Raw genomic sequence first — 133,043 nt, 5'->3', positions numbered from 1 at the left:
TTTTTTTGGTGGTGGTGGTTTTGTTTTTTGGTTTTTTTGCTTCTTTTTGAGACAGAGTTTCGCTTTTGTTGCCCAGGCCGGAGTGCAATGGTGCAATCTCAGCTCACCACAACCTCCGCCTCCCGGGTTCAAGCGCTTCTCCTGCCTCAGCCTCCCAAGTAGCTGGGATTACAGGCTCCTGACACCATGCCCGGCTAATTTTGTATTTTTAGTAGAAATGGGGTTTCTCCATGTTGGTCAGGCTGGTCTCAAACTCCTGACCTCAGGTGATCCGCCCACCTCAGCCTCTCAAAGTGCTGGGATTAGAGGCGTGAGCCACCGCACCCGGCCCCCACTCACCCTCAATTCTATGGTCCAGGCATAGTAATCATTTCTGATATTTCTCAGCATTGATTCTGTGCCAGCCACTATTCTAGGGGCTAAGTCGCACAACAACCCTATAAGATAGAAAACAGGTTTCTTTCAATGTCTCAGCCTTTCTTTCTCTGTTCACACTGCTGTCTGCCTGAAACACTCTACTTTCTTTTCCCTTGCTCTTTGACCCTCTCCTCAACTGGCTAATTCATACTAATACTTTAGGCCCCAGTTTATTCAATATTTCCTCCAAGAAGCATTCCTCACTCTTTCTAAGTCTGGGTATATGTCCCACCCTCACCGCCCATATTCCCATTACATCCTGAACTCCCCCATCAGAATACAAAATATTATAGTTATCTGTTCACTGGTCTATACCCCACACTATGTTTCCTTTGGGAAGGGCTGTATCTCTATCACCATTGTAACTCCATTCCCAGAATCTAGCACAGTGCCTGGCATAGAAGAGATGCTCAATCACTATATGCTGAGTAAATGGAAAAACCTTAAACAAAGGTTGCTAATAGCATTATGTCTCTTATACCAGCTAGGGCAGAAAGAAATGCATCCCAGACCTACTTGCCAACTGTCCTCTTCCTCACAATTCTGATGCCTCTGCCTGGACCAGTCCTGAAACATCTTTTCATATGAATTCCATGAGATCTCTAAGGCCAGTTAATCTTCAGTTACCTATCATATTCATCACTTCTCCAAATACAAGCCTCTCCAGGTGGCACTCCTCTCCCAGAGAGCTTTGCAAGTTCTCCCAAACCCTCTGCTTACTGCTCTCCTTTTTCCTGGGCTTTCTGGAACTCCAGCCTATTCAAAACAAACTCACCTATATTTTCATCCTTTTTTTGTTGCTTTATTTTTATTTTTATTTTTATTTTTTTTGGAGACAGAGTCCCACTCTGTCACCCAGACTAGAGTGCAGTGGCACCGTCTCGGCTCACTGCAACTTCTGCCTCCCAGGTTCAAGCGATTCTCAGCTTCCCAAGTAGCTGAGACTATAGGTGTGCACCACCACACCTGGCTAATTTTTGTATTTTCAGTAGAGACAGGGTTTTACCATGTTGGGCAGGCTGGTCTCGAACTTAAGCAATCCACCTGCCTCAGCCTCCCAAAGGGCTGGGATTATAGGCATAAGCCACTGTGCCTAGTCATATTTTCATCCTTTTAACAGAATATTCTTTCCATCTCTGGCCTAAAATAGAAACCTGTTTTCCATTAGAAAAATTATCTTCCTACTGCTATCTTGGGTGGAAGTTGTTAATTTGTCTCACCCTTGTAGAAAACCCTCTCCTTTCAAGCTTTTATTTTTATTTATTTATTTATTTGAGATGGAGTTTCGCTCTTGTCGCCCAGGGTGAAGTACAACGGCGTGATCTTGGCTTACTGCAACCTCCGCCTCCTAGGTTCAAGCTATTCTCCAGCCTCAGCCTCCTGAGTAGCTGGGATTACAGACACCCTGCCACCACACCCGGCTAATTTTTGTATTTTTAGTAGAGACAGGGTTTCACTGTGTTGGCCAGGCTGGTCTCGAACTCCTGACCTCAGATGATCTGCCCACCTCGGCCTCCTAAAGTGCTGATATTACAGGCGTGAGCCACCACGCCCAGCCTCAAGCTTTTATTTTCAACAATCCATCTCTCTACTGCTTGTTACTGACATCTACTAAGCTACTAGTTATTCTTCTCTCTGGTTTATGGTCCCATCATCATCTGAGATGACTTCACTGTCCATGTGAACAGCCCTAGTCTCCATTTCCTTGAATCCTCTCAATTTGATACCCTTTAACACATTCCACTTGGTCTGTTCTATGGCTATACCTAAGTTTGCCACTATTAGGTAGTTTGTTACCACTTTATTCTGTTCTTTGGTCTATTCTATAGCTAAATCTAAGTTTGTTACAAACCAGGTGGTTTATCACCTCTTAAATCCTAAATTTCAATCTCGTCCATTCCTTTAGCTCATCCATTTTCTTACTAAAAGTCCTCCTCTGCCACTTCCTTCCTTAAATCAGCCTAGACGCCTGATCCAGGTTTCATGATCCAACTTTTCATAAACACCCTCACTCCTTTGTGCTCTTGTTCACCTGGCTCAAATTCGGCCTGGGTTTTACGATGATACTGTGCTTCACCACATTCCACGTTTGTGGCCTAAGTACTAGAATAGGTACTTTTGATATGGCAGGGGTATCTAAGATGAAAAAAAGAAAATCATTCAATATAAAATGAATCCAGCCAGTATGCAATATAACAATATAATCATTTACTTCCCATCCCTGTACCTAGCCTTGTATAGGTAAAAATTCTCTCATCCTCTTATTTTTAATGTTGGTTAGGGGCTTTATGTAAAGCTCCTGTGGCTCCAAATGTATTCAAGTGTTCAATGGATATGCTCCTTTTGAAATCTTGTCACTGTTCTCATGTAGGCTAAAAATGGAACTATAACTTTCTTGCTTCTTATTGGTAGGTTTATTTACTCATGCAGCAAATATTTGAGTACCTACTATGTATTTGGCAGACACTTTGTCCTTAAAGAGCTTATAATAATATAAAAATAAGACAAATACTCAAAAAAGTTTAAGATAATACTACATATGACTGAAAGAAAGATGGAATGTGTTATGAAAGATCAGAGAAGAAAGAACTTATATCCAGCTGAGAAAAATCCTTAAAGAATGGGCAGAATTTGCTCAGTTGATAAGAGAGGAAATAATATTTCAGTCAGAGTGAGAGGTACAAGAAAAAGCTTTGCATGGGAAAGGATTAGGAATAACCCGGTTCTTGTTTGTTTACAGGTGGATGGAAAGCCGATTTCCAGTCTTTATGATAATGCCGATGTTCCACTTGGGAAAATACTGTACAACAATGAAAGTAGCCCTTTCTTTTGTCTTTCAAAGAATGTATTTTTAACAAACAGCCTCTGTGTGATCCTTTTGACCACATAATTTGTAGAGTTAACCCTGAAATTTTCATTAGCAACAATGAAAGCACACACAGGCACAATATTAATATAGATTAATATCAGCCTATTTTGGTCAGAAAGTCTCATTTAAATGTTTAAGAGACAGAAGTCCCAAATTGTAATTTCTTCCACTAGCAGGAGGAAGCTCGGGATCGGTTTTTCTACAACACTAGAGGAATACTACTCAAAAATCAAAAGGATTTAACCATTGATACATGCAGCAACACAGATGAATCTCAAAGTAATTGTGCTGAGAGAAACCAGACCCAGAAAAAGGTAAATTCTATATGATCTCATTTATATAAGACTCTAGGAAATGCAAACTAATCTACACATACAGAAAACTGAGGGCAGGTACTAGGAAGGGTAGGAGGGAGGCATTACAGAGAGGCATGAGGAAACTTTTTGGGATGATAGATACATTTACTACTTTGATTGTGAGGATGAAGTCGCAACTCTGTACGTGTCAGTGATATATTTTAAATATGAACGGCTTATTTTATGGAAATTCTGCCCCTATAAAGCTGTTTTTTTTAAAAAAAAAGAACTTCTCTTTGAGAGACATCACCTTTGTCTTTTAAACCATCTTATGTTGAATCTAAAAGATCAGTATAAGGTTTTAATAAGATCAGAGACCCATGTGTCTTAATTTCCAGGACATATAAGATAATCATGGTGATTAAGACAAAAGTACGTATATGATTACCTATAAACTATCATAGTTAAATGACTACCCTGCATAAGGCAAAATGATTATTTTATTCCTAAAATTGAAATTGCTCAACCTTTTATTAGAGAATAATAGATTAGAGGGCATGTTGGCTCATACCTGTAAGCCCAGTGCTTTAGGAGGCTGAAGCAGGAGGATCCCTTAAGGCCAGGAGTTGAAGATCAGCTTGGGCAACATAGCAAGACCATATCTCTACAAAAAATTTTAAAATAAAATGTTTATCCAAGTGTAGTGGCACGCACTCACCTGTAGTACTAGCTGCTCAGGAGGCTGAGGCCTGGAGTTCGAAATGCACAACGCTTCACTTCAACCTATGTGACAAAGTGAGATCCTATCTCTAAAATAAATAATTGAATTTTTATAATTAGGGAACATTTAAATTGAGATTATAAGTAAAAAATAGAACAAACAATCCTGCTACGTGATATGGTTTGGATCTCTGTCCTTATCCAAATCTTATGTTGAAGTGTAATCCTCAATGCTGGAGGTGGGGCCTGGTGGGAGATGATTGGATCATGGGGGTGGTTTCTCATGGTTTAACACCATCGCCCCCTGGTGCTGTTGTCGCGATGATGAATTCTCATGAGATCTGGTCGTTTTAAAAGTGTGTGGCACCTCCCCCTTCTGTCTTGCTCCTGCTCCTACCATGTGAGATGCCTTGCTCCCCCTTTGCCTTCTACCATGATTCAAAGTTCTCTGAGGCCTCCCCAGAAGCAGATGCTACCATACTTTCTGTACAGCCTGCAGAACATAAGCCAATTAAACCTCTTCTTATACATTACCCAGTGTCAGATATTCTTTATAGCAGTGTGAGAATGGATTAATACACTACCTCATGCACTAATGTAAAAACAGGCAACCCACTGAGAGTAAACCTAATCAACTTGTTCATTTAGATGTAAACTGTAGAGATGACATTGCCATCTAGTTGTTGAATACTGAGTATATTGTTGAAACATTCTTGACAATGTTCTATTTGTCTTTTTTGTAGACTTAGAAGGAACACACTGAAGCCCCTAACCAATTACATCTCCTTTATAGGAGTGTGAATGTGACTGCCATAATGCAGTCCATGCTGCCCCTGGTAATTATATGCCTCAACCCAAGCAGGTGATTATATAACCTGTGACTACCTCATGCTCAAGGCTCTTCCATATTACACACACACACACACATACACACTCTCTCACACTCAAAAGCAAAACAAAAATAAAACAATCTGCTTGATCCCTGTCCTACAGAGATTAGTCACAGGGAAACATACAACTAAGCATTTGAATACTGTGTAGTGGGTGCTACGAGAGCAGAAGTACAGAAAATATGTAAGCGCCAACAAGCACCAGCAGGAGTTAAAGGTTTAGAGAAAATTAGTGGGAAGTTTATCTAAAATGAAAACAGTGGGTAAGAGGAGATGAGATTCTGCAGTGTCCTGTAAGCTATTTTATTCTAGAAGCAATGGAAAGCTTTGGACTTTTTGAAAGATCTTAAGCAAGGAAATGAAGTAGTTAGATTTGTATGTTAGAAATAATATTCTGGTTTTAGTATGGAGAATGGATTAAAAGGAGATAAGATTAGAGCATTGAGAGAGGTTGTTAGAGTAATTTAAGCAAGAGATAATGGTACTAAGCTAGGATTATAAACATGGAAATGGAGAGAAGTTGGAGGGTTTGAAAGATGTTCTGCAGATATAATAAATGGGACTTGCTAAAAGCCAACTATGGAGAATTAGGAAGACGGAAACACCAAAGATGACTTCCATGTTTCTGACTTGACAACTGAGTGCATGGTGGTGTCCAAAAAGTGGAGGAGCAGGTTTTGAGATAATAAAATTCATTTTTGCTCCTGTTGAGCTGGAGGCACTCATGATGTATCTAAGAACAAACATCTATTTGACAACTGAATATATGGTGTGATGCTCACTATAGAGATCTGGACGCTTCAGCACATACATTATCACTGACACACTGGGATAGACATAAGGCACACTGAGTCTATTTCAGGAAATGTGCCTAGACTTAAAATAGATATGCACACAGAGTGGAAGGAAGAAGAGCAGAGAAAATTGAGAAGGAATAGTTAAGGAGGCTCCCTACCTTCTCAGTCCACCTCAGGCCGGCAAGCAGAACTTACTGTTGCCGCTTGGGCTCCCACTGTTTTCCATCTATGCATCTACCAAGGCATTTGTTATGTCATTGAATATACTTATCTTTCTCTGTCCTTCTACTAAACTGTAAGGCTCTTAGGGCAAGGATCATGTCATACTCATATTTGGATTCCCAGGACTTAAACAACAGTGCTTGGCAGGTAGTCTTTCCTAAGACTTTTATTTAATAACTAATGATAGGAAAAATCCATTGAGTACTTTCTGTGTTCTAGGCACTTTATATATAAGGTCTATTATACTTGGGCTATATTAAGACTCAGAAAATTTAAGTGAATTGTTCAAGAAGCTTCCAGGATTCAGACCTGGTTCTGCATGAGTCCATGCTTTTTTTTTCTCCTATATCATACTCTCTACGACAGACTGGTGAATGAAATCTATCTTTAAAGAAAAAGGAAAAAAGGGGTTGCATCTTATATAAGGCACAGATAGTGATCCTTATGCTAAACACGGTAAAGTCCTATAGAGAATATCCTTGGGTTCTGTCTCCTGGAGTTACATGCCATGTATGCCAGAAAGTATAGCAAGTAAATGGCTGCATGTCCTAAACCATAAGGAAGTTCATATAGACTAAGCAAAATGCTACCAGTTACCATTTTGCACAGCAGCTCTTGCAAGAATCCAGCAATTACCACTACACCATGGATCTAAGACACCCTCACAAAGATAGGCCAAACACTGCCTGCGACCTTCAGCTTCTCAGTTTTGCTCAAAATAACTTGGCCAAAAGCTGAGAAACTTTAGTACCATCTAAACTTTTCATTCCGATTATGCTTGGTCACTGCTCAGAAGGCAGTTCCCTCTCATTTCTTGTCTCCAAACTGTACTGGATAGCATCCCACCAACACACAATGCCCTCCCTCCAACCTTTCAAGTATGGGCTTTGACAACCTATTCTATTTATAAATAAACCCACCTTTATTCTCAGCGCTTTTAAAAACTTTAATTCCTTTGAAGTTCGTTCCATTCAATTTTGTCACCCTTTACCTTGCTTTGTCCCTAATACCTACATCGTGTTATTCCTTTAAACCCCAAATTCATTTAATCATTTCCTAGGGGATTTCAACATTCGTGTGGAATGTCGGTTGAACATCCAACCTTCACGGTTCCAACGCCAGTTCAACCTCATTCCCTTGGTCACACTCCCCACTTTGTTATGGAGCGGTTCTGGGTGATTTTCATACCCTTATGCTTCTATTCATATTACCTACAGCGCGCCTGATCATTAACCCCATTGAGACCTCCATTCCTATAGTGTCGCCTCGTCTTCCAGTTTATTCTTGATCCTGCTTCCTTCTGTATCTGACCTGGATCTCTTAAGTTGGTCATATGACCTGCTCCAGTGCTTTGCTTTTCTTTTTTTTCGAGACAGGGGTCTTGCTCTGTCGTCCAAGCTGGAGTGCAGTGGCCTAATCTCGGCTCACTGCAACATTCACCTCCCAGGTTCAAGCCATCTTCCCATCTCAGCCTCCTGAGTAGCTGGGACTACAGGCGCTAACCACCACACTTGGCTAATTTTTGTGTTATTTATCCCCATGTTGTCCAGGCTTGTCTCGAACTCTTGAGCTCAAGCAGTCCTCTTGCCTCAGCCTTCCAAAGTGTTGGGATTACAGCATGAGCCACCATGCCTGGCCTCGTCAGTGCTTTCAATTACCCTCCATATTTTTCCATCCCTGGTATATCTCTTCCAACTCACATTTCTGTATCCTGCCTGGCACAAATGCTTTCAATTTCTATCCTTGTCTTTCTCCTACATCCGTTATCCAAATCACAATTCTGGATCAATCCTGTAATCTACCTGGCCCTGTAAGCCATTCAGATGAGATGCTAGAAATAATCACAAAATCACCATACTTTCATGATTTCCAAATTCAGTTCCATGGTTAACCCTGTTCATTAATGTTTTTGTCTTTCATCAGCTCTATTCCAAACCATCTCTATTCTCTTCAAGCCTCCAAACTAACCTTTTTCCCCCTCCTGCTTCATAAATAATATCACCTATCACTTCTGACTTCACAAAAAATTTGGAGAACATCTAATATAAATCTCTCTGTTCACATCTACAAACTTATAACTATTCCCTTACTTCCTTCTAGTTTTGAGAAAAGATGTGAAGGTGTGTTTTTCTGTTTCTTTTTTTTTTTGAGATGGAGTCTCATTCTGTTGCCCATGCTAGAGTGCAGTGGCGAGATCTCGGCTCACTCCAGCCTCCACCTCCTGGGCTCAAGCAATTATCCTGCTTCAGCCTCCTAAGTAGATGGGATTACAGGCGCCTGCCACCACATTCGGCTAATGTGTGTGTGTGTGTGTGTGTGTGTGTATTTTGAGATGGAGTTTGGCTCTTGTTGCCCAGGCTGGAGTGCAATGGTGTGATCTTGGCTCACTGCAACCTCCACCTCCTGGCTTCAAGGGATTCTCCTGCCTCAATCTCCCAAGTGGCTGGGATTACAGGCATCCACCACCACGCCCGGCTAATTCTGTATTTTTAGTACAGACGGGGTTTCTCCATGTTGGTCAGGCTGGTCTCAAACTCCTGACCTCAGGTGATCCGCCTGCCTCAGCCTCCCAAAGTGCTGGGATTACAGGCATGAGCCACTGCGCCTGGCCTAAGGTGTGTTTTTCAAGGACCACCTTTCCTGTGTCTTTTGGGACCTGACTCTGATTTTCTCCCTCCTTCTGTACTAGTTTCTTTCATTCAAATACAATCATCCTCAAACCTCTCAAATATCATGACCCCTCTTTTTATGATATCTCCTTCTGGTTTCTCCCCTCCACCTCTCCTTACCGTCTTATTTAAAGCTTTTTTGAAAAGTATATTCTCTTGCTGTCTCTATCTTCACCTCTCACTTACTGTTCAACTCATATGCCTGGCTTCTATTCTCACTACTCTGTGGAAACTATGCTAACTTGACAAAGGACTTGCTAATTGCAAAATTGAATAAACATTAAAATTTGTGAGTTTATAATAGTTTGCAATAGTGTTTTCCCTCATTTTACTGAGGAGTTGATCCTTGGCCCGAGTATAACATTGCAGTTGGGGTAAAGTTACATGCAGATAGATCCTACTTTCTTGGTTTCTAATTATACTTTAGCAAGACAACCCAGCAATCTCTAATAATGAATACATGTATAACAGACAGCTCTTAGTTACTTACCTACTGGCATATTATTCACTGGAATAGTTTATTTTACAGGACACTGTACTTCACTTAAGAGATACAGGGATTGTAATTTCTAATTCATAGATTTGGTAGGTGATCTTAGGCACTTATATTCACCGTCTTAAAGAACTACCTTTAAGAGGAAATCTCTTAAGAGGAAAAGAGATTAAGAGGAAATCTAAATGCCATTCTAACAGGGGGTTATGAAGAAAAGTTAAGTTTGAAACACAAAGCAGTGCCAACATAAAGTATGATGTATATATCAAAGTGGATACTGTGTAATACATAATTTTTAAAATACTGATATTTAAAATCTCAACATTCTTTTCTTCTAAGGAAGTCCTAAATAGCATAAGCATATTTAACTTCACTTATAGTTCCCTAGGCAAAATAATAGGATCCAGGAACATAGTGCAGTTTACTTTGCCTTGAAACTAACAACAGGCTTCAAGTTCCTGCTCTAACATTTACAGTTCAGTGACCTTGAACAACCAGCTGATAACAGGAGGAGCAACAGGGAAAAACTAGTGTGTGTGTATATATATGTATACATGTGTGTGTGTGTATGTGTGTGTATATATATGTGTGTGTGTGTGTGTATATATGGATCCTTTGACCTGGCTCTCTCTACTGCTATCTGCACACCCTTTAACAAGTTATTGAACATTTCTGAGACAGGTATCTATAAGGAAAGAATAATAATAACTACATATGACCACCTTGGAAATTACAAAGGGCAGTAACGTTTTAGATATTATTTGAGCCTCTTTTCCTCCTGACAAATTATGTTACACATCCTAGTAACCCTCCCCCATACTTTTTTAAACTCTTTTTTCATTTTCTGGCCATTCTTGATAAATCAGTAAAAGTACCCTTGACCTTTGGGGAATGTATAGAAACCAAGCCATTATTTGGTTCAATTATAGTTTCCCTGCTTTCTGAGTGAATTCGTATTATCCATTACTGTTCACCCACACTGTCACTGGGGAGTGCAAAATTTAAGTTAAAAAAAATCCCAAACAGACCCCAAATTAACAAAGAACAAATCTTAAAATTTTGCCACACTTGCCTCAAATGTTTAAGAAATAAGATTATAGAGGTAAAGCCACTAATGTGTCCCTTCCTCCTTTAAAGAGAAACATTGCTCTGAATTTTGTTTATAATTCCCAAGCCTGTTTTTAAAGTTTTACGTTAGGTGAATATATTTATAAACCATATTTAGTTTTGTTTTGCATTTTTAAAAATTTATATAAAGGATATATAATATAATGCCATTTAACTTGCCTTTGGGCAGTACCACTGTTTTGGAAGGTAATCCTTGATTCACTTAATGCTAACTTATTAACTGCACATTTGGTGAACATAGCACAATGTATCCATTCTTACATTGACATTTTATTTCCAGATTTTATTATGAACAATGCTGCACTGAACATTCTTGCACACGCCATTCTGGCAAATGTGTGGGGAATGTTTACAGGGCATATACCTGAGTGGAATTACTGGTTCACAGGATATGCAAGTTTCATTTTACTAAATGAATATTGCCAATAGCCCTCATAACAATTACACCAATGTATACTCCTGAAGACAGTGCCCGAGAATTGCTGTGTTGTTTTACAACGTCCTCATCAATATTTGATATTCAGACTTTTAAAATCTCAACAACTTGATAGGTGTTAATTATCTCATCTTAATTTTGAAGGCTTGAAACACTTCGGTTGCTCAACACTGTTATCTTCTACTTCTCTTAGCTTTTTTACTACAATCTCTTGATCTCTTGCTAGCTTCTTCCTCTACCCACTGTTGGTATTTGCCAGAGTCACCATCTTTGTTCCTTCTGAGTAGTCTTGCTCAGGCCATAATACACACAACTCATTCTTTACCCACACCTAGCTGCCTACTAGACAATTTCACTTAGAGATTTTATAAGCTCCTAAAATTCATGTCTGAAATGATCTCTCTTCTTCCCTCAATTTGTTCTACCCAATTCTTACTCTGTTCAAAAACAAAACATTTTAAGTCAGAACCCTGGACATCATTGTTAACTATCCCTTCTCCATTCACCACCGTTTTCCCCCGGAGTCAGCTGATCTGTCCCACCTTAACATCCCTTGTATTCTTGCTTTTCTCTCCGTATTTACTATTGTTATCCTTACCATTTCTTGCCTGAGGCTACCTAGATTGTCCAGTTTTTAGAAGCAAGCAGTTTTGGAGTTAGACACACCTAGGTTTGAATCCAGATTTTGTCATTTATAACCTGTGTGACCTTTGGCAGTTACAAACCTAACTTCTTTGACTCTCAGTTTTCCTTTAAAGGACAACAGTACCTACCTCATGTGTTTTTTTTCAAGGATTAAATGTGCTAACAAATGTAGAATGTTTGCCTGGCACATAGTAAGAGCTCAGTGAATGATACTGATAGTTATTATTTATTAGCTCAACTATTAAGTGTTGATTAGTCTTGATGCCTCCAATCCTGCTCCCCTTTCCCCACCATCACATTACTAGCACAATTATTTCAAACACGTTTTTTGTTTGTTTTTTGGTTGGCAGTGTTTCATTTCTGTCACCCAGGCTGGAGTGCATGGGCACCCACAGCTCACTGCAGCCTCAATTTCCTGGGCTCAGGTGATCCTCCACCCTCAGCCTCTTGAATAGCTGGGACTACAGGCGCACACCACTAAACCTGGCTAATTTTTTGTCCTTTTAGTAGAGATGGGAGATGGAGTTTCACCATGTTGCCCAGGCTGGTCCTGAACTCCTGGGCTTAAGTGATCAACTTGCCTCGGCCTCCCAAAGTGCTGGGATTACAGGCGTGAGCCATTGCATCCAGCCCTTACAGTCCTTTAATTCAGTAACTGTCATTTGCTTACAAAAAACTAAATCTGACCTTTTTAGTAAATCACTTTTTTTTTTTTTTTTTTTTTGAGATGGAGTCTCGCTCTGTCACCCAGGCTGGAGTGCAGTGGTGCGATCTCAGCTTATTGCAAGCTCCGCCTCCCAGATTCACACCATTCTCCTGCCTCAGCCTCCCCAGTAGCTGGAACTACAGACACTCACCACCACACCCGGCTAATTTTTTGTATCTTTCACCGTGTTAGCCAGGATGGTCTCAATCTCCTGACCTTATGATCCGCCCGCCTCCGGCCTCCCAAAGTGCTGGGATTACAGGCATGAGCCACCGCGCCTGGCCCCTAAATCACCTAATTCTTTAATCTGAGCCCCAGTCTCATTTCTCAGATTCTATTCACACTAGACTACATAAAGCCCCTGAATACACTGTTCTGTTTCACATACCTAAATTCAACATTCTCTGAAGCTCTTCCTAGCCTATCCAAACAGAAATGAGTGCTGACTCCCAGGAGTTAAGAAACTGCTGTTGCATTCACTTCTTGTCTGTCTCCTTTAGGAGCTTGTGAAAAATGTGGGAGCAAGGACAATGTCATGTTCCCCCAGTGTGAAGCATAGCACCTAGAGATAGTAGGCATTCCATAACTACTGGACGGATGGAGGCATTATGAAGTTTGCCAAGTTTGTTAACACTACTAAAGGTTTCAATGAATGTCAAAACAGTGGCAGATAGGTGGTTTTCTCAACTGTGGGAAAGGTAAAATAGTATAAAGTACTAGCAAGCATAAACACAGGCATACCTCATTTTATTGCATTTTGCTTTACTGTACTTTGCAGATACTGCATTTTTTACAAATTAAAGGTTTATGGCAACCCTCCGTCAAACAAGTCCGTTAACACCATCCCAAAGTCATGTGCTCATTTTGTGTCCCTGTGTCACATTTTGGTAATTCTTGCAATATTTCAAATTTTTATTATTATTTCTGTTATAGTGATCTGTGGTCAGTGATCTTCGATGTTACTATTTTGACCATTTGTGGGCACCACAAACTGTACCCATATAACATCATTGAACTTAATAAATGGTGTGTGTGCTCTACCAACCGGCCATCCCCCCATCTTTCTCCCTCTCCTCGAATCTCCCTATTCCCTGAGACACAATACTGAAATCAGGCCAATTCATCACCCTGCAATGGCCTCCCAGTGTTCAAGTTAAAGGAAGACTTGCACATCTCTCATTGTAAATCAAAAGCTAGAAATGGTTAAGCTTAATGAAGAGGCATGTCAAAAGCCAAGACAGGCTAAAAAAGCTAGGCTCTTGTGCCAAACCATTAATTCTTGAAGGAAATTGGAAGTGTTATTCCAGTGAACACCTAAGAAAACCTTACTGCTGATATGGAGAAAATTTTAGTGGTCTGGACAGAAAATCAAACCAGCCACAACATTCCCTTAGGCCAAAGCCTAATCTAAAGCAAGGTTCTACCTTCAATTCTATGAAGTCTGAGAGGTAAGGAAGTTACAGAAGTTTGAAGCTAGTAGAGGTTGGTTTATGAGGTTTAAAGAAAGAAGTCATCTCCATAAATAAAAGTGCAAGATAAAGCAGAAAGTACTGATGTAGAAGCTGCAGGAATTTATCCAGATCCAGCTAAGACCATTGTTAAAGGTGGCTATACTCAGTAACAGATTTTCAATGTAGATGTAACAAGCCTTTTATTGGAAGAAGCCACCTTTTAGACTTTCACTACTACAGAGAAGTCAATGCATGGCTTCAAAGCTTCCAGGAACAGGCTGACTTGTTAGAAGCTAATGCTGCTGGTAACTTTATATTGAAGCCAACGTGTATTTGCCATTCTGAAAATCCTAGGGCCCTTAAGAATTATGCTAAATCTACTCTGCCTGTACTCTATAAATGGGACAAAGCCTGGAAGACAGCACATCTGTTTGCCGCATGATTTACTGAATATTTTAAGCCCACCGTTGAGATCTACTGCGCAAAAAGACTACTTTCAAAATATTGCTGCTAATTAACAATCATCTCGTATCCCAAGAGCTCTGACGGAGATGTACAAGGAGATACATGCTGTTTTCATGCGTGCTAACACAATGTCCATTCTATAGCCCATAAACTATGGAGCAATTTTAACTTTCAAGTCTTATGATATAAGAAATGCATGTTGTAAGGCTATTGCTGCCATAAATAGTGATTTCTCTGATAGAACTGTGCAAAGTAAATTGAAAACTTTCTGGAAAGGATTCACTATTCTAGATATCATTAAGAACATCCATGATTCATGGGAGAAGGGCAAAATATCATTTACTGGAGTTTAGAAGTTGTTTCCAATCCCCATAGATGACTTTTAAGGGTTCAAGACTTCAATGGAGGAAGTAACTGCAGATGTGGTAGAAATTACAAGATAACTAGAATTAGGCCGGGTGTGATAGCTCAAGCCTATAATCGCAGCACTTTGGGAGGCTAAAGCAGGCAGATCGCTTGAGGCCAGGAGTTTGAGACCCGCCTGGAGTGAAACCCTGTCTCTACAAAAAATGCAAAGAATTAGCCAGGATTGGTGGTGTATACCTGGAGTCCCAGCTACTTGAGAGGCTAAAGTGGGAGGATCACTTAAGCCCAAGAGGTAGAGGCTGCAGTGAGCTGTGATGGTGCCACTGTACTCCAGCCTGGGGGCAGAGCAAGACCCTATCTCAAAAAGAAAAAAGAAAGGCCAGACGTGGTGGCTCATGCCTGTAACTCCAGCACTTTGGGAAGCCAAGGCGGGAGGATCGTTTGAGCTCAGAAGTTCAAGACCAGCCTGGGCAACATGGCGAAATCTTGTCTCTACTAAAAATACAAAAGTTAGCCAGGTGTAGTGGCATGTGCCTGTAGTCTTAAGTCTTGAGAGGCTGAGGTGGGAGAATCACTTGAGCCCAGAAGGCGGAGGTTGCACTGAGCCAAGATCGTGCCACTCACTCCAGCCTGGGCAACAGAGCGAGACCTTGTCTTAGTTAAAAAAATGAGAGAGAAAACTAGAACTAGAAGTGAAGCATGGACAGGCCTTGTGGCTCACGCTTGTAGTCTCAGCACTTTGGGAGGCCGAGGTGGGCGGATCACTTTGCAGCCAGGAGTTTGAGACCAACCTGGTCAACAGGGCAAAACCCTATCTCTACTAAAACTATAAAAATTAGCCAGGCATAGTGGCACATGCCTGTAATCCCAGCTACTTGGGAGGCTGAGGCACGAGAATCGCTTGAACCTGGGAGGTGGAGGGTTGGAGTTAGCCAAGATCGCACCAGTACACTCCAGCCAGGGTGACAGAGCAATCCTCTGTCTCAAAAAAAAAAAAAAAAAAAAAAAAGAGGTGGAGCGTAAAGATGCGACTAAATTGCTACAATCTCATGATGAAACTTTAGTAAAGAGTTACTTCTTACGATGAACAAAGTGGTTTCTTGAGATGAAATTTACTCTTGAAGATGCTGTGAACACTGTTGAAATGATAAAGGATTTAGAATATTACATAAACGTAGTTGATAAAGCAGTGGCAGCGTTTGGGAGGATTGACTCTAATTTTGAAAGTTCTACTGCAGGTAAAAAGCTATCAAACAGCACCACATGCTACAGATTCCTACATAAAAGGAGTCAATTAATGCAGCAAACTTTATTGTTTTATATTAATTGCTACAGCCACCCCAACCTTTAGCAACCACCACCCTGATCAGTCAGCAGTCATTAGCCTAGAGACAAGACCCTCCACCAGCAAAAAGGTGACTTGCTGAAGGCTCAGACAATCATCAGCATTTTTTAGCAATAAAATATTTTTAAGGCCGGGGGCGGTGGCTCACACCTGTAATCCCAACACTTTGGGAGGCCGAGGTGGGCAGATCACCTGAGGTCAGGAGTTCCAGACCAGCCTGACCAATATGGAGAAACCCTGTCTCCACTAAAAATACAAAATTAGCTGGGCGTGGTGGCACACGCCTGTAATCGAGAGGCTGAGGTGGGAGAATCACTTGAAGCCAGAAGGCGGAAGGCAGAGGTTGTGTCGAGCCGAGATCGCACCATTGCACTCCAGCCTGGGCAACAAGAGCAAAACTCCGTCTCAAAAAAAAAAAAAAAAAAATTAAGCTATGTACAATGTTTTATTAGACATAATATGATCACACAATTAACAGACTATGATATAGTTATAACCATAACTTTTATATGCATTGGGAAACCAAAAAAATTGTATGACTTGCTTTAATGTGATATTCACGTTATTGAAACATTTACTTTATTGTAGTGGTCTGGAACTGAGCCCACAATATCTCCCAAGACATGACTACTAAAAAATAAAAAAGGCAAATTTGACCTGTTAGTATCTAGCAAAGAATTATAAAGTATTCCTGGCTGGGCATGGTGGCTTACACCCATAATCCCAACACTTTGAGATGCCAAGGCGGGTGGATCACCTGATGTCAGGAGTTTGAGACCAGCCTGGCCAACATGGCAAAACCCCGCCTCTACTAAAAATACAAAAATTAGCCGGGCGTGGTGGCAGGGACCTGAAGTCCCAGCTACTTGGAAGGCTGAGGTAGGAGAATCTCTTGAACCCGGAAGGCGGAGAACCGCTTGAACCCAGGAGGTGGAGGTTGCAGTGAATGGAGATCGCACCGCTGCATTCCAGCCTGGGTGACAGAGCAAGACCCCGTCTTTAAAAAAAAAAAGTCCTTCTTGAAACACTGGCCAAATGTGCTGCTCTAGACAATTAAGAATAATGAAGGCCGGGCGTGTTGGCTCACACCTGTAATCCCAGCACTTTGGGAGGCCAAGGTGGGTGGATCACAAGGTCAGGAGATCAAGACCATCCTGGCTAACATGGTAAAACCCTGTCTCTACTAAAAATACAAAAAATTAGCCGGACATGGTGGTGGGCGCCTGCAGTCCCAGCTACTGGGAAGGCTGAGGCAGGAGAATGGCGTGAACCCGGGAGGCGGAGCTTGCAGTGAGCTGAGATCGTACCACTGCACTCCAGCCTGGGTGACAGAGCGAGACTCCATCTCTCCATCTCAAAAAATAATAATAATAATAATAATCAAATATCACATTGACAAACAGAAAGGAACCTTTTATAAACATAATGACATTGTGCAGATGTTGTGGTAATCACTTTATATACAGTATATTACTTATCCTTCCAACAGCTGTATGACCTATAAATTCTTAGTATTTTGTCTAAGGGACCTAAGCCAGGATTTAAACCTAGCTCTGTCTGACCTAAAAGCTTATTTTTAACTATATTATACTACTGTTGTACCAAAGCACTGAGTATTTATACCAGGTATTTAGCAGCTAAGTCACAAGGATCAAAGAAAAGTAACTAAAGCATAAAGCAAGGCACCTATGTGCAGACTAAAACATGTAGACCTCCCAGTTTATAAAATTATAGAAAACCATCAATGTCTATAAACTCAAGAATGGCGATCAACAGTATCAACATAGCCTGACTCATTATCAAATATTCTTTAACCAGTAAGAAACAAACTAGATTGGATAGATTTGGGAGTTCTATCCAGAATGTTACTTCAACGAATCTCGTAAGGTCAATTTTAGCTTGACATATGATTCTGTAGCAAATAAATCTCCTTCCCAGGTTTGACACTACAGGCCAACATGTTCAGCTTGAATTCTGTCTGTCCCAGAATTATGGATCCTTTCACATGTAAGATTTGTAACAGTAATTCATTCATTTATGGAAAATGCAGTCTTGTAGGGATAGCAAGAGAAGACGTATTTGGGGGTTAGGTATGTCTGTATTTTCAGAGAGTAGTATCTACCACTGATCCTTATTTAAAAGCCTGCTGACTCGTTGCCTTGCTCTGATACTCACTTAAAAACCCAAGCATTTATCTATGACAACTATTATTATTATCATTTTTTCAGACAGTTTCACTCCTGTTGCCCAGGCTGGAGTGCATTGGCGTGATCTCCGCTCACTGCAACCTCCACCTCCCAGGTCCTGCCTCAGCCTCCTCAGTAGCTGGGATTACAGGCATGCACCACCACGCTTTTAGTAGAGACGGGGTTTCTCCATGTTGGTCAGGCTGGTCTCAAACTCCTGACCTCAGGTGATCCGCCCGCCTTGGCCTCCCAAAGTATTGGGATTACAGGCGTGAGTCATTGCACCTGGCCCCTGTCCTCTGATCTTTTTGAGGAGAAAAACCAATAGTATAAAGCATTTTTAAACTACTTCTTCATCAGACAATAGTTCTCAATTTTAGATGTACCTTAGAATCACTGGGGAAGGGAGGAAAGGAAGTAGAGGAGGGGAGGAAAAGAGAGGACAGAAAATAAAGGAGGACCAATGCATAGTCCTGACTCCAGATCATTTAAGTCAGAATCTTTGCTGGTGAGCCTGGCCATTAAGATTTATTTTCTACAGTTCACTCAGATTCTAATATACAACCAATGTTAAATTTATGACTTAAAGGATTCAATTACCTAGCCTCAGTAGAGATTAACTGTGGGTCACAGCTATTTGTTGTGATGGACACTGTGAGCCAAGTGTCCAGAAAGAATCATAGCATATCCCTACCTTTTGTCTTCTTACTTGTAATGATTAAAAGTGGAGATACTGGGCTACGAAAAACAGAGCCTTCTAGTAGGTGTGTATGTTACCAGTATTCTTATACTGTCTGAAAGATGAAAAACTGAGTGACAATCCTTGTAGTAACTTAATTCCAATGGCATGATGTTACCTGTGTGGCTGGTTGCTAAAGACATAAAGGATGAGTAGATTCACTGCCAACCAATGCCACAATGAACAGGCAACTGAGAAATTTAGAGGATGGTCCTTCCAGGCATCCATTCACAGCCATTCCTCTGACAAACTATAGGAAAAAAGCAAAACTTAGATGTGAGAAATATATTCCTAGCATATATACACGATAATGGATTGATAGTATTTTGAAGGAATTCCTTAAGAACAACAGAGAAGGACAAGATGATGAACGGGAATATTCTACATCAACAGATAAAGGATAAAAAATTGTGGCCTTGGCAGGTGACCTAAAAGTTAATAGTCTTTTACAGCTATTATACAATCTGTATGTATATACTGTCATAGTCGCTATACCTTTATACCACAATGTACCCAGGATAAACCCTTAAGATTTCATACATCATATTAAAAATGGATGAGTCTGAAACATTTAATTTCATATCATAAATGGATATTTCTCTCAAATAAAAAGCATCCTGGCAGGTGAATGAAAAATGTGACATGAAATGGAATGCTTGAAATACCAAGTAGACTTTTAACTAAAACTGTTTATAAAAATGTGTAAGTGATGTAATTGGCTTATTCTTAGGTCCTTTTCTATGAACTCCCAAACAAATGTTAGTTGTACAATAATGCTAGTTAAATACGTTTCTAAATACTTTTATTGTTAATGCATAGTAAATGTATTAAGTCACTGAAGGAATGAATTAGTATTTAGTACTCCAGAGTTCAGAACTTGAAAGGAAAGGGAAGAATCTAAGAGACAGGTTTATTATCTACTTCTTTAAATGGTTCCCTTTTCATTTTTTTTTTTTTTTTTTTGAGATGGAGTCTCGCTCTGTCGCCCAGGCTGGAGTGCAGTGGCCGGATCTCAGCTCACTGCAAGCTCCGCCTCCCGGGTTCTCGCCATTCTCCTGCCTCAGCCTCCCGAGTAGCTGGGACTACAGGTGCCCGCCACCTCGCCCAGCTAATTTTTTGTATTTTTTTTAGTAGAGACGGGGTTTCACTGTGTTAGTCAGGATGGTCTCGATCTCCTGACCTCGTGATCCACCCGTTTCGGCCTCCCAAAGTGCTGGGATTACAGGCTTGAGCCACCGCGCCCTTTTCATTTTTAAAGATATCAAGTGACAGCATGATTACTTGAAGGCAAACAAGTAGTTCGAAAAGAGATGAGAAGTGGCAGCCAATTTAATTTTTCACTACTGATAAAGAAATATCAGATAGCTTTGGAAGATCACTTTAGAAAGAAACCAGTTCCTATCCCATTTGTGGTAAGGCATTAAGCACGGGACAATGAACCTGGTAAGTTTGCAGATCAAAGTAAACAAGCAGTACTTATAAAAGCCCCAAGCTGGGAAACCATGGTAGATTGGGAAGACAGCCATAGAATAAGAGAGGCTTCTTGTTTTTGTTAGACAACGCACGGTAACTAAATTAGAAGATAAATGTAATTATTAGCAGAAAATGAGCCTCGGGATCCAGAACACACTCCAAAAATCCCTTCACTTCCTACCTTGTTTCTAATTGAGAGGGTAATTTGTACTTATTGAGACCTAGTTGAAGATTTAGCAACAGCAGGAACCTTTATATCACAGAGAAAATTTTCCATCACATCTTCACCACCACCAACTTTTTTTCAGTTAGGAAGAATTATACCACTTTTATTAGATAATGCAGACCCTTAAACTAGGGACAAAGGCCTAATTTTTAAAATGTAAGAACCACAGTATAGTTTTATTAGATTGCCAAGTATCAACTTTACTTTTGGTATAAGCACCCTTGAATCAAAGTCTATATTCTGGTTTTGGCACATAGAATTTAAGACTACAAGTTAGTAAAAGTTATAATTTATATAGTACCAGTTTTTTTCTTTCTTCTGGTTACAATCCCAAGACAGCATTGTTTCAAAGGCAACTGGATAAACTGAGGCGCTAGAAACTTTTAGATCTTCTTTCCTATAATATGCTGCTCCCTCTCCCTACTTTTAATATATCTTCATAAAAGGGGGTGTGTCCTAAGCTGGGCATGGTAGCTTGTTCCTATAATCGCAGCTGTTCAGGAGGCTGAGGTGGGAGGATTGCTTGAAGCCAGGAGTTCACAATCAATAAGCCTGGCCAACATAATGAGATCCCGTCTCTATGACAAAATATCAACAACAAAAGAGGGGGTGTGTCCTGATGGAAGCAGCTGGTTTGAATATACTATATAACCAAGATAGCACATAAAAGATACTCTTCTGATTTATTAAAACAGCATTATTGGCTGGGTGCCATGGCTCACACCTGTAATCCCAGCACCTTGGGAAGCTGAGGTGGGCGGATCACCTGAAGTCGGGAGTTCGAGATCAGCCTGACCAACGGAGAAACCTTGTCTCTACTTAAAATACAAAATTAGCCGGGCATGGTGACGCATGCCTGTAGCCCCAGCTACTCTGGAGGCTGAGGCAGGAGAATCACTTGAACCTGGGATGCAGAGGTTGCGGTGAGCCGAGATCGCGCCATTGCACTCCAGCCTGGGCAGCAAGAGCGAAACTCCGTCTCAAAAACAAAACAAAACAAAAATACCAGCATTATTTTCTCCAGAACCTCCTGCACATTACCAATATTTTAATTTCAACATCCATCTCAGATTGCATACTGAAAGGTAAAAGTGCAATTCAGTAATCTTTTCCAAAAATGTTTTATTGCTACAGGTTGAAATTTTTCAACCATCAAAATTAGAACAAAATTTAAGTTTCTGCTCACTATGGTTTAACACAGCCATTTCATGGGACTTTGTTTTTAATGTAGGTTGGTAGTATAGTTCAGCAAAGTTTAGATGATAGCAGAATGGTATCATGAAACTTTGTCTATAATTTAAAGAAGTGGGGCATGAGCTGTAATACAAAGACTGCCTTCTATCTGAAAGGTCAGTCTTTGAATTCTCAAAGATTCATTTCAAAATTTAAGGCTTTAATTATCTGACACCAGTATATACCTATCTTGCAACAAAGTCCAATATTTGATGTTACAGCTTTTCGCAAATACTATACATGGTAACTGAAATATTCTTAGAAATTGTACAAAAGACTTCCCTGAACTTATCACAACCTACCTGAATCTGGACCACACTTTTTTTTTATCTCTTCATAAAGTCACAGCTTTCATTTCACAGCTCTAATAGCAATACAACATGGGAGTACAAACAACACTGTGAAAAACAAGGGCCTGATAAAGCCCACAGCAAAGCTATTCACTAATATTGGCATTACCTTTAGCCATGCTATTAGAGATCACACTTTATTTTTGTGCATAATAAATAAGATACAGAAAAATGTTGAAAATATATGACTCAACTATCTAATTAAAGTTGAGTAAACTAACCTAGTTAGATTTTAATTTTTCAACGAGAAATGACAAGAGTAGCTGAATATAAAGAAAAACAAAAAGAACTTTACTTTCCTATGTTAATACAGGTCAAGAGACCCTTTCTTCTCAAAAGGGTTGGTAACACCAGTTCTTAGCAATAAACATAAGGCACTTGTTTAGATTACAACATCACTCCATTTTTTCCACTTGTTTTTCTAACCCTGTTTTTCCCCCACAGTATCATTTGAAATTAATAGGATGAATGAGGCAAATATGAGACGATCCAGTTGATACTACTCAGAGCAAGATAGTACAGTACAGTGTTTCAGGGGTGATGTCTGGACATAAAATGAACCCAGTCAAGGTCCTCTGACACCAATGTATCCACTATCAAGTAAACCTGAAAGAAAATAAAAGATTTATTCAATAGTTCCAGTAAAATTGGGTTGGAATACAATATACATGTTAGGAATTTAGCTCCTCACGGGTGGCATCTGCATCTTAAGAGTTCTGAGTACTTATGAATATTCATTCTGAGACAATCTACATCATTTGAACATTGTCAAGACAAATAGATGAATTTCATTTCAATATACAGTAGAGTTTAAACAAAATTCACACATACACCCCCTATTATATGGCTGGTACCTCCTCCAAACACCTCATTAGTGGCAGAGGTAGGACTAGTGTTCTTTCCCAACAATAAAAACTTCAGTTGCCACTCATAGGAGTTGAAAAAAAGTTTTTGTTTTTTTTGCCATCTGTTAAGATGTTCCTGAGACAGGGCCAGTTAATAAAACATAACAAAGCACTGGAGTTCAGTTTGTGTTTCTCTTTACGTCACTACTGAACTGTTAGACTGGGATGTGGAATGCAGGTTATGTACTATGAAAGGTTGATTGTAGCACAACTGTTCAGTCAGTAAAAGGTCTTCGGCAAATTCCCTTTAGAGTATACTTTCTATAAACTACATGTTCCACAAAAAGGTCAATTATATATACAATTGGTTCATTTTACTGAATCTTATTTGCTCAGATCCTGCAAATGCAATGAGAATATTAAGCCTGAGGCTAGTTCTCAGTGTATAGGTTTAACAAATTAAGGCTCATTTTCCCAATCAAAATAGTTTTTAGTTTTCCTTTTAAATTATGAGTTACATTCATAGTACCTGCCACCATCCTTGCCTTCGATGAAATCTTAATGCAGGAGCAGCATTCTACTTCATTATAGAATTTCCCTGACACCAGCACTTAGCCCCTTCTAAAAAGTTCCCATCTGCACTACTAGCCTTACAGCATTATTACATTGCCTCTGGCTTGCACCTCTGTTTCCACCTGTGTATTTCACAGAAGCCCAACACAGATTAGTTGAAATATTCACACAACTGTTTTTCAAAACAATTTATTGCATCATATTTGGTACCTTATGTTTGACAACAAAAAGGAAATTACATCTGTAACTGCAAGAAAAAGAAGCTGGTCTGTTATTTGAAAAAAAAAAAAAAAAAAAAAAAAAATCTTGGGCCCTTTAAAAATTACAAAGTCTTGGGCTTGCCTGAAACGACTGAGCAAGAAATATATTCTTAGAAATGTAGGGCTTCAAGTATTACAAACCTGTGACACTGTGGAAAAATTCCAGAGGTATCTAAACTGCAGCACTTTTTTTTCTGCATATCGTGAACAAGGCCTGCTGAGGTTTTTAACTATTAGTCTTTTGATCAGTCATAGAATGGTAGTCAGGAGTTCTGCTGTTTTAACTTCAAGCCATGGTAGATTTTCCTTTTTTCACTCTCGGGTGAAAAATTCATGCTTGCTAATTAGTTGGTGCCACATCACAGTGCATTTGGTTCTTGCATTACAGTTTTAACAAGTTTGGCCAAACAATGCTGAAAGGTTTGCATTGTTGTTTTAGTTCTTCAAGTTTTAGTTAAAATTGAGACTGTTACAACTGGTTCCTTCAGTTAAAAACTGTGGTACAAGAACACCAAACTGATCATGTACAGTGAATTTTGGAAACACAAGCGTACTGAACACCTTATAGGTTTCTTATAATTTTGCTTGGTATCTATATGTCCCAGTTTCTACAACATCAAGCATCTGTTGTAGGTTTCTCTGTAAATAGTGATTCACATTGCATACTTCCTATGGTCAGAATCAACCCCGTAACAAAATCAGTCAGATGCTAAAGCCCCAACAACTCTTTGTGCTCAGTGAAAGAATCCAGTGCTAAAACAGCATTTATGCTGTCTGAGATATAGTAAAATCTCACAAGACAAATTTAAAGTAATATTTCTGCCACACACCTGCTTTGTTAGCTGTAACAGCCTCCAGATTTTATATAAATTAGTTTAAAAACATGGGTGGGTGGGTAGGAATAGGATAAGGTATCTTTTTTAACCACTCAATTTTAGCAGCTTTAATTTTTTAAGAAACTGAACCTCTATCCTGTAATGTTAGATATTTTATATATACTTTTTCAGCAGGATAAAAAACGTAAAACACTATTTGAAGGCAAGAACATTTACTCCTCTCATTCTGTGTAAGTTAGAGCAATGCAGCAGGTGCGTGACAAAAATATTATATACTAGATATGGTCCAAAGTCATTCCATTTGCTTGTTTAGTGATGTTCAAATTTCATTGGCCAGTTCTTCAGCTTCTGCAGAACTATCTCCATTAACTGTGATCTTCATATCCTCTTCATATCCAGGAGGCATGAAAGCCAAAGCATAAGGAAAAAGCTTATGACAATTTGCTCTATAAACTTCAGCAGCTTCTTTACAGTCTCCTAGGCTACCATCACACAAGGCTTCCAATACCTCCATACATGTCTAAGGAAAGAAAACAAGTCATGTTATAACTGGTCAAAAAAAGGTTCTTACTGTGAATTTATTAGACATTTCAACAGCAAGAGATTTCTAAAATAAGAAATAAATACACATATTTAGCTATTTACTCCTGGATATACATTCTATTAGAATGTTCTTCAAGGGCTAATTTAACCATTTCTCCAGAATTGCAGGATTTAAACAAAAGGCTAAGCAGGGATGACTGTAGAAACCGGAATGGGACTATGGTGAGGCAAGCAAGGTATACAGGGTGCTATATTTAAAAAGTTGCTCACTCTCAGCATGTGAATGACCTTAGGCAGCAATGTTACCTCAGCCTAGCCTGGCCCTGGGTATAAACATCTAGATTTACAATGCCAGTATCAATTACTGCACGTATGCCTTTTAATATTTTTGAAAGCTTAGAACCAGCCAGCAAACTCAAACACTGTATTCAACCTTGTGTTCAAATTAAAGAGCATCTTAAGGCACATCCAATAACTAAGCAGAAAAGAGTGTCTCAAACATGAAATGATTATTTGCAAGAAAAATTAGTTCATGAAAACGAGTAATTCTTTCAACCAAACCCCTAAGTAAGTCTGCTTCTTATCTTTTTTGTTGATTCATGTTGACTTGCATTTCTCATATTTGCTTTCTTAATATTTTCACTTAGAAAGTGCTACTTAGTTTCCAGATACAAAAATCCCTACATACTTTGCCAGGTTACAAAGCAACTTAAATCCAGGTTACAAAGGACCTAGGTTAGAACTTTAAATCCAGGTTCTAATCTAAATGGTACAACTAACAAGTCTAATTCTTCTTTCTTAAAGATACTGCCTTCAATTTGCTATTATATGAATATATTAATAACTGTCTTTCAGCATATACATGTTTATCTGGCAAATTATAACATGAGGTAGCTATCCATTTGTTTCTAGTTTAAACTACAGTATTTTACAATATACCCATATTAACTTTTATTTAACTTAATCTCATATTGTATTACAAGTTACAAAATAAGCATTTTTATTTAGCCCCTAGTAAATACATCTTTCTTTATTTTGAGAAAGGGTCTTGCCCTGTTGTCCATACTGGAGTACAGTGACACAATCACAGCTCACTGCAGCTCCAACCTTTCAGGTTCAAGTGATCCTCAAATCTCAGTCCCCCAAGTAGCCGGCAATACAGTGCCACCACATCTGACTGATTTTTTTTTTTTAAGAGATGGGGTCTCATTATGTTGCCCTGGCTTGTCTTGAACTCATGAGCTCAAGTGATCTGCCCACTTTGGCCTACCAAAGTGCTAGGATTACAGGCCATGAACAACAACGCCTAGCTGAAATACATCTTAAACATGTTAGAATCTTCACTGAGACCACTGCTTGCTCAGAAATGCAGATATGAGGTGAAATCCAAAAATGACTATGGAATATATATATATGATTTTATTAAAACATATTTCTTAAAAAGTTATTCCAAGCTACAGATGTGAAACTAGTTACTGAATACCAAGTAGCCTAAATAAATTTTAAGATAAGTTGTTTCTGATCCAGATTCATAATGATTTAAAGAACAGTGTGTATAAATAACCAATTATTTCTATTGGTGAAAAAAGTAGTTCAGTATTCTTACAGAGAGATTATGAAAAACTCTTTACCTGGAGGTTTCTGTTAGTGAGAGATTCATCAAGTGTTGTTGCCAACTCTATAGCTCGCTTCTGACTAGAAGGATCTAAATAATATACCATTTTGGCAGCTAAATGAGAGGGAAATGGGAAATTTATTTCAAGGTAAAACCAACATCTTATCCTCTACTTATTTAAATATAAAAGGCAAACAAGATACATGTGCACAGAGGGTGTGGCACTTTATTAGAAGAATGGGAACAACTACTTGAGACACTGTTATTCAAAAAATAATAATTCTAAGGGGATTAGCTTAACCATTCAAAGAAAGAGAATGATAGAGGTATACCACGTATATCTACCCAATAAAATAGAATGTATATGCAAAACATACACAGTAAAGGAGACTATGAAGAAACACAAGCATTCTAGTAATACTTGTCTTTCTGTGGTGGGACCATGATAGTCTTCTTTCTGAAATAAGCAGAATAATTTGGAGGTTGGGGGACTATCCTGTCTTGACAGTGTGAGCCAAAATGCTGAATTCAGGATTCCACAAAGACATACAAAGCTGCTGGGCTTAAGCCAGGTATTTGAAAAGTACTACCTATGTGGTCCCATAAAGGTCAGATTTTGGCTCATTGGCACAGACCTTTGCCTTAGGTTTCTCACAAACTGTGAAGATAATTTCAGGTGTTTAGCATTGTCAAGTCTGATACCTACATAAGAATGAGAAATGGAAGAGGATGGTCCTATCTGAGTGAATTTTAAGACCCCAAAGATGAAAGAAGAAATTAAAGAAAACTCTACCTTCATTTTATGATATACATTCAAGTTCAGTTACACTTGCTTCTTTGTAATGCCAATGCTGAACCAGAAGAGGCTACTGACCTTGATTTGTAGTCATTATTTTGCCGTAAGAAATTTAAAAATGTATAGAAAGCGAGCGTGTGTTTGTGTGTGTGTGTGTTTGTGTGTGTGTGTGTGTGTGTTTTGCTTTGAAGCAGGGTCTCATTATGTTGCCCAGACTGGTCTCAAACTCCTGGGCTCAAGTGATCCTTCTGCCTCAGCCTCCTGAGTAGCTGGGACTACCAGTATGTGCCATTGTGCCCAGCTTAGGAAGCTTATTTAAGCTGCCTGTTTTCATAGGATCACAATGTAACATATACACATTGCCACTTCCATTCTAAAAATGTGTACCTTATATTATTGTTGATTCATTAAAATTACTGAAGTTGTTTTAGAAGGCTAAGAAAGGATAAAATAAAGTAATTACCTGATAATCTGTGTGGCAATGAATCAGAATTCCTTTTCAGAAAAGTTTCATTAAAATTCTTTGGATTCGTTGCTCCAAAAAGACGATTCATTTCTTGTTTTAATACTGTTCTAACTGTATCAGGTAAATCTTTACTTTCACACACTGCTGAATAAATTAAAAATAAAATCTTAGCAGTTGAATACTCTGATAAAGTTTACAAAAGTTTGTTTTTGTTTATGTTTGAGACAGGGTCTTGCTCTATCACCCAGGCTGGAGTACAGTGGCACAACCATGGCTCACTGTAGCCTCAACCTTCCAGGCTCATGCAATCCTCCCACTTCAGCCCCCCAAGTAGCTTGGACTTCAGGTGTGCACCACCACGCCCGGCCTGTAGGAGTTAAATTACTTAATGATGAGGCCAATGAAACACAGCAATTATATACAAAAACAATCTACTGATAATTTAACATTTGCAAAAAGAGCTTACCTATATAAATCGACTGATTGATTGAGACAGACAAGGTTTTACTGCCACCTAAGCTGGAGTGCAGTGGCACAATCATGCCTCACTGCAGCCTGAACCTCCCAGGCTTCAGTGATCTGCCCACCTCAGCCTCCTGAGAAGCTGGAACCACAGGTGCAAGCTACCATGTCCAGATAACTTTTCTATTTTTTTGTAGAGATGGGGTTTCACCATGTTGCCCAGGCTGGTCTCAAACTCCTGGGCTCAAGAGATCTGTTTGCCTTGGCCTCCCCAAGTGTTGGGATTGTTGGGCATGAGCCATCATGCCCAGCAATATACATTTAAAAGAATATATGTCAGCAGAACAATCTAGTGTTCTAAAGGCATTCAAAGAATTTTATTAACACAAGATTCATTTCCAAAAAGGAACTGTAAGCAAAGTAGATGAAAAAACATGTAGTTTCACAGCCTTCTAAACCCCTAGAGCTGCCCTCCTCGACCTTAAGGTCTGCAAAGCAACAACCTACCTGGTAAATAGTATCACAGCAACTATGTAATGCTGAAGACAACAAATTTTCCTCACCCTTTCTATCTTCCTCTATACCCAAGTAAAGCACATGTGTTTCAATTAAAAACAAAACAAAATATGGTTGATGTTATTGACCTTTATTTCAGAAACTATGTATATTGAGCTATCACTATATAATAAACTCCCAACGACCACCAAAGCATTTTCCTGTTAATAAATAGGCTGGGCACGGTGGCTCACGCCTGTAATCCCAACACTTTGGGAGGCCAAGGCGGGCGGATCACTTGAGATGAGGAGTTTGAGACCAGCCTGGCCAACATGGTGAAACCCCATCTCTACTAAAAATTTAAAAATTAGCCTGGCATGGCGGTGTGCGCCTGTGGTCCCAGCTACTCAGGAGGCTGAGGCAGGAGAACAGCTTGAACCTGGGAAGTGGAGGTTGCAGTGAGCCAAGCTCATGCCACTGCATTCCAGCCTGGGTGACAGAGTGAGACTCTGTCTCTAAATAAATAAATAAATAAATGCACTGTTGTCGTCATATTCCCAGGCCTTGGGATTTAGAGAAAGCAGACCCTAATTCCTCTGGATTGAATCCAAGTTACGCTTTGTTTCATTATGATTTTGGTATAGAGAGTCTGGAGCTTTGAAGTTAGTAGACTTGGGTATGGATCCAGGCTTGGATAAGTCATAACCTCTCTGAACCTATTTCTTGTTCTATAAAACTGGGGTGATATCTAATCTAAAAGGTTTACAGTAAGGAAAAGCTACTGTGTAAAAGTGCTAATTATGTAATAGGGGTGTAGTCAATCATAGTTACTATTTTTATCATAGTGTGAAAACATTAAGTAGATTTTCCTTATGGCTGGGAACTATGGTGATGGCTTTCAAATTTTCACTTCAATCGGGTATTTGTACTGAGACAAATACATATTCCATATCCATACCTTATGTGAAGCAAAAGTTTCACAGAACACTTACTGTGCGTAACATATGCTGATTTTTTCTACACTATTCTATTTCGATTTTGGGTTTTTGAGTGCTGGTAATGATCCACTATCCTGCCAATGGATCATTGATCTAAGTTTAAGAAATATAATGAACTCAGTAGGAAACATCTTCTAAGTGAAATATTCTATACATAATTATTAATTGAATAATTCACTGACATGCTCTTTGTTGGTTAAATAGCATTTCTTCTATTATTCTATAAAACTGAGTGGTTCAAGTAAATGAGCTATAGTGAAATACTTTAGCTTAACTTATGGCTATACTTTCAACTTGGTTTTGACAATTTATCAATACTTGTTTTTCAGTGGAGAAGCAGGAATAGAGAGAGAACAGGAAGAAAAGTTATTAAAATAGGTTACAGCCAACTGCAATGAACATTAATTATCTCAAAAAGTATGTATCTTCTGTACAATAAAAATTATTTACATGGGCCTTGTTGGTTTGCCTGAAAAGCTTTCAGGATACTCTACATGTAGAAAGTATCTGCATAGTTTGTATCATAGTTGATGAAGAGAGGGATAGGCAAGGGATTTTTATGGTTTTCATTATCTTTTTTAACTTGTTTTAATCAGATTAAACAATCTCCCAGAAAAATTAAAACTGCGAAAAAAAAAAACTCTACAAAATTAGAAGCAAATAACTTCACTAATAGCTGATTCCAAAAAGTCTGAGGCCTACTAATTTTCTCCTAAACTTTTCTGGATATTTTCCTGGAAATTACAGTTCCAGACAACTAGAATTGTAACTTCCAGGAAAATATCAGTTACAAAAAGGATAAAAAAATTCTACTGCAGTAAAACCCAGAATGTCCTATGGAATTCTGTGTAATGAAATTTTACGTGTACCTTTAAGAAAATGTCACAGATTATCAGATGTCCATTTACTGCTAAAGACTAGTGGACAGGAGAGAAAAACTCTAAAAAGCCTTTGAACGTGATAAAACTGACAAAAAACATCAAGGCCTCAGGAAAGTAGAAAATCTCCTACTAACTCAATTACCTTCCACGAAAGAGTAATAAGTCTTGAGAATCAAGGAAAATAACTGATGGGCGAGAAGAGGAATAAAATCTTTTCTAAGGCGCTTTTGATTTAGGTCTTTTGACATCTTAAACTGGAATGTTTGGTTCATGCTATTAGCTTATTAACAGAACGAATAAATTAAGCAAGCACCAATGGTTAAAACACACAATGAAAAGGTGGCTGATTCTTAGCAAAAGGGACTGTGCAGGGTTCTCACGCTAGCTAGCATTGTCAGTAATTTGGGTAGAAAATGTTCTTATTTTGTGTGAGGTAATGACTGTTCACTACTAGGTTACAGCACAACCTAGTAAGTGATTACAACTCAAAATGGCAAAATAAATGAGAAAATTAAACAAAGCTTAAAAAAATAAATAATTTAATTAATAATTTAATAAGTATTAAACAAGGTTTAAATAATAAACAATAAATTAGATTATTAAAGAAGGTTGGAGAGATACATAAGTATAAAAAAAAATCTCTGCAGATAAAAGAAAAATGAGTTTACGACCTAAGTTTCACTGTAGATCAAGGCAGCCAAATAGTGCTAATTTTAAAAGCACTTAGGAGAATATAAACATTTAAGAAAATAATAAGACAAATAGAATATATAAGCACCTATCTCTTACTTAGCACTGACCAGAAATATAATTTAATTGTTTTAAGTCCTAAAACTTTAAAATTTAAAATCATAAAAAAAATTTCAAAGGGTATTAAATCATTCTCATAATAAGAAAAAGACAGTGCTCCTATATGGTAAATAATTGCATGTGGCATTTAGTAATAACATTGTTTTAAACCAACATATTCTAGAGATTTGGAGGGTGCCAGTAACCATGCTAAAATCCACATTCATTCAGCAAAGTTTCCACAACTGATGAAATAGGTGTGGAGGCACTGTTTTCCTCCATACTCTCCAGAAAGGTGTCTGTGAGGGTTTCTTTGTAAAGAAGCAGTTACAACAGTGTATCTTAACATGACAAATGTATTACTGAAAAATTACTTCTAAATTAAATATTTTTTTAAAGTACCAAATATTTTTAGTTAAAGAACCCCTTGGGGTATAACAAAGATGCTACTATTTGGATATCTGTATTTTCACGTATGCCTTTATTTTCGATAAAGGCAATGAAGCGGTCTACCCAACTTCTTTTTTTTTTTTTTTTTTTTTGAGACGGAGTCTCGCTGTGTCACCCAGGCTGGAGTGCAGTGGCACGATCTCGGCTCACTGCAAGCTCCGCCTCCCGGGTTTATGCCATTCTCCTGCCTCAGCCTCCGAGTAGCTGGGAGTACAGGCGCCCGCCACCACGCCCGGCTAGTTTTTTGTATTTTTAGTAGAGACAGGGTTTCACCATGTTAGCCAGGATGGTCTTGATCTCCTGACCTCGTGATCCACCGCGCCCGGCCTACCCAACTTCTTAAAGGCTTTTAAGAGACAGCTCTTTACCACTGCAAATAATCACAACCTAATTTCATTGCCTAAAGTCAGTCAAAATTAGATCACTTTGTAAAGTGATGATGATTTCAGCTGAACACATAGAGCAATGGGAATAGCCAGTATAGATACTCAGTAGTTCTAACTATTAATCATTCTACGCCCATGTGTATTTTAATTTTCAGAAACCAACTGTTGAAAGAAAACACTCATGTTAATCAATCTACATACTGATTATAAGCAAATACATTTAAATATGTCACTTTAAATTTGTATTTCCAAAGAAAGTATCTAACTCAAAAGGATTTAGGTTATTTTACTACCTTTCAGGAAAATATGTATAAAGTATATAACAGTGTGTATGTTATTTTTGAAAATGCTTCGTTTTGAAAATACTTTACATATACTCCATCTTAACTGAGAATAAATTTAAACTATTATTTATATCCTTAATTTTCTGACCCATGATTGCAAAGTTATTTTTTATACTCCCCTCCCAAAAAAAAAAACTAAAGAGAAACAAACTACTAAATACAGCAATTCTCTCTTTTACTTTCTATAATATGGTTATATTATTACTTTCATAATTTTTAAAAATTGAGGAAAACTACAATTCAGTTTTTGTAACACAAATTATTTTTTGGACAAGTGTAAGTATAATTTAAGTCTAATATTTCTTGAAAGTCAAAACGATGTGTGTGTATTTTTTTTTTTTTTTTTTTTTGAGACAGAGTCTCACTCTGTTGCCCAGGCTGGAGTGCAGTAGCGTGATCTCAGCTCACTGCCACCTCCGCCTCGCAGGTTCAAGCGATTCTCCTGCCTCATCCTCCTGAACAGCTGGGACTACAGGCATGTGCCACCATGGCCGGCTAATTTTTGTATTTTTTGGTAGAGACGGGGGTTCGCTATGTTGGCCAGACTGGCCTCGAACCCCTGACCTCAAGTGATTCGCCCACCTCAGCCTCCCAAAATGCTGGGATTACAGGTGTGAGCCACTGCACCTGGCCAAAATGATGTTCTCAATTGGGATAATTTAGCATTTTTTTGGTGATTGAGATGCCTGATTTAATTTCCTCAGTTTTAAATGTATGGAGTTGGCAAATGAGATAGTTAATATTATTTCCAAATTCTATAGATTATTCTCTTAAAGGTTCTATTTCTTCCCCACCAGTCACTTAAAAATCCAAACAATAACAATACGACCTGACTACAGGAGTACTTTATTATAAATTTATAGTTTTTACAGTAGAAAAAACAATATGAAGATGTGGGCTGTAGTCACTGTTGTGTTACTAAGTTTCTATCTATGACACCTAGAATAAGTCATCTTTTAAGGTCTCAGATTTTTCCCACTATGAAATGAGAGACAATTACTGTAACATTCTACCATTCGGGGTCTAAAATTCTGTAGTTCTACTTTACAGTAAAACTAATATAAAACTAATTGATCTGATTGCCAAAATATTTGAAGACACAGATAATTGTTTTAAAGTAACAAAAAATTTTATGACTTGAATTGTGCTAAGAAACTATAATTCATGCAAATTCAGATCTACAATACAGATAAATAAGGAGAAAACAGTCTATTTCAAAGAGATTCTTCAATTTTAAAACAATTTACTAAGAAGTTTTACATAACGAAATATGGTTCAAAATTTCAACTTACATGTAACTTTTTAGAAACAGAAACAAAGATGATTCTCAAATATCTGGACTGAATAATTCTATGTCAAAATCAGGTAATACTTGTATCCTTAAAATAAAAACCTTCATCATAAAGAAAACAGCTCTGCTTTTCCCTTAGCTAATTTAATATGCGACAGCTTTAAAATCATTTGGTTTATGATAAACTTGTACAGACCACTTATACCATCACTATCAACCACTGTATCAAATACTTAAGTAATGGAAAACAAAAACATACCAGTACTAAAGAGACGAATCATACACTCATGAAGCCAGGGATGACTAGAATCAATAGCAAATGCCCTCTTTACTGATTGTAGCATCAAAAGAAACTTTTCTATAAAAAGAGAAAGTAAGATATATTTTGATCATTGGATAAGAGGCCTCCTTTGGAGGGCCAATATTTCACAAATAGAAAAAGTAAATTTAGAGTCAATCACATCAGAACCACAAACATATGATTGAGGCAAACGATTTTCCTCAAATTTAGCAACGTTAGTTAATATTTTTCACATAACATTCTTTAAGAAAAAGGGTTTTGTGAAATGTAGAAAATTTAGGTGGCATTTAGCAATATTTAATGACATATAAGCAAAGAAAATTTGAAGTGCCTTCATTTCCTAACCTCCTTAATTTCAAAATAAAGCAACCTTTCCCACTACTTAGAAAATTTCATTGTATATATTTGAAGGTGTTCTTTTATTTTGTGACAAGTGAAACAGCTTCCCTTCTGTTTGACTGTTCCTCTCCTGTCAATTCGTGACTCCTCCTTTCTCCTCTAAAGGTAGAATAGTTACCAAGGTTGTATTTTCAGTCATTCTCTGATCTTTCCCTATGCTATCCCCACTCCCATTCCCTGTATTTCCCAAGATTCAGTAGTATCTCCACCTGTTAAATGGAAATTTGCACTTGAATACTCAGTCCACTTCCAAGTTTTATCTATAACCACCTCTTTGATAAAACTTTCCTAATTTGGTACCATTTTCCCAATATCAAAGTTCAAAACCCCAGTCTCTTCTCCTAATGCCCTTTCCCTTGTCCCCAATACTAAAAAAGCCAAAAATACGGTCATGCCTTTGTCATTACCAATTCACACAACTGCAGTGGGTTCCCAATGCTGGGGTCCTTTAGAGGTTAGGACACAGCCAAGAAGCCAACTGAATAGGGCTTCAGATTGCCCTTCCCTACTTTAAGTAGAGCAGCTTTTGAATTTTATACTTTGGGGTTCCATTTAAGAATTTTTTTAAAGGGGGAGTTGTATTAACTGTTAAAAGTTTGAAAATTATTAGACTATTTATTAAACTTATTTTCCACATTATAACATAGTAATTGTGGGAAGTAAAAAATACAGTAAATATTTTAATCACTCGAAATTCTATCAAGAGACAATTTGTTATCTTTTGATCTATTTCTTTCCAGCCACTTCTATATTAAGCACCTATGTAAATATATTAATAAAATTTCAATTTATAGGTAGTTCTGTATCCTATTTTGGAATAATATAGCAACTTTTCCCCAACATCATTTACTTTTGATAAACATGACCTTTTATTTTTTTTTGAGACAGAGTCTCACTCTGTTGTCCAGGCTGGAGTGCAGTGGCCAGATCTCAGCTCACTGCAAGCTCTACCTCCCGGGTTTACGCCATTCTCCTGCCTCAGCCTCCCAAGTAGCTGGGACTACAGGTGCCCGACACCTTGTCTGGCTAGTTTTTTGTATTTTTTAGTAGAGACGGGGTTTTCACCGTGTTAGCCAGGATGGTCTCGATCTCCTGACCTCGTGATCCGCCTGTCTCGGCCTCCCAAAGCACTGGGATTACAGGCTTGAGCCACCGCACCTGGCCAACATGACCTTTTTTTTTTTGAGATGGAGTTTCGTTCTTGTTGCCAAGGCTGGAGTACAATGGCATGATCTAGGCTCACCACAACCTCTGCCTCCCAGGTTCAAGCGATTCTCCTGCCTCAGCCTCCTGAGTAGCTGGGATTACAGGCATGCACCACCACACCCGTCTATTTTTTGTATTTTTAGTAGAGACAGGGTTTCTCCGTGTTGGTCAGGCTGGTGTCAAACTCCTGACCTCAGGTGATCCGCCTGCCTCAGTCTCCCAAAGTGCTGGGATTACAGGCATGAGCCACTGCGCCCAGCCAAACATGACTTTTTTAATGGATGCTCATATAGAGATGTACCATGTTATTCAATTTCCTTTAGTAGGTAAATTGTTTAGAGCAACACCTTCTCTTTGATCTTATTAAACAGTTTCCCTTTCCTTTAATATGCATCACCTTTGTGATGAACTCTTTTTTCAATTAACCACTTGGATAATATTAACTCAGTACTCTAAAATCTTATTATCTACTATATATATATTCTAAGCATTCTAAACCTAGAAACCAAGACCCTTCATTATCTTTTACCTGCTCCAGGCAATTCAGACAACCTCAACATTATTTACACACTCCTGTGTTTTCTTAACAGATACTCTTGTCTTCTATGTATCTTTTCCTTTAGAAACATAATCCATCCCTCAAGATCCAGACCCAACATTTTATCTTCTATTTATAACAATAGCTAATAATAGCTAACATTTATTTAATGCTTACTATACACCAGGTACTAGGTCTAAGCTCTGTGTATTAACTAATTTTATCCACACAATTATCAGTTCTTTGAACCATATACACGGTAATTACATCTGACCTGAATCCTAGTTATGTATGTACATCTATCATTGATTCTAATATCCTGAAAGAAGTGATCGTATCACTACATCTCCCTACACATTCTGTTCATAGCAGGCATTTCTCTGAGAAAGCTGTGTTGGCATTTGCTAAATAATCGTACAGTAGTAAGGCTATCACAGTTGGGTGACTATACCTAAGAAATACAGTGATCAGTTTTAATCAGGGCCACTGTACCCTAATTGCCTACCTTTCCTAAAGTAAATCTCAAAGGCAAAAAGATGAGTCTCTATCTTGTTCTTCACCAAGTTCTTCAACGGTGTTAAAAATTTAATAGCTTCTTCCAATGGAGTTTCAACCTAACAAAAATAAAAGATATTATACAAATGAAAGTAAGGTTCTTGGGGAATGTGATTTTATTCTACTAAAAATTCTTATTTTTAAAAAATAAAACCACTTACCAGTCACCCAGAAAAATACTGTCATATTTTAACCTCCCATAACCTAAACAAAGGGGATTTTGAATTCTAGAATTCTTAACTGATTTTTAACCCCAGATACTATATTATTGCTGGATAGAAACTATCCAAAAAGAAGGAAGTAGATAAAACAGAACCAGAGAAAGAAAGACAGAAAGAGAAACAGGTCAGATAGCCAAGGGGGAAAAAAGAAGAGATGTGAACTAGGATAGGAGAAGTACAAAGGAAACTATAGAGACCATGACAGAATGAGTGAATGTTCTTTATAATTCAAACAAAGTAAAGTATAATCAAGCTATTCAAAATCATACACTATCCATTCTGTCTTGCTTTGTTCTATAAATTCTACAGGAATTCATATTTATTCAAATGACATTAATATTGAGGTGGCATTTTAAAATATTAATATTTATAGAACTGTGTTCCTACCAATTTTTTATTAATTACATAAATGTCATAGTAATTATATACTTGTAATCATTACTAGGCAGGTATAATGCAATTGTGCTACTATTCTGAAACTCCTGGACTGAATATTGAGACAAGATTATTCTCTGTCTTATCTCAGGTAGGGCTGGAGACCACCACCATATTTATCAGAAGGGCACTGAACATCTGGATTCTATATCTGCCTTCTCTCATCACAGAGGCAGTAACAATTTACCCTAATGGAAAATGAATTTGCATATCTGGTCAACGTGCCTCTGTCAGTATAGTAATTGTGGTTTCACCAAAACAGCTTCTGGGCAAGAAAATTGTTTCACTGCATTAAAAACACACAAAAAAGAAAAGCAATGAAGTAAATTCTATGGGATTCACCATGTCCTAGTGTGTAAAGCAGCTGACCTTACGTGACAATAAAATAACCCATTAAAAGCCCAGCTCCAGTGTCAGAATGTTTTCTTTTGAAGTATACATGTTCTAAACCAGAACCAGAAATTAATATATGGCTCTGTCACTCTAATAACTATGGATTCAGGAACCAAGAGATAGAGAGAAAATAAAGGCCCTCATAGGTATGACTTCCCCACACATTTGCACATATTTTACTTCTTGCTCCCATGACTCCATATTCTACTATATAGGAATTTCTGGTACAAGGGGAGAAATATTTGTATCAGAGAAAGGCAGAGAACTGGAAACCAAACCTGCCACCTAGCTGTATCATGCTTTCATGCCTCTAGGGTACAGATTGAAATGAGGGTCAGTGTATTGACCAGGGTAATTTACTATCACAGAGATATGGCTGCTATTACAAAGGGAAACAAGGACTATAGGGCAGGTGAATCAATACAAGTATTTATATTTAGTTAAATCAAGTACTTGAACTTGGAGAGGAAACAGATAAATTAATTCTGTCTCCAACTTTAATAAACAACATATTCCCCCAAAGGAGATCTGGGTTGAGTTTGATATTGCGATATGTAGTCTCAGTCTCTGTTTACCTCTCATAGATAAGACTTTGTCAGGGTAAATCTAAAGTGTTTAAATATACGTAGATAACCACAAGAAATCTAACTACACTCTATATTTACTCATACATCATGCAGAACAAGGTTTTATATATACATGGAAGCATGTAATCAGAAATGCAAGTCTAAAATCAGTATTTCAGGAAAAAAAAGTCAAAATATCCCTTGAAAATCCTTTAAGCTGAAGACAGGCAGATATAAAAATATAAATACTTTGTATTACGTGTATGAAAACCATGTTTTCAATACCAAATTAACAATCACCATAGCAAGATGTTCACACCAAGATAAGCACACAAGAACTGAAATGGACTGTGGCAGTCATGCCTCCCATCTCACAGTCAGTTGGGGTCCAGCGTTCACTGAGGGAAATACTGGATAGAATTAACCATCATTATGCATACTATTCTTTGTCTCCCTTAAAGAAAAAATTACATCCAGTCACGAAGAGTTGAATTCACTTAGGTTAAATACATGTAGGATAAGACTGCACCGCACTTAATGGGCAATTTAAGACACTTCCAAGGGCAATTTTAATCATATGCAATTTTTAAACTTATAAACTGACTTGAAATCTAATCCTCATATTAAGATATGTTGTAAAGGCATATATCTCTCTAGCATAGCAACTCCCAGCACAGCAACAAAAAGTTTAAAATGATTCAACTTTTTAAAGAAGAATACTATACAAAGGAATCATAGCCTTTGGAAGGAAAAGTGTATATACAACAGGGAAGAAAAATGCTAGGCTGGGTACGGTGGCTCACACCTGCAATCCCAGCACTTTGGGAGGCTGAGGTGGGCATATCACTTCAAGTCAGGAGTTCGAGACCAGCCTGGCCAACATGGTAAAACTCCGTCTCTACTAAAAAATACAAAACAATTAGTGGGCGTAGTGGCATGTGCCTGTAATCCCAGCTACTGGAGAAGCTGAGGCAGGAGAATCACTTGAACCTGGGAGGCGGAGTCTTGCAGTGAGCTGAGATCACGCTACTGCACTCCGGCCTGGGCGACAGAGTGAGATTCCATCTCAAAAAAAAAAAAAAAAAAAAAAAAAAAAGCTGAGTGAAGGCAAGGAGGAACATAGGATGACTGCTACAAAAGGGAATTCACAAATACCAACTAATGCCTCATGGTAAGTTGGAGAAACAAGTGATACAGCTTCTGCCAAGACCTGAGATTTATACTCAGTTGACTGAATGCTGACCTTACTAATTCCCATTTTCCTTTTCTCCTTCTTTACTGGAACTACTGCTAATTTAATAATGCTTTGATTTTATTTTATATAGTCATGTGCTACATAACGATGTTTTGGTCAACAATGAACTGCATAAGTGGTCCAATAAGATTATAATGCCCTATTTTTAGGGCATTTTCGTAACACACCTACTTACCATGTATCACAATTGCCTACAGTATTCAGTACAGTAACATGCTATATAAGTTTGTAGCCTAGAAGCAATCAGCTATACCATATAGCCTAAGTGTGTAGTAGACTTTACCATCGAGGTTTGTGTACATACACTCTATGATGTTCGCACAACAATAAAATCACCCAAGCCGGGTGTGGTAGCTCACACCTGTAATCCCAGCACTGTGGGAGGCTGAGGTGGGTGGATCCCTTGAGCCCAAGAGTTTGAGACCAGCCTGGGCAACATGGTAGAATCCCATCTCCATAAAAATAAAAATAAATTAGCCAAGCATGGTGGTGAGCACCTGTAGTGCCAGCTACTCTGGAGGCTGGCGTGAGAGGATCAGTTGAGGCCAGGAGGAAGAGGCTGCAGTGAGCCAGGATTATGCCACTGCACTCCAGCCTAGGTGACAAAGCGACACCCTGTCTCAAAAAAAAAACAAAAGAAAGCAACAAAATCACCCAAGCATGCATTTCTCAGAATGTATCCCTGTTAAATGACGCATGACTGAATATTATCCTGAACTGGTGACACTAAATTTGCCATTTACCACATAGAAGAAAGCTGAAATACAGGATCACCAAAAAAAGGAAGGATTGAGGGGCGGGGGAGACACTATATACCGTAGAGCCAGACTTGGCAGACAGCTCTTAAAATAACCTACAAAGCCACTCCTAGTTATGATGGCTTGGTAAAATTTGACATTGTTACCACATTGAAGATCTTGGTAAGTATAGATGCTTTTAGACAGGGGCATCTTGGAGGAAGTTAGCTGAAGAAGAAAAGGGTCTTATGTACCTAACAGATAAGAATAATATGTACTGAGGAGTAGTTCATGAAAAAGGGTACCTTGCACTAAGCTGCTTCCAAACAAAGCAGTCAGAAGCACTGTTTGTAGCCATTACTTTGCTCTCAGACTCTACAATCATGGCTACAAATAATTAGACCACAGGTTGTTATTTGGCTTGAAGGCAATTATGACACCCTGGACACAAGGAAAACCTAACAGTCTTTAAGGAAATCTAGTACAAGAATTCTGCTCTGTAGGTGTACTCTTTATTAAACAGTAACTAAATAATCAAAAGAGATCCTCTCCTTAAGAAATACATGAAAACATGAAGAGGTATAATGAAAAATGTCATTAAGGAAAGTCATGGGATAAAGGGAAAAGCAAGCAGACAAAGTGATGACGGTAGCAGGCAGGCAGTGAAGGTGGTAAAAGTAGTAGTAATAAAGAAAGTAGGGGCATAAAGATGGAAGGTCTAAAGTTTAAGTCCTATGCCCTGAATGACTGAAATTCTCCGAGGTCTGAAGGTCCATTTTCTTTGCTTTCTTGCTTCCCTGTGTAGTCTTCCAATAAATTCCCAAGAATAAAAAGGTATTGTGTTTGTTCCTAGCAGGTATACAATTATTTGTAAAAAGATGTCAATAAATCCTTGTAGAATCCAACTGGATTTTTCTATATTTCGTGTGTGTGTGTGTGTGTGTGTGTGTGTGTGTGTGTGTGTGTGTGTGTGTGCGCGCGCGCGCGCACGCGCGCTATTTTTCTTTTTTTTTTAAGAGATAGTCTTGCTGTGTCTCCCAGGCTGGAGTGCAGTGGCTATTCACAGGCATGATCATAGCTCACAGCGTTACTGCAGCCTCAAACTCCTAGATTCAAGTGATCCTCCCACCTCAGCCTCCAATACAGTTGGAACTACAGGCACATGGCTATATTTCACATAGCAATATTACTATGTCTATGTGATATTACTGTCCACCTGCTCTGGTGAACAGAATTCTAAACATATTCTCCAACTCTGTTTGGCATTATAATTTTCCTTGGTGGCATTATAATTTATAATTTGTTTGGCATTATAATTTTCCTTAATTAAAGTCTGGGGCTATTGCTTACTATATTGCTTTAACATAACAAATTATGCAATTATTTTCACACAAAGCAGGAAGATGTCTAGGGTCAGAAGAAAGGACAAAGGAATGTTATTAATCAAAATGGTTCATGTGACAATGAATACCTTGGTTTCAGCTTAATGGTTAAAACCAGCAGGACAGATTTTGGCCTGGGGAAAATATTTACGGCCTTAGGCTAGAAAAGAAATAATGTAAACAGACAACATAGGTAAGTGGGAGATACACGTATAGTCCTCAGTTTTTAACAAACTCAATTTAGCCTAGACATAAAAACTTGCACGTTGCCACTGTAACAGACACTAGATGCTTTACATATATATTTTTTCCAGTCCTAAATAAGGATTTTCTTAGTTCCATTTTATAGATGAAAAAACCATCAGAGAGGTTAGACAAAGTGTCCAAGGGCACACAGTGAAAATATAAGAGCTAACATCTGGACCCAGATCAGAATGACTTAAAAGCCAAAATTTTTTCCGCCATACTATACTACATGACTTTGGAACATGATCATTATCTCAAGTTTTAAACATGAAACATGATCAGAAACAAAATATTAAAGAAAGAATACTAAAAAATAAAATAATTTTTGGCTCTAAAATCTATAATCACATTGGTCAAATAAAACAGGATGAAAATGACAACAGCTGGTCATAAAATGTCACTCAATTGTGCTAAACACTATTAAGTACCTTGGCCAGTTTCTCTGGAATAAGTTCTTCTTTTGGACCTCCAATTTCCTCATCATCATCATCCTTCTTCTTTTTCTGATTTCTCTGCTGCTTTTCTTTTTCTGCATTTTTTTTCTCTTCTTCTATCTGGGCTTTCTTTTGAGCTCTTCTTTGTTTATTACGTAACTTCTTTAGCTCTTTGTCAGACATGTTTGCTGCAGGCAATAAGTTAATAAAATTAACAAGCATGTTAATCAGATTAGTAATTTTAAGTATTATTTGATATTACCAAACTCCCATTAAAAAATATTGCATGAGGCTGGGCATGGCGTCTCATGCCTGTAATCCCAGCACTTTGGGAGGCCGGGGTGGGCAGATGACCTGAGGTCAAGAGTTCAAGACCAGCCTGGTCAACATGGTGAAACCCCGTCTCTACTACAAATACAAAAATTATCGGGGTGTGGTGCGCGCCTGTAATCCCTGCTACTCAGGGGGCTGAAGTAGCATAATTGCTTGAACCCAGGAGGCAGAGGCTGCAGTGAACCAAGATCACACCACTGCACTCCAGCCTGGGAAACAAGAGCGAAACTCTGTCTCAAAAAACAAATTAAAAAAAATATTGCATGGTATGGACGTAAATGTCCCTATATGTACATAGACCTTTTATTTATTTATTTTTGAGACAGAGTCTCACTCTGTCACCCAGGCTGGAGTGCAGTAGCGCAATATCGGCTTACTGCAACCTCTGCCTCCCAGGTTCAAGCAATTCTCCTGCCTGAGCCTCCCGAGTAAATGGGATTAACAGGCACGCACGACCACGCCCGGCTAATTTTTGTATTTTGTATTTAATATTTTGTATTTTTAGCAAAATACACCATGTTGGTCAGGCTGGTCTCAAACTCCTGACCCCCTGATCCGCCTGCCTCGGCCTCCCAAAGTGCTGGGATTACAGACGCGAGCCACCACGCCCAGCAGTACGTAGCCTTTTAATGGTTCAACATCAGATAGGAAACAATGGAACCACTTCAGAAAACTTTCTTGAAACCACATGGGGTATGCATGTAAACCACATGGGATATGCATGTAAACAAATGATCACAGCAAAACATACAAGTTAAACAGCAATATCAAAATATTTGCAATCTATGAATATAACAAGCTGTTGCATATCTCTGTGGCTTCAGAGGACTATGCTCTCTTATTATGCCTTCTCTAACCTGGCCAAACAATTATTCATTCTCTCTGTGCTGCCACTACGGCTAATATATTTTGCTTGTCACAATAGTTTGTTTATACAGTTGTCTCTCTTTTAAGCTATGAGCTCTCTGGTAAAGGAGATCCTGTGTCATTTGTAACCTTTTTATTTTCATGGCGTAGCAGCATGCTGAAACATACAAACAACACTCAAATATTTGTTAACAGAATAAATGAATAACTCTACAGTAAATTAAAAATTTAATATTGAAAATGAACAATATCCCTAGAAGTATAAACTATCGAATGTCTCAAAAGACTGGAAATCACTGACAATATATGCTACAATATAGTGAAAAATTTATATTATTTTGATTTCAAGGAACAAATTTGAAAGCTACAGGCTCATCTAGTATTTACTTGGATAATATCTGTTAATATTGATAAATGAAAAAAGTCATTCCAAAATACACTACCACTGTGGTGATTTCAAAATACGCCCTCAAGTTCTTCCTTTAAAAAGGCAGACCCTATTTCCCCTTCCCTTAAACATGGGCTACATTTAGTGACTCATGTGTAAGGAATAACATGTGCTATACACCAAGGTATGTAACATTAATATTAGGACATAAATGGTCTATAGGTTCCTCCTTGCTTTCTCTTGGATCATTCAGAGGACACCAGCTTATGAGGAAACTCAATCAATCTTATGGAAAGATCAATGTGTGGTCAAGAACTGATGCCTCTGGCCATGAGAGTAAGCCATCATGGAAGGAGATCCTCCAAGCCAAGTCGATCCTTCAGATGCTCCAGCTGGCAACTTTCTTTTTTAAAATATAAATAGAGACAAGGTCTCACTATGTTGACAAAGCTGGTCTCGAACTCCTAGACTCAAGCAACCCACCCGCCTCAGCTTCCCAAAGCATTAGGACTACAGGCGTGAACCACCGTGCCCAGCCAACATCTTGACTTCAACAGCCTGAGAGACCCAGAGTCTTCAGAAACATACAGCTAAGTGACTTCTGGATTCCTGACACACAGTAACAGTCAGATAATAAATGATTGCTATTTAAAGCTGCTATGTTTTTGAGTAATTTGTTTTGCAGCAATAGATAAACAATATAAATTTTGGTACCTGGACATGAGATACTGCTGTAACAAAAACCTAAAATGTGGGAGTAACTTTGGAGTGAGGGAGTTGCAAAAGGTGGACACTTTGAGTAGGGCTTTAGTGGAAGCTGGAAGAGCCTTGGACTATTCATAGAAGTCTAGACTTGGGGGAGACTGCAGGTGAGTCCTTAAAATGAAGTGAAGGATATGTTATAGCCACAGAGTAGCAGAACGTTTAGCAACAGTGTTATAAAATGTGTCAAATGAACTCAGTGAGTTCAGTTAACTAACTAACTGAAGGGATTTTCAGGCAAAGTGCCCAGGAAAAATGCAAGAGGAAAAAGAAACTAAAGAAAAGAGACAGGGGCTTGATGGTTTTGAAAACTCTCAGTCTCTCCAGAAATGGCTTGCTGGGCAAAGATCAAACCCAGGGAATTGTCAGGAAAATCTGTCAAGAGGGAAGGCAAAGGGCTTGGCATTACAATCTTTTGTTACTCAGAATATGGTGGTGCCTCACTAGTTAGTCTGAAGAAAGGCTCTCTAAAAATTTTAAGAGTATGACTCACAGATTCTCTCAAACAATAAAACTTCTAAGAAACTTAAGGGTGTTCTCCCCTCCATAGAAGCTCAAGGTACACGTGGATTCCAGTAAGACTCACGAAAGATTCATGATGTTTATTCTATGGGCAGAAATAGTAAATCTGGATGGAAAAGAACGACAGCACAAAGTGAAAAGAGGTCTTTAGACTCACAACATTTTACTGGCTGGAAGAATACTGAAAAACTACTCAGTTGCAAACAAATGTTAACTTCAAAAAGAAAAAAAGGATAATTCAGAAAGTGGAAGCAGGAACTCAGAGGGCAGGGCCAAGAGCCATGGAAAATTATTCCAGTCTTGGGTCCTCATCAAAGAACTATTAAGCCATGCCCCACTGGACTTGAGGATGGACACAGTAACTCCTGTGTGCCTCCTAATAATGTCTACAGTGGTTGTCCTATGCCTGTCTCATTTTATATTGGGTGTGTAGTTGATAAATAACTTGTAATTTTAGTTCACAGGATTTCATATTAAAAGAACTATAATTGAAAAGCCACACTTAAGGTTAAAAATAAAAAATAAAACACTTATACTCAAGGAGCTGCTTCAGTACCTGTACCTGATTTACATGAAGATTCTGAACTTTAAGCTAATGTTACAATGGGATAGACTTCTGAAAGCCTTGAAAAGGCTAACTATATTTTGCATATAAGAATAATGTGGCCGGGCGTGGTGGCTCAAGCCTGTAATCCCAGCACTTTGGGAGGCCGAGACGGGCGGATCACGAGGTCAGGAGATCGAGACCATCCTGGCGAACACGGTGAAACCCCGTCTCTACTAAAAAATACAAAAAACTAGCCGGGCGAGGTGGTGGGCGCCTGTAGTCCCAGCTACTCCGGAGGCTGAGGCAGGAGAATGGCGTAAACCCGGGAGGCGGAGCTTGCAGTGAGCTGAGATCCGGCCACTGCACTCCAGCCTGGGCGACAGAGCCAGACTACGTCTCAAAAAAAAAAAAAAAAAAAAAAAAAAAAAAAAAAAGAATAATGTAAGCTGGGTGTGGTGGCTCATGCCTGTAATCCCAGCACTTTGGGAGGCCAAGGCAGGAGGATCACTTGAGCTCAGGAGTTTGAGACCAGCCTGGGCAACACAGGAAGACCCCACCTCTACAATGAATTTTTAAATTAGTTGGGTGTGGTGGCATGTGCCTGTAGTCCTACCTATGTGGTAGGCTGAGGTTGGGGGACTGGCTGAACCCAGGAGTTTGAGGCTGAATGAGCTATGACTGAGTCTCTGCACTCTAGCCTGGAAGACAGAGTGAGACCCTGTCTTAAAATTAAAAACAAACAAACAAACAAAAAACCCAAAACAATAATGTAACCAAAATGCAGACAACGACAGTTAAAATTATGTCTACAAATTCTTCCATTCTACTCCCCTCAAATAGGTTGTGCTTGGTGACTCTCTTCTGACCAATTAGAATATGAAGGACGTAATGGCGTGATATCAGGTGAACAGAACATTAAAAAGGTGTTGTAGCTTCTGCCTTTCTCTGTCATCATTAGCTACCATGTCTTCAGAAACTAGAAACTCTACAGAGAGACTAAGAACTAAGGTCTCATGCCAACAGACAGGTTGAGTAAATCATCTAGGAAATGGATCCCTTCAGTCCTAGCCAAGCCTTCCAGTGATGGTAGGTCCATCTAAAATCTCAACGACAACTTCATGAGAGACCCTGAGTCAGTGACGTAGACACTTCTGAATTCCTGACCCAAAAAAAGGGTTATTTTAAGCTGCTAAATTTAGGGATTAATTTATGATGCAGCAATAGATAACATATAGCCAACGAAAACAAATGCATTATTTATCTTTTTCCTAGCGAAGAATCCCATAATACTAAAAACAAAAAGCAAAAAACAAAAAAATTCTAATAGAGACCAAAAAATTACATTCTGGAAACACAAAACTATAAATGGATGGCAACATAAGCACTGATCTTTTTAACGACTGGTAAAATAATTGCTACCAATTGTAGCCTTGCTACATGATAGACACAATGCATACCTTGAATTTTTTCTTTCTTTCTTTTTTTCTTTGAGACAGGATCTCACTCTGTCACCCAGGCTGGAGTATAGTGGCGAACATGGTTCACTGCAGCTCTGACTTCCAGGGCTCAAATGATCCTTCCACTCCTGCCTCCTAAGCAGCTAGAACTGCAGGTGCTCACCACCATGCCTGTTTCGTTTGGTTGGTTGGTTGGTTGGTTGGCTGGGTTTTTTTTTTGTATTTGTAGAGACAGAGTTTTACCATGTTGCCCAGGCTGGTCTCGGACTCCTAGACTCAAATGATCCACCTGCCTTGGCCTCCAAAAGTGCTGGGATTACAGGTGTGTGCCACTGCACCCAGCCCATACCCCATACATTGTATTTCATTTGATGTCCTCAACAACCTCATGAATTAGAGTATAATATTATTTTACATATGAGAAAACTGAGGTTTCAGAGGAAAATAACTCAGTCATGGTAAAAGGCAGAGCAAGGATGTAAATCTACTTCACTTGGACTCCAAAGTCTAGGCTTCTTCTATGCTATACTAAACTCCAGATGATTAAAAAGCCAAATGTAGGTCGGCATGGTGGCTCATACCTATAATCCCAGCACTTTGGGAGGCCGAGGTGGGCGAATCACCAGGAGTTCGAGACCAGCCCAACCAACATGGAGAAACCCCGTCTCTACTAAAAATACAAAAATTAGCCGGGAGTGGTGGCGCATGACTGTAATCTCAGCTACTCAGGAGGCTGAGGCAGGAGAATTGCTTGAAACCAGGAGGCGGAGGTTGCAGTGAGCCAAGATTGTACTGCACTCCAGCCTGGGTGAAAAGAGTGAAACTCCATCTCAAAAATAAATGTTAAACTTTATCATGAAGCATTAGAAGTACTACCTCTATAGAAAAAAAGGCAGCAAGTACACTTTTGTTCCTACTAATCACCACTGTTTTAGCAACTCTAACCAGACCAGAAGACATAAGGGGGAAAGGTGTAAATACTGAAAGAAATAAAACTACTGCCATTTACAGATTAACATAATGGCCTACATAGAAAATTTTCAAAAATCAACTGAAAAATGAATCAACCTAATATCAGAAACCTTCTGGAAGACAAGCTAATTCTACCATGTATGCATAAGCAAAAATCTGCATGTAAAAACACGAAAATTCTAAAGACAGTGTTAGATTGAGAAAAATGGATCATAACAACAGAAACCTATCTGTGTACTGATGTCAATACCATGTAGTTTTAATCGTATCATGTTAGACCAAGAAACCATGCCTATGACCTACTAAATTATTTTTCCAGAATTTATTATGATAAAGGTAGCATTTGAAATCAGTGGGGAATAGAAAAACCTATTCAATAAATATTACTGAGGAGTCAGCAGTCTATTTTGGGGAAGAAAGGAGGTGGAAAGCCACCCTCCACCTTACAAAGTATATAAAAATTAACTCCAAATGTTTAAAGAGCCAAATCTAAAAATTGCAAAGCAGAAGTATTAGAAGAAAAACACAGAAGATATTCATAAATATATTTTAAATTTTTAAGTAGAAAAAGCCTTTCTAAGCAAGACCTAGAAGCCACAAAAAAAGACTAAGTATTAAAAATTAAAAATTGTATATAATGAAAGATACTATTCTTAAAGGATAAAACCTAAGTGAAAAAAAGAAAATATATAATCCACTCCATTAAAAATCTAGAAATTGGCCAAACATAGTGGCTTATGCCTATAATCCCAATAATTTGGGAGGCCAAGGCAGGAGAATCACTTGAGCCAAGGGGTTCAAGACAAGCCTCGGCAACACGGCAAGACCATGTCTCTATAAAAATAAATTAGCTGGGTGCAGTGGCATGCACCTGTAGTCCCAGCTACTCAGAAGGCTGAGGTGGGAGGATTGCCTGAGCCCAGGAGCTCAAGGCTTCAGTGAGCTATGATCACATTAGTGGACTCCAGACTGGGCAATAGTATGAGATCCTGTCTCAAACAAAACAAAACAAACAAACAAAATATATAAATTGTAAACTAGATATTTTGCCCAACATACAAAAATGTAAAGGAACAGTAATTTTCAGAGCTGGCAATAATGTAAAATAAAAGAAAATCTCAACATCCATGTTGGTGGTAATAAAAACTGATGAACCCTTTATCTCAAATTCTCATACCTTTCAATCCACCAATTTCCGCTTTTAATAATCCATGCTAAATAAATATGCACATAATTATGTACAAGGACATTTACTATAGTACTATAATGGTGAAAAAATTCACATAGATTCCTAGTCATTAAAATGTTAACAGTGAAAATAATAATTATGATATGCAGACATGGAGCAATACTATTAAATGGAGTAAAAAGTCCAAATTGCAGAACACTGAGTATGATATAAACCCAATTGTGGACTAAAGAAAAATAAACAAGAAACCCTGCAAAGAACCATCCTGAAATGCATGTGTATATGTACACACAGAACTCTGGAAACTGTAGCTGTGCATAAAGGGAACTGGTCCTTTCACAGGGATAATTGCTGGAATGAATAATGGGTGGGAGAAAAGTGAAAGGGGATCTTCATATTTGCTAAGTATATTTCTGTATTAATAGTCTCAGCTTTGAAAAGTTAATTGTGTATTATTTGTATAATTTGAAGAAGAGAAGGAAGGAGGCAGAAGAATAAAAAGAAAGAAAAACAAAAGAAGCCAGAGGGTCATAGCTCTCAACTTCAACTGTAAATTGTCCGGCAGATTCTTCTTACTGGTGTTTTCTTTTAAGTTGAAGTAACACCAACAGGTAGAAAGAGATTCAAGTGATATTTGTACAAAGGCCTCAGTATGTGACCTTAGAAATTTCTGAACTGTCCGTAGGCAACAAGAAGTAAAAATTAATGACAAATTAGCAAAATAATTCAAAAGCTCTTTAGCAGAAGGAAGGATACAGAAATTAGCCAATCATATCCTCAAAAAAGGAATAAGCTCAGAAGAAAAAAAAAAATCTAGCACAGTTTTTATACAACATTTTTGCCATGAGTAAGTCACAAAATTTATATTTTTCTACATATGAGATCACTCATTCTCAGGTTCTTCCCCAAATAACTGTCTAAGGAAGACTTCTCCCTAGTCATTCTGATACCCTGCTATAAAAATAGTACATTAAAAATGGGTCAAATGATAAGTCACTGTGCAATTTTCCTAGCTTTATACCAAGCTGGTTTTTAATGTTCAAGCAATATTCATTTTTAGTAGGTTAATTATAAACTACTATTAAAAAAGGAATAGGCCGGGAACAGTGGCTCATGCCTGTAATCCCAGCACTCTGTGAGGCTGAGGTGGGCGGATCACTTGAGGTCAGGGGTTCGAGACCAGCCTGGACAACATGGTGAAACCCTGTCTCCACTAAAAACACAAACTTAGCCAGGCGTGGTGGTGGGCACCTGTAATCCCAGCTACTCGGGAGGCTGAAGCAGGAGAATCGCTTGAACGTGGGAGGTTGCAGTGAGCCGAGATCATGCACTGCACTCCAGCATGGGAAACAGAGCGAGAATCCATTTCAAAAAAATAACTAGTAATACTAATAGCCAACACTAATGTAGAATTATAATACTAATTATATAATTAGCAATCTAGTACCTGTAAAATAGTTAGCAATTTATAATTTTGGGTAAACCAGATATTAAATGTAAAACTCATAATATGCAAACTTCTTAAATGCTAATGAATAACTGCAAATTAAATTCTTGTTTAACTTTGGAAGCATAAAAGTAAACATTTTTCTTTTGTTGTTTAGAGAACCCTGTATAGTACCTTCCCACGTGGTGCTCAAGAAAAATATATATTACTGAAAAACATAAATACACAGACACACCAGAGCACAAGAAGAACTCTGAATATTATACCTGTATCAGCTTCGTGTTCTTTATTCTCATCTGTAAGGGGGTTGTCATGAAGCTTCAAATAGATTTCTATAGCAATTCTTGCTGCCTTGAAGTAAAATGGATGCTGTCGAAGTACATCTTCTAGTTTTAATAAGTCCACATATGATCTAAGGGTAATCTTCCTCATACAGTATGTATGAAAGTCAAACTGGTCATCAGTGATTTCTATAAAATGCTAACAAAATTATCTTTTTATTATTATACCGAAGTACAGCAATGGCTAAGAAAACTATAAAATCGAAGGCTTGGAATACTTGTTACTTTGGCATGAAAAAACTAGTAAAATTAAAAAAAAAAAAATTACAATTATTCAACAGGAATATTTTGCATTTCAAATAAGCAAATACAGTTAGCTATTGTCTAGCACAGGATATGGCATACTGAAGGCACTGAATCATTTGTTGAAAAAGGAAGCTTTAAAACTATATTTATTCATTATCCCTTCCTTAATTATACTTAAAGCTGTTGTGACAACATCAAACATAATTTATTAACATACATAGTAGTGCAAGAAAGTAGATTCACATGTTAAACACTGAGTTTTTATATTTAGAATAATTTGCAAAGGATTACAATATGTATTTGGTAATTTTTTTTGAGGATACAAATCTGAATCCTATGCAATGTGATGCTGGTATGTGGAAAAAAATCAATTAGCAAGTAAGTCAAGCAATCAGGAACTTGATGCATTTCAACTAAGCTTTGGTATTCTATACTTGACAATATTACAAATGTGAAATTAGTTATATAAACTATGTTTATCTTTGTAAAACACAAAAAAGAAAAACCAACCACTAGTCATGGAAATGAGTCAGAAGTGAAGAGGATTAAGAAAACAATTTTATCAAAAAGCATGAAATCACATATGCTATACAAGAAATACTGTGTAAAGTCTTCAACATTTATATCTTACCAAGGGTATGTGGCATCATCAATAAACTCTATAATGAACAGGATCCTAGGAGTAATTTAATCAGCTGTGTATGTACTACTAAAGCAGCAGCAGCAATTTGAAAGGTTCAAAAATCAATAAAAACATAGCCAAGATACAAAATTTCTATCAAGTTTTTTAAAAAAGCTTTTTTTTTTTTTTTTTTTTAAAAAAGAATTCTTACAGAAAGATAACAGAGACCCTGGCTGAAAATGTAGTCTATATTTCCATTATGAAAACTGAAAAAAGTGAATACTGATTTAAAAAAGCACCTACTATGAATTATAAAGAGGTAGAAGAGAAAAAAACTATGAAATTTGTCCAAAACCATCAACAGAATAAAACGAGAAAATGTTTATGTAGAAGGTACTTACTCTCTCAATCTCATGACATTTCTTAAGTGCTTCACCAAATTTATTCATTGCTTTATAAGCCTGGGCACATTCTGTTTGGAACCACATGCACTGCATTTCATTCAAATTCTCTACCGCTGATGTTCCTTCCTATACAAAAATAAAATATTTTCAAGATCATTTTTTATCAAAGACATTCTACCACAGAATTTTAAAAAACAAACAAAGATGTTCCGCTGATTTGGACTCTCAAAAAAAATTTTTTAAACATTCTTAAAGAACAGTTAACATGGGAAAGCAACTGAAATTCTCTAACCACTAAAAATAATTTGTAGTTTCACGAGTGATTAAACAAAAGGTCTACATAACTGAGGGTAGCGATTAGTACAAGAAAAAGACCACCACCACATAGCAGGTATTCAATAAATATTAGTTCCCTTGACCCCTAAAAAATTCATCTGAACATACATCAATATAAACCAGTTTAAAAGTCCACTGTACAACCCTCTAAAAGGAAAATCCTCTGTACCAATGTCAACTCCAGTGTCTTCTGATATAGCGATTTAATTAAAATCCTGGCTATTTTGGTGTCGAAAATATTAAAGATAAACTTTGAAAAATAAGCATGGTACACAAGTATGAACTGGCTCGTGTCTTCTTTATTCATAATTAAGAACACTAGCTGTACAAACCCTTGTAAACTTTGAGCACATTTCTTCAGCTTCTTTAATTAGGTTGGCTTTTAGCATGTATTTTGCACATTTGGAGTTGATAAATCTGTCTGCTGTGTCTAAGGCCTGGGCCTCATCCATCCACCTTGCAGCTTCTTTAATATTTCCAGCGTGCTTACAAGGTACAAAAGCAAAATAAACCGGTTAGTATGCTAAGTTTACTGTGCAGGTAATTCATTATCTGTTGATAAATAATTTAAAAACAAATGAAAGTAAAGGCATTCTTGTGACTCTCAGATGTTAATCAATATAAAATAATGCATTCTTCCATAATATAAGTTCTGATTCCTTTTTCCAGCCTTCTAGAATTTAAGCTGACAGTTAAGACTTATTTTAATAGTTTTGTCTACTGTTAATATCGCCATTGCCTAAAACTGCCTGGCACATAGTAAAAATACTCAAAAATAATTGTTAAAGAATAAATAAGGCTGGGGGCCGTAGCTTGCTCCTATAATCCCAGCACTTTGGGAGGTCGAGGCGGGTGGATCACCTGAGATCAGGAATTTGAGTCCAGCCTGGCCAACATGGTGAAAACCCATCTCTACTAAAAATACAAAAGTAAACCAAGGGTGGTGGTGCATGCCTGTAATCCCAGCTACTTGGAAGGCTGAGGCAGGAGAATCACTTGAACCCAGGAGGTGCAGGTTGCAGTGAGCCGAGATTGTGCCACTGCACTCTAGCCTGGGCGACAGTGAGACTCCATCTCAATAAAAAAGAATAAATAATATTAGAAACCTTTTTTTTTTTTTTGAGATGGGAGTCTCACTCTGTCACCCAGACCGGAGTGCAGTGGCGCAATCTTGGCTCACTGCAACCTCCGCCTCCGGATTCAAGCAATTCTCCTGCCTCAGCCTACCAAGTAGCTGGGATTACAGGCATGCGCCACAACACCCAGCTAATTTTTGTATTTTTAGTAGAGACGCGGTTTCACCATATTTGGCCAAGCTAGTCTTGAACTCCTGACCTTGTGATCCACCCACTTTGGCCTCCAAAAGTGCTGGGATTACAGACATGAGCCATAGCTCCCAGCCAATAATATAAATCTTTAAGTCAAAACATAATTAAATGTGAAAGTCATAAAAGGCATGGCCAAATCTCTACGCTAAAGGGACCATGGAAACATTACTGATTAGGACCATTAGTAGACATTCCCCAATGTTTCTCATTCTAAGTTACCTAACTAGTCCATCTGGCAAAGCCTCAAAACTAATGAGCCATAATCTAATTTTAAAAAGTGCTTCTTGGCACATGTATACCTATGTAACAAACCTGCACGTTGTGCATATGTACCCTAGAACTTAAAGTATAATTTTAAAAAAATCTAAAAATAAAAAAATTAATAATAAATGAATAAATAAATAAAAAATAAAAAGTGCTTGTTTAGCCAGATGCGGGGGCTCATGCCTATAATCTCAGCACTTTGGGAGGCCAAAACGGGTGGATCACTTTAGGCCGGGAGTTCAACACCAGCCTAGCCAACATGGCGAAACTCCGTCTCTACAAATAACACAAAAATTAGCTGGGCATGGTGGTGCATGCCTATAATCCCAGCTACCACTCCGGAGGCTGAGGCATGAGAATCACTTCACCTGGGAGGCAGACATTGCAGGGAGCTGAGATTGCGCTACTGCACTCTAGCCTGGGTGATACAGCAAGACTCTCTCTCTCAAAAAAAAAAAACTTCTTAAGTATTACTTAATTTCATTATTTTCTTGCTAAATAAATTACTGGTTTATTGTCAGTCCCTCAAGAGCTTTCATTACTAAATTTTATTTTCAGTAAGACAGAGAAAAGCCAACATTACTTTAAGATGGTGCTAAAATATATGACTAAAAATTCTCAAGCAAGGCCCAGGAGTTGAGAAGTCAAAAGAGATAACTTGTAGAATTCACAATAGAATCTTCACAGTTTCACCTCATTAACATTGCCAGATACTGATATGTTACCATACTCAAATGTTAATAGAAATATACATTTCACAGCAAACAAAATTTCTTTTGGATTACCTATATACTCTTACTCTCCAAACCCAAGAGAATTACCAGATACATGTGAATACATATACATTACTGTATGTACGTAAGTATGCATGTGTATACGGATATAGATAAATGACCAAATTAGCATGACCATGACAAGTCTCAAAGTAACTGGACTGAGAAATGTACTAAACTTGTTATTTCGTGTTTTTTGAGTTATCAAATGTCACTTTTCCTACATTTAGAATGTATAAAATAGAGAGAAAAAATTCATGACAAGTCCCATTACCTCATAAGAAAACAGAACAAAAGATTTTTACCTTATAGATTTTAGCTTTCACGAGAAACAGTTCTATTAATGTAGGTGTACTTTCAATAGCAGTATTTATGTACTCCAGAGCAATAGATGGCTGACCAATTTTGTCATAATGTTGTGCCAAGTAGTACTGGACCCAAAGTAATGTGGTTGGTGGTTCCTCCTTTCCATCATCTTAGGAGAAGAGGGAGAGAGGGAAAAGAAACCAAGGTGAGGCATTACATATATTAAGAGCACCCCCCAAAATGGTTCCTATGTTTATTAATAAGGGAGGTACTATGAAAGGAGTTTATTTATGTATCTAGCTATAAAACTCCCCCTAAGTTTATAAGATCTTTGGAAAAGTCTGTATTTTCTTTTCTGTATCCTTACAACCCCTAGCACAATCCCTTGCATATAATAATTTCACGGAACAAACATGGGAGATAAATAAGGTCTAACTACCTAGAAAGAAAACTGAAACAGGTAGAGGGGAGACAAGCTGTACTAGAACTATGAGAGCATACTGATCAGGATGTTATTTACAAAGGGGGAAAAATTAAAAATGTTCTCCATTCATATGAGGTTAAAAAAAAAAAAAGCCCTGGCTGTTTAATTGAGTTTCTAGCTAATGCACCAAACTATATATAAATATACTTGTAATGTGGTTATTTTGAATTTGGTGATTATATTCTTAATATATTTTAATATGCTAAATATGCAAAGATGCATAATTTAAGTCAAATAAAAACTATACCCCAAAAATGGGATGACAAGCAAAAAAATTTTTATATTTTAGTTCATGATTTAATTTTAATATACTCACAAGAAAATGTGTAAGTTAAATATACAACCCACACATTAAAAAATTCTTTTTAAATACAAATTTCTAAAATCTGAGAACTGATACATGCTTTCAAAGAAAGCAATAGATTGCTTTTTTTTTAAATTTTTTCTAGTGAAAGCAGGATGGCTCAGTGGACAAATAATAGGAGTGGAACTCACCAACTCCTCATCTGATAGATCTGCAACAAAAGTGCTGCATATTCTTGGGCATGTCATTGAACCTCTTCCACATTTGTAAAATATGTAGGAAAATGCTGATAATCAAAGGAACATTATGATGATTAACCAATGAAATCATAGGAAAAAGTACTATTAAATTAATCTGAGACCTAGAAACAATGACCAACCCAATAGCAATATGCACCCAGGGTCCCATACTGGGCTTTCCCACTACAGGAACCAGAACTCCTAGGAAAAACAATTGATTCCAGATCTGCAGTGGCAGTGATAAACTGGAATATCTTGTCTTATTAACACCCAAGAAGTTATCAACTACTACTATGGTATGTAAAGAATAGGACCATTTGAGATTTGTAATGTGGTTATTTAGAATTTGGTAATTATATTCATAACATATTTTAATATCATGCTGAATATGCAACATTCAAATATGCTTAAATCCATGAATTCATAATACTTTTTAAAAATGTATTTGCTGTCTTTGAAGGATGCTATTGAACCAACAATTCATTATTTTGAGAACTGGTAAAGAAATTTTAAAAAGCAGGGAGTGGGGAGAAAAAATCCATTTAACATGCTTTTCCTATGCAAACTGAAACATTGTGTAAACAGGTAATAGAGGAAGAAAATTTTCTCTTTTAAAATAATAACAAATTATAGAGTATCACCAGTCAGTAATTCTTAACAGTTGCTAACATATCAAACAAACACTGTATGCCTACTAATATGAGGAATGGAATTTATTTTATTTAATTTTTTAAAATTTTAATTAGCCACTGTGCTACTGGCTGTCATATTAGCAACAATCTTCTACATCGAACTACCAGTTTATAGGAAATTCAGAGGGCAAGGAATAATGTGTTAAGCAACACATAGGGTACAATCAGCAAACTCTAGACTGGGAAAACTGAAAAAAAAAAAATTTCTTCAACAAATAAATTGCAGGAAAATGGATAGGACAGAAACCCACAGATAAAAAGAGTTTAAGAGATACATCAACCAAATTCAAAGTACACATCTTATCTGGATCTTCATTCAAACAAACTTCAAAAACAGAAAGGCAAAAAAAAAATTGACATTTATAACATAACTGGAAATGTGAACATGGACTGAGTAGGTATGATTAAGAAAGTATTAATTTTTGTCAGGCACAGTGGCTCATGCCTATAATCGCGGCACTTTGGGAGGCCAAAGCAGGCAGATCACTTGAGGTCAGGAGTTCGAGACCACCCTGGCCTGGCCAATACGGTGAGACCCCGTCTCTACCAAAAATACAAAAATTAGCCGGGCGTGGTGGCGGGCACCTGTCCCAGCTACTCGGGAGGCTGAGGCAGAAGAATCACTTGCACCTGGGAGGCAGAGGTTGCAGTGAACTGAGATCGTGCCACTGTACGACAGAGCAAGACTCCATTTCAAAAAAAAAAAAAAAGTATTGATTTTCAGGTATGAGAATGGTATTAGGTTACATTTTAGGTTAAGTCCTTCTCTTTAGACATACTGAAATATCCATAGATAAAATGATGGGATGTTTGGAATCTGCTTCAGAATAATATGAGAGTCGAGAAAAGTAGGAGAGGCTATAAATAAATTCAATCATGAATTAAAAATTATTGAAGCTGAGTGCTGGGTAAAGAGAGGATCATTATTTGGTTTTGTAGATGTTTTTAAATTTTTACATAACATTCTTTTCAATAAACTAATGTGAGGTGGGACACAGTGGCCCATGCCTATAATCTCAACACTTTAAGAGGCCAATGCAAGAAGATCACTTGAGCCCAGGAGTTTGAGACCAGCCTGGGCAACAAAGTGAGACCCTATGTCTACAAAGAATTTAAAACTTAGCCTGGCATGATGGTGCATGCCTGTGGTCCCAGCTACACAGAGGGCAGAGGCAGGAGGATCGCCTGAGCCCAGGAGGTCGAGGCTGCAGTGAGCTGTGTTCACACCACTGCACTCCAACCTGGGGAACAGAGCAAGATCGCGTCTCAAAAAAAAAACCCAAAACACAAAAAACAAAGATAATGTAATTCTCTTCTAATCAAATATCACCACACAATGTGCAAATTAATAGATGTCCCTCTTAAAGGGAAAAAAATTTAATGCACTATGCTTCCTGCCTAAGTAATAATACTGACCTTCTGATTAAGAATTTCACAATGTATTAAAATTTTCAAGATGTTTTTAAAACATAAAACTTGAGGACTTACCATTGGGGTTAAATAACCGGCAGCTTTTTAGAGAAGTTTCATAACCTACTACTAACTCTTCTATGATTGCCACCTAGAGTACAAACACACAAACACACTTTAATAGAAAAAATACACAGTTACTATTCTTACGCAAAATGTGTTATTTTCTACTAAAACACTAAATAAACACTTCAACACACACACTCTCCTTTATTAAATATGTTAACCTCTAGATACAAATTTTAAAATACATCATACTTTTGCACAGGTGTGCATTAAGACGTAATTTTGTAAAAGCTTATTGGTTACTCCTTTTCAGCTGAACCAGAAATCAGAAAAAGAGTTGGATAAAAACAGGCAATATTGTGGATGATCTATATCTTGATTCTTTTATCAAAGTTTGTATAAATGAACACCCACAATAAACATTTGCACTTAAGAATTAAATGCTCTGTGAAAAGAGAAATTGTCTAAGTAGATGACAGTAATCAACTTTCAATTTCACAATCCAGGGTAAAACATTAGCAAAACTCAAAAAATACTTTGAGAGTTTGTGAGGTCCAGGAGAATGAGTGGCCATCCACAGTTAAGTTGAATGACCTCAAAACTTAACTGACTCAACAGACTAATAACACCTCTCCCCAAAACCTCAGTAAATTGTGAGGACTACTCACAACTGCAGCTAGGTTATTCTGGTGCACCCATGTTCCCTACTACAAGTTGAGCTACATGCCTACTAAAACTGTTTTGTTTTCTGAAACCTCCTTGCATCAGTTGCATTTATTATCCTAATGGCAGAATTTAGTTGGTGTAAACTTAAGATATGAGAATGAAAATGACTGTTCCCTAAGTTGAATACCAAGGAAAGACTAAAAAGATAAGTTAGGTATTTTTAACCAGTTTAGGTCTAAATAAAAATACCTTAAGTAGAAAAAAATCATAAAAATATAGGATTCTATACATAAGACCACTTCATAAGCATCAAAGTCTGACTCTTTCAAAACTGGAAACAAAAGATCCTACTTGGCCACGCATGGTGGCTCACATCTGTAATCCCAACACTTTGGGAGGCCAAGATGGGTGGATCGCCTGAGGTCAAGAGTTCAAGACCAGTCTGGCCAACATGGTCAAACCCCATCTCTACTAAAAATACAAAAATTAGCCTGGTATGGTGGCACGTGCCTGTAATCCCAGCTACTCGGGAGGTTGAGGCAGGAGAATCAGCTGAACCCAGGAGGCGGAGGTTGCAGTGAGCTGCGATCACGCCATTGCACTCCAGCCTGGGCTACAAGAGCAAAACTCTGTCTCAAAAAAAAAAAAAAAAAAAAGATATTTTATGGATGTGATTTATGCAAGAAAAAAAAAGTGAAAGAGCAATAAAAAAGGCCCATACATTGAGTCTCCAACAAAAGACTGGCAAATACATGCACATTATGTAATTCTGGTTAAAGTGTTTCTTATGTCTCATTTGTTCCATCTTTGACTCTTCAATGTAACTGATTTTTTAGAATCCAACCAATATGTATTGATGACACTGTACTTATAAGCAAAATAGTCTAAATTAAGATTAAAATACCCTTGGCCGAGCACGGTGGCTCACGCTCGTAATCCCAGCACTTTGGGAGGCCGAGGTGGGCAGATCATTTGAGGTCAGGAGCCGGCCAACATGGTGAAACCCTGTCTCCATTAAAAATACAAAAATTAGCCAGGCATGGTAGTACACGCCTGTGATTCCAGCTAGTTGGGAGGCTGAGGCACAAGAATTGCTTGAATCCAGGAGGCAGAGGTTGCAGTGGGCCGAGGTCACGCCACTGCACTCCAGATTGGGTGACAGAGCAAGACTCAGTCTCAAAACAGAAAAAAGTTAAAATAACCTCTAAATAAGCATTCTGAATATTATTAACATGTAGCTGAAAGAGTAAGCTGACTTACTAGAACATCAGAAAAAACTCTTCTGAACAGAACTTTTTGTCTATCAAATTTAAAATGGAGAAAGATGACTAAGCTAAAACTTTAAAAAAAAAAAAAACTCTGGCTTCTGACTATGAACAGGATTAAAGAAAATGGTGAAGAAATCATTACCTTATCAACTTTTCATAACCTACAGTGACTCATTAAAAGTTTATAGCAGAAAGGAAACAGAAAACAAATAAGGAATAAGTCACTGGTCTAAAGAAAAAAAAAAGAGGATGAAATGGAAAAAAGAGGAATCGGAAGCATTTAAATTGCAAACTGGGAAGACTGACACGAGATTCACGAAACATGTACTACTGTGCACAGATAATCGAGAATCAATAATTCCAAATACCGAGCAAAGAAATGGTAGCCAAAAGAAAATATCATATTACACTTTACCTTTTCTTTGTCTTTGTATAATGATCTTAAAGTATTGAAGACTGGTGGGCAACCCTTGCTGAAATTCATCCTTAGGAACTTATCCAAACATTCTTTAAACTTCTCACCTTGGAAGAGAAAAATCCTTTTGGCTTATATTTATCAAATAATTACTTACATTTACCAAAGTATTTACTTACATTTACCAACTTACATTTAGTAGAGTTGTTAGACAACTCTAACAATGTATAGCTTAAACTTAATATGCATACTCATACTTAAAACCAAGAAAAGAAACTTTAAATCATAAAAGCATTTTTATTCCTTTGAAATTATTCTCACCTACCAGATAAAAAGTTTAATGGCAGCCTTCTTGGCACCAGTCCCCTGGGATATTTAGTCCAGGCCTCCTCGTAAATTTTCAGCCGTTCTAACATATTAGCTGCAGACAAAGAAAAATTCTTTGTTATATGTAATTATAAACTGCATTTTTTTTTCTGGAAAATTACGAACTTCTCAAAATATATTAAAATTTTAATATTTAAAAGAAAACTGGAATTATTCGTAATCTTATACCTACTATTTCAACAATTATTTTAGACTATTTCTTTTCAATTTTTTTTATCTTAAGTACATAATTATCTTTATCCTGTTCTGCTTTAGGTAGGCTTTTAAAACCTGAGAACTTCTTTAGTTCTGAAAAAGCCTCGGTTATGATGTTTCCATATTTTGCTGCTTCTCCTACCATTCTCCTTAGCTTTTCCCCTCTAACTCCTCTCCTCTGATTTTGGTCGTGGCTTCTCTTCCATTCTATTAAAATTTTTATTTCAGTAAGTAGGTTTTTCATTTCAGATTCCTAATTGGTACTACTCCTAACTATTCATGTTTCAGGGCAGCAATTACCTCTATCTTAGATTCCTCCATCATCTCTACTCTTCCTTTTGCAGACAGTGGTGATTACCATTCCTTGCTGGTGTTCCTAAAACAATCTGAGAATCTTTGTTACAAAGTAATCTGCAACAAGAGGTTTCTCTTATATATTTCAATGGCTCACAACCAGCCTTGAAGGAAACAAATCAGATCACCTCTGCTGAGGATCCTGCCTATTTGTTTCTGGGCCTATTGCCAAAAGTGGATCCCATTTATGGGACAGAGTGACTGGGGGAGCACAGAGAGTCTGAATCCAAGTTTGACTGACAGAAATTTAACCCCTCTTCCCACAAAGGAACAGTGATGCTCATTCAGCCTGGCTACATTTGCGTGACCCTGGCAAGTCACTTTGATGCAGCCACAGCTTACCACAGAGCTTATTCTTGCTTTTAAGAATATATCTCCATTTCTGTCCATGGAAAGTTTCTTTAATTTAAGAGACAGAGTCTCACACCATGTTGCCCATGCTGAGCTCAAACTCCTGGGCTCAAGCAATCCTCCCACCTCGGCCTCCCAAAGTGCTGTGATCATAAGTGTGAGCCCCTACACTTGGCCTCCTTTCATGTTTTTGATGCTACTATGCATTTGTGAATTTTTTTCTAAAGTTGCTGCTAAATTATTTTCTCAACCATTCTATAAATCTGTAGAAGAAAGGTTTCAGAACATGCTCAATCTGTCATATTAAATAGAAGTTTGCAAGTGTACTTTTGTATTCAGACTTTTTTTTTTTTTTTTTGAGACACAGTCTCGCTCTGTTGCCCAGGCTGGAATGCAGTGGCATTATGTTGGCTCACTGCAACCTCCGCCTCCTGGGTTCAAGCAGTTCTCGTGCCTCGGCCTCCCAAGTAGCTGAGACTACAGGCACATGTCACCACGCCAGCCTAATTTTTTGTATTTTAGTAGAGACGGGGTTTCACCATGTTGACCAGGCTGGTCTCGAACTCCTGAGCTCAGGCAATCCATCCACCTCGGCCTCCCAAAGTGCTGGGATTACAGGCAGGAGCCACTGCGCCTGGCCTGTATTCAGATTTTGAATTAATTCTTAACCACTATTATTCTAGTTGTACTTTTCAATGAGTAAATAAAATATATATTAACAAAAGAAACAATAAAACTTTGTAAGTTTTAAACAATACTACCTGGCTTAAGTGCTTTTTCCAAGCCTTTGTAATAGGCCCAGTTTTCAGGATTTCTCTCTTGCAATCCTCTGTAAACATCTGCAGCATCTTCCAAACGACATAGTTGCAACAGAAGTTCCCCTGATTAAAAATAGAAACAAAAATTAAATATCTGAGAAAACCTTCTAATTAGAATTTTAACTTTTCCTCAAATGTTCTCTTAAAATCTTATTATAAATCAATGCTGCTAAGTAGATGGACCTGGTATCCTCCTGAGTTCCCAGTTCCCTTAAGATCATTTACCAAGTTATTTTATCGTCTCCTTCCTTTTTTGAAATTCACATTATTTAGAAATGCCATCCTCTTCACATCCTCAATTTATTCAGAAAATCTGTCCAACGCCAGGCCAATTTCTCACATTCACTGAACACACCGTCACCAAGCCATCTTCTACTGCTCAATTATTCCTGATACCATATGGAACAACTTCAGCATCCAAATTAATGACTCAATCCAATATCCTAACCTTATGATCCCTTAATCAGCTACAAAACAATTTTGCCGTAGCAGTCCTTAATCTGGTCACATTCAAAACCACCTAGACTTTACCTTTTAATGTCTTCCAAGAAGCAAATACGCACCCTATTTTAAGCTTAATTGCTTTTCTTTCTTTTTGTCTCACTAATCCTACTATTCAACTTCAGAGAAAAAACTATCAGCCTAACAGCAACTTGCCAACTCACTGTTTGCCTTCCCTGGGCTGCATGACCCATCACATCCCTGAATGATATTAGCAGCCCCAATTATCAAAAATCAATCTTAAAACCTAGACTCTTTTGTTTACTAATTTTAAAGCCCAACTGTTTACTTGCTCCACACATTCTCACGGAAGGAAACAAACCAGATGAACAGAGACAGTGGTTTCACTATTATATATGAGCTCCAAAGCCATATAAGCTTCAAATATTCAGGATTCCTTTTCTCTATCCTTAATGTGCTTCCCTTCATCCAAGGTATTATTTTTAAGCCACTATTTCACCCTTGCATCCTTCACTCTCTGTTGCATCTTTCGCTCTCATTTGATAATAAAAATGAACACTTATTGAGTACTTACCATGTGCCCATGACTTTTTTTTCTTTGTGACACAGTCTCTCTCTGCCACCCTAGCTGGAGTGCAGTGGTGCAATCGATCATGGCTCACTGCAGCCTTGGCCTCCTAAAGCGATCCTACCACCTCAGCCTCCCTAGTAGCTGGAACTACAGGAATGTGCCACCACGCCTGGCTAATTTTTGTATGTTTTGTAGAGATGGTTTTTTGCCATGTTGTCCAGGCTGGTCTTGAGCTCCTAGACTCAAGTGATCCACCCACCTTGGCCTCCCAAAGTGCTGGGATTATAGTTGTGAGTCACCGTGCCTGGCCACCAGTGACTTTTAAACATTTCACATGCATTAACTAATTCAATCCTCAGAACTCTATGAGATAGATTACTATTACTTTCATCACTTTAAAACTTAGAGGACTTAAGTAAACTTCCTAAGAGTCTTGCAGATAGTGATAGAGTTAGGATTTGAATCCAAGCAATTTATCTGAAAGAGCAGATATACATTCATTCTTTCTTCTTGAAGACAGGATCTCATTCTGTCACCCAGACTGGAGTGCAGTGGTGCAACCCTGGCTCACTGCAGCCTCAACCACTTGGGCATAAGCAATCCTTCCACCTACCGCAGCCTCCTGAATAGCTGGGACTACAGATGTATGCCAACACATCCAGCTAATTTTTTATTTTTATTTTTTGTAGAGATGAGGCTTCCTTATGTTGCCCAGGCTGGTCTCGAACTCCTGGGCTCAAGTGATCCTCTGGTCTCAGTCTCCCAAAGTGCTGGGATTACAGACATGAGCCACCATGCCTTACAAGCCCATATGCTTAGTATCTGTACCAGTGGTTCTCAACCAGGGGCAGTTTTACCAACATTTAGCAATGTCTGAAGACATTTTGTTTGTCTCAGTAAGGGTGTTGAGTACTACTGGCATCTAACGGGTATAAGCTAGGAGCGCTACTAAACATCCTACAATGCACAGAAGACATCTTCACCCTCAACAACTCAGGCCCAAAATGTCAACAGTACCGAGGTTAACAAAGCCTGCACTATACTAACCAAAAGTCAACTTCATCAAAAACACTAAAAATAACCTGCAGCTGAGTACGATGGCTTGCACCTGCAGTAGGAGGCTGGGGATGGGGTTTGGGGGGAGGATCATTCGAGCCTTGTTCAAGTCCAGCCTGGGCAACACAGCAAGACCTCACCTCTAAAATAAAAAATAAAAATAACCTGCACCTTTACTCCCCTCTACACTACACCCATCCTCTCTTCCTTCCCTCTGTCTTCTACCTTTTCTGAGCAGGAGGAACTGGTGGTATAAGAATAAACAATTAAAAATTTTGCCTTGGCTGGGCGCGGTGGCTCACACCTGTAATCCCAGCACTTTGGGAGGCTGAGGTGGGCAGATCATCTGAGGTTGGAAGTTCAAGAGCAGCCTGACCAATATGGAGAAACCCCATCTCTACTGAAAATACAAAATTAGCCAGGCATGGGGGCGCATGCCTCTAATCCCAGCGACTCGGGAGCTGAGGCATGAGAATCGCTTGAATCCAGGAGGCGGAGGTTGCGGTGAGCCGAGATCGTGCCATTGCACTCCAGCCTGGGAAACAAGAGTGAAACTCCGTCTCAAAAAAAACAAAATTTTTTTTTTGCCTAACTGTGCCCATTCATCCACTCTAAGTTGTTCCTGAGTGATCCTGACCATCTTATCTTCTCCCCAACTATCCCTACCAACAACACTGCCTTGAATTTCTAAAGATCGCTAGAACTTCCAAAGATTGATTCTACCCTCACTTCCCTTCTATTCTCTTTATATACCCTGTCCCATTACCTAACTCAAAGTAGGTATTCAATACATATTTTGTGGAATGAGCTGATAGCCTTATTTCTCATGTCATGTAGAAAATGGAAGCAATTAGAAGGAACTCCAAAATACCCATTACATCTACACATTTACTTGCCCGCCACTTATACTCCACCACCACTTGTTGATGTGGATGAACTATTCATGTTCTTACCTAAGATTAATCCTTCACATGACATCAATCTACCACATGACATCCTCTCTACTGTATCAAATATTCTATCTCTATTGGATCACTCCCGTTAGCACAAATACACATTATGAAAAAAACAAACAAACAAAAAAAACTTCTTTTGAGCCTGCATCCCATTTCATCTACCAGCACCCCCATTTGTTTCCTTTACAGCAAAACTCCTCAACTGAGTCATGTATGCTTCCTATCTTCAGTTCCTCTACTCTCAATCTCTTTTAAATAGACTTGATGTTTGGGCTTTTACCATCCTTCTTCTAGAGGCTTAGAAAGTGCTTTTGTTAAGGTCACCAATGACTTCTAAATTGCTAAAAATCCACTGGTCAGTTGTGAGTCCTTTATCTAATTTGACCTATCTGCCATTCTTCCTCATTAATACAGTTATCAAAGGGATCAAATGAAACAATCTGTCATTTATTTCCATAAAGAAACTTGAGGCCCAAGCCTTGACCCTGGTCACAGAGCTACTTAGTGGCCAATGAGGCAAGTTTTTTCCAGACTTGTAATCTTTCCAGTAAGTCAGAAATTTCCTTCCTTTATGATTAACAGACTACTAAAGAATGACTACTCCAAATGAAAGAAGTTTGTCTTGGATCTGCAGTTCACAAGAGAGCTCCCTAAAGAAGCCTTAGACTTCCAGTTGTTCTTGTCAGTAGCAATATCCTCTGATGAAAGTTCATCTGGCAAACAATGGCTATACCTATTATGCACATGGATGTATACTAAACTTTTCCAGTGTTCAACCTCAAGGTGAACCAAGGGAATTTGAAACCAGCAAACTTCAGTTCCCTAGACTAGCAAGGACAAAGCAGCATTTCAGAAGGTAATTTTTTTAAAAACTCACTTGTCCTTTCATTACTTGTTATTCTTCTTTCATTTTCTATAATCACACCCTCAACTTCTGAAACTGTTAAGACTCGTTTTTCTCAGCCCTCTGCTGAGTGGAATCTAACCCTTCTATCACAATCTACACATTATGAACCCAAATCTCTGCTCTCCCTTTCTTCCAGAATTCATATTCTTTCTATGTCATCGAAGACATTCAGATTAACCATAAAGACTCTCAGAAATATCCTATATGTATTTTAGTAAAGACTGATTCATCAATATACATTATTATCAATAAATCTGGCACACACTACATACACTGTAATTAATAAACTATTTCTAAGAAATGTAATCCTGTCTTATAAAACTAATTGTCTCTTATGTTTTGATTAAATTCCATAATATTTTTCATACAAAGATATTTTAAAGAATGTTATCAGTCATTTCATTCAACTACTTTTTATTGTTCACAATCAACTTTCTCCTCTATCTACAATATTGTTTCAATGTACATTTTCCCACATTACAAATTATTCAAAGTATATGAGTAAGAAATAGATTTTCTATCATCAAAAAGCTGAATTATATGAAATTGTCAGCAGCAACTAGATTTTTCAGCCTTGCTCTCTGTCATATTTCAATATTAGAATTAATGACATTGTTTTAAAAATACCTTTGGTTTCTTCTACAGCAAGTTTATCACAAATCTGCTTTTCATAGGTACAAAGATGTTCCAAAGCTTCTCTATAGAGACCTGCTTCCCGAAGAACTTGATTCTGATATAAGAGTAGTTCACTATATTCATAATCCACCTTATCAGGGGATGTCTGCATATGAATATAAGGAATACTGACAGTAAGAATTTTATTTTCACATCAGAAAATTGTTCACAATACTCAAAAACATGTAAGAAGTCAAAGGATAACATCTGGTTGAAAAAACTAATTTCAAAAATATTCTTAAGTATCTGTCTATGGAGCAACTAAGTAAATAATGACAATATTAGGATATAACAGGTTGAACAAAATAATAATCCACAAGTCCTTACATACAATAAACATGGGGAAGAAGGGAAAGCTCTTACTCAGCAGTAGAATGCCAAATAATAAACCTACAAGGAATGACAAGAGTTAAGAGAATCACCATTTGCAACTATCATAGTAATAGTTGATACACACAAGAATCATAATCAATGAATGCTAAAACTAGAGGGCGAAAGTTTGATGAGCAACAGACTCTTCAGTCTCAAATTGCATATTAAACACAAAGAGAGAAAAATAAGTTTACAGTTGCAAATACAACTTTCACCATGTAATCAAATGGAACAAACTGATGGCATGTGCCTCTTGATGTAATGAACTGAGAAGGACCCAACATCATTTATGTGGTTTCCTGCCAAAATTACAAAACTCTATCTAACAATGAGGAACCATCAGAAAAATCCAAACTGAGGGACATCCTACAAAAGCACAGCCTTCTTCAGAAATGTCTATGTCATAATACACAAAGGAAGTTTTCAAAACTGTTTCAGATTAAAAGAGGCTGAAGAGAAATGATAACTAAATGTAAGGTATGATTCTTAATTGGATCCTGCAATGAAATTAAATTACTAGAAAGGCTATAACTAGGACAATTAGTAAATTTTGAATATGGGCTGGGGATAACAGTCTATCAATGTTAAATTTCCTAATTTTTATAATCTATCCATATAATACTATCTAGAGAACTGACAACTATACAGTTATTTTTAGAAAATACACACTAAAGCATTTAGGGGTAAAGGAGCATGATGTCTTCAATTACTCTCAAACGTTTAAGGAAGAAAATTAAAATAGATAAATAGATACACAGATTTTTAAAGTAAATGCACCAAATATTAACAATTAGTTTAGTATGAATGAACCCCTATGTAGAGTTCTTCGTGCTATTCTTGCAACTTTTCTTTAAGTTTGAAACTATTTCAAAATTAAAAGTAAGCCAGACAATGCCCTTTTTTTTTTCAGTTATACTTAGAATCAGACTTAGTAAAATGGCTTCTAGTTATTATTACCTGTTGTGTTTTCCTAAATTCTTCTAAAATCTTTGCTGCCATTTCATAATCTTCTAATAAATGGTAAGCAATAGCATAACCAATCCATGACGCTCTCTGTGCAGGTCGAAGCTGAAGTAATTGATATCTCGTTTCCTGGAAAATAATAAACACTTTTTCTTAGGTTTTCAGTAACAGCAAGTGCTCCTTTAATATTAGGCCAGGCACAGTGGCTCACGCCTATAATCCCAGCACTTTGGGAGGCTAAGGAGGGCGGATCACGAGGTCAAGAGATCGAGACCGTCCTGGCCAACATGGTGAAACCCCATCTCTATCAAAAATACAAAAATTAGCTGGGCATAGTGGCACACGCCTGTGGTCCCAGCTACTCGGGAGGCTGAAGCAAGAGAATCACTTGAACCTGGGAGGCAGAGGCTGCAGTGAGCCAAGATGCGCCACTGCACTCCAGTCTGGCGACAGAGCGAGACTCCGTCTCAAAAAAATAAGAGAAAGATCATATTAATTTATCCCACAACCCTAAGCATTTTACAACACAATGATGGGAACAATAATAGAAAATACTTCAAACATCCATATTGTGTAGCTTTATGGAGGCAAAGAAATATTTGTTAAGAACATAACGAAGCCTCCAAGCTAATCTTAGAAATTTTTAAAACTTAAGACCAGATTTAAGTTTTTAAAACTTAAGACCAAACTTAAGATCCTTCTTTTTTCTTGATCTGCTTACTCCAAGAAAAGAGACAGGATGGAAAGAACAGCACAAAGGAAAAATATTCAAAATTTTTTAAAAAAATTAAGTGTCCAACTACAGAGTTAAGATATATTTGGAGAAAAATTCAGCAGGTACTATCATATAAAAAGGAAAGAATAAGAAAGAGGAACTAAATAGATCTAACACTAATTTAAGGGTTAAAACCGAATCTACAAAAATATATTAGACTCAGAGCAGGCAGAAAGAAGAAACAAAACATTTGCTTTTGCCAGGTGTGGTGGCTCATGCCCGTAATCCTAGCACTTTGGGAGACTGAGACAGGGCGGACTGCCTGAGCTCAGGAGTTCGAGACCAGCCTGAACAACATGGTGAAACCTCATCTCTACTAGAATATAAAAAATGAGCTGGGCATGGTGGCACATGGCTGTAGTCTCAGCTACTCAGGAGGCTGAGGCATGAGAACCGCTTGAACCCAGGAGGTGGAAGCTGCAGTGAGCAGAGATCGTGCACTCCAGCCTGGGCAACAGAGTAAGACTCTAATGTCTCAAAACAAAACAAAAAAATTGAGGGGCAAGTAAATATTAAAGAGTTACACGTCAATACCAGACAAAAGCATTGTTTGTTTGAGGAGTACTGATGTTAATTTTTTTTTTTTTTTTGGACAAGAGTTTCGCTCTGTTACCCAGGCTGGAGTGCAGTGGCACGATCTTGGCTCACTGCAACCTCTGCCTCCTAGGTTCATGCCATTCTCCTGCCTCAGCCTTCCGAGTAGCTGGGACTACAGGTGACCGCCACCACGCCCGGCTAATTTTTTGTATTTTTAGTAGAGACAGGGTTTCACCGTGTTAGCCAGAATGGTCTCAATCTCCCGACCTCGTGATTCGCTCGCCTCAGCCTCCCAAAGTGCTGGGATTACAGGCGTGAGCCACCGCACCCGGCCTGATGTTAATTTGTATCAAATTAAGTCAATCCTACACAGTAGGCCAAATCTGCCTCACCATAAAATAATTTATTTTTAAAGATCTTATTATTCCAATCATAAACACAACCACTATGGTAGGAGGGAAAAAAGTTCAATTAAGTTATCTTCAAAATGAAATAAAAAATTTCTGTATCAGAAAGTACTCAAAGTTGTACATATTTTCCCCTTAGAATTTTTTTTAAAAAGTCCATTTTACTTACCCTATAACCCTCAAGATCTCGCATCTGAATTTGTAGTAAGGAAAGGTCCCTTAAGATTTGAAGATTGTCTTTATCCCATTTTAGTGCATTTCTGTAACACTTAATGGCTTCATCATACTTCTTGTCTGACCTCTGAAGAAGGCCATAAACGTGCCAACCTAAAGAATTTAGTTAAGGATATAACCTACAAGTCAAAAATTACTATTCCAAATGACTTCCCAAGAAACTTGGAGAACTACAGCCATTTATAAAATTACAAGCTTAAAAAGAGGGAGGCGGACGGAGAAGGGGAGATTGATTTCAAAGATATAAAGCAGTTTAATACAGTGGAAAAGAGCACAGCTTTTGGAGCCAGAGAAAATTAGGTCTAGCCTGCCTTATCAGCTCTGTAACCTTGGACAAATCAGTCTCATTAAGTTTCCTCATTACTAAAATGTAAACAGAAATAGTCTATGCAGCAAATCATACTACTGACAACTAAATGGGATAACATATATAAACTGCTCACTGGCTAGCACAAAGTCAATATATATATGTAAGCAGTTACTATATTATTAATAGTAAAAGGAAAAAGAAGGAATGGGTCTTCATGGAATATAATTATGTAAAGTCATGAAGATTTTATTTTCTTGAACCAAAAGATCCTTAGGACAACCCTTAGTGTAATATAAAGTTTCTAAAACTCAGCCACATACAAAATAAAAACATTCGTTCATTTAACCATAATTATTAAAACTTCTTTTCCTTTTTTTGAGATAGGTCTTGCTCTGTCACCCAGTCTGGAGTGCAGTGGTGTGGTCTTTGCTCACTGCAACCTCCACTCCCTGCGCTCAAGTGATCCTCCCACCTCAGCCTCCTGAGTAGCTGCGACTATAGGCGCACACCAGCATGCCAGATATTTTTTGTATTTTTGGTAGAGATGGGACCTCGCCATGTTGCCGAAGATGGTCTCAAACTCCTGAGCTCAAGCAATACCTGCCTTGGCCTCCCAAAGTGCGGGATTACAGGCATGAGCCCCTGCACCCAGCCTAAAACTTCTTAATAACTAAGATGTAGGTCATCAAAACAGCCTCCTATATTCAAAGATCTTAAAGTCTAGTAAAGGACAGATAAATAAGCAAAATTAAAGTACGCTGTAAAAACTGCTATAAAGAAGGAAAATATTCCACTTCCCAAATACAGCCCTTTTTCACTTTAGGTCTTGATTACTGTACCAGCTACCCAATCCACCTATCTTCAGTCTCTCTTCTTTTATTCTCCTACCAAAGTAACCGGGTTTTGTTGTGAGTTTTTTTGTTGTTGTTTTTTGTTTGTTTTTGAGATGGAGTCTTGCTCTGTCACCAGGATGGAGTGCAGTGGCATGATCTCAGCTCACTGCAACCTCTGCCTCCCGGGTTCAAGCAATTCTCCTGCCTCAGCCTCCCAAGTAGCTGGGATTACAAGCATGCACCACCACGCCCAGCTAATTTTTGTATTTTTAGTAGAGACAGGGTTTCACCATGTTGGCCAGATGGTCTCAATCTCCTGATCTCGTGATCCACCGGTCTCCCAATTATTATGTTTTTTAAAAGAGACAGGGTCTTGCTCTATCACCTAGGCTGGAGTGCAGTGGCATGCTCATAGCTCACTGTAGCCTCAAACTCCTGGGCTCAAACAATCCTTCTACCCCAGCCTCCAGAGCAGCTAGGACCACAGGCACATGCCACCACCATATGCAGTTAATTTTTTATTTTCTATAGAGACGAGGTCTCACTATGATGCCCAGGCTAGTCTTGAACTCCTACCCTCAACTGATCCCCTTGCCTCAGCCTCCCAAAGTGCTGGGATTACGGGCATGAGTCACTGTGGCTGGCCCAAAATAATCTTTCTAAAACACACTCAAAACAAAAAAGGAAGTCTTTCCTTTCCAGAAATTTATGATGTTTCTTTCTGAGATCAAGCTCAAACTTCAATCTGGCCAGGTGCAGTGGCTCACATCTGTAATCCAAGTACTTTGGGAGGCAGTGGTAGGCACATCACTTCAAGTCACAAGTTCAAGACCAGCCTGGTCAACATTGCAAAATCTCGTCTATACTAAAAATACAAAAAACACCCAGGCATGGTCACATGCACCTGTATTCCCAGCTACTCGGGAGGCTGAGGCAGGAGTATTACCTGAACCCGGGAGGTGGAGGTTGCAGTGAGCTGAGATCACACCACTGTACTTCAGACTGGGTGACAGAGTGAAACTCCATCTCAAAAACAAACAAACAACAACCTTCAATCTAACAACTTTTAGGCCAGAGGTCCTCAACAGAGTCAATAAAACACAGAATGTTGGCTGGGCATGGTGGCTCATACCTGTAATCCCAGCACTTTGGAAGGCCAAGATGGGTGGATGGCTTGAGGTCAGGACTTTAAGACACCAGCCTGGCCAATATGATGAAACCCTGTCTCTACTTAAAAAATACAAAAATTAGCCAGCTTGGTGGTGTGCACCTCTAATCCCAGCTACTTGGGAGGCTGAAGCAGGAGAATCACTTGAACCTGGGAGGCAGAGGTTGCAGTGAGCTGAGATCGTGCCATTGCACTCCAGCCTGGAAGACAAGATCAAAACTCCATCTGAAAAAAAAAAAAAAAAAAAGACAAACAAAAAAAATCCCAGAATGTTTAGGGTGGCAGGCATGAATAAAAAACACATATTTAATATTACGCGTTTTTAAAGCAAGTCAAAATATTACAAATTTTATTTGAAAAATAATCTTGGTTTCCGCAATATAAATGACAAAGTATAACTGGATCAAATCCTCCCGGCTGTTTGGATCATGGTTTTATAAACTAGGAAACACTACCCATTAAAATCTAGCTCCCATTACCTATCTTTCCACTCCCTCCCATTTCTATCACTAATACCCTGTATTTCAGGACTTTACTTCTCTTAAATGTTACAACAGCCACATAACTTGACTCTCATCTTCACCTCCTAAAAATCCTATCCCCACAGAGTTTAACACCGCCAAAAATTTAAAGAAAATTATGTCCATCAAGAGGAACTCAAATAAATCATAAAAAGACATTGGCAGAACACTATACAATCATTAAAAATTATGAAAAGACATCTATCTACGACAGTCTTAACAGTTAAGCCTTTACTTATCTTTCTAGTCCTCTAGTCACTCTCAATTCACATACTTCCACTTTACTGGATTAATGACAACTATTTGAATAAACCACAACATTTTATGTAATACTCCCAAATGTTCTGTAAATGTTTCTAATCAGTATCTTCCTTCACCAGACTATAAGTTCTTTGAGAGCAAAATCTGTTATCTTTTCTTTGTCTGTACCAAGCCAAGGGCCTGGTAAACATCTGAAAAACTGCTAAATATTTCAGCACTTAAAATTGTGTCAGCCCACAAAATAGGTACAGAAATATTTGCTAAAGTCTATCTTAAAAATAGCAACCCACAATATTTTCTCTATCCTCCTTCAGATATTTCTATTTGCTCTTACTCTCCGTTAATAAAATATTTATCCAATATGGTACTTAGCATTATCAGTGGCTATGTTATATATCTCATCATTAAATCTTTAAACCAACACAGTGAGGTAAATATGATTACCCCATTTTACACATGAAGAAACTGAGCCCTAAGATCACACAGAAAGAAGCTGAAATGGGTTTTGAACCTAAGTGAGGCACATTCTAAGCCTATACTCCAAAAGCTTGTGCTCTAAACCAGGGTATTATAATGCCACTCTAATATTCCTTATTTTATATCCTTTTTCTTTTTGAGACCCACCACTTACCACTATCACATTGGTGATGAGCTTTCAACAAATGGGGTAGGGGAGTGCCACACAAATATTCAAGACCTTAGCAATGCCCCCTTTTTAAGAGTGAGAAAAGCTTTCATAGATATTTTTAAGGCAAGTCCCATTTATCTGTGAGAAAACAGAATGTTAAAACATGGTTAGGTATATAAAAATGTTCCCTGAATGAAGGCAGTTGCTTGCTGTTACCCTATTTAAAAAAGAATAATTTCCTCTGTAATTGCACAATAAGAGAGATCTAAAACTTTGACTCTCAAATTGCTGCCTTAGCTCAAAACACCCCACTCAAACCTTAAATATATCTCAAAAAGGATACACACATGACTCTTCAAGTCATTTCTCAAACCTCTACGAACCAATTCATAAGCTTCTTCCTTTTTCCCCAAACAGTTCAATGTTAATCCTTTCATAGCCAGGGTTTCTATTTTTTAAAAACAAAAAAGAAAAGGAACATTAAAAAAAATTAAATATTAAAATAACAAAACATAATCTCAAAAACAAATGCTACATTGCCTTAAGAACTAAAAATTTCAAGATTACCAAGATACTTTCCACTTTCTTGCACATTTAAAACATTTTTAAAAATTGGCAATCCAAGTAAATACAGATTTCCAGACTCTATTATCGGAAAGAGACTCTCCTTTTTTTTTTTTTTTTTTTTTTAGATAAAAGATACAAAATACATGCTATTTGACTAGAAAGATAATCTAGTAATTCATTCTTCAGGGGAATTCCATGGGATAACCTTATATATCTACTTCATTAAAATATAAAAACTTTATCTTGAAAACATACTTTATTTCTGTGAACCTAGGTTATATACCGGTTAAATTCATTCTTCAGTGATTAAAAAAATACACATAAATTTCCTACATTTTTTATTTTCCTAAATTTATTTTAAAATGATTGAGATTACTATTAAATATACAAGAAAAAGATGTCAGAAATCTGTCATTAGCAACCAAAAGATTAAAAGAGTTAAAAGAAATATTAAGTTTTCAGAAAAGAGGAAAAATAAATTCTAATTCTATATGTATCCTATGAAGCCTAAAGCGAGTGAAAATATTATTTGCCTAACTTTTTAATTTATTTGATTGATTTGCCTAACTTTTAGACTAAAATTTAGACTTTAGAGAGAAATTCATTAGGTATAAAGGATAAGGATTAAAGATATAATCCTGAGGAAGAATCAATATGTACTGTTTAAAAATACTTTCGGCCAGGTGCAGTGCCTCACACCTGTAATCTCAAGACTTTGGGAGGCCAAGGTGGGCAGATCACTTGAGGTCAGGAGTTCCAGACCAGCCTGGCCAACATGGTGAAACCCCACCTCTACTAAAAATACAAAAATTAGCCAAGTGTGGTGGCGGGCACCTGTTATCCCGGCTAGTTGGGAGGCTGAGGCACAAGAATTGCTTGAACTCAGGAGGCAGAGGTTGCAGTGAGCCAAAATTGCCCCATTGCACTCTAGCCTGGGCAACAGAGTGAGATTCCGTCTCAAAAACAAACAACAAAACTTTCAATGAAATTATGACAATTTATATGCAACCTGATTTCAGATATATTACAGTGGCAGGGTAGGGAGTTGGAGAATCACATTTCAGAAACGGAAAAACAGGCTGGGCGCAGTGGCTCATTGTAATTCCAGCACTTTGGGAGGCCGAGGTGGGTGGATCACCTGAGGTCAGGAGTTTGAGACCAGCCTGGCCAACACGGTGAGATCTCATCTCTACTAAAAATACAAAAATCAGCCCGGCATGGTGGCACACGCCTATAATCCCAGCGACTTGAGAGGCTGAGGTAGGGGAATTGCTTGAACCCAGGAGGTGGAGGTTGCAGTGAGCTGAGATTGCACCACTGCCCTCCAGCCCGGACAACAGAACGAAACTCCATCTCAAAAAAAAAAAAAGAAGAGAAAAACAGTGAAATAATGTAGGGAAAACTGCATTTCAGAAATAATGAAATCTGATACTTTTCTATATTGACACATTATCAGTATGCCTACTTTAGAAATGATATCAAACAACGTAATGCTCAGCTGGTCAGCAAAAATAAATAATTTTTAATATGGAAAAAGAGAGAGAGAAATTTATTTCTATTTATTTGTGTTTTTTTAAATATATGTTTTGTCATAATAAAGACAGGGTCCCACTATGTTGCCCAGGCTGATCTTGAATTTCTGGCCTCAAGCAATCCTCTTGCCTCAGTCTCCCAAAGTGTTGGGATCATAAGAGGGAGCCACAGCACCCAGCAGAGAGATAAATTTAGATACTTTTATCTCCATTGTTTTCCGTCTCCAAACAATTACAGTAAAAGAAAGTATAAAGTGAAATGCAGTGAAAGAAAGTGAGAATTATTATAAACACAGGCCAAAAAAAAGCAAGGAATCTAATGGAGAATTATTACTCTCCTCCTGATCTTCAATACTAAGAGTATATTATCAATAGTTACTGAAAAGCCATGTTTCTTAACTGTACAAATGAGACCTGCGAAAACTTATTTTTCCTTTGCCTCCTCTCAAGTTTAGCCACACACTCTCCCCTTGCTCTACAAATATCTCACCATCCAACAATCTACCTTCACACAAGCAAAAGCCTGTACACTTTCAGAACATTACAATATACAAATCATGTCTTAAACATAACTAGGTCTTGAAAAACTGAAAAGCATAAATTAAAAATATGATAGTTCATGAGCAAAGGACCAAATGGTCACTTTCTGAATAAGCTTATCATAAAGCATAAAATTTATCCAGCTCAACCAAAGTTCTAAAGTAAATTTTGGCATTCTATCCTATTAAGTTATTTCTCTTTTCCTACAGAGCTAATATTCAAACTAAGAATAAATCAGAACTCAAGTAGAATGTGTTATCATTTTCTTGATATTAAATTCAAAATTCAGTATTTCACCTTCTCACAGAAGTCAAAGATGAGAGGGTCTGTTCTCTCTGGAAAACAGTTAAGGCAGCTGGGAAGAATACAATCCACTAAGAGAAGCCAGACAGGTATGTAGTAAAGCTTTATCTACTTGCACTTACCTCCATGCTCTGCAAATTTGGGATTAGAAAGTATTTGTTTACAGAATTTCAATCCATTTCTATACTGTTTGTGTTCATAACACCTCTGTCAAAACAAACAAAAAATATTTAAGTTTAGCAAGGAATGCAAACAACATTAAATTAAACACTAAATTTCTCTACTCTGTTTAAAAAAAACAGAATGCTATTTCCATATGCTTCTAAATCTCGGAACAATGCCAATAAAAAATACAAAAGGTTCAAATACAGGAAGTAAAATAAAGACAAACGAACAGAATACAGATTAGTAAAGTCCAACAACTGAGTAATGCAGAAAGAGAATAGAAAAATAAATGGTATAGAATTTTTTTTTTTTTTAAAGACTGAGACTCACTCTGTCACCCAGGCAGGGCACAGTGGCATGATCATAGCTCACAGCGGCCTTATCCACCTGGGCTCAAGGAATACTTCTATCTCAGCCTTCCAAGTAGCTAGGACTAAAGGCACATGCCACCACACCTGGCTAATATTTTTATTTTTTGTAGAGACAGGGACTCACTATGTTGCCTAGGTTGGTCTCAAACTCCAAGATTCTCAAGCGATTTTGGGAGTCACTCAAGCAATCCTCCTGCCTCGGCCTCCCCAGGGGCTGGGATAATAGGCATGAGCCACTATGCCCAGCTAGTTTTCTAAAGAACATTTTATTTTTACTGAAGAATATTTTCTTTTTACTGAAGCTTTCAAGCTGAAAGGGCCAAAAATGTCCATGCAAAATACATGGAAAAAATACCCAGACTGTAACATATCACAGTGAAATCTCAAAGCCTGAAAATAAAAAAAAAAGGTCCTTAAAAACTTCCAGAAAGGGAAAAAAAACAAGTCACATAAAAAAGATCTATAATCAGAATGGCAGTGCACTCTTATTCCAAAGTAAAAATGAAATACTGTTGAAATCTAGAAGACAAATATACAGCCTTCAAAATTCAGAGTGAAAATTAAGTTTCAACTTATAATTCTATACCCAGCCAAGTCATCAATCAAGTACAGTCAGCCCCCATATCCATGGGTTCTACATCTGTGGAGTCTGCTAACTACAGATAGAAAGTATTTAGAAAAACAAAAAACAAAAAAACTGCGTCTATACAAAAGTACACTTTTTTCTTGTAAGCAATACAGTATAACAACTATTTACACAGTATTTACATTGTATTAGGTATTATAAATAACCTAGAGATAATTTACAGTATACAAGAGGATGTGCATAGGTTATATGCAAATACTATGCCACTGTATATCAAGGACTTGAGCATCCCTGGATTTTGGTACCCAAGGGAGATCCTGGAACCAACCTCGCAAAATGTCATTTTGCTCCCATACATAAAGACTATATAAGAGGCTAGGCATGGTGGCTCATACCTGTAATCCCAGCACTTTGGGAGGCCGAGGGGGGCAGATCATATGAGGTCAGGAGTTCGAGACCAGGCTGGCCAACATGGTGAAACCCTGTCTCTACTAAAAATACAAAAATTAGCCAGGCCTGGTGGCGCTACCTGTAATCCCAGCTACTCCAGAGACTGAGGCAGGAAAATCATTTAAACCCAGGAGGCAGAGGTTGCAGTGAGCGGAGATCGTGCCACCACACTCCAGCCTGGGCAACAGAGTGAGACTCTGTCTCAAAAAAAAAAAAAAAAAAAAAAAAAACCCAAACAAACCAAAATACCAAGACCGTATAAGAGCAAAATGACATTTCAAAGCTTTGCAAAAAGCTAAACTTTTGTGTCCACATATTCTTCCTTAAGAAGCCATTAAAAGAAGATAAATTTTTAAAAAGGCACTACGGAGGGCCGGGCGTGGTGGCTCACATATATAATCCCAGCACTCTGAGAGGCCGAGGCGGGCAGATCACGAGGTCAGGAGTTCGAGACCAGCCAGGCCAATATGGTGAAACCCCATCTCTATTAAAAATACAAAAATTAGCTGGGCATGGTGGCGGGCGCCTGTAATCCTCGCTACTCAGGAGGCTGAGGCAGGAGAATCATTTGAACCCGGGAGGCAGAGGTTGTCAGTGAACTAAGATCACGCTATTGCATTCCAGCCTAGATGATAGTGTGAGACCATATCTCCAAAAAAAAAAAAAGCACTATAGGACTTAGTAATTAAATAGGGAATCTAATACAGAAAAAAGAACTAGAGAGTAGCCACTCCAGATTGGAGCAGAAGTCAAAACCTGCTATGGAATAGGTTTCCAGCAAGAGCAAAAATTGAACTAGTGTGCTTGCTAATATGGAAAATGTTAATCGTAAGCTCATGACAGAAATACAGGCACACTTGCAGAACATGAGCAACAGGTCTACAGAAAACCAGGCAACTGCCTAAATAATAGGTATTAACTCCACAAAAAACAAAAGCTTGTATAAGACTTGGATTTAGTATAAATTTGGCTCAATACTGAATAATACATGCATAGTTATAAAAATGCAAACACTCTGTACTAGTTTATAAAAAACTTGTGATATGGCTGGGCGCAGAAGATCATGCTTGTAATCCCAGCACTTTGGGAGGCCGAGGCGCGATCACTTAAGGTCAAGAGTTCGAGACCAGCCTGGCCAACATGGTGAAACTCCATCTCTACTAAAAATACAAAAAAAAAAAAAAAAAAAAAAAATTAGCCAGGCATGATGGCATGCAGGTGTCTGTAATCCCAGCTGCTCAGGAGGCTGAGGCAGGAGAATCACTGGAACCTGGGAGGCGGAGGTTGAAGTGAGCCAAGATCATGCCACCACACTCCAGCCTGGGCAACAGGGCCAGATTCTGTCTCAAAACAAAAAAAAGGAAAAAAAAAAAAAAAAACTCATGATATAATTATGTTGAGGAACGAGGAAAATCAAAGTGGGCAAATGTGTGAATGAGTAAGTTCTGAGTCCTCATTTTCAAAAACCAGAGGTCAACAAATATTTAAAAGCTATGTATCAAGAAGAAATAGTGATATATTACTAAGCAACAAGAAGGCAAATACCAGACAAAATAAAGAACTGAAGTTGCTTGATTCTGGAGTGGGAAACCAAGTGGATGGGAGAAAATAGAGAACATTATTTGTTTCATCATATATCTTTTAGTGCTAGTTGACTTTTAGACATCAACATATGCTTTCACATGAAAATTTATTTTTAAAGCATTGTATTTGTTACAGAAAAAAAAAATGTGCATCTAAAACATACAATTTGTGCCAGAACACATTGACGTAAATTTTAAAAATTTTGCTCATAATTTTTGAGGCAATATATTTAAAATCTGGGAAGGAAAAATGCAAGTGATGGCAAAAAGCATGGCAGAAAATGTGTAGAAACAGAAAAATAAAAATGTAAAAATTTACATTTTAGTATCAAGAAATCAATTAATTAAGTTCACACTAAGGCAAACTAGAGTTGTTTTACAACCACCTATATACCCATCATCTCCACTTTGTTGTTGCTTTGAGACAGGATCTCACTCTGGCCCAGACTGGAGTGCAGTGGGTCAATCACAGGCTCAAGCAATCCTCCTGCCTCAGCCTTCCAATGCTGTTGTTTTGCATCTGAAACCTAATATATCCAAATACAACTGATTTTCTTGCCCAAAATGTATTCTGCACCAAGTCTTCACCATCCTGAAGATAGAGTTGATGCCCCCGCTTCAACTCAATCAACTAGATGATTATGCAAAAAAAAAAAAACTAATCATCTTTGGTGCTTCTCCTTCCCTTATACTTCTGTCCTCTAGTAGGTCCCATCAGACCCAGTTTCTCAGCAATAGCTTCCTAACTGGTTGAATATTTTTCTTTGTCTCCCACAATCAACTATGCATTCAGCAGGCACAGTGATTTTAGGGACAAGAGGAGGAGAAAGCAGAAGCAGTTACTTGAGAGCTGTCATTCACCATATGTAGCCAAAGAAACATAGTAATACTAAGTAGCTAAATTTAGTGTTCCCATTTACTTAGCAGAAAGCCTAAAAGTAACTTGTTTTTCTTACAATAAGAAAGCACTAAAGGAAGCTATGATGTAAAGACTAACATAATTAAAAGGAATGTTATTAACTTCTTGCTGTTTATGAAAACTATATACCTATAAAGAAGGGGGTTAAGTGTCACTGCTCATAAAACCATCAGCTTTCTGAAATTTTACATTTATAAAAATGTAGTTAGGTGACTTTCACTTTTGGCATGATGAAGTAAGTGAAGCTCAACTTGTTCTTTCATCATAAACAAAACGGGACAAAATATATGAAATAACAGGTTCAACAGGTGGTGCTACCAGGTGGCGGAAGACTGTGAACCAAGAGAAAGGGAAACAAACATGATGAGCTCTAGAAATGCCATCACTTTATACCTGGAGGCACTTTCTATATCACAGCACAGGAGGAAGGATCCTAAGCAAACTACAGGAGTCCACAGAGTTAAGAAACAAAGACTGATGTTCAATGAGGCTGAGGTACTCTGCAAGAGATGGAACTACCCTGAGAAAGAGATCCAAAAATCTATAGAAGGTCCCCATGTGTCTGTTGTTGAAAACTGTTGAGTACACTAAGTTTTGCATATGGAGGGTGAAATATAACAAGGCCAGACAAAGAATGATCAGGACTCATTAAGTTTAACAATTCTCATGGCCCACAAGGTAGTGAGAGTTCCAACTTGCCAGAATGGAGTGTCAACGAACAGCTGTAGAATTCAGCAAATACTGCAAAAACGTCATTCCTTAAGAGTAGACAAACACTAGCCCTAGAGTATTACTCTAGACCCACCCTAACAAACCCTTAAAAAAATCAGGTTGACAGACAAGCATCTTTACTGTGCGCCACAACAAAGTCCAACACCACTCTTCAAAGACAGTTAAATTTAGTAAAATAATATAAAACCTATAATGTATAACATCCAATAGAAAATATCTAGACAGCTAAGAGCAGGAAAACATGATCCATAATCAGGAGAAATTAAAATGTGATGGAATTATGATAAAGAAGTTAAAACAACTATTATAAATGTGCTCAAAATTTAAGCAATGGATAAACAAATGAAGAGGAAAATATATTTTAAAAAACAAATAGAATTTATAAAGATGAAAATACAGTATTAAGGCTGTGCACAGTGGCTCATGCCTGTAATCCCAGCACTTTAGAAGGCCAAGATGGGCAGATCACTTGAGACCAGGAGTTCGAGACCAGCCTGGCCAACATTGGCAAAACCCCATCTCTACTAAAAATACAAAAAACAAACAAACAAACAAAAATTAGCCAGGCATGGCGGTATGCACCTATAATCCCAGCTACTTGGGAGGCTGAGGCAGGATAATTGCTTGAACCTGGGAGGTGGAGGTTTCAGTGAGTCAAGATTGTACCACTACACCCCAGCCTGGGCAACAGAGTAAGACTCTGTCTGAAGGGGGAAAAAAAAAAAAAAGTTGAAGGCTGGGCGCGGTGGCTTACTTTGGGAGGCTAAGGCAGGTGGATCACAAGGTCAAGAGATCGAGACCATCCTGGCCAACCTGGTGAAACGCCATCTCTACTAAAAATACAAAAATTAGCTGGGCTTGGTGGTACGCGCCTGTAGTCCCAGCTACTTGGGAGGCTGAGGCAGGAGAATTGTTTGAACCCGGGGGGCAGAGGTTGCAGTGAGCTGAGATCACACCACTGTACTCCAGCCTGGCGACAGAGCGAGACTCCATCTCAAAAAACAGAAAAAGAAAAAAAACAAAGAAAAGGAAAAAAGAAAATACAGAATTTAACATGAAACCAACCGGGTGTGGTAGCTCACGCCTATAATCCCAGCACTTTGGGAGGCCATGGCAGGCAGATCACTTGAGGTGAGGAGTTCGAGAACAGTCTGGCCAACATGGTGAAACCTCTGTCTCTACTAAAAATACAAAAGTTAGCCAGGCGTGGTGGCAGACACCTGTAATCTCAGCTACTTGGGAGGCTGAGGCAGGAGAACTGCTTGAACCTGGGAGGTGGAGATTGCAGTGAGCCAAGATTGTGCCACTGTACTCAGCATGGGCAACACAGCGAGACTATCTGAAAAAACTAATAAAATAAAATTTTAAATTTAATTTTTTAAAAATGAAACCTTTCCCAGATAAGAGTAAAGCAGATTTTATGACACTTCGGAAGAAAAAAAATCAGTAGAAGACAGACATAGCAACAGAAACCACCTCAATTAGAGAGAGAGAAAAGATAATGTAGAAAAAAATAATTAGTGGAACTACAGTGACCTTTCTTCACAATAAAAAAAAATCTAAAAACACTGCAGATCTAAATGTGTAGGTTAAAATGAAAAAGCTTCTAGAACACCTGTAATCCTAGAACTTTGGGAAGCTGAGACGGGTGGATCACCTGAGGTCAGGAGTTCAAGACCAGCCTGGCCAACATGGCGAAACTGTGTCTCTACTAAAAATACAAAATTAGTGGGGTGTGGTGGTGCACGCCTGTAATTCTAGCTACTAGGGAGACTGAGGCAGGAGAATTTCTTAAACCCGGGAGGCAGAGGTTACAGTGAGCTGAGATTGTGCCACTGTACTCTAGTCTGGGCAATAATGCGAGATTCTGTTTCAAAAAAAAAAAAAAGCTTCTAGAAGAAAACACAGAAATATATCTTCCATTAGTTGAAGTAGGTAAGATCCCTTAAACGGAAAGTTCTAAACGTCCAACATAAAGAGTCCGAAAAAAGAGAAGTCAGGAAAAATGTATTTACAATGAATATATATGTCCAACAAACATCTTATATCCAGAAAATATCTTTAAAATTCATAAATATCAGTAACAGTAAGGCAGAAAACCCAACTAGCAAGAGTCTTAAACAAACACACCCAAGAAAGGATGTCTTTAATGGGCAATAAACACATTAAAAGGTTTTAATTACATTTAAAAAATGCTATGTCATTAAATTAGACAATATCAACGGTTGGAGAAATTGCAAAGCAACTGTGAACTCATATATCGCTGATAGGGTTAAAAAAATTGGTATGACCACTTTGCAAAACAGTATGGCAGACGGACTTTTATAGCATAAACCGTATTAACTCAATAAGCCCAAATTTTAAAAAATACTGTTTAGCAGTTATCTAACAAAACTAGTAAACAGCCAGGTGTTTATTCTCCCATGCCTATAATCCTAGCACTTTGGGAGGCCAAGGTAGGAGATCACTTGAGCAGAGGAGTTTGAGACCAGCTCAGGCAACAGAGTGAGATCTCATCTCTACAAAAAATAAAACAGCCAGGCATGGTAATAAGCACCTGTATGTAGTCCCAGCTACTCAGGAGGGTGGGGCAGGAGGACTGCTTGAGCCAGGGAGGTAAAGCTGCAGTGAGCCGTGTTCACACCACTGTACTCCAGCCTGAGCAACAGAGCAAGACTCTGTCTCAAACAAAACAAAACAAAACAAAACAAAACAAAACAAAACAAAAACAAATACACATATTATCTGATCCAATCCTTCTAACCTAGGTGTACACCCAACAGAAACAGAAACAAATACTTGCCATAAGATATGAAAAAGAATGAGAATAAGATTTACTGGTCAGGCCGGGTGCAGTGGCTCACGTCTGTAATTCCAGCACTTTGGGAGGCAGATCATCTGAGGTCAAGAGTTCAAGACCAACCTGGCCAACATGGCGAAACCCTGTCTCTACTGAAAATATTTTAAATTAGCTAGGCGTGGTGACGCACACCTGTACTACCAGCTATTTGGGAGGCTGAGGCATGAGAATCACTTGAACCCAGGAGGCGGAGGTTATGGTGAGCTGAAACTGCACCACTGTACTCCAGCCTGGGTGACAGAGCGAGACTCTGTCTCAAACAAACAAACAAACAAATATTTACTGGCCTGGCACGGTGACTCATATCTGTCATCCCAACACTTTGGAAGGCCAAGGCAGGAGGATTGCTTGAGCCCAGGAGTTCAAGACCAGCCTGCATAACATAGTGAGACCCTGTCTCTACAAAAAAATGAAAAAATTAGCTAGGCATGGTGGTATGTGCCTTTAGGTCCAACTACTCAGGAGGCTGAGGCAGGAGGAGGATTCCTTGAGCCTAGGAGGTTGAGGCTGCAGTAAACTATGGTCACACCACTGCACCCCAGCCTGGGCAAGACAGAGAGAGACACTGTCTCAAAGAAAGGAAAAAAGATTAGTAACTGATAAAAAAAAATTAAAACGACAAAAAGGACACCCAAAATTAATGACATACCTAAATTAAAAGTACTAACTTATAGTCTCTTTTAACTAAAAGAGACTAAGTAAAAATCTCTTTTAATTGACTTTGTATTAATTGCCTTTACGCCAAAGGCTTAAATTACCAAAACTAATACAGTAAATATGATATAAAAGGAAATCTAGGTCTCATCCATTAAAAGTATACAATTGATAAAGTATCATCACTGTGTCATGATCCTAGCATTACATTCCAAGGTAATGTTTATATAAGAGAAACATTATGAACTGAAAAATTTACTTTGAGGAGTTAACGAAGTAGTGAAAAGGGCCGCCTTTGGAATCAAATAGCTCTGGTTTTAAACAGTGACTCTAGACTTTAATTCTATAATCTTATTTGGTACTTTGCTGAGTATCAAAAAGAATCCTTAGATCATACAGAGCAATCATGAGAAAAAGACATGTAAAACACTTAGCAATAACAACAGCTAATACTTAATGAGCATTTACTGAGTCCCAGGCACTGTGCTAAGTGTTTCACAGGGAAAATTTATTTAATCTTAACAATGATATGAAGCGGGTAGTCTTACTATCTTCATTTTACATTAGATAACTGAGGTCCAGGAGGTTATATAATTTGGCCAAGGTCACACTGCTATTAAGTGATGGAAAAAGAATTTGAAACCAGACGATACAAATACACAACCATAACACCTAACCATTATAACTACTTCCCTAATCTAGTGCCTAGAACATTTTACAAAAAAAGTAAAACTGCTAACACAAGTAACAGCCACAGTAGAAAGCTTTAAAAAAAAGAAAAAAGAAAATCAACCCATAATCTCATTGCAACTGCTATTAAACATTCTGATTTTAACAAGAAAGTTTTCACCCAAAACTTATGGAATAGTTTACTATTCTACAATACAAATGTGAACCTATACAAATATAATTCAAACTGGCATATAAAAACAGACAATGGCTGGGCATGGTGGCTCACACCTGTAATCCCAATACTTTGGGAGGCTGAGGTGAGAGGATCGCTTCAGGCTGGAGTTTGAGACCCACTGTCTCTACAAAAAAATTAAAAAATTAAGTGGGCATGGTGGCATGCCTGTAGTCCCCGCTACTCATGAAGCTGAGGTGGGAGGACGGTTTGAGCCCAGGAGTCTAAGGCTGCAGTGAGCCGTGATGGCAACACTGCACTCCAATCTGAGCCACAGAACAATACACTGTCTCTTAAAAAATAAATAAAATTGATATTCTTACTTGACACGCACAATGTAACTTTATTTTGCATAGCCGATTTTTAAAATATTCAGGATTCCAGTTGGTATTTTTGGTGGTGTGACTGGAAATATCTTTATTTGTTTATGGTATGTTTTTCAGAGACTTCTCGATAACATTTAATCAGCATGATAATCCTATAAGCACAAAAGGTTTAAACCTTATTGTAGAGGCTAAAATTTAGAAAACAAGTAACTCACCCCACATTACATACCTAGCTAGTGACAAAATTTAAGACTATAATTTAGGCTCTCTGACTCCTGGTTAAAAGCTCTTTCCATCACATACAGAAATTACATTAAATGTTAACATAAAGGTAATTAATGCCTAAATTTTTATCTTTTAAAAGATCTTCTAATCACCAAATTCAACTGTTACATTGTTTACTCAGTCTTATAATCAAATGGACAATAAAAATGTCAAAAATAAAGTGAGAAGTGAACACACAAAATTAAACTAGATAATCCCCTCCAAATAACGGATATGAAAATGAAAAACTAAAGATCCTCTCTTTGAATGAGATATATTTATATTATAGCACTTAGCTTTTTACTTTATCATACTTAGAATAGTAACTAAATTTTAGACCCTAACGATTATGTTCTCAATTAATGAAATTCAGCTATGTCCTTATTGAAATTATATTCAATGCCATTATTTCAATTATCTCCTGTCAACGTGAGCTATATTTCAATTATCTCCTGTCAACGTGAGCTGTAAAAATAATTCAGAATGGCATGCCCCTCCAAATAACTAATAATTCATTTCTCCTCAACAATAACCAACATGCATTTAAGTAAATAGATCTCAATTTTTTTCACCAAATGCACTAATTCTATAATAGGTCACTTAATACAAATGAGAATAGAAAGGAAGAAGTAACAAAAAATATCCAATTTGGATGTTGGCCAGGCTGGTCTTGAACTCCCAACCTCTGGTGATATTGAACTCCCCTACCTCGGCCTCCCAAAGTGCTGGGATGACAGGCGTGAGCCACTGCGCCCAGCCCTAAACTAACTTTTTAGGTTAGGGAACTTACTTTACTTTTATTTAGGGAAAGTGAAATGCAAAATACTACATACGGTATACTTTCAACATATGTTTTACATTCAATTCACTTAAAACAGGTTTTATAAAATGACAGTAGACAGACATTTTCAGCTCTCCACAGAAGAATCATTGTATTGAACAGAATACAGGTCTACATTCCCTCATCTGAAACTCTTGTGTTTGGGGAGTTCTTGAAACTTCAAAACTGTGAATAAGGATTTCCCTTGCTATGGAAGGAATGCCAGATTATCTATTTGTCCTCCTACCTATAACACCTGCATATTTTAGTTCAAAATCTAACGTAATAGTTTCAAAAATACTAGAATAATAATACAGGATATTGTTTTTCACCAGGAATTAACATTTAAAATATTAACACTGTGCTATAGAAACAATGAAGCAAAGAAGCAAACCAGGATATAATTAAAACAGACTGGGCTGGGCTGATGCCTGTAATTGTAGCACTTTGGGAGGTGGAGGTGGGCAGATTGCTTGAGCAGGAGTTCCAGACAAACCTGGGAAACATAGTGAAACCCTGTCTCTACAAAAAATACAAAACTTAGCTGGGCCTGGTGGCACACCCCTGTAGTCTCAGCTACTGGGGAGGCTGAGGTGGGAGGATTGCTCGAATCTGGGAGGACAAGGTTGCTGTACCATAGCCTGGGCAACACAGTAAGACCTTTCTCAAAAAAATAAAAGCGACTGAATGGTTCTAACAGATAATAAAGTCGCATATGCTAAATTCTGGCACCATACCCTCTGAGACTTCTGCTCCCAAATGTATAAGAATAACTGACACTAGATGAAGTTCCTGGCAACTATAAAACTGGAAAGTAACATAAAATAGCTGGTTTTCAGCTGTTGGACAAAAGCCAATACAGGACTATGGTTTCAGAAGATAAGCAGGGTAAATTCCAAGAAAATCCCTATTTCTGTCTAGAAGCATCTTCCAGACTGCAGAATAGGTGTAAGAGGTGTGGGTGTGTGGGTGGGAGACCTAAACAGAGCTTAGCAGTCTCACTGACCTGAGTAGATACGAGAATTAGAAACTGCTGGGACGCCTGGAATTTATGGGGTAGGGTGCTAGAGAGAACTATATACAGAAGAGGCTTCAGAAATCTACCACAGGAGTTGGACACGGTGGCTCATGCCTGTAATCCCAGCACTTAGGGAGGCTAAGGCGGGCAAATCACTTGAGGTCAGGAGTTCAAAACCAGTCTGGCCAACATGGCAAAACCCCGCCTCTACTAAAAATACAAAACTTAGCCAGGTGTAGTGGCACGTGCCTGTAACCCTAGAACTTTGGGAGGCCAAGGCCAAGGTGGATCACCTGAGTTTGCGAGTTCGAGACCAGCCTGGCCAACATGGTGAAACCACATCTCTACTAAAAATACAACAATCAGCCAGGCGTGGTGGCGGGCGCCTATAATTCCAGCTCATCAGGAGGCTAAGGCAGGAGAATCGCTTGAACCCAGGAGGTGGAGGTGACAGTGAGCCAAGATCACACCACTGCACTCTAGCCTGGGTAACAAGAGCAAAATTTCATCTAAAAAGAAAAAAAGAAAAACAAATCTGCCACAGGAATCTTCCGTCAAATACTAAGCTGAGGCTGGGAGCCATGGCTCATGCTGGCAATCCCAGTGCTTTGGGAGGACAAAGTGGGCGGGTCACTTGAGGTCAGGAGTTCAAGACCAACCAGGCCAACACAGTGAAACCCATCTCTACTAAAAATGTGAAAATTAGCCAGGCATGGTGGTGCATGCCTGTAATCCCAGCTACTCAGAAGGCTAAGGCACAAGAATCCCTTGAACCCAGGAGATGGAGATTGCAGTGAGCCAAAATTGCCCCACCGCACTCCAGGCTGGGCAACAGAGCAAGACCCCATCTCAAAAATAAAATAAAATACACACACACTGTAAGCTGAACAGGTACACAGCAAAGGTCTATGAAAGCTGGGCAAAGAACAATTACCAAGTAGCATGAGTGTAACAACTATTGGTGCTCATGCATGGCGGGCAGACATTTGAATTCTAAGTATCAAGTTAAGAGACTACGTTAAAGACTGCAGAATTCAGCAGAGATCCAGAAAGCTCACACCTTAGGATAAGATTAATCCAGACCCGTGTATTAGTCCATTTTCGTGCTGCTAATAAAGACATACACGAGACCGGGCAATTTACAAAACAAAGAGGTTTACTGGACTTACAGTTCCATGAGGCTGGAGAAGCCTCGCAATCATGGCAGAAGATGAAAGCCATGTCTTACATGGCAGCAGACCAGAGAAGAGAGCGTGGGCAGGAAAACTCCCCTTTTTAAAATCATCAGGTCTCATGAGACTCATTCACTATCATGAGAACAGCACAGGAAAGACCTGCCCCCATGGTTCGATTACCTCCTACCAGGTCCCTCCCACAACACGTGGGAATTCAAGATAAGATCTGGGTGGGGACACAGACAAACCATATCAACCCATCTTTATTAAAACTTAAAAACAAGTCTCAAAAAGAAGAAGCTGATAAACAAGCAAATTAACTGTCTGCCAAAACAAAACTCTATTAAGAAAGGCAAGAGGCTCCAGACACTAAATATCCTAGGATCCATACTACGCAAAATTATGGGAGGAAAATTACTATAAATTCCAAGCAGGAAACTAACCCATGACCTACAGGAGAAAGAAATTTTTTAAAAAGTCAGAAATATTAATAACAATGACGGAAATAGCTGAGACTTTAAAACAAATTACTATTATCTAACACTAAAGGATTTAAAGTAAAACAAAAATGCAACAAAAAACAAATAATGGGGCAGGGCGCAGTGGCTCCCACCTGTAATCCCAGCACTTTGGGAGGCTGAGGCAGGTGGATCACCAGCTCGGGAGATTGAGACCAACCTGGTTAACATGGTGAAACCCCATCTCCACTAAAAATACAAAAAACAAAAATTAGCTGGGTGTGGTGGGGGGCGCCTGTAGTCCTAGCTACTTAGGAGGGTGAGGCAGGAGAATGGCATGAACTCGGGAGGCAGAGCTTGCAGTGAGCAGAGACTGTGCCACTGAACTCCAGCCTGGGCAACAAAGTGAGACTCCGTCTCATAAAAAAAAAAAACAAATAAGGGCCAGGAACTATGGCTCAAGTTTGTAATCCCAGTGCTTCTGGAGGCTGAGGCAGGAGGATCACTTGAGGCCAGGAGTTTGAGACTAGTGTGGGAAACACAGTGAGACCCATCTCTACAAAAAAATAAGTAAAAGGCTATGAATTTTTTTTTAAGAAGAAACAAAATCTCAATGAAGAAATGGAAACTATTTTTAAAATGGAAATTTTTAATAGACGTCACCTTAAGAAATTAGAAAAAACAAGAGCAAATTAAACCCAACATAAGCGGAAGCAAATAATAAAGATAAAAACAGAATCGATTAAACAGAAAAAATTTAGAAATATTTGGCTTTGGCAAAAAAAATAATAATAATAAGAAAAACAGAAGAAATTTGTGAAATCAAAAGTTGGTTCTTTGAGAAGATTAAAACAATGAATAAATCTCTAGACAGACACAGTCACAGAATAGCTTATTAAAGGCCCAGCTTTCTAGCCAGAGAATAAAAAGAGGTGGCTGGGCGAGGTGTCTCCCACCAGTAACCTCAACACTTTGGGAGGCCCAGGCAGGAGGACTGCTTGAAGCTAGGAGTTCAAGATCAGCCTGGGCAACACGATGAGACCCAGTCTCAAAAAACACCAGCGAGGCCAGGCGCGGTGGCTCACACGTATAATCCCAACGCTTTGGGTGGCCAAGGCAGGTAGATCACCTGAGGAGTTCAAGACCAGCCTGCCCAACATGGTAAAATCCCGTCTCTATTAAAAATACAAAAATTAGCCAGGTGCGGTGGTGTGCGCCTGTAGTCTCAGCTACTCAGGAGACAGAGGCAGGAGAATCATTTGAACCCAGGAGGCAGGGGTTGCAGTGAGCCGAGATTGCACCACTGCACTCCAGCCGCCTGGGCGACAGAGTGAGACTCTGTCTCAACAAAAACAAGTAAATAACCTGGGGAAACATTCAGAAAGATCAGAGAAAGAACTGGGAAAAGCAACACCACAAAGTTGTTTATGAATCCCTAGGTTTGCCCGCTAACCTATACATGCAAGAATACGACCCTACTCACAATATTAAAGACTTTGAAAACTGAACTAACATATACTCTGTCCAGGCACCAGACTGGCTATGAGGCGGCACATACATGGAATAGACTCAAATAGGGATGCAAATATGTTGGTTTTGTTTTTTGTTTTTTGTTTTTGAGATGGAGTCTCACTCTGTTGCCCAGGCTGGACTGCAGTGACGTGATCTCGGCTCACTGCAAGCTCCACCTCCCAGGTTCATGCCATTCTCCCTCAGCCTCCCAAGTAGCTGGGACTACAGGCGCCCGCCACCACGCCCAGCTAATTTTTTTGTATTTTTTTAGTAGAGACGGGGTTTCACCATGTTAGCCAGGATGGTCTCGATCTCCTGACCTCGTGATCCGCCCGCCTCAGCCTCCCAAAGTGCTGAGATTACAGGTGTGAACCACCGCGCCCGGCCAGGACTGCAAAGATGTTGAAAAATAAACTGATATTAGAACAACATCCCAAAGAGGAGTTGGTACTTGAAGCTTGAACCTAACCAAATCGCTAAAACAAAGTTATCAACATTTTCCACGGGATTGAAGTAAGATCCAGGGTCTAATAAAATAGTACGCAAAGAGGAAAGTCTCAACTTGCCTGGGAAAAGAAAAAGATACCAAGGCAAAGATGAAAGAGATATCTAAGACTTTCTATTCAGTGCCATAAAAATGCTCAAGGAAGCAACAGTGAACACTTTGAAGCAATTTTTTTAAGGAGAAAATACCTCACTGTATGGACTCAAAAACAGAAAGAAGGTAACAGGAAAGAATCAGTGTGCAATAAAATTTATCCAATCTGAAAAACACAGAGAAAGATGTTTAAAGAAACAAACAGAGCTTTAGGAACCTGTTGTAACAGGAATTCCAGAAAGAGACATTCTCAGTGGTTAGGCACAGTGCATCAGCACCACGGCTGAGCTGAAACACCATATCATGAGATCATGGCGACTGAAACCCACAATATTAAGAAATAGAACTTGGCTGGGTGTGGTGGCTCACGCCTGCAATCTCAGCACTTTGGGAGGCCACGATGGGCAGACTGCTTGAGCCCAGGAGTTCAAGACCAGCCTGGCAACATGGCAAAACCCCATCTCTACTAAAAATACAGAATTCTCCAGGTATGGTGGTGCACACCTGTAATCCCAGCCACCCACGAGACTGAGGTGGGAGGTTTGCTTGAGCCTGGGACAATGAAGCTACAGTGAGCCATGACCATGTCACTACAGTGCAGTGTGGGCAACAGTGAGCGCCTGTCTCTAAATAAATAAATAAAGCAAAAATAAAAGAAATACAACTTTTGGCCGGGCATGGTGGCTCACGCCTGTAATCCCAGCACTTTGGGAGGCCAAGGTGGGTGGATCACAAGGTCAGGAGTTCGAGACCAGCCTGGCCAATGTGCTGAAACCCCATCTCTACTAGAAATACAAAATTTTGCCAGGCTAGAGTGCAGTGGTGTGATCTCAGCTCACTGCAACCCCCACCTCTCCGGTTTAAATGATTCTCCTGCCTCAGCCTCCTGAATAGCTGGGATTACAGGCATGCACCACCATGCCCAGTTAATTTTTGTATTTTCAGTAGAGATGGGGTTTCACCATGTTGGCCAGCCTGGTCTCAAACTCCTGACCTCAGCTGATCCACCTGCCTCGGCCTCCCAAAGTGCTGGGATGACAGGCATGAGCCACAGCACCCAGCCTACAAAAATGTTTTTAGATATACTGATCCAAACTATCGCCCTGTAACTAGATAAGGGATTATAACTCCGTAAGAATTCTGTTTTCTTTTATTCAAGCTAAACAGCTTTGTTCTTTTAGCTGTTCCATATATGAAAGTTTTAGGTTTTTGTTGTTGTTATTGTTTTTTGTTTGTTTTTTGAGATGGAGTCTCGGTCTGTTGCCTAGGCTGGAGTACAGTGGTGCGATCTCGGCTCACTGCAACCTCCACCTCCCGCGTTTAAGCGATTCTGCTGCCTCGGCCTCCCAGGTAGCTGGGATTGCAGGCACATGCCACCACACCAGGCTAATTTTTGCATTTTTCATAGAGACAGAGTTTTGCTGTGTTGGCCAGGCTGGTCTTGAACTCCTGACCTCAAGTGATCAGCACATCTCAGCCTCCAGAAGTGCTGGGATTACAGGCATGAGCCACCGTGCCCAGCCTCCTTTGACATTTTAGACCACCCTATGAAGTTGATATAATATTGTTGCCATGTTTCTATATTTTACTTAATTTTTGTATATTTTTAAAAATATGGAATGTTTCATGAATTTGCATGTCATCCTTGTGCAAGGGCCATGTTAATAATCTTCTCTGTACTGTTCCAGTTTTAGTATATGTGCTGCCAAAGAAGCACTCTATATTTTAAAAAATAGTATAATAGTGTTCCAAAAAAAAACAAACTGGGAAACTGAAATGGAATTGCTAAATTTTTATTTTTCCAAATAAGCCATTAAAAAATTTTTGGCGTATTTCACACAAAAAAAGCATCTCAATATTATAAAGGTAATAAATACGTAGTCTCAGAATTAAAAAGACAAGAAAGATCTGTAGGAACTTTACACCAATATTTTTGTGGAGTACAAGCATTAGGGTGTCACTGGTCTGTATCTTTGGAAGTTTTGAACCCAGAAGTGAAAATTACATATATGGTCTTACTAGCAAGCAAAATTCAGTGTAACAATCACCATCCGCTTTCTGAATACTATACTCTTGTTAATGTATCATTAAATGTGCCAGATTTTATATTTCAATTGTTTTGTAACATGAAATTATGTCACTTGAAGAAAGAACATTAAAGGGGCATTTCAGACTCCTGCTTGATAAAAGTAGAAATCTGCAAAACAAAGATTATACACATGATTGACAGACAGCTATAAAATATAACCTCATAGTTATTTCCACGACAAATACTTCCGAGAGAGTTTGAAGAGAGAACAATGCGGTGGGACACAGAAACAGAAGTATAACCAATTATCCAATTATATAAAACCTAACCTGCAAATTATTTTAAAGCAAACACAAATATTTTCAAGTATAGCACATAAAAAACACGGATTAAGTCCCCTATAGGTTAATGGCTATCCTCTAATTTGGGTTTGCTTTTTTTTTTTTTTTCCCCCAAGACAGTGTCTTGCTCTGTCACCCAGGCTGGAGTGCAGTGGCATGATCTCGGCTCACTCCAACCTCCGCCTCCTGGGTTCAAGCGATTCTCCTGCCTCAGCCTTCTGAGTAGCTGGGATTGCAGGCACGTGCCACCACACCCGGCTAATTTTTGTATTCTTAGTAGAGACGGGTTTCACTATATTGGCCAGGCTGGTCTCGAACTCTTGACCTCGTGATCCGCCTGCCTCGGCCTCCCAACGTGCTGGGATTACAGGCGTGAGCCACTGTGCCCGGTCCACCATCCTCCAATTTCCACACGCTCCACAAATCCTCATAAAAACCATATAGGCCAAGAATAAGAGCAAATAAAATCATCCATAGCTGACCCCACAGCATTATAAGGAGATGAAATGACTAAAAACTCCAATTTACATGTAAGAGCATAAACATCAAAGACCAGAAGCTTCAATGGGAACTGTCCAGAAGAGCAGTATAGCATGGTCCTAGTGGTAACTGAATTACATGTAATATGACCGAGGATTTACCATCAGGAGAGGGCCCCATCTGAGAGAAAGTACTGACGGCTTATCTGAGACATGACAGTGAGAGCAATGGCTACTGGGAAGTCAAAAATAATACACTTAGAAAGTATGTAAGATCAAAGGCAACAGTTTTAGCAAGGCACAGTTTCTGGGAGAGAAGGAGGTGTCATTTGGAGGGTTGATGATAAAGGGAAAAAAGGAAGTGACCAGAGCATAAATGGCCTACTAAAACAAGACAGAACTACGGCGGGGATTGTTGGGGGGGTAGGTGTTAATTTATTTTTAAAACTACACTTCACTGTGGCAACAAATCAGAGTGCTCTTGAACTAAGAGACTGAGAAGGCCACCCTAACCCCATCACCAAAATAAGACAAAATAAGATAACAATATTGTTGGTACAGTAAAATCCAGCACAAACAACCTGAACAGAAAAAAGAACTCAGCATTCATACCAAATTACTTATAAGAAATAAAAAGTAAAATATTTGGGCAGATGAAAATACACCAAAAACCCTTAGAGAGGAAAGATTAATATCACCATATCCATCGCAAATTTAAAGTAATTAAATAACAAATGCAGACATAAAAGAACACCTCAAATGAGAAACTCAAAATTTTAAAGAGAGTAGACAAATAACAGGAACTTGTAAAACATGAACAAACTGAACTTAAATGAAGACTAAATTACAAAAGATGCCCTACAGGGAACAGATAGAACAGATATGATCTAAAGAGACAGAAATGAAAGAGACAGGAATGCTTTCACATAAATGAAAAAGAAATAGAGGTGAAGACAGTCAAAGAAAAGTCATACATATAGAAGAGAGAGGACAGGTGCGGTAGCTCCCACCTGTAATCCCAGCACTCAGGGAGGCCAAGGCAGGTGGATCACTTGAGGTCAGTAGTTCGAGACCAGTCTGACCAACACGGTGAAACCCTGTCTCTACTAAAAATACAAAAATTGGCCGGGCATGGTGGTGCACGCTTGTAACCCCAGCTACTTGGGAAGCTGAGGCAGGAGAATCGCTTGAACCTGGGAGGTGGAGCTGAGATGGCACTACTCCCCTCTAACCTGGGCAACAGAGCCAGACTCCATCTTGGGGGGGTGGGGGGGAAGAAGAGAGGCAAGTAAGATTCAATAGTCAAAGATTACTGAAGAATGAAATAGAACAGAACTACCAATACTCAAAACTGTAACTCAAGAAAATTTATTGAATGTCTAAGAAAAAAACCAAGTCATACATTAAGAAATAAAATCAGGCTGGCATTAGCAACACAAGCAAGATACAAGCAGGATAATATTTTCAAGGAATATTTCAAGAATCAAAGAAAAGTCATACATATAGAAGAGAGAGGACAGGTGATGGATGTGAATCAAATATTTTACATCCAGCCAAGCTGTCCTTCAAATATCAAGGATATAGGAAACAATTTAAACATGTAAAAATTTAAGAAATTGTTCCACAAGCATTCCTGAGGAATCTACTAGATGATGAGCTTTATCCAACCAAGAAGTGATTGAGAACTTCAAGAAAAGATCTGTAAATCTTTAACAATATTGTAGTACTAAATTTAAAACAAAGGTATTGATGAGGAAGAACAGTATGGAAAATGACATACTCTCACAAAGTAAATATAACTTCAAAAAATCACAGGAAAAGAGACAGAAAAAAAAACTGGAATAAGACCTCACACATAAGAAAATGAAACTAAGTGGCTCTAATTTAAAGCTGATAAACCAAATGGAAGAAACCTAAATTTAAAAAAAAGGGGGGGAGACGAAGAGGAGTTTTAAAGGTATACATAAAAGTATACATAACAAAAATATAAACTCTCTTAAGTAAAAAATAAAAATAAAAAATAAAGCAAATAAAACCATCAAACAGAATACAAGACCCAGAGTAAATATAACATAAACCAAAGATGAGATCAATTCAGTGAAAAAGCTAAGGTTTAAAATAGACTACATCTACAAAAGAGCAAGTACTAATAATACACAAGCTTTACCATTTGCCATGCACTTGTATACGTATCTCACTACCTACTCTGTGAGGTAGTTTAGAGAAGTACTGCTTTTCTCTTTTACTCAGATTTGCCGAGCCTTTGTTGTTGCTGTTGTTGTTGAGGAGACGTAGTCTCACTCTGTCACTCTGGCTGGAGTACAGTGGCATGAACACTGCTCACTGAAGCCTGGACCTGCCAGGCTCAAGCAATCCCCTACCTCAGCCTGCCAAGTAGCTGGGATTACAGGCGCGCACCACCACACCTGGCTAATTTTTGAATTTTTGTACAGATAGGGTTTCACCATGCTGCCCAGGCTGGCCTAGAACTCCTGGGCTCAAGTGATCCTCCCACCTCTGCCTCTCAAAGCACTGAGATTACAGGCGTAAGCCATCATCCCTGGCCTATTTCCTGGGTTTTAAAATGTCACTTAGACTCCCCACAGAAATCTTTAAAATGAATTAGCCTCTATCAAAAGCTTCCCTAGGCTGAGGCGGAGCTTGCAGTGAGTCAAGATCGCGCCACTGCACTCCAGCCTGGGAGACAGAGCGAGACTCCGTCTCAAAAAATAAAATAAAATAAAATAAAATAAAATAAAACTTCCCTAGGCTGGGTGCGGTGGCTCAAGCCTGTATTCCCAGCACTTTGGGAGGCCGAAGCACAAGAAATATTTCAAAGAATCAAAGAAAAGTCATACATATAGAAGAGACAGGACAGGTGATGGATGTGAATCAAATATTTTATATCCAGCCAAGCTGTCCTTCAAATATCAAGGATATAGGAAACAACTTAAACATGTAAAAATTTAAGAAATTGTTCCACAAGCATTTCTGGGGAATCTACTAGATGATTCTATAGTATTGGCTATACTTACGATTTCCTTAAGGGAGTGTCACAAGGTCAAGAGATTGAGACCATCGTGGCCAACATGGGGAAACCCCATTTCTACTAAAAATACAAAAATCTGCTGGGCGTGGTGGCACACACCTGTAATCCCAGCTATTTGGGAGGCTGAGGCACAAGAATTGTTTGAACCTGGAAGGCAGAGATTGAGGTGAGCCAAGATCACGCGACTGCACTCCAGTCTGGCAACAGAGCGAGACTCCATCTCAACTAAAAAGCTTCCCTAAGAAACAAAAAGTTGGAAGATGCTTAAGTCTCCTTGGTTTTCATTTAGTGACAGTGGCAACCTAAGATGGCAAAGAATGTGGCACTATCTCAGGTACTGGACGTAAGACCAGGGCTCTTGGTAAACAGCCATACTTCAGAGTTAAGAATTACTCAAACACAGGATATATGATCTCTACAACTCTAAGTGAAATCATGTACAGTTAAATTCTGTTATAATGCTTGTCTTGAAAACACACATTGGCTCCAACACAATTGATGGGGAGCATTTTGAGCATTTTGAATTTCATGTTTGCTTCTGTGACTTTCATCTGTTAGAAAATCTAGATGAACACAGAAAACAGCACCTAGCCAAAACAAGTCTCATAGGCATACACAGCAGCACCCAGACACACACCTCAACTACCTGAGTTCCCCTTGTATGCTGTGAGCCACAATGAACCACACCCATCCACATGTGATGTTACAACTTTCCATCAGATTTCAGACAACCTGCCTTTCTCCACCTCACAATGATTCACAAACTGTAATCCTTCAGATGTCCACTTCTGCAAGCAAGCACTGTCTTATCCAAAGTAAAGTGCAATATTTACATCATAGTATTATGTATTTGTTAACCATTTAACATATGTAAAACAGTACTACCATTTTAAGTTCTTATCTTTGTTTTTAATCTGTCACTAATAACGTTTTTTAATGTTGTGGCCAACCTCATTTTTCCCATAAGCCCTGTGGTTTTTATTGCATGACTCTGCAAAGCGCAGAGACTTTTAGGAATCTCTATATTCCGATACAGTGGAATTACCTGTATATAAAGCATTTAGAAATATACTGTAGGCCGGGCGCGGTGGCGCAAGCCTGTAATCCCAGCACTTTGGGAGGCCGAGACGGGCGGATCACGAGGTCAGGAGATCGAGACCATCCTGGCTAACACGGTGAAACCCCGTCTCTACTAAAAAATACAAAAAAAAACTAGCCGGGCGAGGTGGCAGCGCCTGTGGTCCCAGTTACTCGGGAGGCTGAGGCAGGAGAATGGCGTGAACCCGGGGGGCGGAGCTTGCAGTGAGCCGAGATCGCGCCACTGCACTCCAACCTGGGCGACAGAGCGAGACTCCGTCTCCAAAAAAAAAAAAAAAAAAAAAAAAAAAGAAATATACTGTAAAAGGCCGGGAAAAAAAAAAGAAATATACTGTAAAAGGCCGGGCGCGGTGGCTCATGCCTGTAATGCCAGCACTTTGGGAGGCCGAGGCGGGCAGATCACCTGAGGCCAGGAGTTAGAGGCCAGCCCATGGAGAAACCCTGTCTCTACTAAAAATACAAAATTAGCCGGGCATGGTGGCACATGCCTGTAATCCCAGCTATTCTGGAGGCTGAGGCAGAAGAATCACTTGAACCAGGGAGGCGGAGGTTGCGGTGAACCAAGATAGCGCCACCATTGCACTCCAGCCTGGACAACAAGAGTGAAACTCCATCTCAAAAAAAAAAAAGAAAGAAATATACTGTAACAATGTCGTCATTAAGTATTGGCTATACCTACAATTTCCTTAAGGGAGTGTCACAAACTTTGTATCAGTTAACAAGTAAAAAGTCTAGCATAAAATCTGGCTCAAAATAGATACTAAATAAATACTGCTTTGCTTAATGTACCCCTTCTTAAAAATTCTGACTTGGTCCTCAAGCATTGATAATTAAAGGTAATCTTGTACTACCCAACTTCTCTCTGAAAAATAGAGTCCCATTTTAAGTGTAAGCCATTTTATTGTGAGAGGAAAAAAAAGTATTTGAATTTGAACAGCAACCATGTGTAAAAGCAGACAACCAACCAAGGCCAGGCTTTTTTTCCCTAGGTCTATTGTTTTTAAAAGCAAACTTTCACTTCTCCTTTTATGTAATCAGATAAAACAACTCTTACAGATGCCACTCAGGAATGTTTACACAATCTCCTCAGTAATAAAATCAAATGGAATCTTTAAAATTAAAAATATTACTGGCTTCAAATAATACTATTTCCCCAAAGTGTTTTAGTAGAAATTTCATATTATTTCAACTGAAGATTTGCTCATATTATACTAACCAAAGAAAATGCAGGCCGGGCGCTGTGGCTCAAGCCTGTAATCCCAGCACTTTGGGAGGCCGAGATGGGCGGATCACGAGGTCAGGAGATCGAGACCATCCTGGCTAACACTGTGAAACCCCATCTCTACTAAGAAATACAAAAAACTAGCCGGGTGAGGTGGCGGGTGCCTGTAGTCCCAGCTACTCCGGAGGCTGAGGCAGGAGAATGGCGTAAACCCGGGAGGCGGAGCTTGCAGTGAGCTGAGATTCGGCCACTGCACTCCAGCCTGGGCGACAGAGCGAGACTCTGCCTCAAAAAAAAAAAAAAAAAAAAAAAAAAAGCAGTAGAGCCCATGAGATAACAAAAACATCAACCTGTCCATCATTTAATTCTTGCACTGCAACTTTTATTTTACTTTTTTTTTTCCCCTAGACAAGGTCTCATTCTGTCACCCAGGCTGGAGTGCATCGGCATGATGATAGCTCATTGCAGTCTCAAACTGCAATGAGCTCAAGCAGTCCTCCACCTCAGCCTCCCAAGTAGCTGGGACTACAGGTCTGCACCACCACCACACCCAGGTAACTTTTTTATTTTTTACAGAGACAGAGCCTTGCTATGTTGCCCAGGCTGGTCTCGAACTCCTGGCTTCAAGAGCTCTTCCATATTGGCCTCCCAAAGCACTGGGATTACAAGCTATTTTACTTCTAAATAACCAGGAAAGGAAAGATTGCTTTAATTAAATTAAAAGTATAAGGGATTATTTTAATGCCACATTAAGTAGTGAACAATACAATTTCCTATCTTACCTAGGAGGAAAAAAACCACATGCAACAAGTTAGACTAGTGTTCTTAAAGTTACAACTTTAATACAAGTTTGTACAGCACGTATCATAAAACAACTTAGATGTTTAAGCCTACAGCTGACATTTCAGGGAAATTTCCAAAAGAATACAACCACAGTATAAAATTCCTTCCATGCCCTAACATTTACACTGATAACTATCACTGAATTTAAGCCTCTTCACTCACCCTTCTTACTATCAGAATTGGCAACTGACATCCTTTTCACAACCATTTTTCACTAAGAATCTTAAGTTTGTCTCCTCCACAGTATATTGCCTGTAAATAGAGAGCAAACTTGTATTTAGATATGAATGCTGATTGCTGGCTGAGCTCACTGTTAAGTGACTTGTTCTCTCTTCCACACCAGCTTCTCAGCATACCAAGAATTAAACTTGATTTTTAAATTTTCTGAAAAACACAAAGCAACTCTACACTACAATTATTTTCCTTCTAATTTTTTTTAAAGAGATGGAGTTTCACTATGGTGCCCAGGCTGGAGTGCAGTAGCAATTCACAGGGGCAATAATCACAAACTATAGCCTTGAAATCCTGGGCTCAACCAAATCTTGCTGCCTCAGACTCCTGAGTAACTGGCATGCACCCCTGTGCCCAGCTCTTCAACATTTTATATTTTAAATTTTATAACAGGTCAATTTCTTAATATCATATATAGCGGTCGTCAACCCTGACTTCGTGTCAGAATCGGTTGTAAAGCTCTATGAAATGACGTTATGACTGAGTCCTACTATCTGAAGATTCTAATACAGCAGCAGGCTCCTCACAACCAACTCATTTAATCCTGATACCATGTATCCTCCAATGCCAAAACCAAAGAAACAATAATAAAATTTTCCTCTTATTATGCTTTTATGATGAAAGAAAGACTATGTAAACAAATACTATCATTCATTCATAAATTAAACTTCAAAGTCTTACCACATAATACAGGCTCTGCCCAATATCCTACAATTACTTCATATAATAATGTACTCTGTAATGCCAAAGCCCAGCTTAACTCCATTTTCCAAATATTTATGCAAGCACACAATCCAAAGATCTTTCTCTCTTGCCCTGTAATCACTGTTTTCACACTCACTTCACATAACAAATATTTATTAAACACCTACTATGGTACATCATTTTAACCAATATGAATAGAGCCATTAGCAGACATCCTTATCTTCAGAAAACCTACATTTTAATTGTGGAAAATATGTGATAAATATACAAGTAAATGTAAGAAGCTGATAAATGAGAATAAAGTAAGAAATAAGAAAATAAGGTGAGAAGGACTGACTGCTAGCCAAGGAAGGCCTCTAAATAACATTTAAAGGACACCTGTTTAGCTGGGCATGGTGGCATGTGCCTGTAGTCCCAGCTGCCCGGAAGGTTAAGGTGGGAGAATTGCTTCAAGCTAGGAGGCGGAGGTTGCAGTGGGCGGAGATCACACTACTGCACTCCAGACCTCCAGCCTGGGCAACAGAGTGAGACCCTGTCTCAAAAAATAATAAAAAAAAAAAAATTAGGCCAGGCACGGTGGCTCACACCTGTAATCCCAGCATTTTGAGAGGCCGAGGCAGGTGGATCACCTGAGGTCTGGAGTTTGAGATCAGCCTGGCCAACATGGTGAAACCCAGTCTGTACTAAAACTACAAAAATTAGCCAAGCCTGGTGGCAAGCACCTGGAATCCCAGCTACTTGGGAAGCTGAGGCAGGAGAATCGCTTGAACTCAGGAGGCGGAGGTTGCAGTAAACTAAAATTGTGCCACTGCATGCCACGCTGGATGACAGAGCGAAACCCTGTCTCAAAAAATAATAAAAATAAAATTTAAAATCAAGAATAAATAAAGGACATGTGAGCAGAAGTCCTAAAACAACTAAGAAAAATGAGTCATGCAGGTATCTGGGGGAGAAAATTCTCAACAGTCCTTTGCACATATATGACCCTTTATATGACCTAGCTTTTCATGTCCAAAAATGCCTTTATGAAGAAAGAAGATATATTGAATCAATGCTGTCAGAACTGCATTGTCAGAAGCAGAAATATTAAAAGATATAAGACTGCACACTAAGGAGAGAGATCCCTTCAGTTGAGGCCAGCTGGACAGTATCTCTCCAGTCCCCTAATCACACAGAGAAACATTCCTGCCTCTCTGGAAACTGTTCCTTAACCAGCACTTCAATAGTTTGGATGGCAATTCTATTGTCATCAAATAACTAGTTTGAGCCCCAATAATGACCCAGGACTTCAACACTTTGACACATCTAAAGAATGGAATATTAAATTCAGTTCCCTTTTAAGCTTTAGTCTGTTTTTTCTGAAAATATAGTGTTGTCTATCTACTACTATTGAAAACTGAACTGTGGTCACTCGGCACAAGCAAGTATTTTTAACCCACTCTCTTGACGCAAAAGAATCATTTTTTAAAACATTTCAGGTTTCTAACACAATACAGAATTTTAAAACTATATGCTGTCAGTTTAAAACAAAAACATATATTTATTTCTTCATTCATACTACATCTCATTCTAGAAAAACAAAAATTAAAAAGTAAGCAAACAGGCCAGGCGCAGTAGCATGTACCATAATCTCAGCTACTTGGGAGGCTGAAGCAGGAGGATCACTTGAGCTCAGGACTAGCCTGGGCAACATAGTGAAATCCTGGTCCCACGCGCATATGCGCACACACGCACGCGCACACACACACACAAATTTAAAAAGCAAGCAAAGAATAAATTTACCACATTATTAAAAGATTTTCACTTCTCACTAGTTTTTGTTTTTTTTTTGAGACGAAGTTTCACTCTCGTTCCCCAGGCTGGAGTGCAATGGCGCGATCTCGGCTCACTGCAACCTCCACATCCTGGGTTCAAGCGATTCTCCTGCCTCAGCCTCCCAAGTAGCTGCGATTACAGGCGCCTGCCACCACGCCTGGCTAATTTTTGTACTTTTAGTAGAGACAGCGTTTCACCATGTTGGCCAGGCTGGTCTTGAACTCCTGACCTCAGGTTATCCACCTGCCTCAGCCTCCCAAAGTGCTGGGATTACAAGCATAAGCTACCACACCCGACCCTCACTAGATTTTTACAGAAAAATTATTTTGTAATTTTTATAATAATTATATACACATTATATATACATATATAAAACAGCAAAACTGCATTTTGTTTTCTGGTATACTTTTAAGGAATAATTTATCCTAGTTTAAACTTATGATTGGCAGCAGGGCATGGTGGCTCATGCCTGTAATCCCAGCACTTGGGAGGCTGAGGTGGGTGGATCACCCGAGGTGAGCAGTTTGAGACCAGCCTGGCCAACGTGGAGAAACCCCGTCTCTACTAAAAATACAAAACTTAGCCGGGCATGGTGGTGGACACCTGTAATCCCAGCTACTGGGGAAGCTGAGGCAGGAGAATCACTTGAACCTGGGAGCCGGAGGTTGCAGTGAGCCGGAGGCTGCAGTGAGCCGAGATCGAACCACTGTACTCCAGCCTGGACAACAAGAGCGAGAGTCCATCTCAAAAAAATAAATAAACTTATGATTAACTACTATGTTCAGAAGGGGATTTCAGAACAGACCAAACTTTGTTTCCATTTTTTGATTTTTTGTTATATTCTAAATATACAAAGTACAAGCAAAAGTATATTAAAACCAATTTCAAAGTTACTGTCCACTCTTAGTTGCAAAACTGGAATTCTGTCACAAAGAAATTTAATCAGTTAACCTTTCATGTGCATATGGACACCTACTTGCTAACAATTCCTAATCTAAATTTCATCAGCAACTAAAGCTAAACTAAGTATCATTAACTAGCAGAAACAGCAACTTTCCCAAAGAAAATAAATCACATAAAATAATTTACCTATTATACAATGGGCTGGGCGCAGTGGCTCAAGACTATAATCCCAGCACTTTGGGAGGCTAAGGCGGGGGGGATCACAAGGTCAGGAGATTGAGACCATCCTGGCTAACATGGTGAAACCCCAACTGTACTAAAAATACAAAAAATTAGCCCAGCGTGGTGGCGGGCGCCTGTAGTCCCAGCTACTTGGGAGGCTGAGGCAGGAGAATGGCATGAGGCAGAGGCGGAGCTTGCAGTGAGCCAAGATCGCGCCATTGCACTCCAGCCTGGGCGACAGAGGGAGCCTCTGTCCCAAAAAAAAAAATAATAATAATTTACCTATTATACAACATATGCAGCCACCTAATAAGTATTACTACTCTTTTGCCTAACGAAGAATTCCCTCACCCTCTCCCATACCCCTCCCCTAAATAGTTAAACACTAGGCAGGTGTGTGATGTTAAGTGCCCTGAAAAGAAAAAAAAGTTTTATTCCAGACTGTAACTCACACTAGCTTAATCTCAGTCTGTTTGTTTAATAAAAATGTCCCCACCTTGAAAAGTTTTGAGAATTAAGAAAGGACTCTAAATAAAGCATGCTGTGTCCAAAATGGTAACCATTCACCACATGTGACTATTTGAATTTAAATTAAGGTTAATTAAAAATTCATTTCCTCAGTTGCACTAGCCATATTTCAAGTGTGCAATAATTACATGTGGCCAGGCCAGGCACGGTAGCTCACACTTGTAATCTCAGCACTTTGGGAGGCCGAGGCAGGAGGACCGCTTGATCCCAGGAGTTCAAGACTAGCCTGGCCAACATGGCGAAACCCCGTCTCTACCAAAAATATGAAAATTAGCCAGGCATGGTGGCATGCCTGTAGTCACAGTTACTTGGGAGACTGAGCTGGGAAGATAGCTTGAACCCAGGAGGTGGAGGCTGCAGTGAGCCATGACCAAACCATTGCACTCCAGCCTGTGTGACAGAGTTAGACCCTGTCTTAACAAGTACAACAAAAAAACAAACCTACACATGGCCAATGGCTGTCGTATTAAAGCAGATAACAAATATTTCCATCATCATAGAAAATTCTACTGTGCAGTGCTATTCTAAAGCACCTAGAGCAGAGCCTGGCAAATGGTAGATTTCTCATTTTACCTGGCAAATAGTGACAAATCACAAACATAATCATAATGCTATTTTAACTTCTCTCACCACTTTTCTAGGAAAGAAAAATTCTGTCCGTTAAAAACCAAACACTGAATGTTCTCACTCATAGGTGGGAATTGAACAATGAGAACACTTGGATACAGGGTGGGGAACATCACACACTGGGGCCTGTCCTGGGATGCGGGGAGCGGGGAGGGATAGCATTAGGAGATATACCTAATTTAAATGACGAGTTAATGGGTGCAGAACACCAATATGGCACATGTATACACATATGTAACAAACATGCACGTTGTGCACACATACCCTAGAACTTAAAGTATAATAAAAAAATTAAAATAAAATTCTATCCTTTAACACTTATAACAATATAAATCATTCAGGCTAAGGTCCAAAACTACATTTATTGATGTACAATATTTTAACTATTCCCAATTTAAATTTTTCTTATAACTGACATTAACATTTGGAGAGCAAAAAAGAGAGAAGGAAGCAGCAGCAACAGCAACCAACCTACTAACACTTGATTGAAAGGCATTAGGGTACGTCCACTTTTTCCAAGTGGTTTAAAATATAAGGCGTGGATTTCGTTCTACCCTGGCAACCTCATTTTTCCTACCCTTAACCTAGATCCTAACAAAGTGGTGTAAAAATCTGGTAACATCCTCAAACTTTTAGATAAACAAATAGCATCAACAGTAGGCAAAGGCCATAATTTTCTAATGACTTAATTTTCCAAATAAGTTAAAACAGTTTGTAAATACAAAAAAACAAACAAACAAAAAAACAGCTTCTGGTAAACACAAGTCTTCCTTAAACTCTTACATACGGCCGGGGGCAGTGGCTCATACTTGTAATCCCAGAACTTTGGGAGGCCGAAATGGGCGGAACACTTGAGGTCACTAGTTCAAGACCAGCCTAGCCAACATGGTGAAACCCCATCTCTACTAAAAATACAAAAAAAAATTAGCCGAGTGTGGTGGCAGACGCCTGTAATCCCAGCTACTTGGGAGGCTGAGGCATGAACCCAGGAGGTAGAGGTTGCAGTGAGCCAAAATCACACCACTGCACTCCAACCTGGGCAACAGAGCAAAACTCTGTCTCAAAAAAACAAACAAATAAAATAAAATAAACTCTTACATAGTATATATCACATTAAATTCACTCTGTCCTTTTTCTAGACAAATTATCAGCAAGAAACACTATGCAAGCATTTTGACTAACTTATGACAATGCTTTAGTCAGAAAACAGTAGAGTAATATTGGAAAAAAAAAAGAAGGGAAAAATATACAAAAAAACCCTGAATTTTAGAGATCAACTAGACTAGATCAAGCCAGGCAAATCCGCTGCAGAAACTCTAAAATTTTTGCAAACTTATGTGTAAACCAGGTTTCCATTAAAAAATTAAGGAAAAAAAAAGTTTATTTTGAAATACAAACTGACTGCATTTCCTACATAAGTTTATCATAACAAGTACAGTACAACTAACAAAGTAGCAGCTCAAAAGTTGAATGCTGCAGGAATGATTTAACAAGTTACCAAGTGGCCAGGAACAGTGGCTCAGGCCTGTAATCCCAGCATTTTGGAAGGCCAAGGCAGGTGGATCACTTGAGGTTGGGAGTTTGAGACGAGCCTGACCAACATGGAGAAACCCCATCTCTACTAAAAATACAAAATTAGCCAGGCGTGGTGGCACATGCCTGTAATCCTAGCCACTCGGGAGGCTGAGGCAGAACTGCTTGAACCCGGGAGGCAGAGGTTTCGGTGAGTCGAGATCATGCCACTGCCCTCCAGCCTAGGCAACAAGAGCGAAACTCCGTCTCAAAAAAAAAAAAAAAGAAGTTACCAACCTAGCAACACTTGATTACATACAGCACACACATCACATTAAAAGTCCAACGTTTCCTTTATCAGGGCAAAAAAAAAAAAAAAAATCTTAAAATCAAAAGCACTAACTTACTATTGAATCTCAAGAAACTGAAGCAATTTCAAAAAATCAATACTATCCTTTTGGTCAGTAATACTTTCTTCATTCCTAACGTATGAGAACAATAAGGACATTTTAGCTCCTTTACTTTTCTTTCATTTAGTGATTTTCACATTTCTCTCACATGTAACTTATTAACAGATCTACAGCACTGTGATTTTAGCAATGAACTTACAGGTTTTTGCCCCACTAACACTACCACAAAAAAATATTTAAGATGTTTAATCAAAAATTGCTATTCTATGGATGGTTAAACACACTGTGGTACATCCATATCATGGAATACTACTCGGCAATAAAAAGGAATAAACTATTAGCTGGATGTAGTAGCCCTGTAGTGATCCCAGCTACTGCAGAGGCTGAAGAGGGAGGAGTGCTTGAGCCCAGTAGTTTGAGGTTACAGTGCCCTACTGATAGAGCCTATAAACAGTCACTACACTCCAGCCTGGGCAACAGAGGAAGACTCTATCTCTAAACCCAAAAAGTTGTATACTGTATGATTATTTTTAGTAAACACACTGGGAATGGCAAAATTATACAAATGCAGGACATGTACTGATTGCTGGAGCCTGCAGCAAGAGGGGATGGGAGTGGGGTGGGACAGATGTTGGATGTGGTTCTAAAAGGGCAACAGAGGGGTACTTTGGACTGAGGGAACTGTTCTGTAGCCTAATTGTAGTGGTGCAATCTATACATGGGATAACTGCACAGAAGTAAATACAGTCAGCTCTCATTATCCTTGGTGTCTGCATCCATAGGTAAAAACTATTTTAAAAAAGCACAATAAAAAATACAAATTTTAAAAATACAGCATAACTATATAACATTAATATTGCATTAGGTATTATAAGTAATCTAGAGATATTTAAAGTGTACAGGTGATATGCATAGGTTATATGCAAATACTACACCACTTTATATAACAGACTCAAACACCTGCAAATTTTGGAATCTCGCAGGATCCTGAAATCAACCCCCGACAGATACCAAAGGATGACTGCACCCGCGTGCGCGAGCACTCACACGCATGTACAAGTAAACTGGGGATATGTGAATAAGATTGGTGGATTGTATCAATGTTTAATAATGAACCATGGTTTTGCAAGGTGTTAGTGTTAGGAAAACTGAGTAAAGTGCACTGTATTATTCCTTAAACTATATGATTATACAGTCTTCTCAAAATTAAAAGTTTTATTTAAAAAGTGCTAACACTCAAGAAAACCTTAATATGAACCAGATAATAGACAATATTAGAGAATGACTGTTAAAGTATACAAGACGATGTCCTTATTCTTAGGAGATGCTTGTTGAAGTATTTAGAGATGAAATTTTTTGTTTTTGAGACAGTCTCGCTCTGTTGCCCAGGCTGGAACTGCAACCTCCACCTCCCAGGTTCAAGCGATTCTTGTGCCTCAGCCTCTCTAGTAGCTGGGACTACAGGTGCACACCACCATGGCTAATTTTCGTATTTTTAGTAGAGACAGGAGTTCACTACGTTGGCCAGCCTGGTTTCGAACTCCTGACCTCCAGTGATCCATCCGCCTGAGCCTCCCAAAATGCTGGTATTACAGGTATGAGCCACTGTGCCCAGCCTAGAGATAAGTTTTATGTCTACAACTTACTTTTATACAAATGTATATAAACATATACATAGTGAGAAAACATATATGGCAAAATATCAAGTGTTAAATTTAAGTAAAGGTTTAGGAGTGTTCCTTGTTCTCTCAACTTTTCTTTTTTTTTTTCAAAATAAAGAACTGTGAAGAAGAGGTTAAAGATAAATTGTTATTATAAACTTATGTTATAGTTCTACCTGCACACCAATTAGTCTTTTTAACGGTTTAAAAGTAACTTTTTTCCTAGAACTATTTTACAGTTCCACCTACACTCTTAGTCTTAAAAGAAAACAAAACAAAATGCCAATAAGAATTTCAGGGTAACAGTTTTCCGACACTGGATGTGACGTTCTAATATTTTTCAACGTGAATTCACTAAATCTGTAAGGCATATGGACACTTTTGTAATATCAAAGTTAGTTCAAATGGATGATTATTTATTTCTAGAAACACTGAATCCCTAGAGTTGTTCTACTTTTCAAACAGGTGAAATAAATTATAACTGCAGGGGAAAAGGTTAACATTTTCACACACACATCCTAAATTTTAAAAGTCTGAAATTTGGCAAACACAGTTAATTCTATCATAAGGAAAAGTTTGCGTGAAAGGGGCAAGCCACATACTAAATGCCAAACAAAAAATGTACTACAATGTGTTAATTATAGTTCCCAGGCTACAGGACGTATTTTAAAATGTAAACAGTCCCAACAAACATCAATGCATTTATAGTTTTAAAAAATGCAAACTGCACACATTTGAAATGTAGGGAATAAGTCTGAGTTAGCGTCAACAAAATCCTTCTCAAAAGTTCTTATATTCTCTTTTCTCTGGTGAGTTTTTGCATGTGTTAATACACTTCAGTGTATAAGAAAAGTCTAGGTCTGGAACGTTTCAACTAAAGACTCAACTTTTTACTTCCTACCGAACCGCCCCCTCGCCAATGGGCCCCACCTCCCGAGAAGAGTGACGGGGTGGGGCTGTTTCCCGCTCGGAAACTAAGAAATAAATGCCTCATCCCTACTCCAGAAACGAGAGAAAGAGGGAGGCAGAGGCACCGAAGACTCCAGTATGCAACTGACTACAAGGAGGTAGTCGTTTGAAAAGCTTTCTTTCCTTCTCTGAACTCTTTCTTTCCCTCCTCTCAGGTCATTTGACCCCGGGCCGGGCGGAGACAGGTGAATCCCAAGAGAGGAGGAAGAGGGAGGGACAGATGATGGAGGGAGAACCGCGTTTAGGCAATGAATGAGCCTGCTGCATCCGCACCACCTGTTCCTTCCAAGGGTGCCACCCCGGCCTGCCGGCAGGGTTCCCACACCAACCGGGCCGCGACTCCTGCCGGTGTTGCCCACTTGCCCGCCAAAGGCCGGGCCTCTCCTCCCCCAGATCGGGGAGAACGAGAACCGGCAGTCTAGAAGCCAGGAGATCGGGGCCTAGTCCGGAACCAGGGCCTCAAGCGTGGGGATGGAAGGAAGAAGGCTGTGGTCCCTGGCGCGCGGGCCATAGTAGGAACCACAGAGATGGGGCAAAGCAATGCATTCGGTCTGACGAGGACTATGAAGGCGGGGTCCCGGGCGGGAGTGGCTCAGTGCCCGCCGGGCCGAGGTTAGGGGTGACAGGCCCGGTTACCGGCTAAATCCTCCCCACTGCTTGCCTGGAGCCTCACACTTACCAAGATCCGCTTGAAGAGCGCATTCTCCTTGGGCGGGAGGCTCACGGCCGGCATCGTTCCGGCTGCTCCTGCTGCTCCCGCCACCACCCGGCTCGGTCAGTCAGTTTGTCCGACCGTCGCCGCTGCCGTTCCCTAGCTCCTTCAGCCTTGAATATACCGATCCGCTGCCACCACCAGGCCTCGGGTGTCGCCGCGTTGCCCTACCCGGACACCTCCTTTTTCCTCGTTGTCTTTTTTCCTTTCTCACTTAACGCTGCCGCCGCCTCCCCCACTACGGGTCTCCGTCGGCGGTTCACGTGGTAACTGAACAGACCGACAGAGGCAGCCAAAATGGCGGACGCGGAGGGCTTTCCCACCCGGGTCACACCTCCTAACACGCAGGCGCGGTGACCTCCTTTCCCCACCTCCTCTGGGTTTCGGAGCTTGCCGGGAAACCTGGAGGCTGGCCCGCCTGTGGAGGCCGGGAGGGTCCGGGCAGGCCCCGCCCATCCTTTCAGTGCGTGGTGCCCTCGAAGCGCCCGCGGAGCTACGGGAGGCTAGGCAAATACGATTCAGACCGCCTCCTCATCAAAAATAGCCTCTCTGGCGCCTTCCTGCTAGATTGACCTTTCATTCATTGGAAAGAGTCTCGCACACTGTGTGATAATCGTTTGAGCCCAAAGCGCTAAAATACAGGTGTAGGTGTTTGAGAAGCACTGTAGTTGATTATGGACAAAATGCCTAATTTAAGGAGCAGAGGCGGAGTGGAAAATGAAAAAAGCTTCCCCGCAGTGGAGACTTATTAACAGCCCTGGAGAGGAAGGGGCTTAATAGAGTCTGAAAAGCGTGAAAGAGCTTGACCAATGCAATGGGCCTGGCTGTCTTATCGGTAATTTGGTGAATGTTGCTTAAGATCAGCCTGGAAAGGTAGTTAGCCAGATCCGAAGTGACATATTTGTACCGCCAAAGGAGCCTCTGGAGGTTAAAGTATGTGTTTTAATTTCGTTGTTGAGGCCATATAATGCAGAGTTGACGGACCAACCTTACGAGGCACCTTGGAGTGGAGTGGTGGAGAGTTAAAGACACTGACTTTACCCTGGAGCTGGCTTCAAACTAGTGCTTAATATCGTGACTCGAACTCCCCATCCCCAGAAATGCTCAGATCTTAGAAGAAAAAGACTGGCAAGGATACTAGAGAGAACTACTCGAGTAGGTGAGGTCAGACTAGATACTGAATAGGACCCCTTCCAAAAATGTAAGTCATTTCATTAACAGGTGACAGTAAAACTTTGTCAAAGTGGCATTCCATTGATCTTAAAATTTTCAAGTTATATGAGCCACTTTTAACCTTTGGTTTTTGATTACCTCTTTCCAAATCCTGATTTCACTCTGTAGCATTATTTGCATTACGAATTATTAAACAATATGTTATGTGCGTGTTTTTTACTCTTTTAAATTTATTTACAAAGACATTTTAATTTTCAAACTCCTCTTAACTGTCCCTGAAAGGTGTGAGTTGAGAAATGTTTCCCAACATAAACTTGGGTTTTCTAGCTGCTATATTGATTGTCCTCTCCCTTCACCAGGGTCATAAATAAGGTTTTTAACAGTCAAATCCTGGAGTTTCCTTAAATTCTGTGATCTCTCTTCAAAATTTTGAGAAAATCATATGTACAGGAAACAATGTTTCAGTTTGAAATATGGCCAGTCTTTTAACCTTAACTTTATAAAACTAAGGGCAAGCTTATAATTCATTTTTAAGCTGTTATTTAATAATAACCTGCAAAAAGTCACTGCCCCAAGAGGTCTTTCAACTGTCTGAACTATTGAAAGACAGAAAAATAGTCTAAATGTAGTTGATAATTTTAGCTTGGATTTCCAAATCTCTGGCTTCATATCCAAAAATCCCCACAGCAATACTATTTGCTATAGTTCTCTAAATTTCTCCTGTAAAGAATATTCTATTTTCCTTCAGAGGAAAAAAATGTCTGGTCTTTGAAACAATCAGTAGTTTCCACCAGAACCTTAGTACCTGATTAGATGAGCCAGAAATAGAGTTTGGCAAATGTTACATTCTTTTTGGGTGATGACAAACAAATGGCAATTTTAAAGGCTCGGCAAATACTAGTCTGATTCAACATTTAACTGATTGATTTCCTAGTTAAAATGCACCTACAGGTAACAGTCTGACCACACAGTAACCTGAACTGAATAAAAAAAAAATATTTACTCTGATTACCACAATTTCACAAATAGAGATCCCATTTGAGTTATACTTTGACAGCCATGCTTTCAGAACGTTAACATATCCAAGGCTATATGCTGTGGCTGCTGCTGCTGCTGCTAGTTAATTCATCTTACCCCATGTGCTTGCATGTCACTATGTTCAAAATGCCAACTCTAAAAACTATTAACCAAAAAGAAAGAAATGAAATCATTTACCTTGCAAACTTTAATTCTACAAAAGGGATATGTAGAGTGAAATTTCTCCATATACGTAAGATGTTCTCTATTGAGACTGTTACATCTTATTAAGTATTTGGGGCCGGGCGCGGTGGCTCAAGCCTGTAATCCCAGCACTTTGGGAGGCCGAGACAGGCGGATCACGAGGTCAGGAGATCGAGACCATCCTGGCTAACCCGGTGAAACCCGTCTCTACTAAAAAAATACAAAAAACTAGCCAGGCGAGATGGCGGGCATAAACCCAGGAGGCGGAGCTTGCAGTGAGCTGAGATCCGGCCACTGCACTCCAGCCTGGGTGACAGAGCGAGACTCCCTCTCGACAAAAAAAAAAAGGAAAAAAAAAAAAAAAGTATTTGGGTCTTACTTTAAAAAAAAAAAAAAAAGCCTGGGTGTGGTGGCTCACGCCTGTAATCCCAGCACTTTGGGAGGCTAAGGCAGGCGGATCACAAGGTCAGGAGTTCAAGACCAGCCTGACCACCATGGTGAAACCCCGTCTCTACTAAAAATACAAAAATTAGCCAGGTATGGTGGTGCGCGCCTGTAATCCCAGCTACTCAGGAGGATGAGGGCAGGAGAATCGCTTGAACCTGGGAGGCAGAGGTTGCAGTGAGCCAAGATCGTACCACTGCACTCCAAAGCAAGACTCCCTCTCAAAAAAAAAAAAAAAAAAAAAAAAAAAAGGCCAGGCATAGTGCCTCATGCCTATAATTCCGGCACTTTGGGAGGCTGAGGCAGGAAGATAGTTTGAGACCAACCTGGGCAACATAGTGAGACCCCATCTCTGCAAAACAATTTTAAAGTTTGCCAGGTGTGCTGCTGTGAGCCTGTAGTCCCAGCTACTTGGTGGGCTTAGGTGGGAAGATTCCTTCAGCCCCAGAGGTCAAGACTGCAGTGAGCTGTGATGACACCTTTGCTCTCCAGCCTGGGCAACAGAGCTGAGACCTTGTTCCAAAAAAAATAAACAACATAAAAGAAATTCATGTATTTGTCACCTAGATTTAACAAATGTTAACAATTTGCCTTTGCTTCTGGGTGTTTGTGTGTGTGTGTAGACAGGATTTCTCAATGTTGCCCAGGCTACTCTTGAACTCCTGGGCTTAGGCGATCAACCCACCTCAGCCTCCCAAAGTGCTGGGATTATAGGTGTAAGCCCCAAAACCTGGCCTGCTGCTGAGTCTTAAAAAATAAAAACTTATAGATACATCTTGGTGTGTGGGGAGGTGGGAGGTTGTTGGTTTTTTTCTTTTCTTTTGTTTTCTTTTGTTTTTGTGACAGGGTCTCACCGTGTCACCCAGGCTGGAGTGCAGTGACACAATCTTGGCCTACTGTAGCCTCAACCTCCCAGGTCCAAGCGATCTTCCTCCCTCAGCCTCCCGAGTAGCTGGAACCACAGACGTGCACCACCACACCCAGCTAATTTAAAAAATATATATTTTGTAGAGATGTTTATCTACCTAGGTTGCACAGGCCAGTCTTGACCTCCTGGACTCAAGCAATCCATTTGCCTTGTTCTCACAAAGTGCTACGATTAGAGGCCTGAGCCACTGTGACTGGCTCAAGTCCTAAGTTTGATTCATAGTATTCTCATGCATGCTATATCAATAAACATATGTGGTTTTTTGGGGGGTTTTATTGTTTTGGTTTGGTTTTTTGTTGTTGTTGTTGTTGTTTGCATTTTATACAGTTTTTCAATTCTTGCTCTTTCTTTACCTTCCTTGGGAGATGTGATTTTTTTTTTCCCAGTGGAAAAATCTTGGACTAAAACTTTGCATTTCTGGCTGCTAACTCAAATCCTCTCTCTTTTCACCTGGATCATAAATAAGATTTTAGTATTCAAATTCTGAAGATGCTTACATGAATGTTATGAAGAAACTTCTAACAAAATATTATAGATATTAGTTCCTAGCTGGAATTACTTAATCAGGATTCTTTCCAAGATGGAGTTTCACATACAGCTGCATACTCCATACTCCAAGTGTACAGTTCCCATAAGCTCTAATATGCTGAGAAAAATGTGCTTTTACTTCATCACTTTCCCAAAATACACACTAGTAAAAGGCTACAAGGGCCAAAGCTCTGAAAAAGAACAAAGCAGTCTTTCCCAACAGCAGTACCGAAATTAGTAATTTGCTTACTGGTTCTGTATACTCTGACTAAAGGTAGCATCTGTTTCAACTTGTTGGATACTAGCAAAAGCTTCGTCAGGACAAGCTTCCAAAGGATGGTGTAGAAAGGATATACAACTGACAGATTGCTGAGTGGACAAGAAGCCAATAAGTTGAGAACCAACAACTGGCTCAGCACATTCGTTGCGTAATTTACTTACTTGAGCATGAGTCCAGGAGGCTTAAACTAGGTTACAAACTAAAGTGACTCACAATTTAGCAATCCATTTAGCCACCATTTGCATGTTAAAATGAGCCAGAAAACACAGTACAATTAATTGACTTTCTGGTCAATAATTTTTGGTTAAAAAAAAGATTTTAAAATAACATTGCTAAAGAGAATATAGGAGATTTGCTAACATTTATTTTGGTTTTAAAATTCATGACATAAGGTTTAACGGATTACTTTTAAAAGGTCAAAATGTATTGTCTGTTACCTATAAATATTTTTACTAGTCTTTAGACATCAGATTGAACTGAATTGAATGTACAAAGATCGGGCTCAATTGTGCAAGATAAAACCTATTCCTCAGAACAATGTTTTTAATAAGCAAAACCAAATAAATTGTTTACTACTACCAGAGAGTTGTTTAAGCTTCTCAACGACCCTATAGGTTTTATGTTACAGATGTAAAACTTAGGTATAGAGAGGTTAAGTAATTTGCCTCTTACTAGGTTAAGAAATCATAGAGCTAAAAAGTGGTGAGCAGAATGGCTTTGAACGCTGATTCTACAGCTTATGGTCTAGGGTGGTCCAAGTCTGTTAGGTGAGCTGACGAGGATCACTAGATCTGGGGTCAGAAGACCTCAAACTGTATCCCACCTCTGCCATCTATGTGATCTTGAGCCTATCCAAGGCACTAATTCTACTTCACAGGTTTGTGAGGCTTCAGTATGATCGTGAGTGTAAATGGTAAGTGTTAAGAAATCTTTTCAACTGTATAAAATATGTCACCTTGGGTGAGTAGCTGTCTTTAAGCTTTATCTGTAAATTGAGGCTTATAATCACGGCATGATATGTACTCATTGTGAAGATGAAATAAGGCAGTGAATGTAAACCATATGATACATTAATGCACCGTGCCTGGACTACAGAATTCGATCCAAGCGCTAGTTATTATTCAGCACGACACTTTTTTTTTCTGGCTCATGCAGGAAAATTTTAATAAACCTCTTGATGAATAGCCGTAGAGATGGGGTGAAAAACCCCCAGAGGACAGAGAATAGATAAATTCTTTTTTCTTTTAATTACTTTCTTCCTAATTCCACTGTATAGACAGAAGGCTGAGGCCTGGGTGCTAGAGAACCTTGCGGTGCTGGAACTCACGTTGACGCCCCCACGGAGCTCGGCTGCAGAGCCCTGGAGTCCCGCACTTCCGCCCGCCAGGTGGCGCTGGTTCTGTTGCCGACTCGGAGAGACTGAGCCTGGCCACGCAAGATGGCGCCGTCCGCGTTGCTGCGTCCCCTCTCTCGGCTGCTGGCCCCTGCCAGGCTCCCGAGCGGCTGTGAGTGTCCATCCTCGTGCAGGCCGACTCTACCCTCAGATTACCCCTCCTAAGGCGGACCCAGCCCACGGGTGCAGGAGGCGGCAGCGGCCCGGGTTCGTCCTGCAGTGACCTTCGCCGGCCGTCGACCCAAGGCCCAGCCCGCGCCTGTCCCCTACGCAAGACTCTCCGCTCCCCATCACCCGCCTTCAGCACTTATCCAAGTGCAACCTGAGCACTCTTGGCCTCTGTAAATGGGCTTTGGGTCTCTGCCTTCCCCACCTCTGTACGTTCGGTCCCGTAGACTGGGAGAGGAGACACCCTTCCCGGGGCGCCTCCTACATGACCACTCCCGAGTCGTCTGAGGGTCCGCAAGCCCTTAAATGAGGCCTTGAAGGCCTCGGGCAGGACAGGTGCTACCTGTCTAACTCTCCCAGTGGCCCTGGGCGAAGTACTTGACCTCCCTGAACCGCTATTTCCTTGGCTGTTTAAGTGGGAGATGGGGGAGTTAAAGGGAGAATTAAATGCGATAATACGCACGTAAATGTTAGGGTTTTTTCCCTACAAGGCAGTAAGTTACAGATTTACAGACTCTGCCCCTTTCAGCTTCAGCGCGGTCAAAGTTCTACGTGCGAGAGCCGCTGAATGCCAAACCTAACTGGCTGAAAGTTGGGTTGACCTTGGGCACCACCGTCTTCTTGTGGGTCTATGTAAGTACTTTACTCCCGGATGTCGTGAGACTACGCCAGCGTGGTAAGGGAATGAGATAACATTGCGAGATTGAATGGTGCTGTTACGTTGTATGACAGTGAAAGTCTCACAACAGGAGGATATTTATATAATTGCTGATACATATTTGTCCAAAAGGGAAATCTCCAGGACTAAAAAGAAATTAAGATTTCAGCAACATTGAGAAAGTATGATGGGACTAAAATTTCTGTTATTGTTCCTTAACATGGTTTTGTAAGGAATGGCAGTTTTACTAAATAGTAATTATACTTTATTTCTTAATGAGAATTGAGGCTAATTGGAGTTTTATAAAGGTACCTTTTTCAGATGCTGTAGGGTCAAACCAGCAGTGTACAAGTTGTACAAATTGAATCCCAGTAGACTTTCAAAACATTAGGTTTTAATCAATGTTTGTATAAATACATTGCTGGAAATTATACATAGTGTGTAGCTACCTTTTTAAAAAAATTTTCAGGCCGGGCGCAGTGGCTCACGCCTGTAATCCCAGCACTTTGGGAGGCCGAGGTGGGCGGATCACGAGGTCAGGAGATCCAGACCACTCTGGCTAACACAGTGAAACCCCGTCTCTACCAAAAATACAAAAAAATTAGGCGGGTGTAGTGGCGAGAGGCCGAGGTGGGCAGATCACGAGGTCAGGAGATCGAGACCATCCTGGCTAATACAGTGAAACCCCGTCTCTACCAAAAATACAAAAAAAAATTTAGGCTGGTGTAGTGGCGAGCGCCTGTAGTCCCAGCCACTCGGGAGGCGGAGGCGGGAGAATGGCTTGAACCCGGGGGACTGAGCTTGCAGTGAGCGGAGATATCGCCACTGCACTCCAGCCTGGGCTACAGAGCCAGACTGTCTCAAAAAAAAAAAAAAAAATTCACGCCGTATGCTTTACACATAAACTTGCGTTTAATCATTTCAACAACACTATGTGGTACCTAATACTGTTGATCTGTTACAGATAGGAAACACACTTGGAGAAACTAGTTTGCTGAACCCAGTTCTCCTGACTTCAGAGGCCACACTATCCTATAAAGCACTGTGAAACACTGCCTCTGTAGGAATAAAATTTGTTTTTAAAGTTAAAGTATCTGCTATATTAATATTTAAAATTTTGTTTTTTATCTGATGGGTTTGGGGCTTCCTCCACTGTCCCCCAGCTCTTAGATATTTTAAATTGTCTTGTTAAAGTGGTTCAGATTGTTGACTTGGAAAGGGGTGAGATATTGAGTCACTCACAACTTAATAGTAACTCATCTTTTTGAATGATGTTACTTATAATGAATTTTATACATTCTTAATTTAAGGTTTTCTCTAACAAAAAGCTTGATTACTGCTGAGAGCACTAGTGATTGAACTTGGATCTTTGATTGCCATGAATGTCATTGTATATAAACCGTTTTTCCAGTTGCATATTCTGTCAGACAGTGGTTCTAAAAATGTGACTGTCCTCCATAACATCTAATTAATACACATACAGTTTTGTGGTGGGGTTGGTCATTCAATCAAAGTATCACACTTCTAAGATTAGAAGCATAACACGTACCCACCAACCAGCCTGGATCCCATTTAATAACCAAAGTCTACTATATCATATTGATTTACCCCTTTGTGATAAGCCATTTCATTACATTTATTACCCACCAAATAAGGTAAAATTTTTTGGCAGTATTGAATTCTGTTGAATTCAAATTTTTGGCTGGGCACAGTGGCTCACGCCTGTAATCCCAACACTTTGGGAGGCCAGGGTGGGTGGATCACCTGAGCTCGGGAGTTCGAGACCAGCCTGACCAACATGGTGAAACCCTATCTCTGCTAAAAATACAAAAATTAGACATGCGTGGTAGCAGGCGCCTATAATTCCAGCTATTCAGGAGATTGAGGCAAGAGAATCACTTGAACCCGGGAGAAGGAGGTTGCAGTGAGCCGAGATCATGCCATTGCACTCCAGCCTGGGAGACGAGCAAAATTCCGTCTCAAAATAAATAAATAAATAAATAAATATTTACAGTCTCCCTTCTCAAATTTAGTATGTCAAATTGTGGTGAGCAAGTATATACCTTTCCTGATTTTTGAACTTTTGGATTGCTTAGCCTTTTATTTCTAACTAGAATAATTGTTTATTTTTTCTATTCTTATTCCTCTTACAAAATATAAGTATCCAGGAAGATTACATTTCTAATTTTAACTGTTTAACTCTTTGTAGCTCATCAAACAACACAATGAAGATATTTTAGAGTACAAAAGAAGAAATGGGCTGGAATAAACTTTTGAAATACTAACACAGTAAGTATACAAGTTTATTGGATGAATGGATTATGCAAATTAACTTGACCTCTTTTTTAAATACTGAAAAACAAGTTGTTGTTTGTTTTGTATTAGGTTTTTACATTTTAGCACCCGCATTTCTGTCTGAGACAAATTTATAAATTTGTAATACCTTACCTCAAGCAGCTGGTTTTGTTTTGGGGGGTTTGGGGTTTTTTGGTCTGTTGTTTGTTTGTAGACCTGTTCGCCAGGCTGGTCTCAAACTTCTAGCCTCAGGTGATACTCTTGCTTCAGCTTCTCAAAGTGTTGGAATTGTAGGGGTGAGCCACTTTGCTAGCCTCAAGAATCTTTTAGCATGATCATTTTTAATCACTACTCTTTGACTCTGTTTAAAGAAAGGTATGTTTAAGAATGAAACCAAAATCATATTATTTTCTTAAATCTAATAGTGCTTTACACTTTGCTTTCATAGCACTTATGACAAATTATTATTCTTTGTGTATTTCTTAATATCTGTTTGGTATCTTGTACACTTGAGTGTGAATTCCATGAGAACAGAAACCTATTTTATTGTCATTTATTCAGCAACTTGCTCATCTGGTCCATTTAGGAGTTTAATATTTGTAGAAGTGATGAATGTATAAGGGCAATCGATTCATTTTATTTTTTATTTTTGAGACGGAGTCACCAGGCTGGAGTGCAGTGGCACAATTTTGGCTCACTGCAACCTCCGCCTCCCGGGTTCAAGCAATTCTCCTGCCTCAGCCTCTCAAGTAGCCGGGACTACAGCCACGCGCTACCACGCCCAGCTAATTTTTGTATTTTTAGTAGAGACAGGGTTTTACCACGTTGGCCAGGATGATCTCGATCTCTTGACCTCGTGATCTGCCCGCCTCGGCCTCCCAAAGTGCTGGGATTATAGGCGTAAGCCACTGCACCTGGCCAGGGCAATCAATTTTTACATTTTTGTCCGTATGACTATTTCGTTATGATTGTCAACTCAACTAATATCCAATTGGACAGTTCGTGGTAAAAACCTAGTTGTGAACATGATACATGCCCAGCTAATTTTTGTATTTTCAGTAGAGACGGGGTTTTGCCATATTGGCCAGGATGATCTCCATCTCTTGACCTCATGATCTGCCCACCTCGGCCTCCCAAAGTGATGGGATTACAGGTGTGAACCACTGCGCCTGGCCAGGGCAATCAATTTTTAAATTTTTTTCTGCATGACTATTTCATTATGATTGTCAACTCAGCTAATATCCAATTGAACAGTTCCTGGTAAAAACCTAGTTGTGAACAAGATAGCGTATTCTGCATGGTCCGTGATTTAAAAGAGAAAGTTTATTTTATATATAAAATATATACACCTGGCTGGGCGTAGTGGCTAAAGCCTGTAATCCTAACGCTTTGAGAGGCCAAGGGGAATGGATCACTTGAGGCAAGGAGTTACAGATCAGCCTGGCCAACATGGCGAAACCCCATCAATACTAAAAATACACAAAAACTAGCTAGGTATGGTGGTGCATGCCTGTAGTCCCAGCTACTTGGGAGACTGAGGCACAAGATTTGCTTTAACCCAGGAGGTAGAGGCTGGGAGGTTGCAGTGAGCTAATATTGGGCTACTGCACTCCAGCCAGCCTGGGCAACAGAACGAGACTCTGTCTCAAAAATAAATGAATGAATAAGTAAATAATGTATACATCTAATAGATATGTATCAAATATATGTAAGTATACCATATACAGTGTGTGTGTGTGTATATATATGGTATATTTCTGAAAACCTTTTTTAAAAAATCCTATATTAATCCTTTTATAAGTGCAAAGTCACTTAAAAATCTCAACTTTCATGATTGGGTTGATTAAAGTAAGTAACTTACATCTGCTGTATAATAAACATAGTGATCACAGACTGTCCTTTGTTTTCCATATTTTATAACTCTGAAACTGAGCTCTTTACGGTTGATAATCGAAATATTTTGCCTTTTTTCTATTAGCACCCTGCCCATTTCACTACTCCATTCAGCCAATCAAGAGATAAAAATGAGCTGGGCTTGGTGGCTCATGCCTGTAATCTCAGCACTTTGAGAGGTCAAGGCAGTGGGATAGCATATGCCCAGGAGTTTGGGCAACATAACAACTTCGTCTTTACCAAAAAAAAAAAAAAAAAGAGGTAAAAATGAAATAGGCATTTAAATACAAACCAGATGGCTTTTGCTATTCTTTCATAGTTAAGGCAAAATATTTTTTGTTAAAATTAAATAAAATCAGGTATTGGTACTCTTTGTGGGTTTCTTTTCTGATGTTCTAAGGTGAATTATTCAGAGTAGTTTAATTTTAATATTATTTCTGCTGGTTAATGCTACAGTTTTTTTTTTCTTCATTATAGGTATGCTCCGTATAGTGATTTTAGCTGTTCCTCTGGATTCACCATCTGTTGAGTTGTAAATGTGAGAGAAAAAGTTATATGTGAATATATACCAAGTCAGCATTTGTATTTTGCATCATTAAATAAAAAGAAATAAAAATACTTCTGTATTCTTCAGATAAAGCATATTGTGACAACTTGTAGAAAATGTTAATTCTAAGGTATATTAATAGAAGTATTTCAATATGGAAGGTACCACCTGATAAGAAGGTCAGTGGTCATTAAGGACACATTGGTAAGAAAAGTTGTTGTGAACATAGATTCAAAAATCAGGACTAGCTGGGCACGGTGGCTCAACGCCTGTAATTCCAGCACTTTGGGAGGCCAAGGCAGGCGGATCACCTGAGGTTGGGAGTTCGAGATCAGCCTGATCAACATGGAGAAACCCCGTCTCTACTAAAAATAAAAAAATTAGCTGGGCATGGTGGCACATGCCTGTAATCCCAGCTACTCGGGAGGCTGAGGCAGGAGAATCGCTTGAACCTGGGAGGCAGAGGTTGTGGTGAGCTGAGATCGTGCCATTGTACTCCAGCTTGGACAACAAGAGTGAAATTCCATCTAAAAAAAAAAGTCAGGGCTGAAGGATTTACTCTTGTTATCACCTTTTAATTTCTGATCAGAACATTTATTTAGTATATCAGGAAAGCAGAACTACCTTGTTACTCAAAAAACGTAGGGTCACAAAGATTGTTTTCTCTAGAGGAGTCATTTTGGTAGGTTAGAAAGGAAGGATGAATCCTGTTACCAGAGTTTTTCTGACTCTCTCCTTGAATTTGAATGATTTTTATTTGGGTGACTACTTGTACTCACTGTTATAGCAACACAAAATTTGTTGTCTTAAAGTTGCTAATACAACTTTAAGCCTATGATTTTGCAAACTCTGACTCTTGGTTTTTTGTTTGTTTGTTTTGGAGGGTTTTGTTTGGGGATTTTTGAGACGGCTTACTCCCAGGGTCAAGTGATTCTCTCACCTCAGCCTCCTGAGTAACTGGGACTATAGGTGTGTGCCACCATGCCCAGCTAATTTTTTTTAATTTTTAGTAGAGAGGAGGTCTGTCTATATTGTCCAGGCTGGTCTCCAACTCTCATACTCGAGTGATCTTCCCACCTCAGCCTCCCAAAGTGCTGGGATTACAGGCGTGAGCTGCCGCGCCCAGCAACTATTGATTTTTTTTAAAAAGGATGAAGGATTAATAGACAATTTTAAATATACATTTGACTTCCACAGTAGGAGCACCATAACTTTCAACTCCCCAAAACCTTAGCTATTACCAGGTACAGTGGTATGAGCCTATAATCCCAGCTATTCAGGAACCTGAGGCAGGAGGATCTCTTGAGCTCAGGATACAGTGCATTATGCTGATAGGATGTCCTCACTAATTTTGACATCCATATGGTGACCTCCCAGGAACGGGGGACCACCAGGTTGCCTAAAGAGGGGTGAACCGGCCCAGGTCAGAAACGGAGCAGGTCAAAACTCCCATGCTAATCAGCAGAGGGATCATGCCTATAAATAGTCACTGCACTCCAGCCTTAGCAACATAGCAAGACCTCATCTCTTTAAAAAAAAAAAAAAAGAAAACTATTAATAGCCTTTTGTTGACTGGAAACCTTATCAATAACAGTCGATTAACACATTTTGTATGCTATATGTATTATATACTGTTTTGTTTTATTTTGTTTTTTTGAGACAGTCTTGCTCTGTCACCCAGGCTGGAGTACAGTAGCACAATCTTGGCTCACTGCAACCTCCACCTCCTGGGTTGAAGCCATTCTCCCGCCTCAGCCTCCCCAGTAGCTGGGATTACAGGCATGCACCACCAGGCCCAGTTAATTTTTGTATTTTCAGTAGAGATGGGGTTTCACCATGTTCGCCAGGCTGGTCTCGAACTCCTGACCTTGTAATCCGCCCACCTTGGCCTCCCAAAGTGCTGGAATTACAGGCGTGAGCCACCACGCCCAGCCTATATACTGTATTCTTACAATAAAGTGAGTTAGAGGAAACAAAATGTTTTTTAAAACAACCTTAAGGGGCCAGGCATGGTGACTGAATCCTGTAATCACAGCACTTTGGGACACCGAGGCAGGCAAATCACTTGCTCAGTTCGAGACCAGCCTGGGCAACATGGCAAAATCCCGTCTTTACAAAAAAATAAATACAAAAATTAGCCAGGCATGGTGGATGATGCCTGTAGTCCCAGTTACTTGTGGGGCTGAGACAAGAGAATCTCTTAAGCCTGGGAAGCAGAGGTTGCATTGAGCCAGGATACCACTGCACTCCTTAAGGAAGAGAACATGTAATTTATTAAGTAGAAGTGGATCATCATAAAGGTCTTCATCCTCATTGTCTTCACACTGAGTTGGCTGAGGAGGAAGAGGAAGAGTTGGTCTTTCTGTCTTGGGTGGAAGAGGGAGAAGAAAATTCTGTATAAGTGGATCTATGCATAAGAACCTGTGTAGTTCAAAGTCGTTGTTCAAGGGTGAACTGTACTTCATTTGACCCTCAGGAAAGCCCTTTTCCTTTTTTTGAGACTGGATGTCCTCTTGCCCAGGCTGAGTGTGGTAATGCGATCACAGCTCAGTGCTACTTCAATTTCCTGGGCTCAAGTGATCCTCTCATCTCAGCCTCCCAAGTAGCTGGGACTACAAGGCCCATCCAGATCTGGCTAGTTGTTGTTTTTTTGAGACGGAGTCTGGTTCTGTCACCCAGGCTGGAGTGCAGTGGCTCGATCTCGGCTCACTGCAAACTCCGCCTCCTGGGTTCACGCCATTCTGCCTCACTCTCCTGAGTAGCTGGGACTACAGGCGCCCACCATCGTGCCTGGCCAATTTTTTGTATGTTTAGTAGAGATGGGGTTTCACCGTGTTAGCCAGAATGGTCTTGATCTCCTGACCTCGTGATCGGCCCGCATCGGCCTCCCAAAGTGCTGGGATTACAGGCGTGAGCCACCGTGCCCAGACTTTTTTTTTCTTAGACGGAGTCTCACCCTGTTGCCCAAACTGGAGTGCAGTGGTGCAATCTTGACTCACTACCACCTCCCCCTCCCGGGTTCAAGTGATTCTCCTGCTTTGGCCTCCTAAATAGCTGGGATTACAGGCGTATGCCACCACACCCATCTAATTTTTTTATTTTTAGTGCAAACAGGGTTTTACCATGTTGGTCAGGCTGGTCTTAAACTCCTGACCTCTTGATCTGCCCGCCTTGACCTCCCAAAGTGTGGGGATTACAGGTGTGAGCCACTGTGCCCAGCAATTTGTAATTGTTTTTGTAGATATGGGGTCTTGCTTTGATGCCCAGGCAGGTCTCAAATGCCCGGGCTCAAACAATCTGCCTGCCTCTGCCTCCCAAAGTTCTGGGGTTATAGGTGTGAGCCACCAGCAAAACCCTTTATTGTGAATCACTTAAAACTTGTTTCAGTTGTCACTTCGTTAATTTGTAATTTAAACATTTATCTTGAATTATGTAGTTGGGCCCATTGTAATCACAAGATCCCTATAAGTGGGAGAGGGAGGCACAAGAATGTGTCAGAGTGATGTGATGTGAGAAAGAGTCTTCTTTGCCATTGCTTCTTTGAAGATGAAGCTAACAGCCAAGGTATGTCAAGAAAACAAATTCCCCCCTAGAGCCTACAAAAAGGAACACAGCCCTGCTAACACCTTGATTTTAGCCCACCTGTGTCAGATTTCTCACCTACAAAACAGTAAGATAATACATTTGTGTTTTTATAATAGTTTTGTTAGAGCAACAATATGAAGCTAATATGATTTGTCACATAGTAACAGAGTAAGAGTTCAAGTATCAACTACCAATTCAGGGCACTTTTCACTAAAACACTTAAAATTTCACATCTCTGAAGGGAATAGAAAACCAAGTTCCTGGCCGGGCGCAGTGGCTCAAGCCTGTAATCCCAGCACTTTGGGAGGCTGAGGTGGGTGGATCACGAGGTCAGGAGATCGAGACCATCCTAGCTAACACGGTGAAACCCTGTCTCTACTAAAAATACAAAAAATTAGCCGGGCGTGGTGGCAGGCGCCTGTAGTCCCAGCTACTCGGGAGGCTGAGGCAGGAGAATGGCGTGAACCTGGGAGGCGGAGCTTGCAGTGAGCCAAGATCATGCCACTGCACTCCAACCTGGGTGAAAAAGCGAGATTCCGTCTCAAAAAAAAAGAAAACCAAGTTCCTGGCCATGAGGGAATGGGAGATCAGACAATTCTCATTATACCTGCTCCCTTTTGCACTTTAGATACAATAACTGACCAGCATAAATGTTAAAATTTAAAAACCCTTGAAATTTTGGAAACTTACAGCCTTGGAAATAAAGTACACCTTTAATGAATAGAACTTAGTGTACATTGGGCTTTGAGAATATAGCTACCTTGTGTTGTGTGGACCTTCCTCTTTTTTTTTTTTTTTTTTTTTTAATTTTCCTTGTCTTCGCACAACTGATGATGGACCTACCTCTTGATTATGCCCCTTTGACTCCAGGGAGCCATTCATAGAAGACCAGGGCTGTCCAAAAGAACTTCCCAATGATGGAATGTTCTGTGTGTGCTATCCAGTACAGTAGCCACTAGCCCCTTGTGGCTGTTAAGCATTTGGAATGTGATTAGTGTGACTGAATGTTTAGTATTATTTAACTAATTTTTTTTTTTTTTTTCTGGAGATGGAGTCTCGCTCTATCACCCAGGCTAGAGTGTAGTGGTGCGATCTCAGCCCACTGCAACCTCCGTCTCCTGGGTTCAAGCAATTCTACCTCAGCCTCTGGAGTAGCTAGGATTACAGGCACCCACCACCATGCCCAGCCAATTTTTGCGTTTTTAATTTTTAACGTTGGCCAGGCTAGTCTCAAACTCCTGACCTCAGGTAATCCGCCTGCCTCAGCCTCCGAAAGTGCTGGGATTATAGGCGTGAGCCACTGTGCCTGGCCTTAATTAATTTTCAATATATATTTGTTAATACATTTAAGAAAAAATGTTTTGTAGAGACAAGGTCTCATTGTTTTGCCCAGGCTGGTTCTCACACTCCTGGGCTCAAGCAGTCCTCCCGCCTCGGCATCCCAAAGTGCTGGGATGAACAGACCTAAGCCACCGCTCCAGCCTAACTTTAATTAATTTAGCTAGATGGGGCTGGTGGCTGCTGTACTGAACCTCACCATTTAGAGTTGTGCCACATAGCGGCGCTGGTAAAAATGCTTCCTAAATTAAATAATTGAAACCTAACTCAAACTATGCTTTAAAAAAAAAAAAAAATTGTGAAGATAGGCCAGGTGCAGTGGCTCACACCTGTAATCCCAGCACTTTGGGAAGCTGAAGTGGGTGGATCACCTGAGGTCAGGAGTTTGAGGCCAACCTGACCAACATGACAAAACCCCATCTCTACTGAAAATACAAAAATTAGCCAGGTGTGCTGGCCGGCGCCTGTAATGCCAGCTACTCAGGAGGCTGAGACATGAAAATAGCTTGAACCAGGAGGTGGAGGTGGCAGTGAGCTGAGATCAAGCCATTACACTCCACTCTGGGGGCCAAAGTGAGACTCCGTCTCAAAAAAAAAGGAAAAAAACTTGTGAGGATAGAGTGACTCACAGACTCCAAGAATAGGAGTGTACCTGAGCCCAGGAATAATTGAAGCCTGGAACCCAAATGTCATTAAGATTCTTGCTCTTGGCCAGGCGCAATGGCTCACACCTGTAATCCCAGCACTTTGGGAGGCCGATGCGGGCGGATCATGAGGTCAGGAGATCAAGACCATCCTGGCTAACATGGTGAAACTCCATCTATAATAAAAATACAAAAAGTTAGCCAAGCATGGTGATACTCAACCTGTAACCCCAGCTATTCAAGAGGCTGAGGCAGAAGAATCGCTTGAACCCAGGAGGCAGAGGTTGCAGTTAGCCAAGATCACACCATTGCACTCCAGCCTGGGCGACATAGCAAGACTCCATCTCAAAAAAAAAAAAAAAAAAAAGGTTTCCATATAAAGGAAGATGCAGACAAAATCATATGTCAAGTATAGTCAAGTAGTTTAATAGATCAAAATCGGGTAGACCTTTCTTCAAGATTTAGGTAGTCACACTTGAAATTATTAAGCTGCCTTGGAAAAAACAGGCTGTGTAAACTAAGTTTCTGATATAAGACGTTGTGGGTTGAATTGTTTCCCCAAAAAAAGATATGTTAAGATCCCAACCCCTAGTACGTCAAAAAGTGGACTTAATTGAAAACAGGTTCATTGCAGATATAATTAAAGATGAGTTCATACTGGAGTAGAGTGGGCCCTAATCCAGTATGACTAGTATATTTAAGAGAAGAGACACATAGGAGAAAATGGCCATGTGATGACAGAGGCAGAGACTGGATGAATCTACAGCCAGGGATTGCCAACAAACAATAGAAGCTAGAAAAGTCAAAGAAGGATTCTCCATTAACTTAAAAATCACAAGATCTACAAGTTTGGAAATGGAAACTTTATTTCTTGTAAAGGGTTACAGCCTACAAGGTGGCCATCCTGCAGACTGGAAAGTATAACCTCCAGCAGAGCCCAGAGACAGGCACTTTGGAGGAGAAGGGATTGGGGTAGGAGCTATGCTGAACGGTTGGGTAAGCATTCGTATTCAAAAGGTTACAGGAGGAGTTATGAATATTCACAGAGGTACTTGTTTTAGTCTGTTCTCACATTGCTGTAAAGAGCTACCTGTTGGTCAAGCGTGGTGGCTCACACCTACAATCCCAGCACTTTGGGAGGCCGAGGCGGGTGGATCACCTGAGGTTGGGAGTTCAAGACCAAGTTTCTCCTCTAACAATACAGAATCAGCCAGTCATGGTGAAGCATGCCTGTAATCCCAACTACTCGGGAGGCTAAGGCAGGAGAATCACTTGAACCCAGGAAGCAGAGGTTGCAGTGAGCCAAGTGAGCCTGGGCAACAAGAGTGAAATTCCATCTTAAAAAAAAAAAGAGCTACCTGTGACGGTGATTTATAAAGGAAAGAGGTTTAATCCGCTCATGGTTTTGCAGGCTGTACAGGCTTCTAGTTCAGAGAGGCCTCAGAAAATTTAATTATGGTGGAAGGCAAAGGGGAAGCAAGCACTTATTCACATGGCCAGCAGGAGAGAGAGAGAAGATGAGCGAAGGGAAAAATTCTACACTTTCAAACATCCAGATCTTGTGAGAACTCACTATCATGAGAACAGTGAGGGGGGAACCCACCCCCATGATCCAATCACCTCCCACCAGGTCCCTTCCCCAATGCTGGAAATTACCATTCAACATGAGATTTGGGTGGGAACACAGAGCCAAATGATATCAGTAGTCCTGATGCATGCATATTGGCCAAACATGCATGTAATATACAACTTATGTTCGCTTTGGAGTGGAGACTTAACATTTCAATGTATTATAATTAGGCCCTGTATATCAAAAGATCTTTTTAGGATATGAAGGACTCAAGTGCTCAGCATCTGTAAGCAGGCCAGAGCCAGTCCCAGGTAGGTGGTCCTTTTTTTTTTCCTCCAAAGAAACACGGCCTTACAGTTCAGTGGCACAATCAGGTCATTGCATCCTTGAACTCCTGGACTCAAGGTATCCCACTACAGGTGGGTGCTACCACACCCAGCCAATTTTCTTTTCTTTTCTTTTTGTTTTAATAGAAACGGAGTCTCAACATCTTGCCCAGGCTGGGCTTGAACTCTTGGGCTCAAGTGATCCTCCTTCCTTGGCCTCCCAAAGTGCTGTGATTACAAGCATGAGCCACCACACCAGCCTGGTGGTCTTATCAGGAGAAAGTTACTGAAATCAGTCTCTCATCCAAAGCTCTAGCTATAGCTTGTGGAACGGGGCCAGTTAGTGTCTATTGATGAGCTACAATTGTTTTAATATTCCTTGTCTGGAGGCCAGTGCTTGTTTAGCTGCTAGAGAAAAAGAAAAACCTGTGGCAGTTAGAAATCGTTTATTCTTTAAGTGTAGGAGTGAGTGACTTAACCCTTGCCTAGCATGGCCTTAACTCCCATTTATAATTTGGTATCTTATTGCCACAAAGTCTAATCCATCAGTTTTAGGATCTCTATTTTAACATTTACGCTGGCCAGTTATTGTATCTAAAGTGCAAAAGGGAGCGGGTATAACGAGAGTTGTCTGACCTCCCATCCCCTCAAGGCCAGAAACTTGGTTTTTAAGATTTTTCTGGGGTCTCCTTGGCCAAGAGGAGGTCTATTCAGTTGGCAGGGAGCTCAGGATTTAATTTTAATTTACATCCCCTATAGGTTTCAGAGAGGGAATGGCCCTGCCAACATCTTCATTTTGGACTTCTATCCTCCAGAAAACTATAAGAGAATAAATTGTTTTAAATCATCCAAGTTTGTATCCTTAGGAAAATAATACAGAAGTGTTAGGAAATCTGATGTTTGTTTTGTTACAGAAGAGATAGTTAATAGACGGGGATAGTACTGAGTGACTTTCAAGAATAGTCAGGCCGGGCACAGTGGCTCATGCCTGTAATCCCAGCACTTTAAGAGGCTGAGACAGGCGGATCACAAGGTCAGGAGTATGAGACCAGTCTGGCAATGGTGAAACCCCGTCTCTACTAAAAATACAAAAATTATCCAGGTGTGGTGGCACACGGCTGTAGTCCCAGTTACTAGGGAGGCTGAGGCA

The 133,043-nt window shown here is 39.3% G+C and overlaps 2 protein-coding genes and 1 non-coding gene across 7 annotated transcripts; 1 reads left to right on the top strand and 2 right to left on the bottom strand.

The window, feature by feature from the left end:
• Nucleotides 1-22,392: 22,392 nt before the first annotated feature.
• On the bottom strand, nucleotides 22,393-113,210 carry NAA15 (N-alpha-acetyltransferase 15, NatA auxiliary subunit). 4 transcript variants are annotated; one of them, XM_007999827.3, is made up of 20 exons: nucleotides 112,870-113,210; nucleotides 78,274-78,358; nucleotides 75,553-75,657; nucleotides 71,424-71,581; nucleotides 69,530-69,664; nucleotides 68,153-68,306; nucleotides 63,517-63,636; nucleotides 61,794-61,889; nucleotides 61,469-61,575; nucleotides 59,132-59,204; nucleotides 55,924-56,093; nucleotides 53,586-53,738; nucleotides 52,915-53,043; nucleotides 51,571-51,784; nucleotides 42,815-43,008; nucleotides 37,102-37,210; nucleotides 34,412-34,510; nucleotides 28,054-28,200; nucleotides 26,811-26,908; nucleotides 22,393-25,156 (listed from the first exon to the last, which is right to left on the bottom strand). In XM_007999827.3, the coding sequence occupies exons 1-20, from the start codon at nucleotides 112,921-112,923 to the stop codon at nucleotides 24,956-24,958; spliced, it is 2,601 nt and encodes an 866-aa protein (XP_007998018.1). In that variant the 5' UTR covers nucleotides 112,924-113,210; the 3' UTR covers nucleotides 22,393-24,955. The 4 variants fall into 4 exon arrangements, with proteins under 4 accessions (XP_007998018.1, XP_007998019.1, XP_072873741.1 ...); XM_007999828.3 differs by having other exon boundaries at nucleotides 28,054-28,197; XM_073017640.1 differs by lacking the exon at nucleotides 112,870-113,210 and adding an exon at nucleotides 87,710-87,728.
• On the bottom strand, nucleotides 95,155-95,263 carry LOC119623928 (U6 spliceosomal RNA). The gene has a single exon (XR_005240030.1). It is a non-coding gene; the product is annotated as a U6 spliceosomal RNA (small nuclear RNA).
• Nucleotides 112,151-124,501, top strand: NDUFC1 (NADH:ubiquinone oxidoreductase subunit C1). 2 transcript variants are annotated; one of them, XM_007999832.3, is made up of 5 exons: nucleotides 112,151-112,288; nucleotides 118,757-118,981; nucleotides 119,567-119,670; nucleotides 121,905-121,984; nucleotides 124,361-124,501. In XM_007999832.3, the coding sequence occupies exons 2-4, from the start codon at nucleotides 118,915-118,917 to the stop codon at nucleotides 121,962-121,964; spliced, it is 231 nt and encodes a 76-aa protein (XP_007998023.3). In that variant the 5' UTR covers nucleotides 112,151-112,288; nucleotides 118,757-118,914; the 3' UTR covers nucleotides 121,965-121,984; nucleotides 124,361-124,501. The 2 variants fall into 2 exon arrangements, with proteins under 2 accessions (XP_007998023.3, XP_007998022.3); XM_007999831.3 differs by having other exon boundaries at nucleotides 118,753-118,981.
• The last annotated feature ends 8,542 nt before the right edge of the window (nucleotides 124,502-133,043 follow it).

Source organism: Chlorocebus sabaeus, chromosome 7 (assembly GCF_047675955.1).
Source record: "Chlorocebus sabaeus isolate Y175 chromosome 7, mChlSab1.0.hap1, whole genome shotgun sequence".
NCBI classification, from domain to species: Eukaryota; Metazoa; Chordata; class Mammalia; order Primates; family Cercopithecidae; genus Chlorocebus; species Chlorocebus sabaeus.
The sequence above is the reverse complement of the archived record's forward strand: the minus strand, read 5'-3'. Positions and strand labels throughout refer to the sequence as shown.

Excerpts from the sequence above, each read along its gene's own strand:
- NAA15 (XM_007999827.3), bottom strand. The coding sequence starts at position 112,923 with ATGCCGGCCGTGAGCCTCCCGCCCAAGGAGAATGCGCTCTTCAAGCGG. Across the intron at positions 71,582-75,552 it reads TGACTTGAAGAGTCATGTGT|GTTGGCACGTTTATGGCCTT; the intron begins GTATCCTTTTTG and ends TAAATTCTTTAG. Across the intron at positions 59,205-61,468 it reads TATACAAAGACAAAGAAAAG|GTGGCAATCATAGAAGAGTT; the intron begins GTAAAGTGTAAT and ends TTTGTACTCTAG.
- NDUFC1 (XM_007999832.3), top strand. The coding sequence starts at position 118,915 with ATGGCGCCGTCCGCGTTGCTGCGTCCCCTCTCTCGGCTGCTGGCCCCT. Across the intron at positions 118,982-119,566 it reads TGCCAGGCTCCCGAGCGGCT|CTTCAGCGCGGTCAAAGTTC; the intron begins GTGAGTGTCCAT and ends TGCCCCTTTCAG. Across the intron at positions 119,671-121,904 it reads CCGTCTTCTTGTGGGTCTAT|CTCATCAAACAACACAATGA; the intron begins GTAAGTACTTTA and ends AACTCTTTGTAG.